The sequence below is a fragment of the Motacilla alba genome, chromosome 12 (assembly GCF_015832195.1).
Source record: "Motacilla alba alba isolate MOTALB_02 chromosome 12, Motacilla_alba_V1.0_pri, whole genome shotgun sequence".
NCBI lineage: Eukaryota > Metazoa > Chordata > Aves > Passeriformes > Motacillidae > Motacilla > Motacilla alba.
The window spans coordinates 18,326,693-18,470,519 of NC_052027.1; the positions used below are offsets into that span (position 1 = coordinate 18,326,693).

The 143,827-nt window shown below is 45.0% G+C and overlaps 1 protein-coding gene across 2 annotated transcripts; it reads left to right on the plus strand.

Moving 5' to 3' along the window:
* The first annotated feature begins 54,267 nt into the window (after window positions 1–54,267).
* SLC6A1 (solute carrier family 6 member 1) lies at window positions 54,268–115,161 on the plus strand. Of its 2 annotated transcripts, none has more exons than XM_038148875.1 (15): window positions 54,268–54,451; window positions 94,655–95,059; window positions 96,360–96,491; window positions 97,849–97,949; window positions 99,344–99,453; window positions 99,566–99,698; window positions 100,963–101,097; window positions 101,215–101,318; window positions 101,656–101,780; window positions 103,766–103,878; window positions 106,231–106,362; window positions 107,379–107,481; window positions 108,758–108,858; window positions 110,269–110,436; window positions 112,750–115,161. In XM_038148875.1, exons 2-15 carry the CDS (start codon window positions 94,825–94,827, stop codon window positions 112,852–112,854), a joined length of 1,797 nt encoding a protein of 598 aa, XP_038004803.1. In that variant the 5' UTR covers window positions 54,268–54,451; window positions 94,655–94,824; the 3' UTR covers window positions 112,855–115,161. The 2 variants fall into 2 exon arrangements, with proteins under 2 accessions (XP_038004803.1, XP_038004804.1); XM_038148876.1 differs by lacking the exon at window positions 54,268–54,451 and adding an exon at window positions 71,161–71,563.
* Window positions 115,162–143,827: the final 28,666 nt, after the last annotated feature.

A 143,827-nucleotide genomic window follows, 5' to 3' on the forward strand; every position in this document is an offset into this window, starting at 1 on the left:
ACAACGTAACTAAAGTTAAATTTTGTCATTATTATCTGTGAATATTTGTGGTTAATTATCTGTGTGGTGTTGGTGAAGGGAGATCCAGAATTGCCCACTGAATCCCACATTAATGGATTTACAACGAGATGGGGGTACAGCCATCATACCTTAGATTTTAAGTTTTTCTTTTCTGTTTTGGTGTGCAGCTTTAGCTTTATATGAAGTGTTACTGGGATCTTCTCACAGGGTGGTGAAGACAAAACAATCCTATTCCAGCTGGACACTCGAGGACAGTCCCCTCAAGCTTCAGGCCCAAAGCACAAACAACGTGAGAAGACGAGGGCAGGCAAGAAAGAAAGGAGGATGAAACTTCATAATTTGAAGCTATTAATTGGACAGTTAACTCCTACATGCAAATGGAATAAAACTTATAAAAATGTGAGCTCTCATGACACAGCCCTCTTTTGCTTCCACCTCGGAGCCATCCAGGTACTGCCAGGCCTTTGAAGGCTCTCCAATAAATATCCAGTTTCTTCCTCCTAACTCCATCTAGGCTCTGCTCCAGCTCCTGCAGCAGCAGCCAGCTTGTTCAACAGGGAATTGAGTCTGTGCTCGTGGGGTGCAGGAGCTGCCCAGAGCAGGAGGGAGCGGGGGACTGAAAGGAAAAGAGCTCTTGATTTCGGGAGTAACCCAGTTCTCTGGAAAGGGTTCTGTGTGATTTTCCCAAAACCACAATGAGACATCACTTGAAGCTCTCTGAGAGCCCTTGGGTGGAACCAGCATGTTTTTCATATTCTGCACTTTGTTGTGTTTCTCCTCCTAAAAATGAATAAATGAATTGACACCAATTCCTTTGGCTCATGGCTGCCAATAAAGAGTTTTGGCTGGGCTAATTATTTCTACATTGCCACCAGCTCTGGTACATGTGTGAAAACCAAGGCTGTGCTTTTCAAGGGGAAGCTGGCACAACTTTTCTGCAGGTAAATTTTCTCTTAAACAGAAAGATGGACCCTGGGCTTTCCAGAGCCATGCTCAGACCCAGCTCTACCTATTTTACATTCCTTTGCATGTCATTTTGGAAGAGAATTTGGATTTTTGTTGCTAATTACCATGACTCTGAGCAGGGAATCCTGATTTTGAGAGGCTTTGAAAGGCTGTGGTGGTTCAGCTGCTCTGGGGTGGTCCCTGGAGTTTTCCTGCTGCTGCTGTATCCTATCACTATCATATTTTCTGAAAAATCCCTTCACCAGGAATTCTTCTCCTGGGAAGCTGAGAAGCCTCAGAGAAAAATGAAGACAATAATGATCTGATTGGCTTCTCCTGTGCTTTACTCATGTGGGATGTGTTTGGAGATTGTTTATCCAACAGGTGATTGTTTCATTGGTTTCATGTGAATTGTTTTTACTTAATGACCAATCAGGCTCAAGCTGTGTCGGGGCTCTGAAAAGAGTCACGAGTTTTCATTATTATCTTTTAGCCTTCTGTCTGCATCCTTTCTCTATTCTTTAGTATAGTTTAGTATAGCATTCTTTACTATAATACAGTATCATAAAATAATAAATTCGCCTTCTGAGAACATGGAGTCAGATCCATCATTTCCTTCCTGCCACAGGGGACCCCAGAAAATACCACAGTGTCTCTTACCCTTCCAGGACTTTCTGCTCTGGAATTTCAGTTTGGGCTGCACCAAAAGGGGGGCTCCTTTTGCTTTGATCATTTTGTGGAGTTTGTGCAGCTTCCACCCCTCCTTTTCAGGAGAACTCAGCAAAATCCTCCCTCCATTCTTCTTGTTCATGCTCTGCCTCATTAATGAAACCTTTTCCCAGGCCATTCTCTCGTGGTGCTTGGATCACCCTGAAGAGCTGCACCCAAAGGAATTGCCAGGACACTTGGATTTGTATCTAATAATGGAATTAAAACCTTTCTGTTGTGCCAGCCCGCAGGTCTCGAATTTTCAGTTTTATTAGAAGAGCTAAACTCCATGTCTGAGGTTTTGTTTCTCCTCAGATTACTGCCCAGCAGGACTGTAAATGAAATGAAACTCTCTATTGGAATTTTTCTGTAAAATGTCTCAATTTCACATCCTAAAAATAACCCTAAGAAATGACTAAGCTATCATCTTTGGCCACCTTTCTGGACTATTTCCTATTGCTTTGGATTTCAGGAAGTAAAAGGTTTTTCTAGACATTACCCAGCTGCTACTTGCAGTTTTTAAAGGTTTTAAAGTGAAAAAATGCATCTTTCCTGTGCTGCCTCTGCCCTCCCTTGAGCATGTATATATCCAAAAAACGGACACTGTAATGGCAATCTCCTAAAAATAAAAATAAAGTCGCAAGAGTTTGGGACTTTTTTTCCCAGATTTAACTTCCAAAGTTATTTCAGCAATAATTTAATTTTTTTTTGTTCTTTTTTTTTATTACCTAAATTGATCTGAACCAAAATTCATTCTTCTTCAACGAACAGCAATATGGTTTGAAAGAAAACCCAAACCCTCTGAGCTCTCACTTCCTCACCAATATTTCCATAATCTTTACGTAGTTTCATTTGTACAGGAATTGTGTGTGAGAAATAATTGCTGAGGCACTGCAATGAGGTGTTCTATGTAAATGTAAAACACTGCTCGATCATATATTGTGTTGTAAATATCATTTTTTTTCATCTTAGTGCACTGTCTGAGGCAGGGACCACAGAAAAGCTTCTCTTGGAGTGTTTGATTCAAGTCTGTGCCTTTTGTGGAGATATTTTTTGGTTGAGGTGCATGATTTGGGTTGCCAGTGTTCATTCTTGGAATTCCCTTCCAGTTTACTGGGAAATGTGATACCAAAATGTCCTGGATAGGTTTTGGATGGCACAAATCTCTGCAGGGCTCTGTTTATGGCACAACACCACGTCCAACGCTATCTGCCATGCCTGCCCTGGTGGAAATCCCAGATATTCCCCCAAAGTGAATGGAAAAAGTATCAGGAGAGATCAGAGTCCTGCGCAGGGGAACCATTTCAACGAGATGATTTTAGAAAGGAAAAACCAGACAAAACTTGGAAGTGTGGTCCTGAGAAAAGCAATGAGAAGTCCTTCAGGGGTGCATTTGAGCCCGGAAATTCCCTGTGGTTCATTCTGTGGTTTTCAGGGCAGCCAGGACAAGGGGTGAGAGACGCAGAAATCTTGACTCCTTGTTTCAGAAGGCTGGTTTATTATATTATGATATCTGTTATATTAAAAAAAAACCACACTAAAACTATACTAAAAAAGTAGAGAGAAAGATGCATTAAAAAACAAGATATGGATATAAAAGAATAAATAACAAAGGCTTGTGACTCCCAGACAGTCTGACCCAGCTGCTTCCTTGATTGGTTATTAAGTAGAAACATCCAACATCGACCAATCAAGGATGCACCTGTGACATTCCACACCAGCAAACAGTAATTTATTTACATTTGTTCCTGAAGCCTTCTTAGCTTCTCAGGAGAAGAAAACCCTAACAAAAGGATTTTCATAAAAATGTCGTGGTGACATCATTCCAGCAGCATTCCTTTTTGCTGCCCACACTCCCGTGACCATATTCTTAGATCCCTTGACCATAAATCTGGGATGGCTCTAAGTGAGCTGGTGAGAGGTGAAGCCCCCCTGGAATTTGTTTCTGAGATGTGCTTTCTCTTTGTGACTGGGCCAAAAAAAAAGAAGGAATTGTGTCATTGCTGAGCATCTTGGCCACTTCAAACCCTCAAGAGCCCTTCTGAGCTTGGTGTCTGGCTCTGCAAAGAGCAGGCTTGGTTTTCTCCTGCCAAAAAACAGGTTTGGCCAGAGTTCTGCCTGGTGAGAGGCTGCTGCAGATAAGGGAGCAGAACCTCCTGGGCTGAGTGGCTCTGAAATAAATGAGGGGCAGCACAAAGGAGCCTTCTCTTGGCTGGCTCTGGTCATTTTTTTCTCCCCCTGAACATATTCCTGTGCTGCTCCGCTCAAGGGAAGGGTTTGCCCTTGGGTGGAACCAGGATGTTTTTCATGTCCTGCACTTTGCTGTGTGTCTCCTCCTAAAAATAAATAAATGAATCAACACTTATTCCTTTGGCTCATGGCTGCCAATAGATAGTTTTGGCTGGGCTAATTATTTCTACATTGCCACCAGCTCTGAAGGCTGACTTCTCTTATACTTCAGCAGGAACTTCCACAAATGAGGATTGCTTGGTCTTTCTAGAGGATGGAAGAGACTTAATATTCACATAAGCTAATTCATATTTTAAACAGGTATCTCCATGGCTTTCCAAAGTTTTTATGGCCCCAGACAAAAAAGTAATTTTAAAATGCTCTTCACTCCCAAATGATGTCGAGGTGAAATGCATGTTTCCTGTCAGAGCAGTATTTACAGGTTCAAAAGCAGGATGCAGGACAACTTGAAGAAATCAACAGAAAGTGTACTGAAGGAAAAGGAAATTCAGATTCACCTGCAATGTAATGTGTTTGATTCAATTCTGTGCCTTGAGGAGATTTTTTTTGGTTGAGGTGCATGATTTGGGTTGCCAGTGTTCATTCTTGGAATTCCCTTCCAGTTTACTGGGAAATGTGATACCAAAATGTCCTGGATAGGTTTTGGACGGCACAAATCTCTGCAGGGCTCTGTTTATTGCTGAGGTTTTATTACAGCCTTAAGCTTTTATCTGTGGAAGCTTTCTGGTCACCTGGGCTCAGAGCAATGTATATTTTCCCAATTAGATTTAAATGAATGCAATCATTCACTTAGCTGTGAAAAACTTCCAGCTTTATTTTGCTTTTTAAGGTTTTTGTGTCATTTTTTACCGGCCGAGAATGAAAATATTTGCCTGTGCACTAATTTTCAATATCCTCTTTGTGCTGAGATTTTGAAGCAGATAAAAAAAGAGAAGAAATGTCACAGGATATGTCCCAGAGCGAATGAGCTGCATAATGAGATGTGACACTGCTGAAGGAGCCCATGGTGTTTGAGGGAAGTGTTGAGGTGTAGTATTCACATTCTCTGAAAAAAATCCCTTTGTTCAGGATTTTTCTCCTGGGAAGCTGAGAAACCTCAGAGAAAAGGAAAACAATTCTTATTTCATTTGCTTTTCTTCTGTTTTGCTCATGTGGAATGTGTTTGGAGATTGTTTACCCACAGCTGATTGTTGCATTGGACTCTGCTGTGAGTTGTTTTCACTCTTTGGCCAGTCAGGGCCAAGCTGTGTCAGACTCTGGACAGAGTCACGAGTTTTCATTATTATCTTTTTAGCATTCTGTAAGTTTCCTGTCTGTGTTATTTAGTATAATACAATATAGTATTCCTTAATATAATATAGTAATATAAAATAATAAATTAGCCTTCTGATAAGATGGAGTCAGAGTCATCATTCCTGCCTTCGTTGGGACATTCCCAGCAAATACTACATTGAGGCAGGCTGAGGTCAGGAAGGAAATATGTCCTGAATTTCCAGATTTCACCTCAGACACCTTGCTGGGTGTTACACACCCACCTGGCTGGGTTTGAGGCATTGCACAAGAAATCACCTGAGTGGGGGAGGATTCATGTGACATTCACATTCTCTGAACATGATTCCTTTGCCCAGGGTTTTCTCCTGGGAAGCTGAAAGGCAGTGAGAGGCCTCAAGAGAAAAGGAAAACAGTTCTTATCTCATTTGCTTCTCCTGTGCTGTGCTCATGTGCAATGTGTTTGGAGATTGTTTACCCACAGGTGATTGTTTCATTGGACTCTGCTGTGAGTTGTTTTCACTCTTTGGCCAATCAGGGCCAAGCTGTGTCGGGACTCTGGTAAGAGTCACGAGTTTTCATTATTATTTTCTTAGCCTTCTGTAAGTATCCTTTCTGTATTCTTTAGTTAGTATAGTATTCTTTAATATAATATAGTATCCTAAGGTAATAAATTATCCTTCCGATAAGATGGAGTCAGATGCCTCATTCCTCTCTCCCCTTCGTCAGGGCATCTTGCGTTTACAACAGATTCATTCCCTCTCAAATTCCCCCAGGCATGAGAACAAGACCTCAGCCAGCAGAGGCACGGGAAGGTGCCAGGAACTTCTGCACATTTTACATTTAACGCCCTCCTTATCCCTATTTAACACTCCCTTCATCCAGTGTCCCACTGATTTCACTGGCACACCTGGACATTCAGAGTCACTCCCCCTGCGCAGTTTCATGTTCTGCTTGCACTGAGTTATTTGGTTATTTTGGATTAATTCTCCCTTGCTGTAAATCCCAGCTCCACCTGTTTGCTGCTCCATTTCTCCCTAAAATATCAGTGGTGGGGCTCTTGACTTTCAGAGAAGGGAACCAACACTATTCCCTCTGTGTCTTCTAACTGGTTAATTCCAAGTTTTTACAAGGTAACTTGACACAACAGACACCAAAAGCCACTTGTGATTTTATTGGTTTTTATTTTTTATTGTTAGAGTTGGGATTAAATATGTGAGATGGTATTTTTTGTTTGGTTTTAGATGTTTATTAGCTTTTATTTCTATTATAGTTTCACAAATTGTGAGTTTTATAGTATTTTAACAAACTAAGAATGGAGTAGCATTTTTTTCTCTATGAGGTTTTTTAAGGATAATGTTTTTAATTAAGAAATTATACTTAAATTATTTTTATTTTGAAATTAATAGCTAATTACTTGTGGTTTGTAATGTGGACTTCTTTAATTATACATTATTACTTAAACTTGCGAAGAAGAAGGTATAGAAGAAGGATTAGTTTCTGTTTTAAATTTTTATTTTGTTTTATATGTATTGTTACATTTTAAAACCTTAAACTCTAAGTTTTTTATGGTGTGATATTACATATTTTTATTTAAATGATACACTTATAATTTTAATTTTATTATTTAATTTTGGAAGGGTTTTTTTAGGTTAAATGTAGTGGGTTTTTTGGGGGGGTCACTGCTTGTTAGCACAGAAAGTCTCCAATTTTCAGTTACCAGGGCTCTAACATGTGATGAGTCCAAACAAACAGGTGAGAGAGAAACATCAGTCTGTGCTCACACAGCACCAGGGAAACGATCCTTCCTTCCCTTGACCTGAAATTCCAGCTGCCAATACCAAAATTAAAGAATCAAATATCCCTACAAAAGGCTTTTGCTATAATTCCCAGGGGTTTAAATGGATGTGCTCAGAGGTTTAAGTGAGGTGTTGAATTCCTGATTTCTCTTTGCCAAACACGGAGGTGGAAATTAATGAGGAGGGAAATGATGCATCAGCCTTTGCCAGCAGCAGCCACTCGGGTCTCAGGTTGCCTTTGGAGATGCTGTGATCTGGTTTTGATTGGTGTTTTTTGTGACTTGTTTGTGATTTGTGGGTGAGCCTGGTGTGATTGATGCCATTTGGTTTTTGCCTTTTTTCACTTTTATTCCCTGTATTCCCTATGCTGTATTCTTCACACATATATTTCTAGCTCTGTAGCCTATTGTATTAGCAGCCAATTTTCCCAGTAATTTCCCATGGCCTTCCCCTCAGCTAAAAACCCCCAAATTCCAGAACTCCAAGCCCCAAGAAATTCAAAGCCCCTATACCATGTTGAGAACCAAGGCCAAAAACAACTCTTCAAAATACATTTCCATAAACAAAGTACAGTTAATACCAAGAAGAAAAGCTCCAGATAAGTTTCTTAACTGGGGAGAAACTAAATCCCCACTTGTCCTCCTAAGTGATTCTTTTTATCAATTGTGCCAATTTCCTAAAACCTATAAAAATGTCCTCATCCCTGTGGGGATGGGCTTTCGTGGACATCTTTCCATGCCTGCCCCTGAAGGCTTTCAGATAAAGATCCACTCTTAAATTACCTCTTTACCAAAATTATCTTGAGTTTCCTTTCCAGGCTGGGGAAAAGGCACCATAATGACCCAGGAGCAGCTGAACTCACCTGCTGCAGCTGAGGGCCTTTGGCAGGCACTGGGACAAGGTCAGATCCAGGATAAAGTGACACAGCCTTCAGAGACAGCTACAGAAAATGCCAGGAAATAGAAACCCAGCTCATTTAACCTCCAGTTTTCTGCAGAAAATGCCAACAAATAGAAACCCAAGTCATTTAGCACCCAATTCTCTGCAGAAAATGCTAGGAAATAGAAATCCAGTTCATTTAACCCCCAAATTTCTGCAGAAAATACCAACAAATAGAAACTCAAGTAATTTAACCCCAAATTTTCTGCAGAAAATGCCAACAAATAGAAACCCAAGCCATCTAGCACCCAATTCTCTGCAGAAAATGCCAGGAAATAGAAACCCCCCAAGTCATTTAGCCCCCAAATTTCGGCAGAAAATGCCAACAAATAGAAACCCAGGTCATTTAGCACATTTAGTCTGCAGCTCTACAAAACCTCCCCGAGAGAACAAGATGTTTCCTGGTGGTGGTTGAGGAGTTTTTTAATTTCACAATAGCCACAGATAAGGAAAATCAACTTGTTCCTTGTGCCTGTTCTTTTCTTTGAGATCCACAGAAAGCCTCAGCCTTCTGTGGACACTCATTTGGGGTAAAAGATCCTATTTAAAGCCATATAATCTGATTTAAATAGGTATCTTATGTGTGTTCTTCTCTGCAGAGCAGGTATTTCACTGCTTATTTCCTGTCAGTCTTTCCAACCAGGTCTGCATCTCTCGTGGTCCTGTAGTGGCTGCCAAGATGAAATGAAGAGAATTAGGGAATTATAGAGCTGGCAGTAGATTGAGAGAAGGATATAAATGTCTTTGAGCACAGAAATAATCCACCAAGCTAAGACCAAGTTAAGAATCTGGCTCAGAGTTCAATAAGGCTTGACCAGGAAAATGTCATTTTTGATACTTTCAAAGTGATTTTGTGGATGTGAAACCTGGAAAATGCCTTCTTGTGGGAGTGTATTGGACAATAAAGTGGATACAAGGGAGAGAAGCTGAACTCGAGGGAGATTCGGTTACTAAATGTGATTTTGGTCCATTAATTTCTGGAAAATAATTTTAAATGAATGCAATTCCTTTTTCCTCCTTTTCTGAAGCTGTTTTTCCTGGCACTCAGGCTGTGATCCAGGGGATAACCACTGACCACTCCATGTGCACAGCCCTTTGTCCTGGGAGGATTCACCCACTCAGCTTCAGGGGAAAAAATCCATTTTCCTCACTATTTCTAAACTAATCAGACCAAACTGAGACCACCAGTCTGGACAGGTTGCCCCCTTACCTGGTGGTTTGGGGTTTTTTTTGTTATTTCTTTTCTTTTTTTTTCTTTTTTTTTTTTTTCTTTTTTTTCCCCTTCTTCTTCTTCTGGCTGTAGCAGCATCATTAAATCTGCTCCTTGCCTTGATCTTGATTTTTCCCCCAAATATTTGCCCTTGACCCTGATCATGCCAAGCTATGGATATTCTATTTTAACTGTGAATTGAAACATTACAAACCCACTAAATTCATAGTTCTGCCTTTAACAGGAAAAGCATTAAATTAAATTGTGCTCACACTTGATGGAGTTTAAATTTAATTTTTTTTAAGTCTATCAGTGTTCCTCAGACAAGCCAAGTGTCACATTGAGGCACCAGTTGCATATTTATGAAATGATTTGTATTCAGAGGCATTGTCTGATGTTTTCTGGACAGTTTTCCACACTAATAAGTGTTTAACTCAATAGAATACACAGCTAACCTGAGAAACCAAAGCCTGCCATAATTTTTTTGCAAAATACTTCTTGTAGGTCCAAAATAAATAAATAAAGAGGGCTGAGTGATTGCATTTCTTTGTTTTATTGAACGTGCTGCTTGCACAGCACTGAAATACAGTCTTTACAAGAAAATAATTAGGGCTGTCCTGATTCCTCAGAGGCACATTTATTTCTTTCTGCTCCTTGCCTGTAGATCAAAGAGATATTGGACAGTTATTTTCAAGTAATAGCAGGGTTCAGTTCTAAGTTTGATTTATGCCAGCGTTTCTCATGCATTGAAAATGCACACTTGGTGCTCCTCGGGCTAAATTAAATCTTGATTTTCAATTTATATATTTGTCAATCAATAAATATGTTTGATGGGAGCAGATAGACTCCCTCTCCCTTTTCTGTAGTAAATAGACTTTCCATCATTTTTGGGTGTTAAATACAGAGAGCTCAGCAGGCAGTGAGGTCTTTGCTCTCTACGTGGAATTTTAAGGAATTAAGGGATGCTACTAGAACCCACCAGATGCAGTCTGTGTTCCATGCTTACAATCCCTGGGGGATTTTCTGGGAATCTGATGGAGGCAGAGCTGCCAGAGTGGACTGGAGGAACTTTGCTCCTATTCATTTCCCACTGTGGTGTCTCAGTCAAACCCTCAATCTGAACCCTAAAAATCAAAGTTCACCCATGTCTGAAGAGTGTCCAGCCTTCCTCTGAGCCTGCCAGATCTACAACCAGTAGAAAAAAGTGTTTTATAGAGGCTTCTTAAGCATTTCTAGCTATAAATCTAGGCAGGAATGTGGGCACATGCATGCATATCTTGTGTGAGGATGACAGCAAGCCCAGGAATGACCTCCTGAGCAAAGCCTACCCCTGGAGTAAATGGCTCTGCAGGTCTAGAGTTGATCTTGGTGAAGCCCAGAGGAGCACAATTAGTTAAAAGCCTATTTTAAGTCCTGAGGACTTGTTGCTGCAGGAACCTGCTCCTGTTTTTCTTTCAGCAGTGCTCCCACACTGACCATGGGCAGCTTCGAGCCCTGTGTGCAGTAAAATCCACCCAGCCAAGAGTGAGTCCAGTGCTGGACAGCAATTCCCTCCTTTGGACTGCAGGGGAAGAACTCTGTAAAATTATTTACAACTGCAGCTAAAAAGCAGGGCTAAATGTGACCTCTGCAATTGCATGGTGTCTATTTTCTAAAAAACTCTTCAATTAACTCGGGGCAAACACAGAGCAAAATCAGGACTTGTTTTTGCACCAGTTCTCTCTTGAATGGCTCTTCATCCTCAGCTTTGGGCACAACATCACCACAGACCCAAAACTGCAAGGTAATGCATGATTTTCCTTATTGTTAACTGATTTGAGGGTTGCAATTATAATTCCACAAATAATAGGTCAGAATTACATCAATTTTCCCTTAAAAACAGAGGGGGAGAGGGGTAGAAAGGTGAAGCATTCCCTATGGAAGATCAGGAAAATATCTTAGGAAGGTTCAGGAGGAGTGCCCCAATGCTCGGTTCATTTCACCCGACGGAAGTTTCAGTGAATCCACTTCAAAGAAAACAAAAACACCAACAAAACCAAAGCATTTAAAACAGAAAAACCTCTAGATTCTCTGTGGCCTGCCTAAAGGCATCCCCACTCTGCATTCCTGTGGCAGAGTGCACAGCTGCATGGCTGCATCCTCTGGCACGAGCTCTGCTCTCATGTGGCATCAGGGAAGTTTTCTGCTTGGCTCTACCTTGGCACGACGTTTGAAGAGCCACTTTGGAAGAAGAACGAACATTTTCCAGGCCTGAAGCTGAGCAGCAGCTCGTTCCCACTCTGACGGGTGGACAGAGCTGTTTTCTGTGTCATGGAGCAGCTCCTGCTGCTCGGTGCTGATTAATTCCTACCACGGCTCATGGTGAAACCTAAAATTACAGGAAAGCTAAAACAGCCCTGTTGTTCTCCACAGAGGCACTTCCTGTAGTTCCCAAAGCCCTTCTTACAGGGAATTGTTTTGTTTAAGGAGTTACCTCCCTCTGGAGGGTTCTTAGAGCAGTGATCAGTAAAATATGTTCACCTTGAATAGCCAGGATGGCTTCAGAGGCTTTTGATGGTGCTGGGCAACTGCCACAAGGCTGGGAAGTGCCAAATGGGACAAAAAATGGGGTGAGAACTCACAATTCATAACTCTCCAGCAGCATTTGTGCTGTGGGAAGCTGAGCAGGCTGGGCAGCACTCCTTATGGATCCACAGATGGGCCGTGAGAATTCACAGAATTCCGAGAATTCACAGAATTTCATCCAAAGTTTGATCAGTGTGGGTTCAGAAAACCTTCAAGGTTTCAAGGTACCTAAAATCAAAGTACCTAAAATCTGTACAGTTTGGCACATCTGGCTGAAATTCCTGTAGGGCTGGAGGGATCTTTGGGGTGACACCTGAGGACATTTGGGGTGCGCAGTGCTGTGTGTCTGCGTCTGGCTCTGACCCAGGCTGCTGCTCACAAAGGGGCTCTTGATAAATTCCAGAGGTCAGACACAGCCCTGTGCAGATGTTGCCAAGCCCACACATCTTTTGCACGTATACACAGCATTAAACTCAGCTTCCTGCAGCAGCAAGGATCCCATTTGCAATTTGAGTGGTTCTGCATGGAAATGAGCTACCTGCTTTGCACGCTGCACTCCCGGGCCTGTTTTTTCCTGCTGATTCACAGAAAGTAGAGCCCTCCTTTCCGAAGCAGGTTAGTGTTAGAGGAGGGAAATGCCAAAAGTAAAACCTCTGGAAAGCCTTTCCTTGGAGGCCTTCCAAGGCCCAGCAGCTGCAGAGGGGATGAGCTCAGCGCGGTGTCGTTGCCCTTCCACCCAGCTTTATTCTGGCTTTGTTTCCTCTCGCATCCATTTGGCCTTGCTGAGGCTCCAGCTGTGTGTGCCCCGTGTGGACACCACCCCACAGGCGTTTTCCCTGGAGCGTGGAGGGGACCCAGCCCCAGGAAAGGTGTCCCCTGCGTGCCCTGGCTCCCCGTGGTGGCCCCTGTCCCCAGAGGGAGGTCACTGAGCTTTGCTCTGCAGTCAAGCGCTGCCATGCCCGTGTCACTGCAGCCAGGGGACAGCTCTGCCCGGGCGCGGTGGCCCGTGGGGACAGCAAGGCAGGGGCTCTGCCTGCTGGGGTGGGAGTGTGAGAAATGATCCTCACTGCCAAAAATGTAAATGGTTTAATAAAACCTTATCAAAAACACAACAGAAGACTGAATAGAGAAAATGTCACAGCACCCAGAGCAGAGGATTTTTCCCAGCATGAGCTCACCCGCACAATGGAGGTTTCACCTGTCAGGAAAATGAACCCACAATCACCAGAGGTTTCTGTCCAAAAGGGAGACAGAGGAATCCTTCTACTCCATTCAGATAAAGGGAGAGGCCATGGGGCATTCCCCTGGGGTCTCTCCCATTTTTGGAGGGCACAGCCTCCTTTTTATCCCAATTTCCCAGCCACATTTCCCTTCTCTCTTTCCCCATTGGCTGAGGTACTTGAGAGGCACAGACTTCCCAAATCACCCGATACCAGAGATTTCCCTCCAGTGTAAAACCCTCCCTTTAAATTGTTAATTCTTATGGAATTTAGGGGTTTTCCCCATTGTTCCTTTCATCTTTCAATATCCAATTTCATTTATTAGCAAACATACAGTTTATTTGTGAAGACAAATCTCTTTTTCCAGACATCAATCAGTGGAATCCTTCCCATTGCTTCTTTTATCTCTCAGTGCTGGTTTTACCTACCAGCAGCCCCACAGCTGGTTTGGAAAGACGATCCCTCACTCCTGTATCACCTTTTAACCCTTTAGCCCCTCCCTAAGTTCTGTCCATTGATGCCTCCTTCCCTGCCCAGGGATGGAGATCACTGCCTTAAATCTTGATTTGAGGTCAGCTGTTGCCACAGTGACAAGTGGACCCTCTTAAATATCCCAAGCCCAGGCCACCCCATAATAACAATGCAAGTGGGGTAAAACACAATTATAAATCTATAAAACTTCTCTTAACATATATACAGGATATTTGCCTTTTAATAGTGAGAGTCACCCGTGGCATCACTCATCTGTCACAGGAGGGAGGCACTGGTGGCACTGGTGGCACTGCAGGCAGAGGGCCCAAGGGACAGAAGTCCCTTGTCACTTGTGCCATGTGACAAAAGGCGATGCCATCACCTCCCAGCAGAGCTCAGAGCAGTTCCCTTCTCCTCACAAGTCCTGCCTCATTTTCCATCCTGGGTTTCTACCTCCACATCCATTCCTTTCTTACTATTCCATGGTTCTTGCAGAGCTCTGATATTTCATGGAATAATAGGGCAGATTTAGAGCAGATATTAGGGAGAAATACTTTACATGGGGGTGGGCAGGCCCTGGCACAGGGTGCCCAGAGCAGCTGTGGCTGCCCCTGGATCCCTGGCAGTGCCCAAGGCCAGGCTGGACAGGGCTTGGAGCAGCCTGGGACAGTGGAAGGTGTCCCTGGGTGGAACTGGATGGGTTTTCAGGTCCCTTTCAACCCAAGCCGTTCTATAATTTTATTTATAATCTCCCTTAAATTTAAGCTTTAAAAAGCTGCAGGGAGTTGTTGTGGTTTTGGGCTGGTTTTGGGCTGGGAAGGTCACTTAAGTAATGAACAGCTCTCTACCTCTGAAAAGGGAACGAGAGCAGAGCCTGCCCAGGTTGTTTTGAGCACTTCAAGTCTTTGAGAATATCAGTGCTGCACAGTCAGACTGAAGCAGATAAAGGAGCAGCAGTCCCAGGGTGACATCAGGCCCCAGATGTGAGGAGCAACTTATCCCCATCACCAAAGTCCCCCACAAGAGGTCTAAGGGATAAAACTTTCCCCTGCTTTTTGCACCCCGAGTGTTCCTCATGTCAGCTCTGTGGGGACTGCCAAGGTGACAGTGCCCGTGGACTTACCCAATTTTCTCCTGGGCTGATGGAACTTGTGCAGTTTGATGTCCAAGCAGTGCAGCAGTTGTAAGAACTGAGCTTGTCAGTCAAGTCCTTTAGTTTTTTCCAGTTTTTAAACTCTCTGACTCTCAAATGCTGTGCTTTTCAGTTCTTTCCACATTTAATGGAGTGCTAGCTGCTTTAAAAAGCAGTGGGATATTCTGGTATATTCTGCTGCCCCACTCTGTGTTTCAGAGCCACACTTGCACTTTGTTCACGCCATCCTTTGTGCCTGTGAAACCCTGGCAGTGCAGAGCAGAGAGCAGCACTCCATTCTTCCCAGGCAGCCTGGATCAGAAAATATGGTTATTTAATGATGCTGTCATCACTGAGCAAAAATTTTTACTCCAACTTTTGCTGCAGCTCAGAGCACTCCACGTTTTCACAGCTCTTTTGTGAGTGAGCTGCTCAGCTCAGCCCCCGCTGCGCTGACACTGGAACTCACCCACTGCTCATTAACATCTCATTAATCTGCACCCCAACAACGGCTCTCTCCTCACTGCTGGAGGACAAACCTCTGGAAAGGACTCAGGTTTGCACAGCTCCACTTGGGCAGTCCTCCTAGGTAGGGACAGTCAGAACACATCAGGGCATCCCAGCCCAGCACAAAACCAGGCAGGGACAATTCAGGGGTGGTCAGAGACTCACTCGGGGCCTGACATTAATAATTATTGGGGGGAAAAAGCCACTTTTAGGTTTCTAAAGGCATCTTACTACATCTAAATGAATGCCTTTCCTTCCATGTTTCTACTTCTCCTGTCTTTGCTTTGATCTAGGAGATGTTTGCTGGATTTCCTCTCAATGCCCTGGTGTTTCAGCCTATTAACCAAGAGTTTGCCCTGGCATTTCCAACTGCTCCCATCCTTCCAGGACTGTCCAGGGCAAAGTGTCCCTCCAGAAGCAGAGCAGGACCAGTCTGTGGCAAAGCAAAAGCCACCAGAGCCCTGTGGGGACAAAGGATCTCTGCAGCCCTGCCCTGCTGGGGACAGACAGGACAGAAAACCTCCTGAGTGGCTGATGCCAACCAGATATTCTGGTTTGGAGGACATGGGTGGTGTGATGGCCTCACCATGGGATCCTCAGAACAGGGAATTCATCTCCACCCATGAAGATGTGGGTAGAAATCCACTCCCAGGAAGCATTTCCTTTGCTAACTCCACTGCTTCCACTGGGACAGTGAGCAGGATTTGCATTCCAAGCTCTCTCCTCTGCTCCTGAGCTGTTCTGGCTCTGCTTCCAGCTCTCCTCGTCTTGCATTTGTCATGTTTGAGCTTTCCTAATTCTTCCCTGTGCTGTTGAGGCTCTCCCATCTGCATGGGAACGGAGATGCCTCAGGGACCACAGGGACAGGAAACCCTCAACAAAGCCAAGTGCTACTGAGGAGGCAATTTCCTTGCCATGGGGCAGGAAGGAGAAGTTGCCTTTCCTCTCTTAAATCACCACAAGCAAACATGATCAGGCCCCCAAATAAATAAACAAACAAATTGACCCTGCTTTGCTCAGGGTGTGTGGAATTACTGTGATACAGCACCTCCAAAAGACACATTTGCTGCCTTGCCCGGTAGGTCTATATTTGTTTTCTCCTTCAACTCGACATTTTCTACCACTCATTCGGTCTCTGTCACTTGCTCCTTCCCCTCAGTCTCTTCAAACTGCTGGAAGGACCAGAGAAGGAAAAAAGCTACCATAAATGGAATTTATCAATCCATGCCACACAATTTTCAAGTACCTCAACTTGACTCTTGCAGCAGCAATGGTTTATAATTATGGGGTTATTTCAGCCAGACATTTTAGTGTTCATTAAGCTCTGCCATCTCTTACAGCCCTCAGAGGAGGTTGCTCACCAGGTGTTCCATGGGAGGGAGGCTGGAGCTGTGGGGAGGGAAGCCAAGCTGAACATTTGAGATGATAATGCCTATGTCTTGGGGCTCAATATTTGGAATTCAGTATCTTGGATTGCTTTCCAGAGCATGAAGTGGATTGAGGAGAAAAGCCGTGCCTTTCCCACCTCCCTGTCCCAAAACAGAATTGGGAAAAGACAAAAAGAAAAATATGAAGCTAAATCAGATACCATACTTGTGCCTTATTACCTTGTTGTTTGCATTTGTAGTATTAAAGAACACAAACATCAGGGCAAAATGCAGTGAGAAGCAAAGGCACAGGACACTGACTTAAAAACCCACCTCAGCACCAGAGAGCAGAGGAATATTTCCCCACCACTTCACTTTGACTTGATTTGACAACCTCATTTCATCCTAATGTCACAGGAAATCACGGTCTCATTTTCCCGTGGCACAGTGTTGGAGGCAAAGAGCCCTGTGTGTGTTCTGCATGTTCAGCTTCAGAACAGAGCAGAGTTAACATTTCCAGGGGCTGCCTGCAGCACCAAAGCTGCCTGTTAAGTCCCCTCCCAATTAAAACAAAAATGGAGAGGTTTTACTATTCCTGTGTTCTCTTGCCTTTTCACTTGGCTGAGCATTACTGGATGCTGTCTCTCTGTCAGTCACATCTCATCTTATCCCTTTGCCTCCAGCCCTTTCAGTCTGGAATTGATTTTCTCACCCCTCTAAGCAGAAACTGTGAGATCTGAGCATTTCTCAGAGCTTTGTGCAGTGGTGGCAGTGGGCTGCATCCCCCATGCAGCTGCTGGATGTCTTTATTCCCCTCTGGAAGGCAGAGGAACTCGCAGACACTCAGGAATTGTAGCGGATGCTAGGGATTTTGCATTCTCAAATCCATTTTTGATGCTTCTGGCAAGTGTTTTGCATGAATGTCTATGGATAAATCCATGTAAATGTGGGCAGGCCTGTGTTCATCTGCATGTATAGATGCACATGTTTTCTGACTGGAAAATTTATCTGCCTGATAAATAAATTTGTCTCTCAGCCATGGGAGAAAAAAATATTAAAAGCTCTCGATGTTTTAAACAAAACTCACCAAAACTACATTCCAGTCATATTCTGTCAGTTTATTTTCTAAATAACTGAAATAGGCCCTGATTTAATGTGTGATGGGACTGGAATGACTGATTTCTTCACCAGCCTTGGTGTCAGTGGCTCCAAGGCCCTGCACTGCAGCTGTGTCTGCTCAGGTGAATGGTGCCTGAGATATTGGGATGCTCCACATCCACCTGGAGACCATTCCCTTCCCCAGGACAGCCAGGGGGGAAGGATTGTTGTGGTTTCCTTTGAGAGAGAAGGTGTGGCATTTTGAGTGCTTTGGCTAATTAATCCAAAATCCTGCTCTTTATAGCTCTGTATTTCCATGGGTTTGTTCAGCATCTCAATTTGCTCCTAAAGCCTGTGTGAGGGAGATGAGATGTTAATTCTGCTTTCCCTCCCTTCACTGTGCAAAGTTCACATTAACCTGGGTGGGATTTCTGGGCTCTGCCACACCCAACACTTTTGCAGCATTTGATTTCTCTGAACAAACAAATATTTGAAGTATTTGAGCATTTGAATTGTTTGCTTCCACTGGGGGGAAAAAAAAAAGTTAGATTGGAAAAAAAACCCAAATGGAGATAATAAAAGAGATGGAGGAGAAAATAAAGGAAAAGAGCCACCTGGAAGAGTCCTGTACCAATTTTGAAACAGCTTACAGAGGCTTATAGAGCAATTCCCAACGTTTTCTCTAAAGAGAGCTGGTTCAGTGAGCAGATTTGTTTTGTGGTGTTTGATGAGCTGGTGTGGATCAGAATCCCCATACTCCAACCTCTGGCTGGGCTGCAGTTTGAAGCCCCAGTGGCTCCCCATGCCCAGAGCCCTGCAGAGCCTCTCCTGGGCGCCAGCAGCCTCCAAAGCAAACGAGGAGCTGTAAGGAACGGTGATTAATTCATCAAGCCAACAAAGCAGAAAGCTGGATCTCCCTGAATGGCTCATTAACCAGCAGCATATTAAGCTGCTAGCACTAGTTAAAGTCACATCTAATGGGGACTGGCACTGGCTGGCACATTCACCCCGTGCTCACTCCCTGCGCTCGTGCCCCAGCAGCTGAGCCCGGAGAGGCCCCTCAGGAAGGTGGAGGAGCCCAAGCTCCTTCATCTCTGCAAAGTGGTCATGCCTTGGAGGGGCCCCCGGAGCAGAGGGCAGGCAAGGTTCAGAGAATAAAGCGGGGATTTCTGAAAGCCTTCAGCAGGCCCAGCTCGGGCAGCCACGGCCTCCAGAGGCTGCTCCCAAGGCGGGCGATGGGCACGAGTTCCTCACACAATTATCAGTTTGGGCATTCCCATAGCAGGGGTTGATGCTCCAATTCCAGCTGCAGGTCATGCAGCCATTCACCCCCTGTTTGCTCCCCCAGTCACTTTTGGTTGTACTTTTTGGGGCCTGAAGCAAAGTAAAGGTGTCCTTGAGTTCCAGGCCCAGAGAGGAATTGTTGTGCGGCATTCACATTCTCTGGAAAATCCCTTCACCCAGGATTTTTCTCCTGGGAAGCTGAGAAGCCTCAGAGAAAAAGAAAACAATAATTATCTGATTTGCTTCTCCTGTGCTGTGCTCATGTGGAATGTGTTTGGAGATTGTTTCCCCACAGGTGATTATTCCATTGGGTTCTGCTGTGAGTTGTTTTCACTCTTTGGCCAATCAGGGCCAAGCTGTGTCAGACTCTGGACAGAGTCACGAGTTTTCATTATTATCTTTTAGCATTCTGTAAGTTTCCTTTCTGTATTCTTTAGTTAGTATAGTTTAGTATTCTTTAATATAATATAGTATCATAAAATACTAAATTAGCCTTCTGATAAGATGGAGTCAGATCCATCATTCCTCCCTGCCACAGGGGAGCCTGCAAATACAATATTATTGTGTCTGAATAAAACCTGAAGACAGTAACTAATACTCTGTATGGAGTATTAAAGCTATGCACTAATGTAGCACAAGAATTGAAAAACATAACATCAAAAATCCTAAGGCACCAGTGGAACCATCAGATGAGCTGGGGAGGGTGGAAATGGAAATCACAAATGGAATCACAAAGGAAACCCCAGAGATCAACCCCCCATGCCAAGCAGGCACATCCCAGCCCTGGCTGTGTCTAACTCAGGGCTGGAATCAGAAACCTGTGAGACACTTGGGGCATCCCTGTGGCCAGAGCAGCAGGCAGAGCTGCTCAGCTGCACTGCCCAGTGATTACTGCACTGCTCTCCATGTCTGTGCTGGCAGATCCTAGGGTTGCTCAGGGCCCTGCTGCAATTATTTCTTTACCAATCCCCTTGGCAGCTGAGCTGAAACAAGAGTTGACAAGTGGGAGATACTTTGGGTGCGTAATTGAACTGAAATGCAGTTGAAAATAAATTCTCCCAGAACGCCCCTTGGAGCAGCTTCTCAAGGTGTTTTGGGGGCTGTTTCTGCACAGGCCTGCCTCTTTGGGACAATGGATTGTCTGTGCTTATGTTTGGAATCCTGGACCTTTGTCTTCTGGGCCTTTGGATGAATATTGTTTCTGTCTCACGAGGGAAGTGTGAACACATTCTTTTTGCCTTTTTCTACTTCTCTTCCTCATTTTTATTTTCTTTTTGAATTTTATGGGGGAAACCCAATTATAAACCCAATTCCTTTCTTCAGCTGTACTGGTTCAGTGTGTACAGAACGAGGTGCAGGAGTCCCACCAGTGCTAACAGAAAATTCACACATTAAAGTCCTTCCTTTCCCACTGATCTGCAATTTGTGCTGTTCCTTCGGTTCCTCTTTAGGTTCCTTTTGCTGTTCTTTTGGTTCCTCCTGCCCATAACATCTTTGCTGTGCTGTTTAGCATTCCAAACCCCAGCTACCTGAAGCTGAGCAGTGTACTTGCCACAGTTAATTCAAATTTACAGCTACACATGCTCGCAGTTAGCTGAACTGCAGGCAGAATTCTGCTTTTTTTTTTTTTTTTGACATATTACGCTGCTTACATTAGCAAAATCCCTGCTGTCACAGCACCACTCATTTTTTCTAATACTGATTATTGCCCCCCTTTTTCATCTCCTGCTCTCTGTGATGGTCTTGCCCATCAGCAGAGTGCATTTAAATGGGGAGGATATGGGGTTTTTTCACATTTTCAGCTAGAATAAACACAAACACTGAGGTTTTTAGCTGGCTGGGAAAGGTTGGGGTTAGTTCAGTGCCGTGTCCTGGTTATCAGGGCTGTGCTCACTGCCTTTCCCTGGTGACTGGTGAGCACCAACCTACTTGGGAGCAGCATTTCCCTAAATCCACCCCTGTTTCTCTAATGAAATCTCCCTGTTTCTCTAATTTAGCAGTGTTGGAAGTGGCTGGAAGCTGCTCCTCTCTCACTGACCCAGCACGTGCTGCCTCACACAGCCTGGGTGGGTTTCCTCTCTCCCAGCAATTTCCACCGGGCATTCCCAGGAATGTCATCCTTCAGATAAACCTGTGGGGGTTCTCAATGCTTTTTAACTAGAATTCTGTGGCCTTGGAGCAAGAGGAGATGCAGGTTGAACCCCAAAGATGTGAGGGAAAGGAATTGCAGGTTCCCCCTGGTTAATAATGGCTGCTGAAAGATGAATTTCCCCCTGTCAGTCATCAAAATGCACTGAGTGAGACTCAAAGGCAAAAGGGATAAACAAAACCAACATCTGGATCTAATTGCTGCGTGAAAGCAAGAAGAGTTAAAAACCCAAGCTGCACAGGAACATCAATCCTGCTGCTTGTCTGTCCTTGTTTGCCCTGCTCACAGGCACTGGGGGATGGATGCTGCCTGTCTCCAGTGAATGCAAAATGCAAAATTCGGTCCCCCTGGGCTCCTGTGAGCCGTGGGGGGACTCCTGCAGCCCCCATGGATCAGCAAGGGGGGTTTGGAGGCGTTTTTGGCAGCTTGTGCTCCCTCCAGCAGTGCTTTGTTCTCTGCCCCCTCCAGGTGCACCTCTGGAAAAGGAAAGTGAGGAATTTACAGGGATTGGTTTTCCCCTCTCACTCCCCATCTGTTGTCTTTCTTTCAGTCCAGAGGAAAGTGCAAGACACTGCTCTGCATCCCACAGCTCCCAGATCCCAGATGTATTCCCTGGGGAATCCAATTTTCCAATAAAATTCAACCAGCACACCCCGAGGGCTCCACGGGACCCCCCCGGGCCAGAAATGGGATAAATGGGATGGAATAAAAGCTGCAAATCACCTGTACCCTGTGGAAAGATGTGTTCAGGTCTGAGGAGAAGGGGGAGTGATCACTGTGCAAGGATTTGGGAAGGAAATGTCATCAAGCCACATTCACAGGCAAAATACAACAAAAAAAAAGAGAGAGAAAAGACTACTGAGCACTGCTGATGGCAGATGCTGGTTGAGCAGGATGCAAATTGCAATCAACCCCTTACAAAAATAACTGGAACAGACTTTGTCTTCTATTTGGAGAATTATCTTTTTGCATTTGCTGCCATCTTTTCTTTTCTCTCTTCTTTTTATTTTTTTTTCCTCCTTGCTAGGAGATTGTTTTCCCAAATTTCTTTTCTTTTCAGGACGATCCACGCTTTCACAGGTCAATTAATAGACAAATGTAGGCAAAAGTGCAAGTGTGGTGATTTCTCCACTCTTTATATTCACTGCAGAGTGAAAAAGAACCAAACCCCTTTCCTTTCAGCACCTGACTTGACACAACAAATGGATTTAGAAGCTCTGAACAAGAATAACCAAATCCCCAAGAGGTGGATATGGAAAGTGTAATGCTTCCAACAGATAGGCAGAATTTCAACCTAAGGTCTCATTAATTTAAAAGGAAAAAAAAAAAGGAATTCTTGACTTTAAATGCTTAAAACTTGTATTTTTATGCACAGAAATGTCTGTAGTTTGCAGACTTGCTAAATGCATCTTGTTTCTTTCTCCCAAAGTATGAATTCAGAGGATGAGCAGGCCTGTCAGACTCCTGATTTTAACTCCTGAGCTATTGGCAGGCAAGACTTCTCAGTCTAGAGTTGCTTGTAAATTTGGCATCAAACTGGGCAAAGTAGATTATTTTTTCTTCCAGGGGCCAGAGGAACTGAATTCTGACAATGTCATAAAATTTCATTTGGACTTTTTTTCTTTTCAAAATGTTTCTGTTAGAAGCTTTAGCTGGGTTTGTAAAGGGTGCTCAAAAAACCCCCAAAACCACCCCCAAAAAATGACCTGCCCAGAACTAAAAAAAACCCAGTTTGACCTAATCCAGACTTTGCTGAGCAGGGCAGGTAAGAAATCAGAAATTCCTTGCAGACTCTGTGAGCAGACAGGACCTCCTCACATTCACAATGCTTCATGCTGCACCTTTATAGAACACCTTTTTGGGAGACTCTAAATTTCAGTAAAAAACTGAAATATTGGTGATGTCAATGGATGGCAACCAATAGCAAAGGATGCTGAGTGAAAGCAACTGTCTAAAGAGGAGGGCAGAGCAAAAGGAAACTGAAAATCAAATTTGCTCCCCAGCTCCTGTCACACTGAGGCTTCCTGCCAGCCCCTGAACTCTCCATAAGAAACCTGGGAATGTACAAAAAATGTACATTTTTGGGGTCTTATTTCTCCGTTCCCTCTTTAATTACCTTGCTTAGATGGTGGTGGTTTCTCACTGAGTTTTTTATATTTATCCACGTTAAAAGCACAGATTGCACTCCCTTTAAATAGGAACCACGTGCCACAAAACTTCTTGGGCTTTCTAGGAAAACTTCCTCCAACTTCTAAATTAGCATAAAAATTGACTTTAAAAATGTAAGAGTTTTGTATTTGTCCCTAGTGGAATGTGCAGTTTGCCTGGGACTTGACAGTGGGTTGTGGATGCAGGAGGAATGTCGGGCTGAACCCCCTGACATTTGATATTTATACAAATAAATCCCTGCTCCTGGTGCCTCCTGCAGCATCCCAGGCTCCCACCACATCTGACGGGGCATGCAGGGATCACCCTCACGTCTGTGCAGCCATGGCAGGAGAAAATCCAAGTGCCTGGGCTGGCAGTTTGTGCCAAGTGGAAAGAGGGGGAGAAAATCCCAAGATTAAACCCTGCAAACTTCATTTATGTGAGTAATTCTAACTGGTCCAGAGCCTCATTTCATGCCTTGCTGCCTTAATCACAAAATGAGTCTTTCTCTGGGCAACAGAGCAGCTCCAGAGAGAGAATTTAACCGTAAATCCAGTCTCACAGAGATCCTGAGAGCCCCCCAAGGCAGGGGGCTGCAGCATCCCTTTCCTCTGCAGCCATTTTGGGACCATCCTTGGTGCTCACTCTTCCAGCAGGGAATGTTTCTCTCCTGGCCCTTGGTTTTGCTGTGCTTGTGCACAGTTTGTTTCCAAATGGAGCTCACAACGTGGAATTAAAACCCAGTGTGTTCAGAATGTAGGGCAGAATGGTAATTTAAAGGCGAGAAAAGGTCTGGAAAGCCTGTAAGGGAATATCAGAGAGGAGAAGTGGTTTCCATGACAACAAATCCACCAAAAATCTTTGCATTCATATTGATTCTAGTGATGGATGAGTCAATTTGGGGGCAGGGAAGGGGAGGGGAGGGGAGGGGGGAAAAAAAAAAAAGAGAAAATTATTTAACCCTGATGAAGAATGCAAAATAAATGATAGAAGTTTTTCTTCCTGAAGTCCTTAAACCAGACTACAGCTAGATGAGCGTGAATGCAAAGCCTGGCTTATTTCCCTGCAGTCTGGCCCACTTTGGAGGGGGTTTTGTTAATTGTGCCCCCCAGCTGTGCTGGAAAGAGGAGAGGGTTGCACAGAATGAATGAAATTCTCAGGGATTTTTCCCCTCTGGGGTGGCAGAGCCCAGCCCACAGAGGAGGGAGCAGGCAGGGATGGGCTGGAGCGGCCCCAGGACACCTCTGTGCCCTGCTCGGCTGCTCCCAGAAGATTTTCCCCTTCCCCCTGTGCCTGGTTTGCTCAGCTGATGCCAGGCAGTGTGTGCCACACTCCCTGCACCCAGTCAGCGTCTGTGTGTCTGTCCTGCCCCCTGGGCAGCCCCACACCCCAGCTGCTCTGGAGCTTTGTCCCCCATGAGTCCTGATGTCGTTCCAAATGAGCCCCTTGGAGATTTTTGCATTTTGCTGCTTTTGAAAGCCTTGTCTTTTATAAAGTGTGCTGCTGCAAGGCTCAGCTGTGTCTGTGAGGAGAATGAAACAAAAGCAAGGGGATCAACAGGGTTCAGCCTTTCAGAGAGGAACTTACCCAGGGAAAGTGTCTGGTGCTGGGTGACCTCCCATGGATGCCACATGCACTTAGCCAGCCCCTGCTCCTCGCAGTGCCTGACACACTGACTCTCACTAACAACATCCAAACCCACCCTGGTTATGATAATTCACTCCCCAACGTGTCACGTTCTGCCCATGCCTCAAACTCCTTTGGAGAAATGGCTGGGTTATCTGTGAAATGTAAAATTTAAAAAAATTAACAATTTAAAATTTAAAATAACATTTAAAAAACATTATTTTATTTTAGTTGTATTAATTTTTATTTTATTTTTAAATTTAATGTTTTAATGTAATGTTTAAATGTTATCTTTTAAATGCAGCTGGACTGAACCTTCCTGCAGTCAGGGGAGCTTCCAGGCAAAGTCTGGCTTATCCTTGCCACGCCACGCAGGAAAGGCGGGAAGGGCTTCATTCTGCTGGAGCTGGAAGCAAAAGCAGAAAATTAAATAGTGCTGCCATTGCTCCAGGAGCCAGCAGGATTCCACTGCAGATCATGCAGCAGCTCATTTTTGGGGTCTCTGGCATCTCCCAGAGCAGAAATCAGCCCAGGTCTGATCTGACCCTGCTCTCCAAGAACAGGCTTTGCCATAGAGGCCTGGAGGATCTGCTGAGCCATTTGCCCGGTCAGTTCATAACCTCCTTGTCTCGAGGTTTTGACTTTCCAGGGTGAATTCATTTTTGTTCTTAAACAAATAATGAGCTGAGATGCTGATACGGCTGATTTTAAAATTATTGCTTTTACATGCTGGGGAAAAAAAAATAAGAGGGCATGGAAGATCTTTAATGTGGCATTTGTGGGGTTTTTTTAACATAACAGAATATTCTGAGTTGGAAGGTCCAGCTCTCAAGTGACTGGTCCACACCAGGATCAAATCCTCAGGCTGGATTAGTCCTGGCTGGTGTCTGATGAAAACCTGTGGGATGTTGTTAACAGGCAGCTCTTTGAGTCCTTACACTCCTACCCTCACCGTGGAAGGTCTGCTCGTGTTTTGTGTCTGGCTCTCACCATTTGCACACCTGTGACTTGAAGGTGTGGCTGAAAAATGGAGCTCATTTGCCCACCAGGACACTCATGCATTAACACAGACAGCAAGTGGGACAATGGTGAAAAACATGACTTGGCATCCACACAAGGATAAGTCCTAGACCAAGACCTGGAAAACCTTGGAAAAAAGCCAAAAGAGAAGGATGGCACAGCAATAAAATCCCAGTGGGTGGGGAGGTCAGCTGGGGCAGCAAAAAGGCTGCCCAGAATGCAAGCAAGGGGCAACCAAGGAAAACACCAGCAAGCAGATTGAAAAGCTTTCAAAAATAATAGCTTTGGGCCACAGTCCTTACTTAGACTTACAAAGACCTAGACTTAGACAGCTTCATAAAGAGGATTCGTGCTTTCCTCTCTGTGCCTGGCTGGGCACCTCCTGCCCCTGGGCAGCAGCACCCTGATAATTTTTACCTCAGTGCCAAACCTGTCCTGCTCCTTTGTGCCCCACCCCAGTGCTGGCACAGCTTTTAGGGCCAGGAAAAGCCCTGTGGGTGGAAACATCCCCTGGCTGTGGAAGGGTTAACTCTGCTCCTTCATTTCCATATTTTGGGGGTCACACTGGCTGGCAGGCTCTGCACTTCCACAGCAAAGGAAGCTGCCAAGCTACAAAGGGATGAACATCAAATCTCTGATCTTCAATTCACAAAAGATTTATTCCTGTGGTGGGATGAATTTGTGATTTCAATGAAAATGTGCTTTTTTAACTTTTAGATCCTTCTGAGACCCGCTGGAAGGCCTGAACATGGTGCTGTGTCAGAGCTGGCATTGCCTCTGCTCCTCACAGCACAGCAACAGGGACCATTATTCACATGTAAGGGTAGAATACATTTCAAGAGGCTGTTTGGAAGGTTCTCCCAAATCTTTGAGGCACAGAAAAAGAAATTAACTCACTAAAAGAGTTTCACACCATGTTCTGTGATGGTAATGGAAAAGAAACTAAGGATATGGATGAGGGAGCTGAGCACCCCAGTGATCACTGTCAGTGGCCTGTTTTCACCATTTAGTTCATTTTTTGGAGGAAAATCTTGCCCTGTGAACAGGGAGAGAGAGCTGAACACCCCAGTGATCACTGAGTGTCAGTGGCCTGTTTTCACCATTTAGTTCATTTTTTGGAGGAAAATCTTCCCCTGTGAACAGGGAGAGAGAGCTGGGCTGGCAAAGCAGGTCCTAGGGGCCAGAGAAGAATTCAAGCCCTGGACACCCAGTGTGTAAATAAATTTGTGAATAATTTCTTTTACTGTTCCCACACAGAGAGCCACGTTCACCTTTAAGCAACAATTCCTCAGAGAGTTTCTGATTAAAGGCAGCACAGAGCTCCTCAAGCTCCTCAAGTTCTAACTTGACACAGTTTCCTTGAAATCACTGAATTTAACCAGGTCTAAACCACAGCGGTTAGCAGTGCTTTGATGTTCACAAATGATGCTCTCGGAATGGATATAAAAATCCCAGCCAGCCCTCAGGGGAGCAAACAAGGGCTCTGAAAGCTCAGGAAGGAGTTATCCCGTGCTGCAGTGCTTCAGTCAGTGTGGAACTGGTTCTGAGCCTGCCCTCAGAGGAGCTCCAGGGAAAAATGGCAGGTTTGTCCAAAAGAGAATTGTTCAGCAGGTTGTTTTCCAGCCAGCTGACTGCAGAAAGTGATCCCTGTTCGTGGTGTATTCTGTTTATTTATTCATCTTCAAATGAAGCGCGGGAGGGCTAAAGATAGGCAATGTGGGAAAGATTTGGCCCTGGGGAATTCTGTCCTCACTAGGACAATACAGCTGTGTCCCTCAGCAGGGCTGTGTGGGAAAGGGGAGGTAAAACAAGACAAAAATATAAACAGGATAATTTTAGACAGCCTTAAGCTGGTGCAAACCAGCCAGCAGAAGCAGGAGGAGCTGATGCTCTTCGCCAGTCCTGGAATTAATTAGAGATGAGTGTAAATTGTCTCTTTTTAGGGACAATCCCAAAGCTCCCAGAGGTGTGTCCTCACCTTTCCTTGCCGACTCACTCCAGGGAAAGCAATGCCATAGGTAACTGCAGCAGGAACACCAAGCAGAGCCTGGAAGACACAAAACCTTTCATGAAAACATGTCAAATACCTAAATAAGGGTGCACTTGTGCCAAAAGCCTGCTTAAAGAGCACAGTTGTTATATTAATAGATACAATTCTGACTGGCCATGTGATACTTAGGTAAAATTTTAGACATTAAATTACTAAACTCCATTTCAAAAGCTATAAGAATTAACCTGGAAGAACTTCGTGTGTTTATAATTTAATGTTGACACAAAGTTCCTAACAGATCTATCTGAGGGAATTATTGAGTAATTTTTACCGTTCTGCACAAAATATGACAATATAAAAAGCAACCAACATCTCCCACAGTAAATCCCAAATATAAACACAATGCCAAGCCCAACCTAATTAAAGCAAATCAGGTATTAAATCACTTTTTTTCCAAGCTAAGTGCCAGTGGATTTGGGAGTTTTGCTAGTGGGTAATGCTAAATGGATTTTAGTCTGCTGGGCTTATTTTTGGTAATTTCAGTGCAGCAACATGTGGCTGAGTCCTGCCACACTTTGCACATAGAGTGCTGGGAGTTTTTCCTAAACAGTCAGTTCTGAAGCCAGCAGAAATCTTAGGGAATGCCACCACTGTTGTGAAAAAACAGGAGGAAGAAGCCTGAGCATACAGCATTACCAAAAAGGAATGTGCTGCATGGAATAAATACCATTTTTTGGTATATTAAATAGAGTTTTAAAGTGGGAAGTCTATGGAAACAAAGCCCTGAATATTGGTAGTGGTAATGAGAGGTTGTCAGAGGACAGCATTTTGAAAAAATGTGTCTAGAAATACTTGGCATTTCCTGTAAAAAGTGTGTGTGTCTGTGTGTGGGGTTTTTTTGTTTTGTTTTTTTTTTTTGACACATTACGACTGGCACATTTCAGAACCCCTCAGCTGGTGATGTGTGACCATCCATGATTTCCAGGAGGCACTTTGGAGCAAAAGTGCAAGGCCAATCAAGATGATGATTGGATTAGCAAAGAAGATAAAGGGTTTGTGAGAAATCTAATCAGGATTTAATTATTTTAACTATTAACAATTTATTAATTTTATATTATGTGTATTAATTTTATTAATTTTATATTAACTATAACTATTAACTATTTTAACTATTTTAACTATTTTAACTATTTAGCAATTTTCCTCCTAAATTCCTTACAGTGAAGAGAACAGCAAATCATGGCATCCCAGGGAGCACCAAAATCCAAATGTGGATAATGGATTTGTGAGAAATCTAACCATGATTTAAATTATTTTAATGTGCACCTAAATTCCTTTCAGTGAAGGGGACAGCAAATCATGGAATCCCAGGGAATGCTGAAATCTGGATGTGGATAATGGATTTGTGATAAAATTAAGCAGGATTCAAACATAAAAATTTAATGTGCTCCTAAATTCCTTACAGTGAAAAGAACAGCAAATTATGGAATCTCAGGGAGCACCGAAATCTGAATGTGGATTTGTGAGAACTCTAACCAGGATTTAAACTATTTTACTGTGCTCCTAAATTCCTTTTGGTGAAGGGAACAGAAAATCATGGCATCCCAGGGAGCACCAAAATTTGAACGTGGATAATGGATTTGTGAGAAATCTAACCAAGGTTTAAATTATTTTAATGTGCATCTAAATTCCTTACAGTGAAGGGAACAGCAAATCATGGAATCTCAGGGAGCACCAAAATCCAAATGTGGAGAATGGATTTGTGAGAAACCTAACCAGGATTTAAATTATTATACTGTACTCCTAAATTCTTTATGGTGAAGGAAACAGCAGATCAGGGAATCCCAGGGACCATGTGGATAATGGATTTGTGAGAAATCTAACCAGGATTTAAATTATTTATCTAACCAGGATTAAAATTATTTTAATGTGCTCCTAAATTCCTTTCAGTGAAGGGAACAGCAAATCATGGAATCCCAGGGAATGCTGAAATCTGGATGTGGATTTGTGAGAAATCCAATCAGGATTTAAATAATTTATCTAACCAGGATGTAAATTACTTTAATGTGCACCTAAATTCTTTATGGCAAAGGAAACATCAAATCACAGAATCCCAGGGAGCCCCAAAATCCAAACATGGCAACAGAACCAGGGCTGCTTTTAGGAAAAGTGCTGTTTTCCAGCTTTCTGCAATAAAGAATATATACAATAAGAAGAAGAATAAATAAAAATGACAATGTGCCCAAGCCCCAGGCCGTGAGCCCTCTGGGGAAGGGGGCTGTAATTGGTGCCTTCTGTGCCCCCCAAGCTGAGCAGCTCAAGGGTCCCAAAGTGACACCACGGACCTGGGGACACAAATCCACGGCCAGGCCCCGGCAGAGCGTTTGACTGGAAAGGCATTCCAGATGGGAATTTAAATGCTACATTTCCTCTCGTGTTGTGGAGCAGGTTACTTCATCCCTCATTTGTTTGCCATCTGTCATTACTTCAGGAAAAATGCGTGTGTAACTCGTCACCCCACAAAGCCAGACAAGATTCCACCTCCAGTCACTAGGAGATGCAATTTCAGAATAATTACGAATTATAATGGCGCAATTAGGGGAAAATTTGGGGCTTGCAGTTCTAGTTTCATTAGTAAAATCAGGAATAACACTCCAGCCCTGATGGGTTTTTTATTTGGATTTTTCTGTTTCTGCACACACAACTGAGTGGGTACATCTGTGATAGGAGCAGCTCATAACTAACAGGCACAGAAATGGACTGAGACTATAAAATATCCCTCAGTTGGCAAAAAGTGTTCTCAACTGCATTTGGGGCTTAATTCCCCACAATTTGGGAGTGAAATTCTGTAGGTAAACCCCTAGCATATGGGGATAAAGGAGCTCTTTATCTGCCAAAGAATAATGGGCTGCTCTTTGCTCACCTGAATTTCACTGAGAAGGGAAAATACGGTGACTTTTCTGATGGGAAAAAGAATGGCAAAAGCCCAAAACCCAATAGAAAAGAAATGCAATGAACCATAATGTAATTCCTGGGTTTAGCTAGTCCTCTGCCAACAAAAATGAAACACAGAAAAGCTCAGAAGTTATTACCTATTTTTAAAATTTAGTTAAATTACATAAACATTTTTTCAATCTCCTTGGTTTTTTATGGAATAGCCATAGAGAGTCTAGTGTGCCAGACACTGAGGCCAGAACATCTTTTCACATCTTTCATTCCACCAATCAAATGTGGGAATGCTGCTGCACTGAATTATGCTCTGGTCAGAAAATTCTGTTAAATTTATAGGACCAGAGGGACTGTGATGACAATCTCCTGGGGACTTTTATATTTCATTGAGTTGATTCTCACTGGGTTTAAAAAAAGAAAATTCTCAGCTAGTCTGTGGAATATTGAAGTCACCAGGTAACCCCTGTGCTGCCTGGCACACAGGAAAGTGTTTTGGGTTTTTTTTAACCACTCCAGTGGGCTCAAAGAGGGAAAATCTGAGAGCTAGCAGGAGTAATATTTGATAGCAGTTCCTGAGCTGGCACTGCTGAGGCACCACAAGAAATCCTGGGGTCATTTTGGGGCCCCTCAGGACTTGAAGGACCTGGAGGGGGTCCAGGGCAGGGAGCAGAGCCGGGAATGGGCTGCAGCACCAGGAGGGGCTGAGGGAGCTGGGAAGGGGCTCAGGCTGGAGAAAAGGAGGCTCAGGGGGGACCTTGTGGCTCTGCACAGCTCCTGACAGGAGGAGACAGCCGGGGGGGTTGAGCTCTGCTCCAGGGAACAGGGCATGGAATAAGAAAATAAAGCCTCAAGTGGCCCCAGGAGAGACTTAAATTGGATATTTGGAAAAATTTCTTCTCTGAAAAGGTTGTCATGCACTGGCAGAGGCTGCCCAGGGCGGTCTTTGAGTCACCATCCCTGGAGGGGTTTGAGAGATGTGCAGATGTGGCACTTGGGGACAGGGGTTGGTGGACTCGGCAGAGCTGGGTTAATATTTGGACACGAGGATCTTAAAGAGTCTTTTCCACCCTAAATGATTCTGTGGTTCTAATTGGGAGAGCACAGTGCAAGTGACAAAACAGAATTCAGGACTATTCACAAAATGCAGCTGTAGGGGGAGAAAAAAGAAAAAGGAGAAAAAGAAAGAAGCAGTGAGATTTCATCAGCTGCACTTGTGGGGGATCATTTATTTACAGTGGTTTATGTTTTGGAGGGCTCTGAAGCTTCAGTGCTCCTGGCTGGCTGCAAGGGCTGTGTGCTCAGAGCTCATTTTCTCTTTGCTCCTGTCTGCCCTGCCTTGCTCTGTCTGCCTCTGGGGCAATTCCTCTGAGTTTCTGCCCCGAATGAGGGGGGGTAATTTGTTTATGTAATTTAACTAAATTTTAAAAATAGGTAATAACTTCTGAGGTTTTCTGTGTTTCATTTTGGTTGGTAGAGGACTAGCTAAACCCAGGAATTACATTATGGTTCATTGCATTTCTTTTCTATTGGGTTTTGGGCTTTTGCCATTCTTTTTCCCATCAGAAAAGTCACCGTATTTTCCCTCCTGGGTTGGAAAGCCCATGTGGATTCCCCAGTCCCACAAGCAGCTCCTGCTGCTCACACTAGGGGCAGCCAGGTGAGGGGGTTATCGCTAAAATCTGATTTTATGCTCTCTGCAATAGATGGACACCCCTCTGTGCCAGTGCCAAGGCAACAGAAACTTGGTGCTTCCAGAGGGATTGATGGGCAAGAGTTCAGTCCCAATTCTTTGTCTGCCCCACACCATCTCAGCAGGGACACAGCATAACCCCACAAAACAAAATTTCACATCTTCTCACTCGACAAAACTGCTTTGCTCTCAGTTTAAAGATGTCACAAGGAATAATTAAGCTTAGATTTGCTGGAGAACTCCTGTAAGGAAATGCTAATTCTGCCATTCCTGTCAAACCAGAACTCTAATGTCACCTGATGTCCTTGGGAAATGAGAAATTGATTTAAGGATCAAAATGTGGGCCCCCACAGGGGTGTAGACTTTGCCATGTCTCCTTCACTCCTCAGTTCCTCAATCTGGGCAGTGCAGGGTGACAAAATTTATCTGGATCAAGCTTAAGGAATGGGATACAGCCAATCCAAAGGAGGCAAAATAGAAATCCCTTCCTTGAGGCTTTCTGCCCAGCCACATAGATTACAGTAATTTCCAAATTAAGTTCTTCAATAGACAGAAAAAAGCTGGTAACAGTCACTCCATCCTGCAAATGGCAGGATACAGGAGAGGAGCAGAGAACCAGGTGGAACATGAAGTGTCTGTGGTTTTCTGGGTCTCAGCCCCTGACTGCTCAGAGGGATGCAGAGCCAGGGTGTTGTGTTATTGTGCAAATAAAAAGGCAAAGAGGGGGGTCTGGCTCGTAATGGAAACTGTGCTCAGGGGCCAGGCACTGCTGGGACTCCAGATGTCAGGAGTTCGCTCAGCATACCACAAACCAACATGAAACGTGAAAAATGCAGCTGGAACAAAAGGTTAGGCTGCCTCTCTCCATGCTTCAGCTCCGAGGATGGGAAGAACAACAAAGTCCCCTGGCAGCTGGAGCTGCTCAGAGCTTGCTCTCCCCACGGCCAGGCCCTTGGCTCACTACACAAGCAGCACCCTGCCAGGAAGCAAATAGGGTTTTTCCCATCCCAGCAGTGCACAAACAGCCCCCTGCCATGGTAAAAGCATCCTCTGATTTCCCTGCAGCCTGCTCTGTTCCCAGCCCAGCACCCCTGTGTCCCAACCCCAGGAGGAGAGCTGAGGGAAGCATTGCTGAGCTCAACAAACAGCCCTGAGAGCTCTGCTTTTCTTAAACCTGCTCCAATTTTCCTCCAGCTTCGTGCTCTCCACCCAAGGGTCAGACTGGCTTTTATGGACAATGTTACTGATGGCTCCAAAGGTGACCAAAGGTGACACCTGTTAGAGAAAACCTTGGGAGAAAAGAGCCTGAGAGGCCTCACCTCGAGTGCTGTGTCCAGCCTGGCCCCTCAGTTTGGGAAGGACCTTGAGACCCTCGAGCAAGTCCAGAGGAGGCAACGAGGCTGGAGAGGGGCTGGGAACACAAACCCTCTGAGGAACGGCTGAGGGAGCTGGGGGTGCTCAGCCTGGAGAAAAAGAGACTCAGGGGTGAGCTTATCACTCTGCAGCTCCTGGAAGGTGCCTGTGCTCAGCTGGGCTGGGCTCTGTCTCCAGGCAGCACTGACAGAACCAGAGCACACAGCCTCGAGCTGCACCAAGGGAAATACAGGTTGGATAGCAGGAAAAAGTTTTTCACAGAAAGAGTGATAAAGTTCTGGAATGGCTGCCCGGGGAGGTGCTGGAGTCACCATCCCTGGGTGTGTTAACTCTGGATGTGGCACTGGGTGCCAGGGTGTAGTTGAGGTGCTGGGGCTGGGTTGGACTTGATTATCTTGAAGGTCTCTTCCAACCCAATGATTCTGTGATTCTGTGAATTTTGTGTCCACTTTTCCTCCATCTTCATGTTCTCCACCCAAGGGCCAGGCTGGCTCTGTATGGACAATGTCATGGATGAGTTCTTCTGACCAAAATTGGTACCTGGTAGAGAAAACCTTGGGAAAAAACAGCCTGCAGGACCTGAGGTGGACACTTTGCTGTCCTGGTGCTCACCTGGAGCTGCTCTGACCCTCCTGGATCATCCCTTCCAGGAGAATGAGGCTTATCCCATCTCCCTGCTGTTGGACTCAGCTCTTCTCACAAAGACTGCTCCCTAAAGCCTGGCTCATCAGTGTGGACCTAATTATCGGTAAAGATGAAGGAAAGACAATATTAGGGATTGTCCCACTGAGAAATCAGGTACTGAGGTGAAAAGAGCAGGACTTGGAGTCTCTGCTCTGAAGGACAGTGAGATTTCAACATTTCAGCTCTGCTTCTAAATGGAACAAAACCTTCCCATTTTAAAACCCTGTCCTGAATCTGGATCTTTAAAAACCTCTTCTAATTCCAACAAAGAAATAATTAAAATTCAAAAGAGCACACTGAAAACTGGGAAATAAAAAAATCTAAGCAGGTAAGGAAGGAGGAAATGGCAATAATTTTTATTGTACCAGCTGTTATTACTGGTAAACACCAGGCTTTGGGGCATGCAGCTCCTGCTTCAGGCCTGAAACAGAAACAGTCTTTGACTCCTTTCCAGAGGCATCATCTGGCCTAATAGAAGATATTAGGTCTCCCAGCATGCCTTACCTTATTCATGTGGTTAGGCTTCTTCTGCTACAATAAATAATAAGAATAGGATATTTCTGTAAGAAAATGACACTTCAACAGTGTTAGAACCCCTTTCATCTAAACATCACTCAAGAAAAGATACCTGGTTTTGTCAAACTCTCTTTTTCAGCAGGCACTGACTTTCATATTCTGAATAATAATTCAATTTTGGAGAAATTATCAGTGTTTCAAAATAATACATAAGCATTGTCAAAACCCAGTGATAACAACTTTTATTTGGCAGCAACCAAAGCTGGTTGGAAGAGGGTCAGAAAGAAGAAAAAAGACAGGTCCAGCAGAGGCATCACATAAAGCCTAAGGTCCTGTAACAGGCAGGGCTGAGAAAAATGGTGTTAGAAGAGTCAACTGGCAATTTTTGCATCTCCAGCTGAATTTGGAGTCCCATATCTTTGAGCACAATCCAGTCACCAGCTGTGATCAGAGAATGCTCAGAGAATTTGTGACTGAACATTAAAAAAAAACCCCAAACATAGGGCACTTCCCAGTTTCTGTTGGGTTGCTCTCCATACTTTAAAAGATCTATGTTTATTTTTCCTGGATTTCCTGGGATCCCAGCCAGGGCAGGGATCTCTGGTCTAGCTGCTCTTCCTGATCCTTTTTTATGCTCCATCTCAGACATCAAAGCCTTGCACACTCTTCCCACCAGAGATCCAGGCAAGCATCCTGTTAAATTTTAGCACTGCCTAGACCCAAATTCCAAAAAGTCTTCAGGGACAAAATCAGCTCTCCTTCTGTTGCCTCCTCCTGCTCATCCCATACAGCATCAAATAATTTTAATATTACCCTCAGGTAGGCAGCAAGTTATTCATTATCTGTGACAGTCTAAGGAAATTGAAGATTATTGGGTTTATTCATTTAAAATATGAGTGTAGACTTTGCTGAAGAGCCATAGGACAATACTGACAACAAGAGGAAACCTTTGGAAAAGGAAGTGGGTCTGGAGAGAGTTGTTGGCTTTGGGAAAGCATTTCCATTCTACTACTAACAGCAGAGTTTTCTCTCATGTGAAGGAGGGCAGAAAATGGAAAGCACGTCCATGTTCCAAGGCATTTCAGAGTAAAATTGTATTTTCTGTGTTTTCTGTGGTTCCCCTGGCTGCAGTGCTGGGATGGAGGGATGGGGGAAGGACAGGCAGGGGACACGAGGAGGGGGTGTCCCCTCTGTGTCACGGAGCTCGCCTGGGCATGGATGAGGAACCACCAAGCGTCAGGACTGAGCTCGGCAGGACAGGTAACATTCAGGGGGGTTTGCTCCAGGCCATCTTCCCAGGGAAGCTCTACAGGAGCAGCTTCACCCTAAACCCTGATCCTTGAGGGGGATTTCAGCCCAGTGTGTCTTGGAGGGACACACAGCAGGGCAGAACAACCCAGGAGGTTCCCGAATCACTGATGGGAACTCCCTTTGATGCCTTTTCAGGGCTTACCTAAAACCAGAGGCCAGACAGAATTAAGGCAATAAAAGCAGCTCTATTTCTTGAAGGGCCTGCAGCAACATTTAGGGCAGACAAATCCCCCAGGGCCTACACCCAAAATGGGCCATGGGTCATGGGTTTTTGTACTTTTATAAGTTTGGTCCATTTGCATTTTGGGGGTTCATCTTCCAATTCCAGCTGCAGGTGATGAAGTCATTTACCCCAAGGTTGCTCCCCCAAGTCCCTTTTGTTTCCATCTCTGGGCCTGAGGCAGTGAGGTGTCCTTGACTGCCAGGCCTGGAGAGGAATTGTTGTGTCTGCCCAAAATGGGAAAGCTGCAGCTGACACTGGGTGTGGGGTTTGGAGTTCTGCACTAAAGAACTGCAGGAGTACAAAGAGATGGAAAATACAAAAGCTAAAATCTGCTTTTCCAGAGGAGGAGAGGGGCTGGGCTGGACCTTGCTCACCAATGGGGAAAGTGCAGCTCAAGGGCAGCCCTGTCCAGCATGCAAAGGGAATCCCAAAAACAACATTAAAAGTACTTTAAAACACTTTTCCTTTCCTCTCTCAGTGAACATCCCTCACCCTATGTCTGACACACTGAGCAACCCCACCTGCTTTTCTTTGCAGAGTTCAGTGGTTTATCTCCCAGATTTGTTCCTGATTGTTTCAGTTGCCAGTGAGTTTGGAGATGGCTTTGCCACTAAAATTGCCTCGGTGGCTTTGTAGCAGCTGTCTGTTCAGTGGTACCATGGGATTCCTGTTTAATGTTTAACCATAGGGTTCCTAATAGGATTTCTAATATCTCATTACTCAGGGCTTAGAACTGCATTTCCAGCCCCAGTAATGTAAAGACAAGCAATCCTCTTATCCCAAAGCTTATACTACAGGCCTCCAGACTGCACCTATTTCCTCAGGAACAACAGGAAGAGAAACTATTCACTCAAATTTTCTTTCTTTTTAATATCAGGACCAATGAGGATGAACATTCAGTTGGAGCAGGCGACTTGTTCTGTGTTATCCCACCTGCAGCTGTTCATTCTGAATCTCACAAGTCTCAAATAGATTCATTCATTCTTAGAACCCTCAGTGCCTGTCAGGAGCCTCAACACCTTTCTGCATGTACAGAACTCACATTCTGATCCCTTGAGACTGGAGAGAAACAAATCATTTAACAAAATCATTTAACAAAATCATTTAACAAAATCATTAGCTCCAAAATAGCTTAGGGAAAGTGTCCTTTTGAAAGGAAATATCCCCAAGCTGCCTTGCTTGAAGTAAAGCCCAAATATTCCCCTTTTACAAAGGGATCCAGCCCACATTTTCGAGGGGCAGTCTACCAGTTAGATTAAAAATGGTAGTTTGCAATTAATTTGAAATGACAGACCATTAAATGCTTGATTGCGCACTCGAAGAGAAGGATGAAGCGCTGCTAACTTTCTTATCTGTGAGATCTAGTGAAAAGCTTTCAAGACACAAAGCTACGTAATCTGCTTTAAATAATTCCATTAATTTGAATAGCAGATGCCTATCTAGCCTTTAAAGATAGCTCTGAAAAATTCCAATTTTGATTCCAGCATTTCGAATTTGTTGCAGTGGAAAATGATTTCACATTTCTCCCCAAACCTTAACCAGGGTGTCTTCACCAGTTCTGCAAGAAGCCAGCATTAAAAATTACATTTCTTGAGCCTCTTTTTTGCTATCTTATTTCACTGCTCTGCGTTTTCCCAGGATATGCTGATTGGGGAATGAACAAGAAACATCACTCCCAAAACTCAGAACAATCAGAACATCATCCTCCAGAAAATCCGAGTGCTCCCCTGCTCCTGGGCACTTCTCCTGAGCTCCAGGAATGCTGTCAGGGTGCCAGGGCAGCTTCCAGAGCATCTGTGCAGATGTGAGGCACGATGCACCATGAGCACCACGTGGCCATTTGTTCTGGTTTGAAAGCAAAACCAGTGAAAGACTCCAATTCAGAAATACAGTTTATTAGGAAAAGGGAAACGAAAACCAAAATACATGCAATAATACAAAAGAAAAACCACTGACAGAGTCAGAATACAACCTGACACCCTGTTGGTCAGGGTGTTGGTAGCAGTCCAGTTGGATTGGTGGCTGCAGTCCTGCTGGAGTGGCAGATGTGGTTCTGTTGGAGCAGGGATCCTGTAGAAAGGGTGTAGTCTTCCTCTGAAGATCCAGCAGCAAAGACAGCCGTTCCTCCGGAACTGGAGTCCAGCGGAAAGACTGCCTGTCCTGTCCCAAATCCCAGATTATATCCAGGTGGGGATGCTTAGCTCCTCCCCCTGGGTGGAACATCTCACAATGGGCTGATATCATTCTGTGAGTCATGTGGTGGGTCCATCAAACAGAAATGGCTCCTGGAGGGAGTTATCTCTGAGTCATGCAGAATGGCATTGATGGGCCCATTACCAGGAGGTAAGGAAGAAACAATGCCCCTCCTGTTTCAGCAGCTCTTGAGGATGAGAACAGAATATATCTAATTATTGCAACCTAGGACACCTTTCCATCATCAGAACATCTCCATTGGAAAGCTGATGATTGCTGCTGTCTCCAGGGCCTGGCAGGACTCCAGAATTGCTCTTTATTGTTAAGTCTTGTGATTCTGCTTCTCCTTGTCCACATGGATTTTCTTACTACAGTGATGCTGAATTTAAATATTCCTGTGGTTTTGCTCACAGCCCTCAGATTAGCATTTCTTGGGGGTTTTTTTCCTTGTACTGTTCTTGCAGTCTGCTCTTCCATCCATTTACTCCACATAAAACGTCCCTTACCTTATTTATATCATGCCTCCAAGTGCTGAGACATCTGGAGAGGAATTCACAAACTCCCGACATCCAGTAAAAAAACAAAAACAAAAAAAAACCCTCTCAACCTTGACAATATTTTTTTTTTAAACTACCACGTTCTCACATTTGTTTTTCCATCACTCATGCACATGTGAGTGCATTTTTGTGTGCAGCTGCTGAGGTCACCAAAGGGGAAACTGAAATATTTTTAACAGCTGAATATCTCCTGTTCCAAATTCCTCGACTAAAGGAAACCAGCCCATAGGATGGCAAAAGGGGGGAAGCAGAGCACCAGCATTGCACGTGACACTGGTTTAGTGGTGTGGTTTCTTAGCACACTCAGAGCTCTTGGATGGACCCAACCTCAGGACAATTTTCCTTAAGGGAAGAGCATTCAGCAGCTTTTGCTGCTAAGGCTGGGTTATTTCTTTGATCAAATTAAAGTTTCACTAATGAAACTTGGAGTTTCATTTTAATCTGGGACGAGCCCAGGATACTTCCTACAAAATAATTATGGATGGAAATACATTTTAAAAGTGCTTTGATTTTTGCTGTCCTGGGTCCTGTTGGACACTGGGAGTAGTGTAGCACACAAGAACAGTCTAAACCACAAGCAGGAATATTGTATTTGCAGGGTGTCCTGGTGAAGGAAGGAACGATGAATCTGACTTAATGTTTTTAGAAGGTTAATTTATTATGCTATTACATGATATGATATGATACTAAAGAATACAGAAAAAATATTTATACAATGCTAAAAAGTTAATAAGGAAAACTCATTACTTTCCTTTAAGTTTCGACACAGCTTGGCATTGATTGGCTAATGAGTGAAAACAACTTACACTAGAAATTAATGAAACAATCACCTGTTGGTAAACAATTTTTAATCACATTCTACATGAGCAAAACGGAGGAGAAGTAAATGAGATAATATTTGTGGGTTTTTTTTTCTTTGAGCCTTCTCAGCTTCCCAGGAGAAAATCCTGGGCGAAGGGATTTTTCAGAGAATGTGAATGCCAGACAGGATTGTTGACTGGCTACCAAGGACTGCTGGTATTTGCCAAGGTTTCAGGGGCAGCTGCACCTCTCTCCTTCCTCAGATTCACCTCCAGAGCTCACAGTTAATGATCTAAAACCCACGTGGAATCATGAGCTCCTCACTGGCACCACTCACAAATAACATGATGATTTGCTGCTACTTCTTGTTTAAGAAGCTGCCACCACCTCTGTCCTGGCTGAGATTTTCCACAGAAGATGCTGGCAGGTAGGGAAGTGCTTCCTTCTCCACAAACCCTGGGTGTTCTCCTCATGACACCATGGTAGGGCCAAGCCCAGGAGGAAAACTGAGGCAGCTGCTGGTTGCCTTTGCTAAAAGCAGCAGACTCAGCCCAGGACTGGGAATTTGGTCTCTGAACTTTCCCAGCAGAGCTCCAGGGCAGTGGCACTGCAGCCACTCACACTTGGAGTGACATTCCCTGGCTGATGCTGCCACCTCTGAGAACAGAGGATACTGAAGTGAGCTGGGACAAATCCTTGTCCAGAGCAGCACTGCCCCAGAATCCTCCTGATCCTGATTCCCACAAAAAGCAGGCTCCCAGTTAGCCTCAGAAAAAGGGGAAGCTGGGTAATTGATTTCATTTTAGGGGAGGGTGAATAATATTTATTGTGTTCTGGGATGAGCTTTCTGGACAGCTGGAGTTAGACATCATCCATCACACACTGAAGAGCATTTTTAGGAGGTGGGAATCAAGTGCTGCAGACATTAACCAAGAGGAGCAGGTGCTTGACAACATTTAACCTCCTCAGAAAGCTCATGCATTTGCCAGCCCATTTTTTATGGCTGCTGATGGCAGAGACAAGCAGGAGAATGGAGGAAAGTCAGCAGAGAATTACAATATCATCAAAAGAAGGTTTGAAAGGAGCCAAAATCATTCTGAGCTCCAAACATCACCGGACAGCAGGAGCTATAGTTGATATATATTATATAAATATAATTTGTGTTGACTTTGAATCTTTTTTATGGAGCAAGAAGGCATTTGCAGAAACAGCTGTGCTGCCTCCATTCCCTTCCCTCATCCTCCCAAGGAAATCATAAATCTTTTGAAGTTACAGCTTTGGGTTTCCAAGACTTTTGTGTGTTCCTGCCCACTGGTAAGGGTACGAATAATTACAGTGTAAGATAGACCATGTTTATCTCTCTGAGGGATAGGATCAATCCCAAACTCTTTGACTTTCAAACCCAGAACCACATTGTTCATTTTTATCTCAGTTATCAGTCTTCAAACAAACCAGTCTCATGAGGATTTAATGCTAGCTCATAAAAAGTTGAAAACAGTTTGGAATCTCAAACATATTTTTGTGTTCGAGTTCTATGTCCTTTTTCTTTACATGAATAGCTAATTAATGTTATCAGCTTTGGTTTTTTCAACTTCTCTTACCTACAGGACTTTTATTTTAAATGTTCTTATCAGAGCAAGGCAGAAATTATCTTTACACTGGCAATCTCTGTAGTGTGGTGAAAACATTTCTGTTTTCCTGCTAAAAACAAATTTTAATAAGGTGTGCTCTGATTTCCTCAAATAATTCCTCACAACCACTTTGCATCTGAACTTTTGGGAGGTCCTTATTCAAAAAGACATAAAACAAAGACTGCAGGCCATTTTGGCTCTTTCTAAAATGACATGGGATCCCTTTTCAAAAGAACTTGGTAATTCTGGGTGCTCAGTTTGAGAGACTGTCCAGATTTCCAGATTGCTGCTCAGCACTTCCCAGAAAGAAATCCTTGTCCCATTTATTGAGGACAGGCACCTGAAATCACAAATTTCAGCAATCTTGGCCATCACTAATAAATTCAGTTTGCATTACAGCTACTGCTCCACAGAGGCTTCTCTGATAAGGATTGGAATAGATGCCCATTAGGGATTGAAACTGGTTTAGAGAATGGAGTAAAGAAAGAGTTTTAAAGGGGAGCTCCATCGAGTGTGATTTCAGCAAGTGGAGAAGCTGTTGAGTAAATGGAGCATCCCCAGTGTGTCCCATGCCATGGAATTGCCAGGAGTTGGAGAAATCAGCTGCCAGGGCATTCCCTGGATTGCCTGGGACCAGCCAGAGGGGCAGTGCATGGCTGAGACTTCTGGAAACTGCCTGGAATTTCCACCCCCACGGCTTTGAAATCCCTGCTGTGTAACCCAAACCATCCACACCATCCATGCTGGATCCCCACAGGGCCAGGAACAACCTGCAGGGTGCAGTCATGAATTTTTAGGGTTGTAGGAACATGGTTTGGTGATTTTTAAAATTGTCAATAACAGCAGAGGAGAGGTCACAGCTGTGAGCAGGGGCTGCTGTGTGTGAAGGGAGAAAGATGAAACAGGCCTGGGAAGAGCTGGCTGCTTTTATGGTGTTTGTGGTGAAATGCATGACATTTTTTCATGGCTTCCCTGGTCTTTAAGACATTTTTCCCCCCACACACTCAGCTGCTGGGATATCCCCAACAAATCTGTATTTTAAGTGTTTGCACTCCAACCCTGGCTGTGGTGGGTTGTGGGAATAGGAAAAACAGAAACTTCCACATTCACTGAAGGGGTTGATCTGCAGCCTTGGAAGGAGCCTGGATTGATGTAAAAATACAATACACAGAGATTAAGCAGAAAAATCATGAACTTATGGTTCTGTAGTTGTAAGAATGTGCCTGAAGTAAGTGAGAAGCTGCACTGATAAGATGCTGAAGGGTTTGTAGGGTAGGGGTGGGCTTGTATGGAGTGAGCTGAGAGCTCAGAAGTTATCACAGAAGCGTTTGTGTGCAAGTGAGACAGAAGCCATTGGACAAAAGGATCTGCAGTGCAGCAGAAGTGAGTAAAGGTGATGGCTTAGAAAAGCAAAATAAACCCTGTGGCAGCTGTCCTTTGGGTTAGAAAGTTCTGTATTGCCTTCTAAAAAAGAGCTTGTGGCTGCTCTTGAGCTGTGGCCGAATGCTTGCTCCTCTAGAATCTCACAGCCCCTGAGACTGATGTTTGTGTGAGCTACAAATCGCTCCGAGCTTGAAAACAGTCCCACCCTTCATTACCAGCAGCAACAACGATAGTGGGTGAGGCTAAGGGAGTTGTTGGGAGTTGTTGTATATTGTATTTTTACATCAATCCAAGCTTCTTCCAAGGCTGCAGATCAAACCCTTCAGTGTCTGTGGAAGTTTCCGTTTTTCCGATTCTCACAACCCACCACAGCCAGAGTTGGAAAATGCAGATTTGATGGGGATATCCCAGCAGCTGTGTGTGTGGGGAAAGAAATGTCTTAAAGACCAGGGAAGCCATGAAAAAATGCCATGCATTTCACCACAAACACCATAAAAGCAGCCAGCTCTTCCCAGGCCTGTTTCATCTTTCTCCCTTCACACACAGCAGCCCCTGCTCACAGCTGTGACCCCTCCTCTGCTGTTATTGACAACTTTAAGGTCATTTAAAAATCACGAAACCATGTTCCTACAACCCTAAAAATTCATGACTGCACCCTGCAGGTTGTTCCTGGCCCTGTGGGGATCCAGCATGGACAACAAAGGGCAGAGAGAATACTCAAAAACTTATGGGTGAGTCTGGAAGTGTTTGAAGACTGTTTAACCAGGTTTCCAGGGTTTACAACCTTTAGCAGGGCTTCCACCTTGTTGTGCACAGCCAGTTTGTGGCTGTCACGTTGTTCATGCTCCATGAAGTCTGCACAGGCACAGACACAAACATTTCTGTCTGCACATTCCAGTCAGGAGTGCTGCTGCCCTGGAACATCTCCTGGTGTCACTTTGGGACAATTCCTCACACATCTGTGCCACACTTGCTCCTTGTACACCTCTATCTTCCCCTGTTAGGATGGGGCAGTGATGAGATGGTGCTGGGGAATAGAAATTTCCTTTTCCAAACTGCTGCTGCTGCTTTTCCATCACTGCCATGGAGCTGGAGTGTGTGGAGAGCAGGAAATTACAGGGTAAGGATTAGAGAGACTTTTAAAAATTGATTTTTTTTTGCCATCCATAGAAAAGCAGTGCTGGCTGTCAGTGTGCTTTTAACATTAACTCCTGCTGGGATATGTATTCCTGAGTGTGTGCACATGTGGTGTTTGTTTGAGGGTTTCCCAACACATGAAATTATTTTTAATAACTTCTTACAGACAGAAAAATATGTGACACTGTGCTAATGGGACCATACAATCACTGTCATCAGTAGAACACAACTCAACAGAGAAATACAAAATACTTGTTAATTCTCCCAGTGAAAATCAATTCTCTTGTAGCTGCTTAATTGCTTTTCCCCTCTCTGTCCTATTCTTCCAGCTAAAATTGATTTTAGAACTGCTTTTTCAAGGGGGCTCCCCTTTATCAAACACCCACGGCCAGTAGAAAAGAGCTCATTAGAATGGTCATAAAATGTCTACAGATATCCCATTCTGGGGGTTAGAGTTAGGTCCCAAAATAAATTGAAACTGCAAACCCATTGAGGAGGACTTCAATGTCTTTGCAAGGATACAGCCTGGAAGACTTCAGAGGAGGACAAAAAACACTGCCACATTTTTGCAAAACGAGAGCGTCTCACCCTCTCCCCAGGAAATTAATCAGAGTGCAATCAAAATATATTTCCAGCTGCTGGAGTTCACTTCCTCCCTTGTCGATGTTGCTCACATAAACCTCAAACTCAAAGTCGTGTTGGCTGAGCAGCCACTCTCAGAAGCTGCATGAAGTGGCAGTGCCTGCTTTTATCCCTGCTTTGTGTGCTCCTGCTTGCTGGGACTGCCTCACACAGAAATCACACGTGTGGGAGGGGAAAAACACAGCACACATCCCCCTTGTAGCTGATATTTACTCCAAATCAAGCAGCAACTTCCTGAGTGTCAGTGGGAAGGATGCCTTAGCATTTTAGCTTGTATATATTTAATTTATTTGTACTCCTGCAGTTCTTTAGTGCAGAACTCCAAACCCCACACCCAGTGTCAGCTGCAGCTTTCCCATTTTGGGCAGACACAGCAATTCCTCTCCAGGCCTGGCAGTCAAGGACACCTCACTGCCTCAGGCCCAGAGATGGAAACAAAAGGGACTTGGGGGAGCAACCTTGGGGTCAATGACTTCATCACCTGCAGCTGGAATTGGAAGATGAACCCCCAAAATGCAAATGGACCAAACTTATAAAAGTACAAAAACCCATGACCCGTGGCCCATTTTGGGTGTAGCCCCTGGGGGGCTTTGTCTGCCCTAAATGTCCCTGCAGGCCCTTCAAGAAATAGAACTGCTTTTTATTGCCTTAATTCTGGCTGGCCTCTGGTTTCAGTTAGCCTGGACAAGGCATCGGGATCCACAGAGTCCTCAGCTGGAATTGTGGCTTTGCTGTGGCATTCCCACCCTGCAGACTGGGACCAGGGCAGCCAAGTGAGGAAAAGGTTGAGATGAAGTTGGTCCAGAGGTGAACAGCAGCTGAGTGCCCAGAAAAGCAGGGCAAGGAGTTCATCCCCTGTGTATCCCAGGTGTTTGGCCATGCCCAGGAAAGCCCAACTCCATCTTACACAATTTTACTGGTAGGAGACATCCCACAGCTCTGAACATTTCCCACTCCATCTCCTCCTTTCCTCCGGCTTTTATTGCTGAGCGTGGTACCCTAGGCCATGGGACATCCCCCTGGATAACTGGGATCAGCTGTCCTGGCTCTGCACCCTCCCAGTTTCTCCTGCACCCCCAGTTTCCTTCCTGCTGGGCTCAGAAGCAGAGCAGGCCTTGCTGTGCAAACACAGAAGTGCTGCTCACCGGGGATTTCAACATCTCTACGTCATCAAAATTTGGCCACAAGTCCCGAAATGAGCCTCACAACAGGAACTGTGGAGAAAATTACCTCTGTGGAGAAAATCCCCTCTGGGTCAGCCCACAGCAGGACATGGGGGGCAATCACAGCTGCAGGAAGACCTGGAGCAGGCAGAATGGGGTGGAATGAGGCCAGGCCATCGGGGCTTAATGCTCTTCCTCTCGAGAAAGGAAGAACAAAAACCACCTTTACCACAGCACCAGGATCTGTTTGGCTTTCTCTGAAGCACAGCCCCTCCCAGGGCACTGCTGCCAGCATTTTAGTAGCCACAGGCTCCCAGGGAACTGGTCCCCGTTGCTTTCTGGTGTTTATTGCCTTGGGGAAAAGCCAAATCAATTCAGACACAAAGCCCACGGCACCGAGGGGATTTTAAAGGACTTGCTGCCAAACTTTAGAGCACAGCCCCAGTGGAACAGGGGGCTGCTGGCAATCCAGGGCCTGCAGGTGACTTTAAAAGTGGTTTGCACATCCTGCTGGAGGAAAAACCGCACTAGAGAAGGAGTAATAAAAAGAAACATTAAAATATTTGAAATATTGCACTACTGAGCTAGAACTAATGAATCTCCCTGACTATCCTGAGCAGACATTGCAAACACAGCCCTGAGTGCAGCCACAGTGCCAGCAGAAAACACAAAATGCTGGCAGCTCCTAAAATGGCAATAAGTCTATTAAATGGCTCGGCATACAAAATCATTGTCAATATTTTAATATTTGTATTTTCAAGCTGACATTAAGGCTGACACATGGGTGAGGGTATCCAATTACCAGAAGATGATGGCAGAACTTCCACTGGGGAAGGGTTTGTCCTGGTAATTCCAACATAAAGCCTGAATTAAATCTCTGATGGTTTTTAATCTCTTTCCAAACAGATATGCTGGTGGTTTGGTTGATAACTGAGGGTATTTTTAGCACTTTTAGCATTCCTCTGAGTGTCTAGCATTGCTTTGAGTGTTACTCAGTTCTGCACATCAACAAGATCACACAGCACAGCTCATGTGGGTTGTGGGGAAAAAGAGATTGGCAGGGATTTGAGGACTCCCTTTTCCGAGGGCTGTTAAAGATTTGTTATGTGAGTGATAACTTTAAGTTGGGAACTCATTAGGAGATAAGGGGGGATGACATTACCTCAATTCTTTGTAGAGAAGGATCCAAGTTGTGTTTGGCTGAATAACACAGACCTCACTGAGAGGCCATTTATTGTCCTGGCTTCAGTTTTCTGGCACTTTCCAGAGATCTCCTCTGACTTGGTGGCAGAAATGTTCCTTCTCATTTCTCTTATTGACACAGCTCCCCCAAACAGTGCCACAGGCCCTTAGATTTAACCCCTAGAAATCCCCTTGTCTCAGAAAATCAGTCCCTATGCTCAGCTACGTACTTGGAGATACTGCTTTTCTTTCAGCAAACTTGTTTGAAATAGAAACTCTTACACTTAAAGTTTATAATCCTTTGCATCACCTGCTTTACTGTATCTTAAAAAAAACCCCAAAATGCATTGATGCTTTGAGAGAAGAACTCAATTAATTTCTTTTTTTTTTTTTTTTTTTTTTTTTTTTTTTTTTTTTTTTTTTTTTTTGGTGTGGTGATATCCAACCCCTTGAGGTGTGAAATCTGGGGGCAGATTTGTCAGTCATGCATTGAACAAACACCACCTTCATCTCCAAGGTGCACCACAAACTTGGATCTAGAGAAGAGTTACAGGAGTGAGGGGAGCTTTGCTTTCAAGCTCCTTGACAGAGGGAATAAAATGTTGCTTCTTGCATCCTTAAACCTGTTCAAGAGCAGGTGGAGGGTGGATCTGGTGCTGCTGCAGTCATCCTTCCAGGGTTTTAATCTTTTATTTCCCTTCTGGATGAGAAAGAAAGGAAAACTCGTTCCCGCCAGGAAAACAAACTGCATTCATACAAAGAAATAATATTTATATTTATATTTATATTTATATTTATATTTATATTTATATTTATATTTATATTTATATTTATATTTATATTTATTTAGTTTTAGTTTCAGTTTTAGTTTTAGTTTTAGTTTTAGTTTTAGTTATAGTTATAGTTATATACAAAGTTTAAGTTTCTCCTCAGCAAATCACACTGCCTGAACACAGCTTGCTATCAGTTGCACAACCAGGAGGAAATGCTGATGAGATTCAATTAAGTGGTACAAAAGAGCTCTCTCAATTGACTCGGTGCATTCCTGAGCCCATTTCCCAGGGATGAGATCCAATAAACCCTCCGAGGGCAATAATCAATGAATTGAGTACAAAGCCCTTTGGGTTCCTCCAGTTCTCAGGGTCTGAAACAGTTGTTTTGGAAAGATTTTGGGGAAAATAATAAAGAAGGGTCTGCACGAGCCCAAATCCTGGCACAAGCACCCTGCAATCAGGAAATTGTACATTTCAAATGATGTGTTTTGTCTCTGAGGTCCCACTAGTCCCTTTGTGCTGTTCACTGATAACCTAAGAAGGAATTTAACGGTAAAAAAAAAAAAATCAACCCTATGTGGAACTGTCCTCTTTTCCCATGATTTTGAGGAGAGAGTTCTCCCTGTGCTGTGTCCATGAAGATTTTCTATTTTCCTGCTATGAACAAATTTTATCGATTTTTTAAAGATTTTCTGCCCAGAATTCGTGTGGCACTGGGGCCATGGGACGTGTGGCTGTGGCCACCTCTGTGTGACATCTTCCTAGACAGCAAGGTCCCCTGCTTCCAAAAAGTGCCCAACACACTGTTCTAGCAGGAGGGAAAAAAAAACCAAACAAACAAACACAGCTTGTCCCAAATTAATCTGACATGGTTTGCAGGATGAAAATAATGTTGACTGCATTTGGAAAATAATCTCCTCACTACATCAATAAACTGCAGAACCAGCCGGAATGCAAGGGGCTGCTTTGAAGCAGAGTGTGTTGGAGGAGGAAATTTTGAAAACTTTTTTGGCCAACAGGAAAGGCTGGCCCTGGCAGCAGCTTTCCCAGCCATTGTCCCTGCTGGAGCTGGCTTTTGCCACTTCCTCAGCCACACAAGGCCTCTTTAGTCCCTTTTCTCCCTTGGCTCAATGCTGTGATGAGAGGTTCAAGTCTTTTGTCCCTGCTATACTTAGTCCCTCTCCTTGTGTGCAAGTTTTATATCCCTTCCAGATGTTGTCAAAGTCCAATAACTGCTCTGTGCAGCCAAGACAGATGTAAGTTATTTTTTAAAACACAATCCAAGCCAACTTTCTTTCTTTGGGATGTAAAAATACAACAAAGCCTTATGAATGCATTTTAATGCTTTAGAAATGCAGCAATAAGTGCTGTAATAACCATTAGATTATTTCTCATCATCTGTCAAGGCCAAATCACAGCTCTAACAGAGTCACCGTGGCTGGGCTCCAGCGCAGTCATCACCAGGGACCTGCTCCAAAAACCATTGTCAAAGTCAACAAGAAACTTTCTCCCACTGAGTTTGGGGTGATTTGGATCGGGCTTCAAACTGCCCAAGCTTGTAGAGGCTGCCTTTGGTCCTCCCAAAGCCAAAATAAACACAGAGGGTGCTGCTGGTGGAGATGTTAACTGCAGAGATCTCCCCAACACTGCCTGGGGGAGTTCGGGCAACCAGTTCTAGAAACAGCTCAGTTCTTTCCTGAACCTTTCAGCTCTTTCTTTCTTTTCCTTCAGTTATCTCCTGTGGCTGTGTCCCTTTCTGCATCCCCACCTCAACAGCTCCAGTTCTTGCTGCATCCCAGCCCTAACAGGTCAGGTGATGGCAAAAACCTTCACACGAGGGATGAGGAGCACCAATTCAAGTGGAACAGCTGAAATACTGAAATAATACTGAAATAATACTGAAATACTGAAATACTGAAATACTGAAATACTTCCACATCAGAGCCAACTGCCCCAAAGCAGCAGAAAGATTTCATTGCTGCCTGACCCTGTGAGCAGGGAGCTGTGGATAGTGACACACATTCCTGCTGGCTTTAATCAACAGATAATTATGAGCAAATTACAATCATAATAGCATATTTCATCCCAAAGGCTCTTGATAAGAAGTTGGCCAAATGCTGTGCTTAATTATAAGTTCAAATAGGGTTGGGTGTTCTTCAACCTCTGCAATGCAGCCCCTTCCATGAGAGAACTCTGCACCTGAAGGAAGATTGGAACTGAAGGAAGGTTGGGAAAATTGGCCCTGTTCTCCTGACCACATCTCTCTGTGCATGGAGAAGGGCATGGGATGAAGACTCTCTGGAAAACTCAGTGGGAATATTTGGCAATCATTTCTCAGCTGGAAACAGCGTGAGTGGAATGCTGTACAGACATTGTGCAGGGCCTTGCCTGAAAATGCTGACCAGGGCTTTGGGACTCACTGGATCCCCTTCCAACCTTCCCTGCAAGCAGCTCTCTGCTCAGCCCCAGGATCACACCTGCAGGGTGATGTCCCTACCCAAGTCCTGGCTGGCCATGACCCCAGTGAACCCAAACCTGAGGACTTGCAACCCACATTGACCACCAGCCTTGACAAGTTAGCAAATTATCAACAATAAAGGCTAATTGTTACTGCTTAAATCTTATGTCCCGTATTCAGGGCATGATCTTTATCTGCTCTGAGTAAATTCCTGTTTGATCTCCAGACATCAAAAGCAGCAAAAAGCAAAACCAAGAAACAACTCACACTGACCACAAGGCTGTGTTTTCATTTTGGCAGAAAAAGCAGCTACCTTTTGGGATGAAAGATGACTCTCTGGAATTGTTTAAGCAGTTGACAAATGGAATGATCAAAGCACCAGTCTGTTTATGTGTCACCTAGAACAGCATCACAAGCACAGCACTGGAGCTGGGGAGTTCAGCAGCATGAAAACTGCTGCAAACACAGAAAACAAGAGTCCTCACACCTGCCAGAACCAGGGCTGAGGTGCTTTGTGCTTGTCAGTGCCACTGCTTCAGGTCTTCCTTCAGGCCTGCAGGGAGCAGCTTCCAGTTTACACTTACTTTTCAACTAAAATATGTGTGAGGTTTCAGCCCTCAAACCCTCAAATCTCCCTTAGATTGCTAAAACAGTGTCTGGGTAACTTTTCCTGCCAAGATTCTCCAGGTGACTCTGAATTCCTGCTCCTGTGAGCAGCCCTGTCCCACACGGGATCTGAGGGATTTTCACTGAGCTGACAGCAGGATGCTCCAGACTTCTCCCTCTCTCATTAGCACCTGCGGCCAGGTCCAGGCCACCCCAAAATGTCCCTGAGGGGAGCCAGCACCCAGGCACACCCCGCAGAGCCTGGCCTGCCTCCATCCAACAGATTCCCTGAGATTTGTGCTTCTGAGTCACCAGCTTGCCCACACAGCAGGAGAAGCCTGGCACATTTATAAATAATCTGGGGGAAACTCGAGGGAAACCAGAGCTTTCCTCCCTCACAGGAGCCGCTTGCAACAGGAGCTCCTTTTAGATATCTTTAAGGAACTCTGCAGCACACGAAGGAATTCAAGTCTGGATGTTCAGGGGACAGACAGGGTTCCACCTGTAGATACCAAGACCAGCACCAGCCTGTGCTGAAATCCATGCCTTGATCTTGTGGCTGTTTGTTTAAAGGGATCTTGGACACTTTTCTGGGCCGTCGAAGCCCCCCAAATCTCTGAGTGAGGATGGAAGAGCTGCAGATCATTCTCAGGTCAATGAACTGCAGAGTCACATCCAACTTCAAACAGATCTTTCCACTGGACCATGTCACAGCTCTCCTCACAGGTAAGGCTTAGAGAGAGATTATGGCACTGCCTCCAAAGCACAGCACAGACTTCTCCTTTCCACATTCCCCCTGGCACAACTTGGGGCTGTCTCCTCTTGTCCTGTCCCTTGTTACTTGGCATAAAAGACTGACTTCCATCTCCCTATATTCAGGAAGTTGTAGAGGGAGGTAAGATCTCCCCTGGCCCTCTTTTTCTCCAGGCTAAACACCCCAGCTCCTTCTCCTGAGACTTGTTCTCTAATAACAGAATGACAGGATTATTTTATATTTTCAAATGTCTCATGGGTCAGACCAAACTGAATTCAGGTGGGCTTGAAATCTACTGAAATGCAGGCTGAAATGCAGGTCACACCACTGGCCAGGACAATTTGGTACCCACTGCATTAGGGTTTTGGGGGTTTTGGTCTGCACCTTGGTGGCTGTTAGTGTCATTTATTCCCTCAATTCCCTCACAGAATTGATTCTTTTCATGTCAATTTATTCTGCCAAACTGGAGCTCTCCAGTATAAATACATCTAGGCTCAAGCTTCAAAAACGTGAGAAGTGGTCCCACCCACGGCTGCCAGTGCCAGGTACTGTAGTCTTGACTTCTTCCAGTGGTTCCGACCTTTTCCAGTAGTTTTGACCTCTCCACAGCAAACAGTCCCAGAGGCAGAAGACAGCCAGCCCCACTGCAGTGCCACCAGAGCTGATGGCATGTCCAAGCCCAAAGGCATCTCTCCTGTTCCACATCCAGCCTCCAGGGAAAAGGAGGAGCCAAATTGTGCCGTGCTGCTCTGAGAGCAGCTCTGAACAACCGAATATATCCTGGGTTTTGAAAGAGCTGAGTCAATCAGCACCCATGCTTAACCAAAATGCAAGGACAATGGCACCATGATGAAGACAAGGACTAATCAAGTGCTAATCAGTAGCAAAATCTATAACCCTGAAGTAATGATAGGAGTTGCTCATTGCTACTGTAAAAATCAGCCCAAATATCATTAGCTATTACCTTTCCAAGCCACACGGGCAAAGAAAATTCCTGATTATTATGGTGGATTACAGGGCAATCCAATTATTATTCTCCGCATAAATACTCTTTGTAATTAATGGGCAACAGAGTTAAACTCTGCTGACATGTTTTTTCCATTAAAACTTGCGAGCAGGTCATTGAAGATTTTGAGTAATCTGGCAACCTCTGCACAATTAGCTGGGTTTGGAAATGCTAATTAGCCCATTTCATGGGATGCAGCCTCCTGATCTTTATGTCCTAATAAGCATCAGTGTTTATGTTCCTTCTGCTGTGTGATTATCACGTGTTAAACGTTGGTTCACATGTCATCCTTAAGTTCACACTGAGCAATATGGACATTGAGAAAATAAGTATCTGGGATGGGTTCATGATCCATTGGTGGGGAAAATAAAAGTAAAAAACCCCTTCAGGCCTGTTTGGGATGGAAAGGAGGAGGCCAGACCCTCTTGACTCACCACGTGTTCGACAGTGCAGATCATGTGGCTGGTTTTGCTACCAATTTGGTGCATTTTAACACAAAAATTGTGTTACCTGACTTTCCAAGCTGTGTTCTCATGCAGTGAGGCCCAGGACAAGACAAGATTGATTCTAGGCTGCTTGAATCCTGCTGCAATAGAAACCATCATGGGACACTCTCCTGCAGGTGTTCCCTGGGGTCTGTCCCCTGGGCTGCTGTCCCTGCCTGTGACATTCCTGCTCAGTTCCATGTTTCCTCTCCCTGCTCTTCACCTTCCCTGGGTGCCTGGGCTGGGGCTGTCCTTGGGGTGGCTCAGGTGACCCCACCTGCCCCTGTCTGATCTTACTGAGGGGGCATCAAACTGAGCAGGACCCCAGAAACGAGACCATTCTGGCCACATTTTTGAGGAGGCTCGTGAACACATCTGTGTCTCCACATGTTCAAAACACAGTTCTAGGCATTCCTGTTTGAAATAAATTCCACACTGGTGACCCAGACCCAGTCAGAGAGCTCTCAGCCTCCAGCAGCTCCCCAGACTGGCCACACTCAACTTCTCTGGTCAACTTTGGTTCACCGGGGCCGGGGGGGACCAGCTGAGGGCACCAGATCTCTGCATTGGGTCTGCCCGGCACCATCCTCGACCCGGCCCGGAGGAGGATGGGGGGAACGGGGTGAGCTGGTCACAGGTGTCACCGGCTCTGCGACACAGTGGCCCAGCCTGCCACCAGCCCCGAGGGGACCCGCCGGCCCCGAAAGCATCCATCAGCCCTGAGGGGCATCTGCTGGCCCCAAGGGCATCCATCAGCCCCAAGGAGCATTTGCCACTCCCGAGGGGACCCGTCGGTCCCGGGGGGGTCTGTCACTCCCGAGGGGACCCGCCGGTGCCGAGGGGGGTCTGTCACTCCCGAGGGGACCCGCCGGTGCCGAGGGGGCTCTGCCAGCCCCGAGGGGACCCGCCGGTGCCGAGGGGGGTCTGCCAGCCCCGAGGGGACCCGCCGGTGCCGAGGGGGGTCTGCCAGCCCCGAGGGGACCCGCCGGTGCCGAGGGGCGGTCCGGGGGCGGGCGGAGGCGGTGCGGGCCCGGCCCCCAGCCCGCTCGGGCGCTGCCGTGCGGGGAGGGCGCGGCGGAGCGGCGGGCGCCGAGCTTTAAATGAACATTAATATCGCTCGGGGAGGGCAGCGCCGGTGGCTCGGGACGGGCGGCGGCGGCGGCAGCGGCACCTCCAGCTCCTCTTCCTCCTCCTCGTCGTCGGCCGCGGCGGCAGGTAGGCTGAGCGCTGTGACCGCGGGGTCCAGCCCGACCCCGAGCCGCGCGGGGGAAACGCGCGGTGCCCGCACCCCGCGCACTCGGGATGCTGCAGGACGCAGGGACGCCGAAGAATACGGGGATGCCGAGGGATACGGGGATGCCGAGGGATGCAGGGATGCTGCGGGATGCTGCCGGGGCGCAGAGGGGGGACGCGGCAGCCCCCGGGGGATGGAGGCTGAGCCGGCGTCCCCTCGAAGGGCGGCGGAGCCCCGCGGGGAGCGGAGCGGCGGCGGCGATGGCCGGGAGCGGCCGCCTGTTGCCGGCTGTCGGAGCTCGGGGAGGCGCCGAGCCGGCGCTCGGGGGCTCGGGCAGCCGTGCCGGGCTCTGCGGAGCCTCCGCCGGTCCCTGCGCGCTCCGTGCGGGCGGCAGAGCCGGCGGTGCGGGCTCGGGGCTCCGCGGGCGCTCCCGGCAGCGCCGGGCTCTCGGCGCCGCGGAAAGCTGGACCGGCCCTGCCCCGATAATAAAAGTTCTTTGCAGAAGGCGGAGTGGTTTATTTTCTTTCGTTTGCTCCTCAAACGCGTCCCGATGCTCCGCTCGCCCGTGGCGGAGCGCGGCTGCGGAAACACGAAGTGTCAGCCCAGCGCTCCGTTTCTGGCTTGTTGGTAATGGATTTAAAGGTTTCGTTAGAATTTCAGTGCATCTGAGAGCTTCGCTCGGTTGCTTTAGAACTCGTTTAAAACTGTATTTTCAACGGAGACGAGTGAACTTTAAAGAAAATCAGGTCAGCCATAGATTCCGGGCATCAAACCCTTTCAGGTCCCAGAAATAGCCACAGAAGTAGCGTGACCAATTCTTTTTTCATGCACAAAGCTTTTTCCTTTTTATTTTGGTTGGAATTTCTGACGGATACCGGAGCTCATCAACTGGATCTTTTCAGCTTACTTTAATGAAATAAGCATGCCTTCTAAGCTTGCATTTTGATGCAATTATATTAGGCTCCCTTGACTATACGAGGTTTGAGTTTCTGATAGAGCTTGTAGTTCTCAAAATAATAAAGTCTGTTTAGCAGAAGGTTTTTCTTTGTGCATTTTTAGGGTTTAGATTTATGGGAAGGTGAGGAAGAAGACGACTAAGACGGAACGTGGGTACGAGCTGTTGTAGGGTAAAGAATACGCTTGGATATAAATGGAAAAGGTTCAGAGGGGATGCTTTATTTGAAAAATTCTGCACTTGAAACAAGGCTGCTCGTAAGTTTTTGCATCTCTTATAAAGTCTCGAAACCAGGATTGACAAATATTTATCTTGCAGTAAGTGGGTCAGATGATAACATCTTCCACTGGATCTCTGACTTCTGCATTGGACAGCTTTGGTTGCTAAGTAGCTCTGAATTGCTAATCCCAAAGTCAATGATGTCATAATGACATCATCACATCCTTTCACCTGATTGATTCTCAGAAGAGAACAGTAATGAGATTTGATATACATGTCCCATCTCTTTAATATTCTTCCTCTGCTTCAGGGGATTTCCTGACCTGCCTGGCAAATTCCAATGAATCACGCTGAGCTCTAGTAAAAAGACGTTTCTTTTGGAGACGAGGTGGAACATTAAAGGGACAGTGGCTGCTCCTGGTCCTTTCAAAAGCTGAGGAACTTGGCAGCTTGCGTTTCAAATGTGGAGTTCTGGATATGGAGGGCAGTGATTTTAAACTCGGACTTATTAAATTCGTGCGCAGGTGTGAAAGTGGCTCGGGTTTCAAAGAGGATCGAGTCACTTTATGTGTGTGAGTCGGAGCGCTGGAGGTGCTGCAGGGGGCACAGAGAAAGCAGGAGCTGTTTCAGCTGCCAAAATAAATTGCAAATCTAATGGTAAATGCATGAAATCTGTCAGGAATTGCCATGTAAAGAATGGTATTGAACGGTTCTGAAGACAGCTCAGACTTTATTTCTCTTTCTAATTAGGCAGCATAATTGGTAAGTTTGAAGGATTTTAACAGCAACACTGCCATCGCAGGGAACTCCTTGTAAGAGAGTTTTAAATCTTTAGAGTGTATGGAATGTGTACAGAGTTGACGGGTTTGGTTTCTTCCGAGGTTAAAGGCACAAATGGTGTCATTTGCTGATGATCAGCAGGGACTGCTGGTTGTTACAGTTGGTTTTCATTGTGTGTGTCCAGATGAGCATGGTCTGCCTGAATTTTAGGCATTTTCCTCCTCGATAGCTTTGTGATCATGAATTTCTCCACAGACAGCGGGTTTGAAAGATTCCAGACAGCGCAGTGTACATTTCAGGTGTGCAAACCTTCCTGCTTCACATGTGGGAAAGGGAGAAAGGAAGCAATTTCCATTTGTTTTGTGGAACGTGTGGTTCTGTTTGGTAAAGTGACAAGCTGAGCCCGTCTCAGAACACCCGGAGGCTGCACAGCCCAGTCTCACTTGATTGATGAATTCCGTGGGCTGCTAAAACATATTTCAGAAGTAAACAATGATTTGTTGGCGTGGATGAGTTGGTGTTAATGTATTTACTGAAGGCACTGGTTGCTGATTTTATTCCTGCTCCAGAACTGCAGTGTTGATGGCACTGCTAAGTCTAACAGAGTAGTAATTGAACATGAGGAGTGGGAACGAGTGGGAAGGCGGTGGGGGAAGATGTTTTTGGCTGTGTTTGAATTTATTCACCCTGTAAGTGCAATCCAAGCTCCAGATGCAAAAGGGAAATTTCTAAATAATCTGCAAGAGTTCTGCACTCCTCATACGACACGCAGTGACAAATTTCCACAAGCTTTAGATTCTTTCTGGGATGACTCAACTACGAACAAGTGATTTGGAAAAAAAATATTATCTCTGAAGAGAATCCTTGGTGACAATTTCTTTTCAAGTTATCATAGGATTTTGTACTTACCATGATCTCTTCTAACTCATGCCTGCCTTGAACGTTGGAGACGAGAAATGAGTTTGGACTTGGGGATAAATCTGTGCCTTCCAAGTGCACGTTAGAGGGTCAGCTGTGACATTTGCATGGTTGTGCTTTGGATGTGGTGCCACATTTGGTTACATAAAGCAGAGCACCTCAGAGCCTCCCCCGAGCTGGCAGGGCAGGGGTGATGCTGCAGCATCCCTGAGCTCTCTGAGCAGGTGACAGAGGGGGACAGGGCCGTGCTCACAGCAGGACAGAGCTCACACACATGGGCTCAGCTCGTGCACAGCCCCAGCAAAGCTCAGACCAGGCAGCTGAGTCTCTGCTTGTGCCAATAGCAATGAGAAATTCAACCTTTATGTTTTTAAACCACAATCAATCTGCCTCAGAACCCAACTGAGACATTTTGTCCCCCTGGTTCCAGCCCTGTGACTGTCAGGGTGAGGAGAGACAGCGTTTCAGCCCCAACTTCTGCTCCCATCCTCAGCTCTGTGTGAGGATAGAACCAGGCACCAACTGGATTATTGGATTTACTTTTCTGCTTTTCAAATGTAGGTATTTAATATCTGTGACAGCTTCGCAGACCACCAGTGTGAGCCTTTTATAAGGGCAAGAGTACTTGAAATGTGTAGTGTGATAAGTGACTTCATCTATGGCTGGATCTTCTTTATTGATGGAGAAAAGCGACAGAATGTGGACAGGTTTTGTCCCTTATAAACTAGGAAGTAAAATAATTAATAATCCCAGGGATCTGCAGCAATCCCAATAATCTGCAGCAATCCCAGTGATCTGCAGCAATCCCAGTGATCTGCAGCAATCCCATCCCAGTGATCTGCAGCAATCCCATCCCAATGATCTGCAGCAATCCCATCCCAATGATCTACACCAATCCAAATAATCTGCAGTAAACCCAATGATCTGCAGCAATCCCATCCCAGTGATCTGCAGCAATCCCATCCCAAAGATCTGCAGCAATCCCTGGGATCTGCAGCAATCCCAATGAAATAAAACACCCCCTGAAATGAATAACATCACCCCAGATATTGTAGCTAACATTATCCAGTAGCTATGAAAATTCTATTTAGGACTTAAATTAAGCAAACTGAGGGATCAATTTTTCCAAAATTTCTTTTCCACTCAAAGACGGTTCTGAAGGGACCTTTTGTTGTTCAAAAATAGAAGGTATTTGAAAATGATTCCTACAGTGAATTGTTAAGATGGAAATTTTTTTCCCCCAGTTTTGATCTTTATTGATAAGTTATATTTCAGAAGAAAGTGCTGCTGAGAGCAAACTCAGTGCTGATTTTAGTCTGAAGTGCTTAGAGTAACCTTTGTGTAAATGGAATCTTTTCTGTGCAAAATAACAATTATTTGAATGTTTCACTAGAACGATGTTGCAATGAAAAACGTACAGTGAGAAATCAGTACTTTTTATACCAGTGGTATTCAGGACTCTATCAAGTGATGCCTACACAGCTGAGGTTCATTCTGTAGCGTTACAAAATTGTGGAACAAAACTAAAATCCAGGATGGAAGAAAAATCCATGTTAGTGGTGCATAAATACATCACAAAATTTTCTTTTGGAAAATAGATGCTTTCGTTTACCAATCAATGTATTCCTTTTAATACAAACTACAAATTCCTAAGGAAATTATCCCTGTCTGAGCCTGGACTCTGCTAGTGCAAGGAATTATGATTCCTTTCCCCTGTCTTTCTGAAGTAAAGCAGACAAAACTCAAACTGCAAACTCTTTTCCTAGAGAGGTTTGCTCATCACTCCTCAGCAGTGGGTGTAAAAGTTTATGGAAACACTTCTCCTCTGAAATGTGATTTCTATGATGCTCTGGAAGGCAAAGGGTACCACCAATAATCCAATTAGTTACTCTGAGTTCTGTGATAAAGCCCAGGGAATTGCTTTGCTGTTGGTTGCTTTGCTCTGGGATTTTTTTCCTGGCTGGAAAGCAGTGGAGACTCATCTGGAGACTCATTTTTTTCCTGTGTGAGTGGAGACTCACTTAACAACTGCCACGGTGCCCAGAGAGAAAATCCTCTCTTCTGCCAAGGTGATATTCTGTGTAACACCTCCCTTAACTCCAGCCCCTCTGCCTCCCCCAGGCCAGTTTGCCCAGAGGAGCTGGGATGAAAGGGGCAGCTGGTTAAAAACAAGGATCCAGGAATTAAACACAGCCTCCAGTGGTGGCCACAACAAGGGGGGCACTGTTTGGTGCTCTTCTCCTGCTCGGTTGTTTTGAAAGGCCAAGGAAAGCCTAAGGAGACGCTCAGGCAGTCACAGCAGCACAAATCCCCGTTATTGCACTGCTGCTGCCCAGCCTTGGTGCTGGAAATTTTGCATTCTGCATCTTTGTTGCCTTCTGTAAATGTTACAAATAGCAGGAAGGGATGGATAAAACGACACAGATGCTTTAATTATGATTTGATTACAGAGCAACCAGAGGAGTCTATTCTGAGGAATATGCAATTAGAGAAAATTCTGAGGACTATCTAACCTTCCGAAATTAAAATTAACTGGGATTATTTGAACGGGGTTTGAACATCTCTGAAAAAAGAGATCATTCTTCAAGGATCCTGCTGCTCTTGTCTGCTGGATCCTCTCTGGGTTAGCAGATGGGCTTCAGGGTAACACAATGTCATCTTCCTCAGCTGCATGTGCTGCTTCCTTCACCTCTCAATCCCATTTTATTCCCATTTTAGCATCCCTTTCTAATCACCTACAGGAAGGTGACACAGAGCCTGGAAGGAAACAGCCACCCCTGGGTTGGAGCACACAAAAAGGGAGAGCAGTTTAAGCATTCCTGGGTCATCAACAGAGTTTCTCCATCCCACGAGCAGGAAAAATGGAGCCGTGCAGGCTTGTGATGCACGTTCCACAGGGAAAGTGTGGATGGAAAATTCCATGCCTTTTCCTCTGGCAAGTTATTTAATGGAAGGAAGCTATATGATTAAATATGTTAAGCTTCTCTGTGGGCTTAAATGGTACAAATGGGCTGAATTTAATTCCATTGATTTCGCCGGTTGTCGAACATGAGCAGAATTCCAAATCTGTCCCAGGGCTGAGGAGCAGCCTGCCTCCACTCCAGTGTGAAACCCCTGCAATCTCATGGAAGCTCCATCCTGGATGGGGACCATGGCTTGCTCTGCTGTCCTGAGCTGGGCTCAGGCAGCTGCACAGGGCTGGGGGGGACACTGGGTCAGCCTGGCTGCAGGGGCTGGGCTGGGGGCACCAGCAGGACACGAGGCTCTGGGGTTGAACCCTGCACCCAGACACAACCCCTGGCAGCAGCTGCAGACCTCTCATGTTGCTCTTGCTTCCCCTCAGTCTTGACACGTTCACGAGCCAGTGGTAAAAGGGCTTTTTTTGGGTCTTCTTTTCTGTAGAATTTTTCAGTGTTCATCGCTTCTGCTTGAGAATCGTGTGCAGAGCGTGATGTCAGCTCTCCAGCCTGGGAGAGCAGGGCCTGCCTGGACCCCTCCTGGACTCTGCTTGGGCTGGAATGTTTGTTCTGGGGCTGGGGAGGAAAGGAGAGTGGCTCCCACCTCAGCCAGCCCTGTTCCTGCACTGTTTGAACCCATGAGACACCAGGAAATGGGGCTTTGGTGCTGCCTGGGTGCTCTGGGGAGGGATGGGGTGCTGAGATGGGCATAGCTGCTTCCCTCCATCCCCAGTGGGGATGGCTGACCTTGGATTTGACCTTGCTCACCTCCTGAAGACCCCAGAGCTGCCCTGACAGGGAATGTGGCTGTCAGAGACGCTGCTCAGGACACTCAGAGAATCCCTGCTCTTCCCAGCAGGTGCTGAGCACATTTAAGCTCAGCTTAATTCAGCAGCCTGTCAGTCTCCTTTGTCACTTGTAAGGACATTTTCTGGCATAGTGCCTTATTTATTTATTTCAACATCTCTTTTTAGGAGCCTTCAAATCCTCCAACTTCAAAGCATTTGTGTGTGCTCCTACTGACCCATGTGTATTTCCCAGGGATAAACCCCAGGCTGGCAACTTAGGGATGATTTTTCAAGGGTCTCTTTAATAAATGAGGTTATTTATTTTCTGCCTGAAATTCCCTGGTTGGTGACTAAGAGAAACTTTGTATTAAGCTGTGCAGAGCATAATGAGGTTGCTGTAATGCTTTGATGTGGAAATGCTTAAATGCCCCCCCAAAATAAATAAATAAATGGTGTTATTGATAGAGCTTGCTTAAGGTATCTAGGGACAGTTTATATCAAGCAAATATAGATTATACTATAAAGATTATAGATTTTGATAATAGCCCTTTAAAACTTTAATAGCAGACATCATAAAAAGGTCAAAATCAAATTATTTTCCATGCTGCTGGTGCTTACAAGCTGAGCCCTTTTTCAAAATAAAGACCTGTGTGATATCAATTATAGAGGCACTAATGTTACAATAGATGTGCAGAGAGATTTGATTTCCTAACACCTATTACAAAGCTGTTCCTGTTGAACAACCTGCCTGGGCAGGCTGTTCCATGCGTGGAAATAAAAGGCTGGAGTGGATTTGCAGCACGTTAGTCTCGCCTAATGAAGGAGGTTACATAAGAGTCCCTTCCCCTCAGCTGCTGGAACTCTATTTCCCATGCCACTTCTTGCTTTCCATGCTGCTGATAGATTAGAAAAACCAGACTTTGCTGCATTTTCTTCTTTTCTTCTCGTGTCTGTTCTTGAGGCTGATTAGCACAAAGTAGCTCTGAGCCATGGCTTGGGCACCAGAGATTCTGAGAGCCTCAAACCGCCCAAATAATGGAGCAGGATGAAGGATGCTGGTTGCCATGGGAACGGTGCATGTGCCACACAAGATAATGGAGCTGCTGTGGTGCAGGGATCTGTGCTGAATATTGATTCGAGCTCTCCTGCCTTCCTTGGAAGCGCTGGGTGTTCCACCTGGCAAGGCAGAGCAGCTCATCAGCTGGGCTGGGGCCAGGGAGAATTTCCTCCTCTGAGCAGAGCTGGCTTTTCCATGGCAGAAGAAAGAGCAGGAATTCCTGGGGAGAATTATCAGGGTCACAGCCTTTCCTTGTGGAGCTCAGAGAGCCCTGGGTGTTGAGCTGGAGTTAATGAAGAGTTGGAACTGAGATGCTCCAGGGGAGTGCCCTGACTTAAAGTGACAATAAAACACCTCAGGAAGCTGAACTTTCACCTGTGTAATGTTTGTTGTGGTGGCTGTCACCTAGACACCTGCACAGTGTCACAGTTCCCCTCTGTATCCCTTCATGGTAGCACTGAAAAGTTCATTTTTGTCCCAGCTTGTCAAGGATGAGTCTAATTAGTGGCAGAGCTGTGCAAAATTGTGGGGATTAGAAACATCAAATCATTGGCAGCCAAACATTATTATTATTATGGCAGTATTGACCATTTCCCCAGGCTGGGGCTCAAGGTAAAAAATGAAGGGTTTAACTTGGGGGAAGGTAAAACACGGACGTTTTAATTTGGGTGAAAGTAAAACACAAAATTTTTCATTTGGGGGAAGGTAAAACATGAAGGTTTTAACTCGGAGGAATTCTCTGTGAGCAGGATCACACTTGGTCCTATTTTTTAAGTGAGGTTTGGATTCTTGCATAAAGATGAACAAAGCAGGACTGGTTCTGCTCTAATTTTGCAGCCTGAAGTTCTGGCTCCTGGAACGACAAAGAAACTCTAATTATTGCTCCTCTAGCCCAGATCCTCAGTAACAAAAACCAGCAAGACTTCCTCAGTGCTTTCTCTGCTTGGCCAGAGGCAGCTGGGGCCACTGTTGCTCGGGAGGATTGTGCAGATGAGGTAATGCAAATTAAATTCCTGTCCTTCTCGTGTCTCCCCCCTCCGGGAAGGGTGATGCCACAAACTCTTGCTTACCTTCAGCAGGATTGCTGGCACTTGACCACCTGTTAGAGAAAATGTTGTGTAATTACGGACCTTAGCAGGTTTTGGGAAATGATCTGAATTCTTTCACACCTACCTTGTGCTCTTTGGACCCCCTGGTGTTGTCTGGATCAGCCTTAAAAGTAGTGGACCTTTAGGAAATGTGAATTTTTGTGGCAGCTCTAATAAGATACTTATCTTGAGGCAGAGATGGTGAACTTTAAAAATATCTGAGGTGTTGTTTGTCAGAAATGTGTCTGGGAGGACAGATTTAGAAATTCTAGGCTGTTGTGCCCTCTGGGCACGATTTGCAGGTTTGTGTGACTTTGCTCTTCAGCACAGGTCGTGTCCAATGCGGTGCTCAGAGAGCCGTTCAGTTTATTCTCTCCTGCTGGTTTTGGGTTTAAATCCTGCCACCACATCCCAGCAGAGCTCCCAGTTTTATTGCCAATTCCAAAACCTGACTGTACAGGATCAGCTCCTCTGGATTTCTGGGGTTTTTGTACAGCCAGGACAAACTGAGGTATCAACATCTCTCGATAACCAGGACACCTGCTCTGTAATGTACAGAAGGTTATATATTAGAGCACCTAAACACACTAGTGCACTTTGGTATGCTTAATTAAAGCCATTAGGGGCTTTTTTGGTTGGTTGGGATTTTTGTTTGGGTTTTTTGGTTGGTTTTTGGTTTTTTTTTTTTGGTAATGCTTTAATGTTTTTTGAGTTTATGTAATGATTTTGCAGGTGAAAATCTTAGTCTTTTTTAGAAACAAAATCTATTTTGGATTTAGGGGGTGAACTAATTAATGAACTTGGACATTAGGCATGGCTTTAGATGCCAGTAAGATCTCTGCCCGAGTGAAACCTGACTGGTGGTGGAGCGGTGCCTCCCGTGCCCTGTGATCCATCCCGCCAGTGCAGCTGCTGTGCACAGCAGGATTGGGGTTTCTGCCAGCTGCCAGGGATCAGCTGGCCAGCTTTGCCTGTAAATGTACAAATCCACATCCCAGCACCATTTGTGTGCGTGTGAAAATGTGTGTACTCCCCTCCTCTCCTGTGTCAGGGACGCTCCTGCCCTCCCCTGGCAGTGGTTAAGATGATTTCTGGGGTTATGAATTTCTTCAGCTCGGGTCCAAGTGAACAGACTGAATGTCAGCTGGAGCTTTTGCTCTGGCCTGTGCTGTGCACCCAGCTGGGAGCGGTTTGTCACCGTAACGAGGTGACAATGTCATTCTGAGCCAACCTGCAGCAGTGGCACAGCCATTGACTGTCACTCCTTTGTTCTTGGGCTGTCTGGGCTAGTCCTGGGCAAGCAGCATCTTAAAGAAAGCTCGGCTTTAAGTATGGGGGCAAGCAGAAATGTCTGCCACCACACACGGCAGCCTGGCTGTGTGCCTGCGGGGTTTTGTGGGGTTTTATGGGGTTTTATGGGGTTTTATGGGGGTGATGTCTGTCAGCCTACTGCTCTGCACCCAGGAATTTCCCGTACCAAAACGGTGCTAAATTTCATAAAACCAGGGGCTGTGTTTAATCTATGATATCTTCTCAACTGCCATTTTTCTGAAAAAGTAGACTTTGAGGGGATAAATCCCAAAGCCATGTGAAAGACAGGGATATTCTGGTGCTGCTGTTCCATGGAAAACCATCCAAATTCTCACCTGACCCCGCCTGACCCCTCAGGTGACCTCTCTTGGCTGAACTCCACTGACCCGAGAGCCACAGCTGATTGCTGGGGTGTGCTGCACAGCATTCTGTAATCCCCCCCTGTTCACGGCACTAAAACTGGGATTATAAAGTAAATTACCTCCCTGTGGCTGGACAAGTTTTAGGAGAGCAGGTGTGAGAAAGAATGTGGCTGCTGCCCCCTCCCCAAACCCACAAAAACTCTGCTTGCTGGCTCGAGCAAATTGTCCCAATGATCAGCCTGTGGTGTTGAGAGGGGAATAAGAAGGAATATTTCTGGAGAAAACAGCAGGGAAGGGAGCCAAGTGTATACCTTGGAAAGGGCTTGAAAAAACCAGCAGGAGTTTGAGGAGTTTGCCCTGGTTGTGAATCTGGCCCTGGCATCCTGGTCCCTCCCCTGAGGAGCACAGGGAGGGTTTTGTTGGATCCCAAACACCACCAAAGGGGGCTGGCTGTGGTTTATCAGTCAGAATTCCCTTCTGAAGTGCTCACAGCAGCCTGCCAAAGGAGGAAGCTTTGCATGGAGACGTGGTGGGATTCCATCTTCATGGCTGGCTGGAAGAAGGCATGGATGGCTGTGCTTCCCAAACAAGGCAGGGCTGTGGGGAAGATTGATCTCCCACATTTGCATTCAGCCACTCCGAGGATATCAATATCTCCTGAGCATGAGGATGATTCTGCTTTTACACAACAAGAGTTTCCAAGGAGGCACTGGAGTGACAAAAGCTGTTGCCAGGGGTCTCCAAGGCACTTGACAGGTTTATAGAGTGATGATAAACTGCTGGGGTAGTCCCTGTGGAAATTGGGTTTGATGGAAATAATAAAGAAGTGGAGGTGCTCAAGGACATCGTTGGAAAGCAATTTGGAGAGGCTGTGGAACATTTGGATTTGCCTCAGTGTGATTCCTCCCACAGAAGGGAGCTGAGCTGTGACTGGTGGGATTTATTACAGCTTTATACCTTTTCATGTTGAAAATTGAGCTTCAGCACGAGAGCCTGCTCCTGTCTTTATGCAGATTACATAAAAATAAATGGCCAGCTGGTGGAGGTAATATCTTGGGGATGGGGAAGGTTCAAATGAAAATTCTCCAAGAATTCTTTTATTTTACAGGAGCCTGGATATCTTAGCCAAAGCAGTTTAGTAATGGACAAATATGCACCTGGAAAATGCTTAGATGGGCCTTTAAATATGTCCCAAAATTTCCTGGATAATTTTTTTAGGTCTATTAAAAAAAAGAAAAACACGCACACTATTATGTTGAGCTCACATCTGTGCCAGCACTGACAGTGGTAAAAAGGCAACCCCATTTAGTTTCTTTTGTTCTTTATATAAGAACTTGCTGCCTTGTCTTCTGAGCAACACAAAAGCTGTTTTATTTCAAGGAACACACACTTGCTGAGCAAACCCCTCAAGAGATTGTTTTGCCTGTCATGACACCACTACATTTTCATTTGGCCACTATTTTTGAAGTTATAGAAAGCCTCAACAGAATTGCATTGCAAGGACAGAGCTGCTTGTGTTGGGATATGCTTCAAGAGCTTAAAAAAGGATTACTGAGAGGTGTCTGAGGCGTGGCAGGTAAATATGTGAGTACCTGGTGGTTAAAATCCAGGTGTGTTGTGGCCACGGGTGAATTATTTTCATTTACAGATGTGCTGATGTTAGAGGTGAGATGGAGGGGCAGGGCAATAATCTGTCTTTTTACAGATGTTGTATGAAATTCTTTGTATTCTGACTCCCTCCAAAGCTTGTGTAGCTTTATTTTGGCCACAGCCTATTGTGAGGATTAACTGAGTTCATGTCAAAATTAGCTGCTTCTTCCATCCATGCAAACAATCTGAAAACCACACTGGTGAGGATAAACACATAGTAAAGCAAGCAGAATAGAAGTGGGCAGGTTTCTGGGCAGGTTTCTCCCTGGGGGTGACCATGTGTGCAGGCTGAGGGAAGATTGCTGTAAGTACCCAGAGATGTGTCCGTGGCACTTCCCTTGGGGACAGGAGCACACAGAAATAATTAACTCTGCAAAGGAATGGCCACAGTGAGGGAGCTCAGAATTATCCTCCGTGGGAAGCAGATGGGAACCATCAGGGCCACCCTCCTTGCCTGCCTTGGCTGCTCACAGGAGGCTCTTGGCAGCAGCAGTGCAGAAATATTTGCTGCTTGCTCCTCAAGGAGCAGTTGCTCTTGCGTCCTTTGATTTGAAAGAATGACCAAGGAGCCAAAGCCTGGGTATTTTTTTGCCCTCATGCACCATTTTATTCCACCTGGTCTGCTAATTTTTGGGAACAGGAAGTTCTGCTGCACTTAATTCAGCTCTTCTCAGCAGGTGCAGGGTTTTGGAGCTGGGTCCAAGAGAAGAGTTTGCAGCTGAAGAGTTTGCACAGCAGCAGAGAACAACCTCAGCTTGCAACACCTCAGTCTTCTCAATGCTTGCTTCTGGATTAGGAGCATAAACAGGCAAAAAAAAATTCTGCAGAATGCTTTAACCATCTGAAAAACCCCAAACAAACCAGGCAAAGAGCAAAACCCCTAAGAGTTGTGGTTTAAGAAGCAGCTCTGGGACACGAGAGATGACTCTGCTCAGCATCTGGCCCGTGTGGCAGCCTGCCTCGTGTGTGAAAGCAAAAGAAATGTCTGTCTGCAGCTCCTTCTGTTATCAGGACTGGATTCCTGCACTCCTGCAGGGAAGGGCTGCTGGAAGGAGATTTCCATGGGTGCCATCCATTCTGCTGCGCTTGTGTTACCCTTGATTTTCTGGGATGGTTTCTATGGGAAGCCAGTCGTGGATCTGCCACATCCCCTTGTCTTTTCTGCTGGCTTGGGCTGATTAAGATCACACTGCTTTGTCTGTTTGTTATTTTGTAAAGGCATTTGCTGTGTTTGTGTATGAATTGATGGCAGGGGGTTGTTCTAAGCTCTATCCTGAGCTGGGATGTTTGTTGCACAGCAGTTTTTTCTCCGTGGTACTCCTGCCTTCTAGAGGGAGGCTTTGCACACAGCTGCTGGAAATGAGAGGAAGCTCTTGGAGTGGAATTTGGGCAGCTGGAAGAGAGAGAAATGGGGTCTTTGCAGAAAGCCATAGCTCCACTAGCCTGGATTCTCTTCCAGCAGTGGACAATGCAGTTCTGTGCTTTTAGATGGTGATGGGGAGCATGAAATGTGGACTGGGTGGCAGCTGGGCTGCTGGGACTTTTTGTGTGGGAGGGTCCTTATTTTCCCCAGGAAGGCTGAATTGGTCATTGTTCTCTCTGGAGGATGGGAATCACAAAAGAATGCTGCTTCCATTTATTCTCCTTACAGTTTTAATTCAGTTCAAGCTACTTAATGTCATCACTGCTTCCACAAAATGTTTCCAGTTCTGGAACAGCAAATTAAAATAACCTCCATCCAATTTAAACCAAGGCTCTGTATTTTGTTTGTGTAATGGTGGCATCTTCCTTCAAAGCAGAGTGAAATTCCATCACTGGAATCACTCTGAAATACACAGAATGAATTGTGTGTGAGGGTGTCTGAAGTGCCTTGCAGATAAATGTCTCCAGCAGCAGCAGGGTTTGTTTGTAGGAGCTGTGCTTAGCAGGAGCAGGAGTTCTCTGTGCCATGTAGCAGTCAGGATTCACAGCTTTCCTGCGAGATCTAATACTCCAGCAATAAAGAGTTCCTTTGTTTACAGGAGAGGAGGGGGGGAAGGCACCCTCCAGGCTGTTGTTTCTAGCTCCTGACATGTGATAGAACACGAGCGTGCCTTGCTTGTGGGATCTCAGATTGGCACCTTCCCAGGGAGGGGGGATCTTCGAGGGGAGCTGGGAGCTGACACTTTGTCATCTCGCCGTGATGAGCCCTACAAAGAGCTGCTGAAAGCACTGGAGGATGTGGTGCATAACAAAAATGGAATGCTGGGAGAGTCAGACACAGGGGTTTGTGTTCAGGAGCTGAGTTACACAAGGTGCAGCGCTGTCTCATGGGGAGCACTCGCAGGTAATGGGAATTTCTTGGCTAATGAAAGGCTTCAGGCTCTGGTCCCATGGGTCTTCAAAATGGTGTTGCCATTTGTGGATGTGTTTGGCAGCTGTAACCCCTCTCCTGCCCCCATCCACATCTTTCCCTCCCTAGTCTGAGCCGACCATTAGACCAAAACGTAATTAAACCTGGTTTTTCCAACCCAAACTAGGCATTAATCAGTCAGCATAGGGTTTTTAATTTTTCTGAGGAGTCTAAGGCAGACAGACACCTCAATCCCACTGAAATGCACGTGTGTACTTTTGAAACATTCAGCCACACTCTTTAATATAATCCAATGGTGATCTTTGATCAACACATTCTGAATTGCATATAAATATTTGCTGTGTGATATTCCCATTGCCCATGTAATGTTTTAAAACAAGAATGGTCCCACAGTTGGTTTTTTTCTCTATTTAATTTTACCACTTGGTACCCACAAGTGCTTCCACAGCTCAAGAGAACCCAACTTTCCTCAGCTTCCTCCTTGTCTCTCATTGGGGTAGGCAGTGAATTTTGCATGAGTTCTCTTATCCTGAACAAACCTGAGGAAAGAGAACACTACAAAAATGTGCAAATAGCATTGGCCCTGCTGAAGGGTGACAAGGTTTTGCCTTCTTAAGCTTTGCCCTGAGTGTCATTATCCCTTCAGGATTATTGGGAGAGTTTGATGCTTGTGTTGGTAACCAAACATAAAGGCCCCGTGGTTTGAAGATGGGAATGATGGGAGTGCAAAACTGGGGGTATCTGAATGCAGCCTCTGCTGGTGGGAGGCACTTCAGCCAATGCTTACACCAGGAAGAAACAGTATTTGGAGCCTATTTGCTCTATTAATAAATGAATAAACCAATAAGTGAAGTCAGGAGGATTTATTCTGCCTTCCCTGATGAAAAGCTTCAACCACAGCAGCTGCCTCCATGGGCCTGGCTTCCCCCAGGATCTCTGGGCCACCTTTAGAGGTGATGGACATCTCCAAAACTCATGGTGCACCTCACAGTAAATTTGGGAAGGGCCTCTGGAGGTCATCAGGCTCATACAGGAGCGCTGTGGGTTTGGCCGTTTGGCTGCATTTGACTGGCTTATAGACAAATGGCAATAAATCAATAAATTATGCTCGTCCCTCACTTTTTCTGCTTCCCCCAGGCACACAAATGTTTGTAGCTACAGGGCAAGGAAGATTTCTCTCCTTACTGTAATAACTTTATACCGTGGTGTGCTGTTTGTTTGTTTAGGTTAAAATCCGCTCCCTTTAGTGAAATTCCATTTTCCTTCAAAGGAACACGGGCTCCCAGTGGAGGCTGAGGATCTTCACAGCTTTCCAGAGCCAAGGCCCCCGTGTGCACAATCCCTGCAGTCTGGCAGGAGATTTGGAGCAGCTCCATTGCTGCTTTAGACTGGCTTAGAGCTCAACCACAGGGGAGAACTCTTCACACAATCTGTGCTGGGCAGATAAGAACTGAGATTTTTCTGTGGAGAAATCGGACTTGTTTTGTTATTTTATTGCACTCAGAGGGTACGGCATTAACTATAATGTGCATTATTTTTGAGGAGTTCCATTTGCCTGGTTAATACCTGGAAGATGAAGCTCCAGAGGAGCTGGGATGTGTTGTTCCAACTCAATATTGTGCAATACAGAAAGATTTCTGTTCTTCTGGAGAGCCAAGGAATTGCTTATTGTCTAATAGGCAGAAACAGATTTTTATTTTGATTTCTTTGGGGAAAATGCATTTTGGAAAGGAGGTGATTAGTAAAGAATAAAGAAGCATGGATTAATAGAAAAGATAGTGTTATTATTTCAATCCAGGTTTTGCAGCGTTGGGCTCTGGTAAAAAAAATAAAAGAACTTTGTGCCTTGGTATGAACAGGTGCAGCAATTGCTTTTGAAATGAGTCCAAGCAAGTAACATTAAGTCCTCATTTTACACCTCAGTGAGTGCTGTGCAAAGAGCAGAACTTCCCAGCAGCAGAAGCAGATATAATTCCATTGATAGCTTTGGCGCCGGGCCTGCTCACTTAAAGCAGCGGAGTAGTATCTGCTCACGCCTCAGCAAACAAAGCCCATTCTATTATATAGGTCAGGACTTGTTTTGGGACAGTCCTCAGCCTTTTGAACGCTCCCCTTCCCAAGGTTAATGCTGCATTCCCAAAAAGAGCTCCTGTTGCCCCAGCGCCCGCTCCGGGGCTGCAGGAGCCGCGGGGCCTCCCCTCGCAGACCTTGGGGACCTCGCCTCCCCTTGGGACCTCTGAGGGCCCCAACAACGGCAGCAGGATTTGGCTTCCAGTCCTTCAGAACTTCCCTCCCGAGGCGAGAGGGAAGGGCTCCCAGCACGGAGGGGTGAATGCACTCCTGGGACCTCAGCCTGAGGAACACTTTCAGCTCCTTTAGAAAGGCGGCAGCTCTGTGAGACCACAGTGTTCCCAGCTTGAAATCCTGGGACAAAAGGGGCAGGGAACCTTCCAGAGCCCAGTGCTGCTGTGGGGAAACAGCTCTGCCTCTGCTTGGGAGCTGGACGAGCCCCTGGGGAATTGTCTTTAATTGGTGAATAGAAAAATAATTTGGAAAAGGAGTCAGTGCAGGGTTCTGGGAACTCGATGTTGATGGGGCAGAGAGGTGGTTTGGTCTCTTGTGAATGAGGAGCTGCCTTGGGATTCTCTGTGGCAGGTAAGGAATATATATAATATATCTGATATAGCTAATATTCTGCCTGCTCCCTGCTTCTCTCCTTCCTTCTCTTCCCAACCAAGAGCCAGGGATAGTGGAGGGAGTGGAAGGGAATTTTCTTCTCTGCTCCCTGTCCCTGTAGTTCTCCTCCAGGAGCTCTGCATGAGCAGGGCAGTGCTCCTCAGTGGTCTTGCATTAGGCTCACCATTTTCCTCAGAAATGTTGTGCTGAATATGATCTTTTCAGTTTTATTTTAAAAATTCATTGAAGTAAGATCGTATTTTGAGTATTTCTCTCAATGTTCCCAGTCACTGGACCCAGAGAAGTTCAGTTCTCCCAGCTCCTGTGAAACCTTGAACCAGTTGGGAACATCTTCACTTTTTTTATGTCTTGTTTTTTTTTAATGGAAGCATTTTAGTGAGGCAAATAAAAAGACATTTCCAACAGTGGAACCATCTCCTCCCTGGCAGGTTTCTCATGGAAGCGTGGCTCAAAGTTTTCCTCCCGCTATTCAGCTGCGTTAAACTTCTGGGGGTGCTACCTCAACTTCAAGCATCAATCTCACCAGTTTAAAGCAAAACTTATCCGTTTCAGTATAAAGAAAGAAAAAAGGCACAGAGCTATTTAAAGAGGCAAAGCACATAATTCTCATCAAATGTTGATTAAAGTCTTGAATAAAATACATTTTTCCTGTGCCATCAGTGCTGTAGACTGTTAATAAAAAGTAAAGCGCAGCTGTGTTCTCCAGGAGCTCGAGGAGGCAGCAGTTATTTGCTTCCCATTAGGAAGGTGACATTCCCAGATAGATGGCCTAGAAAATTGTTTCCAGAGAGTGAGAAAAATTAGTTCAGGAGGGGTACTGAGCATCCAGCTCTCTGCTTTGCAACCAATTGCTGGGTACCTGGCAGCACATGGCACTGTGACAAGTGTGCAGCCTGGGGGGTGGTGACAGAAGAGGAGATGCTCCAAACACCTCTACTCTTTCACATTCTGGCTGAGCTTGCAGAGCTGGGCTACAAAATTCCCAGTGTTTTGGGGCTTTTTGATAAGCTGAGCAAGGATATTCCGTTGGTGCACAATAAATATGGTGCCTCATAATAATGCTGGGCTTGGGCTTCTGCATTTTTTAAGTGATAGCATGTTGTGCTCATTTTCAAATTGTATGAATTAAATGAACCCTAAGACATTGGATAGAAAGACATTTGGCATTTGTGGGGATTTCTGTAGCAGTTTTCGTGTGTGGAGGGATTTTTTTCTTACCTAGAAAAAGCTGTTTTGCAAATCATCTTTTTGCAAATCAAAATTTTTTTTTGGTATGCATTTGCTCCTAAACAAAACCAGTGCAAGGGGAAATAAACCTGAATTCATTACTCCAAAACACATTTTGCTCCCCTTCAGATCTGTTTGTCAGTATTTGGCACTGTCACCCATGTGGCTGTGGGACTCTCCCTTCAGCCAAGGCTTGGAAAGTTTTAAATGGGAAGTAACAGAACACTCCTGAGCTGCTGCTGTAGGGAGTGAGGGAAATGAGGTTCCGTGTGCCATTTGTATTCCCCCGGGTTTCTGACCAGCATTTCAAACACAAAGTGAGGAAGAGATTTCCTCCTGTGATTCCTATTGAGCCCAGCTATTGTGAAGGGATTGTGGGAGCTGAAAAAGAGCATAAAAAAATACCTGTAAGGACAGATCCATGAGAAAAATAAGGCTTATAATTATGGTGCTCGTTATGAAGTTTATTCTTTGATTTATCGGCTTCCTGGAACCTGGGGCTGACTCCCAGTTCATTCTAGGGAGGAATTCATCAGCTATTTGTTAGGAAAGAGCTACCACAGGTCCACAGAATGCAATTACAAAGCTGACACTGTGCCAGGACTGTGAATTTACTTTTCAGAAAGTGCCAAGGCATCTTTCACAGTCACAGATCATGACTCCCACCTTTTGGATGGGACACGAGGCTGGTTTTATTGGGAAAATATGGCTGCAGAAATAATTTGCCCGGTGTATAAATAGCATCTGCATGTGGTTGTGTTCCTCAGGAGAAGAAGGGGAGCCAGCTGAGCTGCCAAGCAGCACAGATAAATTGTATCTGGAAAAGAGAAGTATTGGTTGCAGGAGGACAGAGGTAATTGGGACCATATGTTGTTCCAAGCTTTTCCTCAACTGAGCAGTCATGTATTACAGTGCAAACAGCTGAAACTGCTCCACACTCATCTCTGAGTTGTTTTGTATGTTCAGTGATGGCCTTGAGTTCTTTGGGGCTGTGCAAATCCAAAAATCCTGGCTGCTCCCTCAGCAGGAGCCAGTGGCTAAGCTGCAGAAACGAGAGCCAGAGGTGAACTGGGCCGTGGAGCAGCAGGGGGCAAACAGTGCCTTGAGTACTGGCATCAGATAGCCGGGTGAGATTTGGGAGTGATGGAAAAAGGAGTTTCCATCACTTCTATGGGAAAGAACACTGTTCCAAGATCTCTGGAAAGGGAATAGGATGGGATGGGACTAGAGGCAGAAATGAGGAATGCCAGAGGAGGCACGGGAGTGTGGGGTGCATGTGAGGGACTGCTGAGCTCTGTGAGAACACATTTGTTCCAGAAAGTTACTGGAGAATGTTTTCAGCAGGAAGCAGGGAATGTTCAAATATGAGCAAGTATTCAGATTATTCTATGTAAATTTGACCTCTGGCTTTCTGAAGGCCAATGGAGCAGGACTTTGCAAGGCCCAGGAGGCACATTAGCAGTGAGCAGAATCCAAATGACATTTCAGACACTAAATACAGCAACTCCCTCTCCTCCTGTATCCCATCTGTCTTTGTTCTGTCTGTCTGGCTAATTTATTGGAGTCTTGTCTTGTGACAGTTTATTTATCCTCATCACAGACTTCTTTCATGTAGCCAAGATTTCCAGTTTGGCTGAGGGAAGGAATATTGCAGCAGTGCAATTCTCCATTTGTCTGAGAGATAAGCTACCAAAATCTCAATGTGCTCCCCTGGAGCAGTGTGGTGGGACCCCAGATCAGTTCTTGACCCTGTGCTTTGTCAAGCCTCATTAAAAGCCACAAATCATCTGTCTTCCTGATGTGAAAACTGAGAGTCTGCTGTAGCAGAGGAGCAGGGCTGTTAATCCTGCACCTGTCCTGATAAAACGTTGTTCTATGATGGTACTTGCACATGTGCTGCAAATTTACTTTTGCTCCCTTTCCTTACTTCTTTGTCGCTGCTGTCCCATCACTGCTTCTTGAACATTTTTCCTGCTTGGCTTCACAAAATGAGATTCTTAAGGGGCTGGAATGATCCTTCCAGCCTGGAGAGCACAGCCAGGGTGTGAGCTGGCTGGGGAGAAGGAGTTGTTGGTGCTGCATGATCCACTTGGTAAAAACTGCAACAGATGCTGCTCCTCTTTGTCTGGAGATCTTCCCAAATCCAGCAAGAAACAAGGGCAAGGCAGCACCTCTTGGGGAGAACTAAGTGGTGAATAATTATATTCAGGCCTGGAAATTCATAATACAAGGGATTTCCTCCACCTCAAAACATGAGCTCTTAGTTCAGCCTAAAGTCACCCCTGGCTGTGGTATCCTGGCACAGAGAGGGTGTCCCTGGATGTGCCTCTGCCTCCCAGTATTGCTCCTGCTCCCCTTTTGCCATCACTTCTCTTCCCAACAGCAAGGGGGGTGAAGAATTGCCATCCCAGCTGTCCCAGGAAGGAGCTGAGCCTCTCCTCCCGTGCTGTGTGTGAAATGGTGACGTGGAAGAGGGGCAGAAGAGGAGCAGTACAGTGAATACTTTTGCCCAACATCCGGGAGGAATGATGAGGAGGACTCCATCTTATCAGAAGGCTAATTAATTACTTTATTATACTCTGTTATTCTGTGCCATATTACACTATATTACATCTAAACTGAATCTGCCAAGCACTCCCCTGCACTCCCCTGCCCAGAATCTGGTGACAGACAGCTGACAGTCCCAACACACACCTGGATCAATTGCTCAGTGAATCAAAACACTCACACCAGAATCCAGTTACCAATTCCCCTCAGGTAAACAATCCTCCACGATGCATTCCACTTGTGAACAACACAGGGGCAGTAAATGAGATAAGAAGTGTTTTTCCTTTCTCTAAGGTTCAGAGAATGCGAATCCCAGAAATATTCTTGGGAAGTTGTGCCTTGCTCTTCTCTGTGCAGAGAAATGTGGTGACAGAGCAGAGTTTGAGCAAAGCCTGCTCTGAAGACTTCCATCAGCACCGTGGGGTTTTCTGTGCTGAGAGCCCCCTTTCCCCCCCCCAGGCTGCAGGAACCTGAGCTGCTCTTTGTCCCTGCCTTTTCCAGGCTGGCAGAGGGGCTCTCTGGTCTCACACAGGTCGAGTTTGCTGATGGAAACTCTGCCTGGGAGCGTTCAAAGTGTGCCTGGCAATGCCCTTTGCATGGTAAATAATGAACATTTCCCAGGATGAAGTTTGGAGAAAGTGGGTGGAGGTGAATTTTTTCATTGAGATGAGGAGTGTGTGTGTGGTTTTTTTTTTCTTTCCGTCTCTGCTTTTCCAGAGCACTGTGCTGCCTAACTGGAAGATATAATGGCTGTATGAATTGCTATTTAATCAGGGATGCTAATTAAGTCTTAGCTCTTTAATGCTTTCATGGGAGAGCTGTATATGATTTGCAGTGGCTGGAATTGCAGTTGCAGGCAATTAAGCTCCTCTTGGCTTTGTAGAACCTGAAAGTGCAATTTTCTGAGGAAAATGCAGGGCTCAGAGAGAACCTGTCACCTTTAACATTTCCCTTGGACTGAGGGTAGGAGATGTTTGGAAAAGGAAATATTCTAAAGCAGCGAGGCAATGAAACAGTGCAATCATTTCAGATTTTAAGCAGCCTTTTTTGAGTGTATAATTACAGTAGTACATCCACTTTTATGGCACAGTTAATATAATTGAAGGTTAAATATAAAGCCCATTTGGAAAAAGAAATTTCGCTTGTTTTTTTCACTTGTTTAGTTTCATACTGAAATCAAAAAAGGTTTTGAGCCAGGGCTGTCTGCTGCTTTATCAGATGGCAGCAAAAAATTCCCACTTCTGGGTCTGAGCAATCCTTTCCAAACAAGCTGGTCCCACCAGCAAGTGGATGGAGACATTTAAGAAGTGGGACAAAATGTGTGGAACACTTGTCAGGCTTGTGAAGCACAGTCAAAACCAACCCAGGAGCTAAATTTTCAATAGAGAGCAAGCAGGTCTGTTTGTGAGTAAGAACTGGCTGGGATTTTTGGGGTTTGAAGGGCTTCAGTTCCCTAAACATTGTATTTTGGTAGCTGACAACAGTGATACAGTGTGGTGGTCACCTTAGAGTTTTATCCTCTGGGAGCTGCTTTTCAGTAAGCATGTCAGATCCTGGCATCCAAAAAGATGCCATTTATGTATGGCAAAAGGGCCAGAAGGGAGAAGAAAAATATTAATATCTCTCTTTCTTGATCGGAATGCTTCTTGGAAAAGCATCTGCCCTTAGGAGAAGGGTAATTCAGAGACATTTCAGATACTTGAGGCCTGAGAAAGAGAGCACAAGATGGACTTTTTAGATTCAAGTGTGGTCCATAATCACACTCCTGAGATTAGAGGGATGTTTGTTTTGTCTTTGGCAGAGTCCCCTTCTCCTTCCCCCTTTCTGCCGTGGCAGCCACGTCTCAGCAGGGCAGCTGGAAATGGAAAGGTGAGGAAGGGAGCAGTGATGTCCTCAGCAGCATCTCCCTGAGCAAAGCTTGGTCTGTGTGTGCTCCTGGCAGGTTGGGCAGGTTCCCTTCCCTTGGCTCAGCATGTCCCTGCGCTGCTCTGGCATTTTCCAGCTGGGTGCCCCATCCCAGCACTGAATTATTTCACACCACGGCCCTGTGATGATGAACTGGCAAAGATCCATGGAGGCAACAGATCCCACGGGCTGTGGCCACACAAATGGGGCTGAAATCCCCTGTGCAAGCATAGCCAAGCAAATCCCCCAGCTCAGCAAGTCAGCTGGGCCACTGGAAATGCTCCAGTGGGAAATTTGATGAGCTTGTTCAACAGGGCTGTGTGTGGCAGCTGAGCTGGCGTTTTCTGAGCCTTTTTAACTGCCTGGCTGCTGGAATGCTCTGCTTGGTGCTGATTCTGTGGGACCTGGGATCTTCCCACCAGCACTCTGGGGCTTCTTTGTGAAGAATTTGAAGTGGTACCATCCTGCCTTCAGTCTGCCCTGAAGTATTTTCAATCAAATATGTAAAATAAAATGTAGAAAAACAGAAATGGTGGTTGGTAATAAATGGGGGCTCATTTTGCTTTGCATTTGACACCTGTATTGGAAATGTAGAAAAGCAGAAATGATGGCTGGTAATTAATGGCGGCTCTTTTTGCTTTGCATTTGAAACCTGTATTGGAGCTGGGATTAGCAAGGTCCTTCCAGGTTTATTCTCTGCAAAGCTTTTCCATGCACTGCTTTGATTTTTAGCTTATTTCCAGCCTGCCCCTCTTTTGATCAACCCCACAGGTGAAGAGGGAAGTTGTTTATGGCACAGACAGTCAGACTTCAGGTGCTAAAATCTCCCCAGGGATCTGGATACCCAGTTGCTGCTGAGATGCTCATTCCGAAACATGGGGACTGGTGAGATGAATCCTTGGATACTGCAAATTGCACTCTGATTTTGAGAGGGGAGGAGGACAGGCACTGTGTCAGCTACTCTTTTGAAGTTCATGGTGACCTTTGGAAACTTGGATGTTCCCCTCCCCAGGAGCTCTGGGTGGGAAGAGGCTGCCCTTGGAGGTGATTGCAGCCACCTGATCCTCCAGAGCCTCAGGGTGGGGTAAAATTTGTGGAAAAGTGGAAAACTTTGTGCTTTAGAGTCAGAGACTGAATTCCTGAAGCAGAAATATGCTCAGGCTGTAAATGCTTCAGTTGCAAGGTGGTTTTGTTTACTCTGAGAATGTGTTCCCCACCACGGCTGCTCTTTCAGATATTTGAATGTTGGACCAGGTTCCCGTCCCAGCTTAATCAGCTCCTGTTAGATGCTTGTGGCCATGTCACCTTTCTTTTTTTCTGCCTTTGCTGTAAAACAGACAAGTGTTCCTCTATTGATTTTTGCCCTCTGAAAGCTGCTCTGTGTAACATCCTGGCAGGAAGGAATTGCTGCTGCTGAGAGAACTGTTAGGCATCATGCAAGATCAATGCCTCCCTAATTTGTTCCAGAGTGAAATACATGTTTTTCTAAGATCTGCTCCATGGATTTACCTGGAAATCCATTCCTGCTTGGGAAGGTTGTCTGGGCAGTCCTGAGGTGCTGATGGAAGTGGAATGCATCAATCCCAAGGAGCCCCTGGGGTGGGATAAAGTGAAATCCATGAAGGGAAAAGCACGGAGTAGAACATGTACTACGGTGTGGCAGCAAAGGAATAGCTGCTAAGCCATCCTAAATATCACTGGATGCCTGCTGATAAATAACAAGCCTCATCTATTATCCAAAAGCAGCTGAGAAGACACATTTTCCTGACTGTCAAAAAAAATCCCTGTTTTCAGGCTGTTTTCTCAAATAAATTAATTTATTATTGCATCTGTGATGGCCTGAGGGCTCTCTTCTCCACTGGAGAAACTCTGGCACAATAATCTAATTTGGACTCACTGAGATTAGGGGTCATTTGCAACACCTGAATGGCAGGAGTGTGGGGTATTTGTACATTCCTTTTTCCCCGTGAGGATCCTCTCTGCCAGCTCAGGGTCTCAGGCAGATTTTACAGGGGAGTAAAGGCAGGATTTCCAGGTGTGCTTCAGGAAACTGCATTTTTGCTGATTATCGACTACAGATCTGGCCCAAAGCAATGTCAATAGAGAGAACTGAATGTTGCTGTTAGCTCACATTGGGTTTTTTGTTTATTTTCATACATATGTCCTTTACTCTGAGCTGGGATTTAGAGAGCTTGAGGAATTTTAAAGACAAGCACTGAGAAATGTCATGTCTTGGGTGCATCTGAAGCACTGTTTGAGAAGTAGGGGGCTTATTACTCCTCCTGTTGTGCTGCCTTAACCCAAAAGTCAGTCCAGCTGGAGTTCTTGGAGAAGCCCAGCTGTGGAGAAGGCTTGATTTCTGGTTTTATTGCTGCTAATTTCATTAATAATGGAGCTGCTGTCCAGGAAGAGACTGAATTCCTGAAGCAGAAATATGCTCAAGCTGTAAATGCTCCGGTTGCAAGGTGGTTTTGTTTACTCTGAGAATGTATTCCCCACCACGGCTGCTCTTTCAGATATTTTAATGTTGGTTTTTCACATGCTCACAGTCATTAGTTTGCAAATGATGATTGAATTAGCAAATTAGATTCCTTCACCCTTGGCAAGTGCCACAAACCTTGCAATTGGAAGGCTGTGAAAGTCTGAGGGGGAGAAAAAGCAGCTCCAAAAAAAGGGAGGGGGAAAACCACCAACCCAAATTATTTGCTGCAGCAAATAAGGTTTTATCTGATGTAACTAAATGCATACACGAGTGGGCTTTTTTTTTTCCCCTATAGAGTCAAATGAGATTAAAGTGGTATCAGGATGGATGTTCAAATCCTCAAGTGTGGATCTGGAAAAATGTTTCCTGATATGCTCTATCAGGGCAGGCAGATGAAAATAAAGCTGTCAGTCCTGCAGCTTGCTGCAGACTCATCCATTTTGAGAGCAAGGCAAGCACTGTGTGCACTCTTACCTGATATGAAAACGCATTTTTCCTCCTTGAACTTCTTGCTGATGAACTGTGTACCTTTGGAAAAAAGGCAAGCTTAACCTAAGCTCCTCCAGGGGAAAAAAAAATCATAACTCCCATGTGTCATATTTTTGCTCAAGTGGTTTATTATTCAAACAAATGGTGTGGGGGGAAGGTGTTTGCCCCCTAAGGCTTCATAGTGAAAAACATGCCCTAGAGATCAAGGAAAATGTGTTTTGTAGTGGCTGGGGGTAAATAATTCAATTTCTGCCTTTGAATGAGCAGCTGTCCCCTTAGAACAGAGATGATCAGTGGGCTCAAGTGAGGATTTAACACTTTGGACAAGACCTGCCATGTCACCAGCCAGGCTCCCCAGGAACCTCTGCTCTCCTCAGAACATTTGCCTGGCCCTGCTCAGGAGCTCACCTGGCCCTGAACTTACCCAAGTGCTCTGTTCTATGTGGGACCTGCTTTTCTCCTCCTGCTTGCTGCTCTGGGCTCCTGATCAATTATCCCAGGGGATTCATTCTGTTCTAGTGTGGCCTCAGCACCCCTGGCAGAGCAGTTCCAGAGCTCCAAGCCCTTCTTCTGGGGCACAGACCAAGGGGAAATTATCCCAGATGCTGACAGTGGCTCTCAGGTTGCAGAACTAACCTTTGCTGCCCGATTGTCTGGAGTTCTCCTCCAAGCCTTGATGGTGCCTTATCTCTGTGTGTGATAAGAGCAGCAGATTTGAGCCGTGGCAGAAGCCAGCCTTTGGTGCTGTGTGGCTCCTGACCCTTTCGGCTGGTTGGCAGCCCTGAGCCATGTCACTGCTGGTGCATGGGTGTCTGCTGGTAAGTTTGCTGAAAATAAAAAATAAAAATAAAAATCTCACAAATCAGTTCCTGCATGAGGCAGGAAATCGTTACTCTGTGTTCACACTGCAGCCAGCAAAGTGGATATTTTGTCTTATGTTTGAAATGCCTGACTTGCTGTGAGAGGCAGGTATCTGTGATGGTCCCAAGCAAGGGGAGTTGATGGTGGATACTCAAGGCATGCCTGAGGAGATTGCTCAATAGATTTGTTTTGACCAAAGCAGCAAAACTTCGAAGCTTCTTTTGCAGCTATAAAGCTGCAGACAGGTAAAACCAAAATTCTGCTGATGGTTTCCAGTGCATGTCCTCCACACTGGAAATCTTTGTATGATACTTCAATATATTCAAAATAAACCTATTTAAACCATCAGTGCAGTCAGATAAAAACCACCCAGGTGCACTTTTAACCTTGTAACTAAAATGCCACAGCACAGAAATGACTGCTCTGGAGCCAAGGACCCCCCCAGGAAGGGATCCCAAATCCCCTCACCCAGGGCATGACATTGCAGAGAGCTGCAGGGAAATGAGAGCAGGGGCTGCAGCCAGGCCTCAGTGTCACCTGACAAACCCAAAGTGGAGCCCCAAAGCCCAGCAGAGCCTTCCTGCCATGGGAGAATTCGGGAGCAGGTTTGCATCTCCTAAAAGCCAATTCGTTCCAGGAAGTTGACCTGAGGCGCTGCTGAGTTGTTGTTCCGGGAATTAGGGCTGGGATTCAGGGCCCCAAAATCCCCCCAAATGCATTTGTGTTCTGTTCAGAGCCGTGCCAAGGTTTTAGAACAGACCCTGACCCCAGTGCTTGTCTTGAGGGAGGCTGGAAATCCTCCTGGACAGGCGTGAAGCCTTGCCCTGCTGGCATTGTCATGCAATTGAGCCATCAGTCCAAACCAGCTTTTCATGCACTGACCCCTTGCAAAGTGCTTGAATTTCTATTCAGCTTTTTACTTTTATTGCTTTTATATTTCCTTTTTTTGTCATCTGAAAAAAACCAAATTATTCTATTTATTTCCTACCTTCAGAGTGAGTGCCCTGATTGTTTGTCCTTATCACTGCAAGGCAGAAAGTTTTATAGATTTGCAAAGCACCTCAATATTGCAGCTTCAAATTCCTGATTTGACAGGAGGGGTGAGGGGGAAAAAGAATTTCTTGTTTCCATTTAAACTGCTTTTAGTTCAGACTGAAATCCCATTTAAACCTGAAGGTTTGGATTGAAGTTTGAGGATCAAAGAAAACAGAACAGATAGAAAATGTGGCTTTAGCTTGGAGCTATATCTGAAAAGGGTAACCTCAGATTCGGGGCTTTTCTTCTCTCTACTGCACCCCCTCCAAAATGGTCTGATTTTTCCAATTTCTCCTGCCAAGAGTCTTAACTGCATTAACATGTGCGTGTGCCTGCAGCCTTTTTTTGTTTGCTTTGCTCTGTATGATAACTGCATGTAAGAATCACAAACGTAAAGTCTTTTCTTATTCAGAAAACAGGGCTGTTTCAAAGGAGCCACGAGCTAAAAGGCAGAGGAAGCCCCAGAATTAGAATCCTTTGGATGAGCAGTGTTGGCAGCTGCTGTTGCCAGTCGAGAGGCTTTGTAAACCAGGAAACAGCATCTGCCAGAGCTGCCTCCTCTCCACCAGGCTTGGGGAAGCGCAGGCCTTCAGCTGGGCTAAATCCGGAGAAGGAGTTTTGTGGGAGTTGGGAGGGGGGAAATAAATTCCAACAAAATGATAGAAACTGAAAGAAGTTTGACTTGCACGAAGGTGGCACAGCCAGCCTCTCAAAAAGAGGAATAATTTAGCTCTGTTTGTCAAAATGTGTTTCTAGCCCTGGCTCTGATGTTGGAGCTCCGTGGATCCTGCCTGGTGGGTGGGTCTGGGAGCTGCAGACAGCTTCCCCCTCTGGATGTCACCCAAAGTGACTTGCCCAGTCACACAGACAAAATCTGATCTCAGATGTGCCAAGATGTCATCCCCTGAACAATAACTCGGCCCTGGCACTTTCAGGCAGTATTTTTGGGGTTTAAGAGAAACTCAAATATCCCCAAAATCTGAAGCACTCACTGGAGGTGGCAGGAGAAGCACATGGGAGACATCCAGAACAAAAATTTCATATTTTTGTGGCCCAAATTCTATTGGTTTTATCGATGATTTTGAAGCTCTACTTGAGTTTGAAGTGATCTTCAAAGCTCTAATTTTTCTTCAGCATTGCTCTACAGAAATTCTTTTTCTTCTCCTTGTGGCTTCATTCTCGAGCATGAAATTGAAATGGAAACCTGGGTAATATTTTTAAATCTAATGAAGAGAATTGTAAACACTGTTAATACTTTATTTCTCTCTCTCCACTTCACCCCCACAATGGTGAAAATGCCCCTTTTCAAGCATCAAGAGCCAACAGCTTTTCAGATTAGAGATCCATTTCAAGACAGTGTCTGGTCTAAATTTGGCCTGATTGGGCACTGGGAACTATGTGAGAAATCAGAGGCTGAGGAGCACCAAACATTTGGAGAAAATCTGGATGTTTGGGTCAGATTCTGTGGATTTTGGCCTTGGAATCTTGGTGAAAGAATTCAGTGTTGCCTTGGCTGCTGCTCCCCATCAACATTGGGCTCTCGTGTGTGACGTGGGGGCTGACACAAAGCAGGAGCCGTTCACAGGCTGCTGATCAATAGTCAGTGTTTCCTTTAAATATGAGAAATGCAGGCTGGAATGATGTTCCCTCTGCTGCATTCTGACATGTGGTTCCACCTACTCTCACCCGAAACAATAACACTAAAAAAACGGCACAGTAACAGATGGGAGCTGCCTCCAGCCCTCAAACAACCCAAAACCCCGGGGGCCTGAGCAGCACCTACAGAAGGCAGGCAGAGTGTTGGATATCGTGTTTTCACATCATGTTTTCACCAAAGGAAACGTTTTACTTCGGGGATGTGGCACCTCCAAATAATTTGGGCAGTGTGTTGGTTCTCACAGGCTTCCAAAGCCACTGCTGAGCCCTGGTGCAGAGTGCCCAGCGCTGGCTCTGGCAGGTTTGGGCACTGGCAGAGCAGATGCGGGGCAGCAGCACCACCTTCTCCATCTCTTCTCCCTCATGGAACACTGCCTGCCAGCAAATTTGGCCCTGGCACGCCAGGGCATTCTCTTCTTTGGGAGGAGAAATGGCACAGAGCTTAGAGATTGGTAAAAATGAAATAACAAACACCACCCCCAATTACTTACACTGAGATTTATTTATTTTTTTTCCCCAGAGACCGTGATCCTTGCTGGAGCTTTTGTGTGCTTTTATTTGCCTTTATTTGCTTCCACCAGGCAAAAAGTCTTTCATACTTAGTCATTTGTACACGCTGGAGATGAAAAGAGGCCGTTAGGAGAGTGTAGCAGCGTTATTATTGAAGGTTAAGGGATTGCACTGGCACGCAAAGAAACTCTGCTCTAAATTCTGCTCCAGCCTCCTGCTTGGGCAAATTACTTTGCCTTTCTGAGCACTTGCTGCTCCCTTTTTCTGGGCTGGCTTCCTGCATTGGTGTGTCTCCAAGGACGGGCTTTGTGCAGCTCCCTGCGCCCCAGGAGCTCAATGCCCCCAAGGCAGGAAGTCAGAACTGCCCAACTCCTGCCCACAGCAGCTCCCCTGGGCACAAACTCCAAAAAGGCCAAAAAAAAAGGTGCAGAACAGGAGGAAAAATGGGTGGGTGGGCTCCTCAGCACACTCATCTCCTCCCAGGCAAGGGGGTGGGAGAAGGGAAGAAAATTTTGTGATCGGTGGTACCTGTGGGTGAGAATCTTTAATTTCTGCAGTTCAGCACAGGGCAGTAAATCCATTTTTCCACTAAATTTGGCTTTGTTTCTGTGGCCGGGGTGGACCTGCAATGTTGGGTCATTTCCTGGGTGTCAGCAGAGAGGTAATGGAACCTGTTGGAGGATCAACCCCAATGCTGACTGTCACCAGTTGTGTCCTTTTTGAGCCTCTCCCTGATCCCCAGATGTTTCATTTTCTAGGCCCCAGTTGTGTCCTTTTTTGAGCCTCTCTGTGCTGCATTTTCTACCTGCAAAGCAGTGTGGGCTATCAGGGAAGGCCTTGGGGTCTGCACAACAACAATTAACACCAACTAGGGCTAAAGAATGACACCCAATCTACGTAAAGAACAATGAGCAAACCCCTTTTATGCAGCAGTAACCTGTATTATCACCCTGCTCCATTAAGCTTCAGATGGATGGGAGTACAACCAGGAGTCTAAATAAATGTGGGAATGCTGTCCTTGCTTTTCTAAAGCACATCCTATTTACTGTGTGGGAGCTAGAAGTGAATGTGGGGTTGCTATAGATGGTGATTGTTAGATTTTATTATACTTACTAACTTTCATTACATTTATTTCGTTTTATTTATTATTTATCACATTTAATCAGTCTAGAAGCTAAAAATAGAAATTGTGACAAAGACAACAGTGCAAACAGCAAAGGAAACACCATTCCAGAAGGTGGGAATCACCAAAGCAAGCAGGTACCCCAGAGCCATTTGGTTCTGTTGTAAATTGCTGGAAATGTATCTGAAGTTGGGCCCAAAATGTTGTGGTGTGTAAATATGAAGTAGTAGGAGCAGATGGTGCAAGTGTGGGCTGAGGAGAAATACACTCAAAATAGTTTATGACCACCCCCAGCCTCGTTAGAGCTACTGGGATGGATTAGGAACTGGTGCTGATCGCTGTAAAATCTTTGTGAGGGACTGGTTATCAGTTAGCTTTGATTTAATTCCATGATGAGTGGGAAAACCTCCTTCCAGCATCTATCACCTATTTTAAACAAAAAACTTACAACAAATCCTACATATCACTCCATGCTTGCAAGAAAATATTGTAGAATTTGCCATGGGCCTCATGCAGACTCCCAGGTTTGTCAGGATAATTTTGCACTTGTGGTTTAAGTGGCTGTATCCTGACCCTGATGTTAACAAAAAGAACAAAATCCATTGTCTTTCAGAAATAACCTTGCTATGGGCCATGTGGCCAGCACTTTCCATGATTTTGCATCTTGCATTTCTATTTTGTTTCTCTTATCTTTAATTTTAAGGTGTTTTTTCCCTTTAATTTTACTGTGTTTTTTTTCCAGCCTGATCACAGAATCCCTTATAATTGCACAACTACACATTTGCTGGTAAATTCTTTAGAAATAAGAAACTCTGTGTTTTTTTGAAGATTAAGTGATTAATATTTATTTAAGGATCTAACCAGGATATGTCCTTGATAGCAACACTGTGTAAGAAACAAGCTCTCTCTGCAGGTCAGACCTTTGTATCTTCACATTAAGAGGGAATTTCGTACCAGGAGATCTACAGAAAATTATAAATCTCAACACTGAACTGGACTTGGGGAGTAAATACCTGTTCTTTGGGCTCTTGATTGCACAGATGCCTCCTCAGGAATCTCTGCATGCCACAGACATTTGGACAGCTCTGGTGATGTTTTGTGGCCTTGGGATTTCATCTTTATTTTATCCTTGCACGTGAAGATTGGAAAACAAAGCTTTTCCTTCCTGGGGGTGGTGGGCCTGTTTCCAAGCCACAGTTAAATATGACATCCTTGTGATTTCTTTGGATTCCTGTGGCAATTTGTGCATCCCAGGAGAGACAGACAAGTGCTATAGGAAGGCTGGTACCTTTTGAGGAGAGGCAAGAGAGGCTATTTTTAGGAAACTATTTTCTTTCTTTCCCTCACATGCAGGCTGTGCAGTGTGGCTAGAGAGGAAATTTGTTTCCTTAGGGGTGGCTGGAACTGGGAGCAAGCAGAGGAGCTTTCATGGACTGTCTTAGAGCCTGAAGGGAAATTGTCTGGCAGGGAGGGACCTGGGGGTGCTGGGGACAGTGGCTGGACACGAGCCCAGGGGTGCTCAGGGGTGCCCAGGGGTGCCCAGGTGGCAAGAGGCCAGTGCTGGGCTGTGCCAGCCCCGGGGTGGCAGCAGGACCAGGGCAGGGATTGTCCCCTGAGCTGGCCCTGCTGAGGCACCACCCCAAACCCTGGGGCAGTGCTGGGCCCCTCACAAGAGGGACCTGGAGGGGGTCCAGGGGGTCCAGGGCAGGGAACGGAGCTGGGAAGGGGCTGCAGCACCAGGAGAGGCTGAGGGAGCTGGGAAGGGGCTCAGGCTGGAGAAAGGGAGGCTCAGGGGGGACCTTGTGGCTCTGCACAGCTCCTGACAGGAGGGGACAGCCGGGGGGTCGGGCTGTGCTCCCAGGAACAGGGATAGGAGGAGGGAAAATGGCCTCAAGTTGCTCCAGGGCAGATTTAGATTGGAGATTTGGGAAAATTTCATAGCCAAAAAGGTTGTCATGCACTGGCAGAGGCTGCCCAGGAAAGTGGCTGAGTCACATCCCTGCAGGGATCTAACAGATGTGTAGATGTGTCCCTTGGGGACAGAGGTGTACGGGGGGCTTGGCAGTGCTGGGCTGGTCAGGGGTGGATGTGAGGATCTCACAGGGCTTTTCCAACCTCAACTATTCCATGACAGTTCTGACACCTCCCAACAGGTTCCTGTCTTTTCCCCACACTGTGCCAAGCACCGTGTGGGGAAAGGAGGGACAGAGGGAAATCCATTGGCCCCTTCTGCTGCTCCTTTCCTGGCTTTATCTCACCCACTGTGAGACCCAGCTCTGGCTCCCCGCTCCAGTGGCTCCTTCCTTGGAAAAGCTGGTGCTCAAAGTCTCAACTTCCCTCCTGCCTGGCTCCTCTGGCCTGAGGCTGCCCACAGCAGGAATTGCCTCAGGAATTGTCCCCTCACTGCTGGCTCTGACAGCCCCACAGCTGGATCAGCTCCACAGCTGGATCAGCCCCACAGCTGGCTCTGGCACACACAGCTGGATCAGTCCCACAGCTGGCTCTGGCACACACAGCTGGATCAGCCCCACAGCTGGATCAGCCCCACAGCTGTGGCAGAGGGAGCCTCCAGCTGCTGCCAAGGGCCCCTGCATTGGCTCCACCTCCCCTTCCACCCTGACCTCCAAACTGGCCCCTTCCTCCCGGGCTGGGGCTCACTCTGGCTGCTCTGGCTGCTGCTGAAGGTGCTCTTTGGAGGATTTAGGGCCAGGCTGTGCAGGAAGCACAGCCCATCGGCCTGGGAAGGATGGGATCTGATTGAGCACCTCCTCGGTGGGAGCTCAGCTACAAAGATCAGAGAAGGTGGCAATGTCTGAAACCTGAACGTGGGCTCCCCTCTGCCAGGCTTTCCCTGAGCCACATCCTCCCCTTTTCCCCTCTTGTGCTGTTCTTTGGAGCATCAGATTGCACCAAGGAGCTGGACTCAGATGGGAGTGGATTCTCCACATCCATGCAAATTTTGTTTTAAATAAAGATATTTGCTGGATAGAGCTTGGTGCTGCCATCCTGCTTGGACTAGGTGTAGACTTGCATGATCACATAAAATAAATGAAACAGTGAATTAATCTGGAACCCTGCAGAAGCAGCAGGCAGTAGAAAAAGAAGCAGGCAATATAATTGATACTGGAATGGCAAAACTTGTCCAAGTTGTTCCAATACCTCATTTCTGGCCTGTGGCATCTGCCTCAGATTGGAGCCTTTCCTGCTTTTAGTGTGTCCTGGGTGGAGAAGGGCACAGATGCCTTGGAACTGTTGGGGTTTTGATCAGTAGAGAATTAATTGAGAAGAGCTTTCTCTGCTGCTCAAACCATGGTAGTGCCTTCTCCTGATGAATATTTGGCCACCAATCAGCAGCATTTTTGCCTGTGGCACTGAGCCCTCCCTCGAGCCTGGCCTGACCTGCCCTGCTAGGCTCCTTTCTGCAGGGCTTGGGGCCCAGATGTGCACAGGGATCTGATTTTGAGGTTCTGATTCCTTTCCTGTCAGCACAGCTGGATTAAAAAGCTGTGCCAGAAGAGAGGTTTTCCCAGGTTTAACTCTGCAGTTCTGGTTATTTCACAAATTTGTACTCTTTGAGGGCTGGTGAGGTGATGTTTTACTGGTGACTTTGAAACCTGTAAAAGTGAGCTGGGATTTCCAGAAGTGGGCTCTGGATCCCTGCTCTTCAGAAGTTTCAGGCATCCAAAGTGGACAATTCTGCTTTTCTCAACGCTAACATTCATATAGACATGTCAAAAATCAGTTTTCACGTCCTACTTTAGGCACCACAGTCTGGAGAGTGCATCTGATGCCTTTCCTTCTACTGCTCCGCTTCCTGGCCCCATCCTGAGCAGAAAGTTTGCACAGCTGGTTGTGCACAAATAGAGATTTCCCTGCCTTTTGCTGCCACAAGCAAGAAAACCTGTGAAAGATGACAGCAATCTTGCTGTTCACTTTCATGAGCTCAACTCCTCCAAGCCACTTTTGTGCGGTCCAGGAGAGAGAAAAATGCTTTTGTGCAGTGGCCCTGCCTTTGTCGCAGTTTCCCTGGCAGTGCCCATGCCCTTGGCTGCTATGTGAGCTTGGCTCTCCCAGGCCATTCTTCCCCAGCTGGGATCCAGCCCCTGGTGCAGAGGGCTCGCAGCCCTTGGCTCAGCAGCCCTAGTAACTGAAGTCAAGGAAGCTCTTTTGTGCCCTGAGGAATGTGGTGGGAAGCTGCTGTGCCCTTCCTAGCACACTCAGGGTTGGCCTGAAGGGATGGGGCAGCAAAGACAGAGTTGTTTAATGGATTTCTCCATCTCCTCCCCACAAAGGCAGCGAGTGCTGTACCTGCTCTGCTGCCTGACAGCTGCAAATTTGTATTTCCTCCTGCCCAGGCCGGCCCATGGAGCTTACATAAGTGTCTTTCTGTCCCATTCCATGTCAGAGCAATTTGAAATTTAAATCCCAGTGCTGTGGGATAGTGCCTAATCTGATTAGAGAGCGTATACCCGGGGTCTTTGCTGCTGCACTGCCAGTTCTTCCAGGTTTTTGTAAGTTATAAAGCACTGCAGTGTATGGAGAGCATGGATTGGAGGTTAGACTCCACTTCTGCTGTTGTAATTTATTATCATTATTTCTTAGGCTTCGGAAAAGCTACTTTTCACAGTTTGGAAAAACCCCTACTTTCCAAACTGTGGAATTGAAGTATTTGTTCATTGTCTGAAGCTGATGTGCTGTGTGACCATAAAGGCACAAATGTCCATGCACGATGCCAATGCCAGTAACAGCTGGAAGGATGGCACCAGCGGTGGTAGGGCAGCACAGAAGCAAACTGCTCAATCCCCACCTGCATCCTCTCAAAAGGAGCCTCTGCTGAGGCTCTGGGTTTGCTGCTGCCAAGGTTTGGGATACCTGCGGTGTGTGCAATGGTTGTGTTGTGGCATAAAGCGCAGCACATCCCCAGGTGATTGTTTGAACCACTGTTTTCAAGATCTTTTAGCAGAAAAAGCCCCAGGCCGCCTGCCAGCCACCCCTCACCCTTGACACAAATGTGCTGGGCTGTCTTGGGAAGTGCTGAAACAGGTCTGGGGCCTTCCTCCAGGAGGTTCCTGCTTTATTCCTAAGATTTCCTAACTAACCCTCTGGCTTGACTTTGTCATGGAGTCTTGCACTGGCCTGAGTTTCTCTGTGCACTCAGGAGAGGCTTTAAAGCCCTGCAGAGCTCTGCAGAGCCTGGGAGGGCTGGAGCAGCAGGATAGGCTCCATGCCCAGCACTCACCTGCAGGACCTGTTTGGAGATCTCAGGGGCTGAATCCCTGCTCCTCTCACCCTGTCCCTCTCAATCCCTATTCCTTGCAATCCCTGTCCTCTCAATCCCTGCTCCTTTCACCCTGTTCTTCTCAATGCCTGTTCCTCTCAATCCCTGCTCCTGTAATCCTTGTCCCTCTCAATCCTTGTCCTTCTCAATCCCTGTCCTCTCAATCCCTGCCCTCTCAATCCCTGTCCCTGCAATCCCTGTTCCTGCAATCCCTGTCCCTGCAATCCCTGTCCCTCTCAATCCCTGTTCCTCCAATCCCTGTCCCTCTCAATCCCTGTCCCTCTCAATCCCTGTCCCTGCAATCCCTGTCCCTGCAATCCCTGTCCTCTCAATCCCTGTCCCTGCAATCCCTGTCTCTCCAATCCCTGTCCCTCCTGGCTTGGTTGCTCCGTTCTGACTCAGGCCAGATCCCTGGGAGCAGGAATTTCTCCCTCATGATGAACCAAACAATAGACGTGCATGTAGATCTCTCCATCAGTGTTGAGTTATTGGAGGGGGATTTTATGTTGGTTTGGTTTTTTTCCCACTCATTCTCAACACATTCAGCCTCTTCCAATACTTGGAAACTCTGCTGATGACAAAGCCCAACCCAAACACAAATTGCAGCAACAACAACAACAAATCTAATCTAGTGCAGGACTGTTTGTGAAGTCCCAGGACACCCTGGTGGGTTTTTTTCATCCAGGCCGTGTTGGCCGAGAAGAGCCACGTTCAGTTCAGGCTGTTGAGCAGCAGATGGAGCTGCCCAACTGCACATCTGGGCTGCGCCCTGCAGCTGCCTGCAGCCACCCACACATGGCCCTGCAGCTGGCCAGGGGGTGCTCTCCCAGGAGTCCCCTTTTGCCACCACCATGATCCCAATTTCCTCCTGCATGAGGGAATGCCTTTCCTGGAATGCTGAGCACTGCTGGGAGTGCTGGGGCTGGGTACAGGACACTGGTCAGGCGTGGGATGTGGAAAACTGGGTTTGAAAAGGAGATGGCTGCGGACTTGACCTGCGGACAAGTCCACACAGGACTTGTGAGGACGCAGGCAGAGATGGATTTTCCCTCTCTGAGTCCCACCCTGAAGTGGAGCAGACAGGAAGGAAAGGTGACAAGCACCATCCTTGTTCTCTCCTCACCCCAACCACACCTACAGCTGATTTTCTACAGCTTCCAACCGAAAACTTCCTTTCAACAGTTGCACGTGGCTTCATAGTCATGCAGTGATCAGAAATGACAATTCAAAGAAAAACACAGCCTTTACATTTTTTAATGTTTCTTTTACCGTAACTTTCAGTTAGAACCTCAATCCTCCCTTCCGAAAATCTGTAAATAAAATTATTGTTGATCTTTGCCTGACCTCGTGCCCCGTGTTGCCAACACAAGGCACAGCTTCTTCACCCTGGCCAGTGTTTCATGTGCTGCAGCCTCTGGTTTGAGCACTGAGCTGGCAAAAAGGAGTTATCAAGAGAAAACAGACAATAAATTGGTTGTGGATGGGTCACAGAAGACAGGAAAAGCATTATTTCTGTGTGTTTTTTCCAGCTGAAGTAGAGCTCTGGAAGTTTGCAGGAGCCACAAGCACTTCAGAGTTGATTAAAGTACCCCAGGTCGTTTTTCATAATCCATATTTGCTTCCTTGATTATTGTTTTATTTAGATTTTGAGAGTGTACCTAGCAACAGCAATGGTGTTTTTAAAGGTCCACAAATGGCTGGAAACAGAAATGAGGAGTGACCATTGCAGGCTCTCATCTCACTGTGCTGTTAATTTCAGCTTTGTCAAACATTTGTCTTACATTAACAGCTAATTATAACCACATGTAAAACCTGACATCATTACCCAGGATTAAGTCCCATTGCTTGATCTGGTTTATTGTTTCATTCCTTTGGGAGCATATCAGAAAAAGGTGTTTTAGATAAGAGAGCTTTCTAAATTCACTACAAATTCACTGTTAATGGTGGCAACTGCTATTTCTTGATTTACTTTTTTTTTAATTCTTTCTGTAGATTCTTAAGAGATCTATAGGGACAAAATATAATCAGGGTGATTGTTTTGGTTAATAGCCAACATTCTAAATTTAGCATTAATTCACTATTAAACATGGCAACTTCTATCACTTGGTGGTATTTCTTGAATTCTTTTTTTGTGTAGACTCATAAGACATCTGTAGGAAAAAGCATAATAAGTGTTCCTGGAGATAGTTCAGTATTAATCCAAAACATTCTAAATTCACTAGTAACCCATTATTAAAGATGGCAACTGCTATTATTTGAAATTGTTTTTAAATTCTTTCTGCAGACTCGTGAGAGATCTATAGGAAAAATTTTAAAAAGTGGGTGTTGGAGATTGTTTTGGTTAATAGTGAGCATTCTAAATTCAGTATTAATCCACTATTAAAGATGGCAACTGCTATTAGTTGAAATTGTTATTACATTCTTTCTGTAAGTGATCTATAGGGACAAAATGTAATCAGTGCACCCTGGAGATTATTTTGGATTAATAGTGATCTTTTAAATTTTACTGTTTAATTTACCATTAAAGGTGGCAAGTGATACTTGTTTTGTTTTTGTTTTTTTTTTAATTCCTTCTGTAGACCCATAAGAAATTCATAGGGACAAATATAAGAAGTGGGTCTTGGAGATTGTTTTGGATTAATAGTAAATGTTCTACATTCAGTATTAATCCTCTATAAAAGGTGGCAACTGCCATTTCTTGATTTTTTTAAAAATTCCTTTCTCTGTAGACTCATAGAAGATCTATAGAAAAAATATAATAAATGGGTCTTGGGGATTGTTTTGGTTAATAGTGAACACTCTGGATCCACTATTAATGGTGGCAACTGCTATTCCTTGATTACTTTTTTTAATTCTTTCTGTAGACTCATGGGAGATCTATTGGAAAAATTATAATCAGTAGGTCTTGGAGACTTTTGGATTAATATTGAATGTCCTAAACACGTTATTAATCCACTATTAAGGGTGGCAACTGCTGTTTCTTGATTTATTTTTTTTTTAATTCTTTCTGTAAACTCATAAGAGATTTATAGGGACAAAGTATAATAAGTGGATCTTGGAGATTGTTTCATATTAATATTGAGCTCTCTAAATCCACTATTTATGGTGGCAACTGTTATCCTTGATTTTTTTTTTTAATTCTTTCTGTAGACTTGTAAGAGATCTATAGGGATGCAATATAGTCAGTGGGTCTCAGTGATTGTTTTGGATTAGTTGTGAACGTTCTAAATTCAGAATTAATCTGCTATTAATGGTGGAAAATGCTAATTTTTGTTGGGTTTTTTTTAAATTCTTTTTTTCTATAGACTTGTGAGTACTCTACAGGGACAAAATATAATAAATGGGTCTCAGAGATCATTTTGGATTAATTGTGAATGTTCTAAAATCACTATTAATCCACTATTAAAGGTGGCAACTGCTATTCCTTGGGGTTTGGTTTTTTTGAAATTCTTTTTTCTGTATACCCATAGAAGATCTATAGGGACAAAATGCAATCCATGGATCTTGGAGATTGTTTTGGATTAACAGTGAACTTTTAAAATTTACTGTTAACCTACTATTAAAGGTGGCAACTGCTATTTCCTGATTTTTGTTTTTTAATTCTTTTCTCTGTAGACTCATAGGAGATCTATAGCAAAAAATACAATAAATGGGTCTTGGAGATTGTTTTGGATTAGCCGTGAAGGTCCTAAATTGAGTATTAGTTTGCTATTAAATATGGCAACTGCTATTCCTTGGTTTGTTGTTTTTAAAAATTCTTTTCTCTGTAGACTCATAGACGATCCATGGGGAAAAGTGACAATCAGTGGATCTTAAGGGCATGCTCTGTAGGGATTGTCCCCTGCTCCCCGCCGAGCGCAGACCCATCCCCTAGTGCGGAGCCCAGCCCCCCCACGAGGCCGTGGCTGTGTGTCTGAGTGTGCCCGTGTCGCGCAGGTGGCTCCGGAGCGCGTTGAGGCTCCGCGTGGCGGCTCCGCGGGCCGGCCCTGCGCACGCCCTCGCTCCCGGGTGGATCGCCACGAGCCGCAAAGCTGCTGTCCACGTGGACTGGTGCTGAAATCTCCCGCCCGGCCGCCGCCAGAGCCTCGCCAGCCAAGCCCAGAGACATGGCCACCAACGGCACCAAAGTGGCGGACGGACAGATCTCCACCGAGGTCGACGCCTCCATCACCAACGACAAGCCCAAAACCTTGGTAGTAAAAGTGCAGAAGAAGAAGACGGACCTTCCAGACCGAGACACTTGGAAAGGGAAATTTGACTTTCTTATGTCCTGTGTAGGTTATGCCATTGGCTTAGGGAATGTGTGGAGATTTCCGTACCTGTGTGGCAAGAACGGTGGAGGTACGTTGGCCGTGTTTGTGGGTTAGGAGACACCAGCAAATTACCAGCAAATCAAAACCTGGCTTGGATAGATTTTTGTATATATAGTTGGTTTTGGTAGGGGATTTTTTTTTGTTGCTTTTTGGGGGGATTGCAGGAATTTTTTTGAGTATTTTTTGGGTTGTTTTTTTGTTGTTGTTGTTGGCTGGTTGGGTTATTTTGGTTTATTCAGTGGGGTTGGGGTTGGTTTTTTTGGCTTCTTGTTTGTTTGTTTGTTTGTTGTGGTGTTTTTGGTGGATTTTTTTGAGGTTTTTGTTTTGGGTCTTTTGGGTTTTGTTGTTTTGGTTTGGGGTTTTGGTTTTTGTTTGATTGCTTGCTGTGGGGTCTTTTGGGGTTTTTGGGGGTTTTTTTTTTTATTTTTTTGGTTTTGTTGTTTTGGTTTGGTTTTTTGTTTGTTTGCTGTGGGGGTTTTTTAGGGGATTTTGTTGTTTGGGGTTTTGGAGGTTTTGTTGTTGCTTTGGTTTAGTTTTTTGGCTTTTTTTTGTTTGGGATTTTTTTTGTTGTTTTGGTTTCGATTTTGGTTTTTTTGTTGTTTGGTTTTTGGTTTTGTTTTGTTTTGTTTTGTCGTTGTTTGCTGTGGTGTTTTGGGGCTGGGGCTTTTTGTTGTTGTTTTTGTCATTATTGGTTTTCTGTTTTGGGTGTGGGGGGTTTTGTTGTCGTTGTTTTGGCTTGGGGTTTTTTGGGGGGTTTTTGGGTTTCCTTGCTTTCCACTTTTCCAGGAGATTCAGAGCCATTTTGGAGTGTGGAGCTCTGCTTTGAGCTCTGCCCTGAAGTTTATTTTAACTCCTAGCTGCCAGTGGCACTTAAAAGACCATAAAGTATCAGAGCAGAACTAAAGCACGTTGGCCTCCACTCAACCCCGCAGATCCCTCTCTTTTGGGCTGAGTTTTGAGAGGATTTCATGGGGTTTGTAGCTGACTCTGAGCTCTCCATAAAAGGCTGGAAAGCAGCCAGGGCTGGTTAAAGCCTTTGTGCTCTCCATGAGAGGTGAAGGCAGCAAAGCCCACAGGCTTCTGGATTTTGGCTTTTTACTTCAACAGAAAATATTTAAACGATGGGGAGTTCTGGTTTTCCCTTTATTTTCACCTCTGGAGGTGCTGGTTCAGAAGCGAACGTGTGATTTCCACTAATATTTTTGAAAAGTTACATCTGAGAGGAAAAAAACCCTGTGGGTTTCTTTTCATACGTAGCAGGGATGGAAGCTGGAAATTCACTTCTGTTTCTCCCCAATTTAACAGGATTTTTAAAAAATTCTTTTTAGGTGCATTCCTGATTCCCTATTTCCTTACTTTAATTTTTGCTGGAGTGCCACTGTTCCTTTTGGAGTGTTCCCTTGGTCAGTATACATCTATAGGAGGCCTTGGAGTGTGGAAGCTTGCTCCGATGTTCAAAGGTACAGTATGGATTCCAATTCTTTCTCATTTGTTTCCAAATTGCAGAAGTTTCCCAAAGTGCCAGGGCAAGGATGTTTCTCAGTGCCTTTCATTTCTATTTAAACCATGATTTTTCTAGAGAAGACACTGATTTTCTGAGGTGTAACTGATGATTTTGAAACGTGCTGGGCTATGTTTTTTAATCTCCATTAAAAATAGCAAGATTTAGGCATTAGAATTGCAACCAACTTATTTTTGAACTTCAGAAACTCTTGGGGTTTTCTGTAGAAATGCATAACGACTATTAAAAATAGCATATCCAGCAGTAGTTGTCTGAGCAGGTTTGGATGTGTTCACAGCAATTTGGTAAACTTTGGTAATTTTTTCTGAGTTCACAGAGATTGGCATCACCTGTTTTTTAAACTGAAATTCAAAAGCCAGACACTTTTGGCAATTTCATGCTGAATTCCTTAAGAAAAACTCACTCCATGCCTTGACTTTGAGGTTTGATTGCCAGAACCCCAGGGTTCTAATCTTAATTCTGCACAGACCCACAAACCTCTCAAATGATGATTTTCACCCTTCTAATCCCAAATCCTTTGACACTTCCGAGCTCCTGAGCTGAGTTCTGGCCCGGCAGTGCTGCACGTGGTGTTATAAATTACCTCACACAGTAGGACTGACAATTAGCACAGAGTGAGCTGCAAGTTTGTTGAGATTGGATTTTGCTCTGGGAGATTTAGCACTGGGAAAACGCAGGGAGATGAAATTGTCTCTCACAGAGAAGTGTTTTTGCTCGAGTTGCTGCTGTTGGTAGGGGTTGGTACAGCCTTGCTTTGCTATATCCTGATTATTGTGAGCACTGCCTCCTGCTCAGGGTCAGGGAACAGCTGTCCTGAATAGTTCAGAACACCCCTGGAGTGTCCATGTGGAGCAGAAGACACCCTCATGGTGGAGCCCTGCCATGTCTTTAGTCTGACGTGCCAACAGCCTGCACTGAGCACCAGGCACTCTGATCCATGTCCTGAGTGCCTTGGAACACAATCTCACCGTGTGTGCATCTGCCACGAGCTCCTGTGGGGCTGCTGTTCCAGAGAATGAGCTGATTTAGCTCCTTTTCCTGGGAATAAAGCATGCCAGGGAACTCTCAGCAGCAGCAGCAGGTGGGACTGCACCACAGAGAGAGCTGAAGGCTGGCAGTGAGTCCATGGATGGCTGAGCCATCAGCCAAATAATGACCTCTGTGTAATGGCACTTCTGGAATTCTCATTCCTACATTTCCACAATGGTGCCTGCCCCATGTGATGTGTTTGCCCTGAACTGCAGCCCTTCAATTGGAAGTTCCCTTGGTTTTATTTCTCTTTGTTTTCCTTACAGGTGTGGGACTGGCTGCTGCAGTCCTGTCCTTTTGGCTAAATATTTACTACATTGTGATTATTTCGTGGGCCATATACTACCTATATAATTCCTTTACAACTGTAAGTGTGTGTCAGAGGGGATGGGGAATTGTTTCTTGGATGTAAAGCCAAGTGAAATATGGATACTCCACTAATCTGCCTCAGTGTAGATGTGTGAGGTTAACACAGCATTCACAGAAATCTGTAGGATAATCCATTCTTAATGAAAAAAAAAATAAATTTTGTAAAAATCCCTTTTATTTTTTTTTTCTCCACAAGAAATTTAGAGCAGAAAACTGAGCTTACAGGTCAGTCACTCCCCCAAGAAAAATTCTAGTGTACAACTAATTATTTTGTTTCTTCAGTAGCAGCCACACAAACATGAGTTCTTTGGGAAATAGTATCATTGCAATGTGGCTTAATGATGGAGGTTTATTAAAGAAACCCCCATGGAATGGAAGGTCTCTGATTTGATTAGCTCTGAACTTCCATTCATTGTTGTTATTTTTGCTTTGTTTTCTTTCCTGTTTACTTTATTTTTAGCTGCCTTTTTTTTTCCCCTCAAGGGTGATTCATCAGCTGAGTAAGTCCTGTCTGATTTGTGGGGTTTGGCCATCTGAGGAAGCATTCTTACATAAGTTGTATATAATTAATGCGTCATTGTTCAATTGTCTCTTCTATAAATTTTGCTCATGCTTGCTTGTTCTTGGCTTTAAAGAATTTTGCCTTGACCAAGTTTGCATTAATTACTGTCTGGGAGTGACATGACCGTTTCTGTTTTGTTGTCCTCAGAATTGTTATTGATGTGAAAGGTCAGGCAGAGTCTGGAAGTGTTTCTTGTGGCCCATGTTAAATGAATATTGACTTCTAATTCCCTTGGAGCATCTTCTCCTTGTGTATGAAGCACACAGTGCCCTGATACAGCAGTTTTGTGAGAGGATTCCCCAACAATTGCCATCAAAAAAATCTATAAATTGTATGTAAATGAGGCTCATTCTAATGGATACCATAAGAAACAGGTTCTGCTCCTCAGAACTTCTGAAAGATGGGATGGACACATGCAGAACGTGCACATAAGACAGAAATTTCACCTTTCTCCAATTATCCCCTGACCTGAAGGGAAAATGAAACTCTCTGATCAATAATCGTCTCAATTTTATTATCTCTTTTCAACAAGAGGCACCAGGACCTCCAGGAGGTCCTTTCTGCTGTTTCAATATACCTTCATGGTGAGTGGATTGAATCCAGAGCGTTTGGGCTGCTGTGTTAAGGAAAAGAGGGAATATTTCCACACCTGCCTCCCACAACTAATAGGAACTGAAATAACTTTCACCCCGGGGAGATCAATGTCTGCAGAGCTCCAGGTGCTTTAGTTCTGCACTCAGCAGTCAGTTCTAGCAAAGAAAGAGATACTTGAGGTAATTGTTGCTTAAGAAGTGTTTGACTTCAGGTTTTTGGTTCTCTCCCTTCTCCAGACCCTTCCTTGGAAACACTGTGAGAACCCCTGGAACACCGACCGCTGCTTCTCCAACTACACCTTAGCAAACACCACCAACATGACAAGTGCCGTGGTGGAGTTCTGGGAGTAAGCTCAGCATTTTCCTCTCTCCTTCCCATGCATGTCCAAGGATCACCTTGTTACCCTTCCTGTTTCGCCTTCTGAATTCTTTGCCAAATGTTGTGTTGGCTCGTTGCAGACGCAACATGCACCAAATGACCGACGGCTTGGAAAAGCCCGGGCAAATCCGATGGCCACTGGCAATCACCCTGGCAATTGCCTGGATTCTGGTGTATTTTTGTATCTGGAAGGGGGTAGGCTGGACTGGAAAGGTAAGATTAAAAAGTACTGTAAATATCTTTCAATTAAAAATGCCCATTTTGCTCAAATATTCTGAAAGTTCTTGAGGTAAGAGGCACCGGGGGCAGTTTGGCTGTCAGAGCTCTGTGAAGGATTTAATTTGTGTTTTCTGGGATTGATACAGCCCCATGTTTTAGGAAGAGCTGGCTCCTCTCTAGCTAGGTCAGACCACAGCCTTAGATGCTTCACTTACAGGCCTCTTGGCTTGTCCAGGCATAATATCACCTAAAAATATCCTTGCTTCTTCCTGGGATGAATATTCCAGCTGGTTTGGATAGCAACAGAGTGAGGATGAAGTGGTTTGGTTCCAGCAAGAATTGTGCATTTATTGCACAGCTCTTGCTGGACCTGGATATGTAAGGAAGTGTTAAGAAGAGCTGCTCCCACCTTCCCTCATGTGAGTGAGAAACATTTGAGGTCCTTTCACCGGATTTCACCCTGTGCTTCTCGGGGTCTGCCTGGCTGTGAGTGGCAATTAGGATTTAATAATCAATTAAAGGAAATTCTATTCTTGAGAGACCTTTCTGAATGAAAGGGCAGCAACATCTGACGTTGGCTCATGCCTTTCCCTGCCAGAAGAAATCCCAGGGAAATGAAAAGCCACAACAATGGGGCTTGGTGCTGGGTTAGAAGACCTCAAGTCTGGTGCAGAGGACTGGGATTTCTTCACACTGAGGGAAAAGATTGTTGGCTTTTGACAAGAGGTTATAACTGCGACCCACCTCGAGCTGTGTGTTGGACAGGGCTGAGCTGAGTTCAAAACAAACTGTTTTCTTTCTCCTGTCTCCAAAGCACAAAGAGGGCAAAAAGAGGGCTGAGTCTGAGTTCAGAAAGGGTTTCCTATAGGACTTCTGAAAAGGCAAGAAAGTAGGAGCCTGTAATATAGAGGAGGAGAAAGTGGGGAAAATGAACTGCCAGATGTTTTATGAGCAGGATCCTGGTGCCATGATCCTTGTGCTTTTGGGACTTCCTTGTGTTAAATACAAAAAAAAAAAAAAAAACCCTGTGAAAATATCCTAGTCCACAATGTTCTTTTTTCAGAAAAATAGGCAGCAGTCACCTGCCTTTAGAGCTGGAGTTTAGGGAATTTTGCTGTAGGCACTTCCCAAGCCTTTTCATTGAAAAGTGCCTCAATTTGGAGAGCCATCCTCAGTTGCTGCTAGAGTATTTTCAGGGAGCAAATACTTTTGATCATTCTTCCTTGCACACTTACACTGTCTTGTTTCTTCACATCAGGTGGTATATTTCTCTGCTACTTATCCCTATGTTATGCTGCTTATCTTGTTCTTCCGTGGTGTAACACTGCCTGGAGCAAAGGAAGGCATTTTATTCTATATAACTCCCAACTTCAGTAAGCTTTCAGACTCTGAGGTAAATATTGCGTGCTGGTAAACCAAAGTTTCACTCCTCACTGTTCCCCTTTCAGACATATGACCTGCTCCTCAAGTGCAGAAACAGATATTTTAAAAAATTGTTTCCTGCAATCAGGTTTGGCTGGATGCTGCCACACAGATTTTCTTCTCCTACGGGTTGGGTCTTGGTTCACTGATTGCCCTTGGAAGTTACAACCCTTTCCACAATAATGTTTACAGGTAAGCAGATGACTGCACATATTGCAGTGGCACTTGCCTGTCTCAGCTGGAGCTGGGTTCTGTCTCTGCGTACAGATAATTGAAATAAAGTCTAGTGTTGAATAATAACTGTTCTATCTGGCTGGGGGTGAGATGTGTAACTGCCTTTACACCAATGGGAGAGACTTCCCCAGCAGGAAATGGAACCCAAACTGGGAAATCCTAAACTGGGAAATCCTAAATCATTGAGATCTTTCCACAGGACAAAAATAAATAAATAAATAAATAAATAGATAAAACCCAAAAAGGATGAACATTTGCTTTCCCTGCTGCTTAAAGCCCCTTCCCTTTGTTTCAGGGACTCCATCATAGTGTGCTGCATAAACTCATGCACGAGCATGTTTGCTGGCTTTGTCATCTTCTCCATTGTGGGATTCATGGCCAATGTCACAAAGAGGCCAATTGCAGATGTTGCAGCATCAGGTACCCGAAATCTTTTCCTCTAAGCTTTGCATCAGGGTTTTGGTTTTTTTTTTTTGCTTGTAGGTTATTCCTGCAACTGCTCAAAATCCCTCCTCACAGCTCCTCAGCTCCCTGTCCCCTCAGTCTCCCAGAAGGAAAGGGAGGAAAGGAGGAAAGGTGTTGTCCCAACCCACTCCAGGTAGAGCAGGAGGAATTCTGGTCATTATGGGGTGGTTTTTAAGCTAATATTTCCCAATTCAATTGGGTTTTTTATTCCTTTTCCCATTTCTTGAGGTTAAGCCTTTGGAGGCAGATCCATTTCTCCCCTGTTCACACCTGCATCTGTTTCATGTGACTCTGTATCATGAAAGACATTTTATTTAGGGCAGGGAGCTGTGGAGCTGTCCATGGGAGGATTCTGTTCTTCCTTGCAGTTTCTTGTGTGTCTTCCAGCTGAAAAAGCTTAAAGCAGCAGAGCAGATGGCTGCCCTGACCCAGCTGGTGCACCAGATACTCACTTAGCAGTTCTGGCCACAGGGAGGGATCTCATAACTCAAAGCTTGGCTGGAACTCACTGGTGGACAAAATCTGGATGACTGTATTAGCAAACACAACCCACTGAAATATCTCCTTGGCTAGAAAAGGAGAGAGAGAATTTAAGCCCTGAAAATAATCTTCAATAAATTACACATACAAAGAGATTAGGTGCAAAATGATGATGGCAGGCACTGTTATTAAAAGCTGCTCTGGAAAAGCAGTGGTGTGTGAAATAAGCTTTTTGGATTTATGGCTTTGATACAGAGGGAGTTATATAAAGGCTACACCTGCAAACACCACAATATTTTTACATCATATTAAGTACATTTGATAAGAGATCTCTGAAAGATCCCCGTGACCACTAATTGCAAAGGATATTTGAAAATTTGACCCTTTAATTAAGGCTTCTATTTCTCCTAGCAAGCTTGGAGGCTGGTGCCAGATTTTACCACCATGAGAGGTTGTTTTGCCATCTTTTACACACCCTTATAAAACAAATGATATTATTGAAAGGCATAGCTGCATTTCTGTGGAATGCAAATCAGAGTAAAATTAACATATTTATCTGAAGTTTATTTTGCTTTCAGCACTGCTATTTGGAATGCTTTCTGAACTGCTTTCCAGTCAAATCTGCTCTTGTTAGCAATTAATTGCTTCAATATCCTCATTAGACTTTGGCAATCCAGGTGTTGATGCCACCCTTGCTCCACTGGTTTGGGGGCTGGGACCAAGCACTTGTCACTGACAGATTTTAATGGAAACTGAAAATCCAGAGGCACTCCTTAGGTCAAGCACATGAGCTTTATTTCTGTGTTTATTAAACTTGCTGGTTTTCCCTCTGACCCTGACATCCAGCTATGTCATGAGAACAAAAAAACTCCTTTTAAATAGGAATTTATATTCCCCTTCCAACACTCTGCCCCCCCTCTGCAGTTAGCAAAAAGAAAAATTAAAAAGTTTGGTTGTCCACAACAACAGAGTTTATTAGAATGTGTATTTAGAGGGAGTGGAATGGAACAGCAAATGGGAATACTGGAAACGCTGGAAAGTGTCTTCTCCATTGCTGAGCTGTCTCTGTTTCTCTTCTGCACGGTGCGAAGCAGGAGAGTGCCGCTGTCAAAAACTGTTTGAGAGGAGAGAGAGCTGAGCAGTGCCTGAAGATGTAACCCCAGCCAGGGACAGCACTCCTGCCTTGGCTGTGCCAGGGGTCTCTCAGGAGCAGCTGCTGAACTCATCCAGTATTCTGGTTGGTTGGCTTTGGGCGCCTTTGGGGTGTATTTTTTTATTTTTGTTTGGTGGTTCATTTTTAAAACCAGGTGCTTGCAGTGCCCAGGAGGTCAGGGAGCACTGAACAGCTGAAATCCCTGCTCAGGTGCTGCATCCTGAGCCAGCCAAAGAGAGCCCAGCAGGAGCAGAGGATCCCAGCCCCAGCCGTGCCACTGATGTTCTGTCTCCTGTTCCTCCCCCAGGCCCTGGACTGGCATTTCTGGCTTACCCAGAGGCAGTGACACAGCTGCCCATCTCCCCTTTGTGGGCAATACTCTTCTTCTCCATGCTGCTCATGCTTGGCATTGACAGTCAGGTAAAACTGGGGTGGAAACAAATAAAAATACAGATTTTCCTGCCACTGGGTGGAACCTGGTTTGATATTTTTATTTGTATTTTATTTATTTCTATTAGGATTATTTATTGTATAATTTAAGATTATTTATTTAACAATTTAGGATTATTTATTTTATATTGGGATTATTTATTTTATATCAGGATTTTTTTGCTCTTATATATTTAGATTTTGTATTTTTCATATATTTGTAATCCTGCATTTCTTCAGCGTATAACTAAACTCCATACAGAGTGTCAGCTGCTGCTTTCCCATTTTGGTCAGACCCAACAACACAACAGGGCTCCCCCTGTCCTCTCCACTGCCAGCTGGAAGTGGGGCAGGATGGTCCCGGAATAATCAAATAAGGAATAGGAGGCACTCAGGAAAGACTGAGTAAAAGCACTGATGCTTGAACACTTTTGCTCTTTCATGAACTGTTGGAAGCACATGAAAAGTGGGCAGAAAATTTATTCTGCAGGCAAAAGGGAGCTTACCTTTGAAACATCTCCTGTTAAATCACAATGTTAAAAATACCTGTGCAATGTTCAGCTGTGTGGGAGACACTGGGATATGTTTTACAAGATTTGGACGCCACAGGCACTTCCGAAGGGTGGCTCCAGAACTCACCACATTGAGGGAAAAAACACAGCACACATTTCATTTTAAGATCTGGTTAAGTTAATTCAGAGGGCAATGGGATGCTTACTGAGGGTATTCTGGGTTTTGATGTGTTCTGAAATCACTTCCCAATGGAAAGGATCACCAATTTATTGGTTCAAGCCATAGCTAAGCTCTGGGTGGGATCTGACAACTGGAAATGAAGGAGGAGGCTCAGCCCTGGGGTTTGCAAATCCAAGATATTCTCTGTTTAGATTAAACTATTAAATAATTCAGACATGGAATCATTAGAAATGTTGATTGTGACACAAAAAAAAAAAGCTCACTTCATGAGAAAAAACTCTTTTTTAAAAACTCTTTTTTAAACTCTTTTAGAAATAACTATGTCCAACAAAACCTTTTGTTAATCGGTGCTAATTTTAATACAGAGAACAACCCCACTGGCAGCACTCAGGAGAGCACCCTGCCTTATTCTGCAAGGAATACTTGGAAGATTTGGTCAGGGAAGTCCCCCTTAGCTGCTGAACTCTTGGATCATTTTTAGGAGCCCAGTCCTAGGCAGATGTGTTCATTTACTTGCAATCAGCTGCAGTTGGCAAACCAGCACCTCCCAGTCCCCAGCACGTAAAGGAATATGGGATTTACTGCCTTAGGACTGGAACAGTCTTTCAGGAGAGAAAATCCATCATTTTCTATAAATCCAAGCTGACTTCAGCCTGTGAACACAAAAAGACCAAGAGGGTATTTTATCCTAGGAGATGAAAGAAAGTTGAACATTTACACTTTTTATTTCTTTGTTTTTCAGTGAGCTTCAGGCTTGACATTAAAACCCACTGCTCAATCTGGGGGGAAACTGCTGTGAAAAATTGGGTCAAAAATATTCTTGAAAGCATTTGTCTCTAGGCAACTAACAGCTGAGGAAGGTGGTCTAATATTATTAAAAGGAATATGCATCTACGGGCTGTCATGCTCTCTGCATTTTCTGTCTGTCACTGAAACATTTCATCCACTCTAATTTACAGGAGCTGTAACCATTGGTTGAATTCTACTTGCTCTGCTGAAAATTAATAAAGCTTTACTTGCCTTCTGGTTTTCCTATTTCAGCCACCATAATGATAACATTTATCTGAATACATACACACAGAAGGATTCTGGAGTGTGGTCATTTGGAGGACACAACCTCAACAAAAATGTTTTCTGGGGATACAGAGAACATTTGATTTATTACATATGAGAATCATATGAGAATCTTTAACCTTTTGCGTGAAGCACAAATCTGGTTAGACTGGTTAGACTCTGTGTGTTGGCTTTCTGGCATGTGAGTAAATCACATAAAAAAGAAGTTTATTTTGTAGGATTGAGGGACCAAAGCCCTCAATCCTACAAAATAAACTGTAGGTTTATCATCTTTATTACAAAAAAAGAGCAGTTCCTGTTCACAGAGCGAAAGCAACAGTTCATAGCTTAGAATTTTGAGTGTTCTTTGAGCTGGAAATCTTTTTGCACAGATCTCTTTAGACAGAAACAAGGATATTCAGGAGCAGAGCTTCCGCTGCAGTCAAGCGAATTTTCACTTCTCGCTGGACGGCTGCAGCCTTAGGCCAGCGAAGGGTCCAATCACAAACTGCTCCCCAAAACTCCCTGCTGGGCTCTGGACTGTGTTTTGTGTCCAGCTGGGCTCTGGACTGTGTTTTGTGTCCCCTTTCCCTGCAGTTCTGCACCGTGGAAGGGTTCATCACTGCCCTGGTGGACGAGTTCCCCAAGCTGCTGCGCAACCGCCGCGAGCTCTTCATCGCCGTGGTGTGCATCGTGTCCTACGTGATAGGGCTGTCCAACATCACTCAGGTACTGCTGCCCTGGGTCTGGCTCTGCCCAGCACCAGCATTCTCCCTTCCCCAGTCCAGCCAGGAATCTCTGCCAGCCACTGGATTGTCAGGGATTGGCGCTCGCCAGGGTTTTGGTGGTTTAAGCGTAGAACGCCCTGTGTTGCCTTAGGATTTTAGCTTGGATATTTTTATTTGTATTTTATTCATTTATATTGGGATTATTTATTTAGTATTAGGAATTTTTTTCTTTATATATTTAGCTTGTCTATTTTCCATCTCTTTGTACTTCTGCAGTTCTTTAGTGCAGAACTCCAAACCCCACACCCAGTGTCAGCTGCAGCTTTCCCATTTTGGGCAGACACAACAATTCCTCTCCAGGCCTGGCAGTCAAGGACACCTCACTGCCTCAGGCCCAGAGATGGAAACAAAAGGGACTTGGGGGAGCAACCTTGGGGTCAATGACTTCATCACCTGCAGCTGGAATTGGAAGATGAACCCCCAAAATGCAAATGGACCAAACTTATAAAAGTACAAAAAACCGTGACCTGTCATCCATTTTGTGTGTAACCCCTGGGGGCTTCATCTGCCCAAAATGTACCTGAAGGCCCTTCAATAAATAGAGCTGCTTTTTATTCTGTCTGGCCTCTGTTTTCAGGTAGTCCCTAAAAGGCTGGGTGTCCCCACAAACCCTGGCTGTCCCCTGCAGGGCTCAGGGGACAGCAAAATGCACCTCCCCACATTCCTAGAGTCCAAAAAGTGGCAGCTGGAAATGTTGACTTTGCAAACTGTTTGAGGGAAATTATTAATGAATAAATTATGATTAAATTATCACATAAAGAACAAAAAGCAAAATTAAACTTTTCAGTTTAAACAGCAGCAATCTTAATTTTGTCAGGATGGACCTCAAGCCTCTAAAAAAATTTAACCTGTTTAATTTACACTAATAGGCCCCAACCTACCCACCACTTAGTTTGTAAGTTACATTTTAAAGCTGTAGGCCTTGCTCTATTTTTCATGCTTTCTTTTCTGTTTCAGGGTGGAATCTATGTGTTTAAGCTTTTTGACTACTACTCTGCCAGTGGAATGAGTCTCTTGTTCCTTGTATTCTTTGAGTGCATCTCGATATCCTGGTGCTATGGTAAACAACCTGTTTGATGTTTTCCCTAAGCTTTACACAGCCTGAGGATAATTCATCCTCTGATCCGTGGTTGATGTGCACATGCTGGGGGTGGAACTGAAAGTGGCCTTGGTTTCTGTGGATATAATTCAAAGTTGGCCTGTGGAAGGGGCTGCTGCCTTTTAAACACCCTGTCTAGAGGCCTGGGGGCCATGAAGAGTTTCAGGAATATTAAAAGGGTGATATTCCATCTCTTTTCCTGTCTTACTCCCTTGGGAAGCCTGGATCTTCAGAGGCATTGGGTACATATTGCCTCAGGGCTCTTGGGATTTGCAATATTTTGTTTTTCCAGAAATTCTCTCACTCCAGGGTCCTGCAGTGAGCCAGGCTCCTTGGTCAGTTAGGGAATAATGACCTTGAAATATCCAGAAGCCTGGACTGGCAGTCCCTGGCTCTAAGGATTAATGGATCTGTGGGATATTGTCACAGAGCATTTTTGACCTCAGAGCTGTGTCAGCTCCTCTGAGGAGCTGCTCCCATCATCACTGAGGCATTCCAGCTGCTCCAGGAGCCTTCCTGCTGGATTTTAGTGGGCCTGTGAGGACGGAACAGCATTTGACAGGGGAGAGGCACTGCTGGAGAAACCAGCAAATGGAAAAATACACCAAAATTCTCCCAAAATCACAGAATATTCTGAGCTGGAAGGGACCCCACAAGGAGCTTAGGTGAATGGCCACACAGGGCTTGAACCACACCTTGGAATTATCAGCTCCAGGCTCTGACCATGAAGAAATCCAAGGCATGCATTGGTGACAGACACAGCTTTGGGAAGCTGGTGGAGAGCAGCAGGAGCAGAAGGGCCCCTCTGATTTCAGCTCCACTTCTGCCCATGCATGGTGGGCTCTGCAGCAAAGCTGGTTAATGCTGGGATGGGTTTGAGAGGGTTTATAATTGTAAATACACCCTAAATTTCTCATCCTAATATAACCTAGAGCTGAAATCAATCAAGGGTGTTCCTTGCATCTGACCTTCCCATATACAACTTCTCATTTGGCATGGAAGTAAATTTGCTGGCCTCTATTTAATTAATTATGATGTGGAAGAGTGAGAACAGGTGATTTTTGGTGCTTTTGAGTTTGCACACTTTTTTTGCCATCCAGACAGAGGAAAAGTTATCTTGAGATCTTTATAGAGCTTCCAAATATAATCTTAATTTATGGCAATGTCTCTCAGATGAGCTTCCCATCACCTTCACTACCTGACACGTTTCTGTGCTGTTTCTTATTTCTACATCCAGGTGTTAATAGATTTTATGACAACATCCAAGAGATGGTGGGATACAGACCCTGCATCTGGTGGAAACTCTGCTGGTCCTTTTTCACTCCTATCATTGTGGCAGTAAGGAACAAACTTTTATTCTCTGGTTGAAAGGATGTAAATGAGTGGCCTGGGTGCTGCAGCTTTGTCGTTTCCAGCCCCACAGGTTCATATTAGTCCTGCCCTCGCTCCTTTTTTAAGGATTTGAGCAATCCCATTGAAGGCAATAAGCAAAAAGCAGTGTCATTCCAGGAAGACTGTGCCCCAAAAGAGAAGGCAAGATTTTTGTTAGACCTCTGGAAATGCTCAAGAGGTTGATTGGCAGAGTTAGAAAACTGTAAGGAACAAATTTTGTCTTTTTTTTTTTTTTGTGCTCTGAAATAGAAATTAGCAATCTAAAATCTAAATTTTCCACATACACAAAAATGCCAACATTCTGTAAACTGAATTCCTCCACAAGCACTTTTGGTGACAGAGCAGGGTTCTAAACTCGTGTTCTTCCCTCATGGCTTTCTGTGGCATATATTAATCATTTCATACTACATTGCTGTGGGTTTTCTGGAAAACTCTGCAAAGAATCTGTACTGGGAACCACAGGACTGCCTTTTCCTGATTCTAAACGTTACCCAGTTAATCCCATTCAGTACCTTGTGAAGTAGTGAGCAAAGAAATGTAAATGTACTGCACATACATTGAACCCAGATGCAATGTAACAAACTCATCAGGCAGCCACTATTACACATGAGCCAGCGTTTAACCAGAGAAAGCAAATGAGGATCACTAAAAAGACACAGAAATGTGTTCATGTTGAGGGTTCCTCAAGTCATCCCTTCCCAGATCAAGGCAGATTTCATTTTTATAAAAAGCCAGCATTCAGGAAGGCATAAGAGATACATTTTATTTTAGTGGCACAGGAGGAAGATGCCCAACATTGTCCGACTGGCCAGATTTGTCAAGTCCTCAGCAGAACGTGCTGCCCAGCCCAGCTCAGAGCAGGGATAAAAATCTGCCTCTGCATCCTCCTCTGGGAATCTGCCCTGCACGAGGCCTCAGCCTGGGATCAGAGCGAGCCTCCCTCTCTCCTGATTCACTTTAGCAGGTGTTCCTGGCTGGTTTAGACATTTGAGACAGGCCAGGACAGGAGATTTTCCTGGGAACAGCCCATGGAATTCCATGTCTGCAGGGCATCATTGGAGAACATGCCAAAAGCATGGGCTATGCTCAATGGCAGCATGTACATGTCCACAGGTATTCCCAGGATCTCTATTTTCCCCAGCACCCCCCTTCCCTCTGGCTCTGTGCAGCTTATCCAAGGAATTTACTGCTACCAGCAGACACCTGGATTGTCTGAGGTGCAGGTTTATATGTGAAAATACAGCATTAAGGTGAAACATTCATTTTGGTAAGAGGCCTCTTGGGAAGCTCCAGAAAAACTCTTGAAGCCAGAACACTCTGGGATTCTCACCCAAACCCCTCCCTTTGCTTTTGCAGGGAGTGTTCATCTTCAGTGCTGTGCAGATGACCCCGCTGACCATGGGGAGCTACGTGTTCCCAAAATGGGGCCAGGGGGTGGGCTGGTTCATGGCCCTGTCCTCTATGGTGCTGATACCCGGCTACATGGCATACATGTTCCTAACCCTGAAAGGCTCCCTAAAACAGGTAAGTGTGCCTGTCCCGACCCCCTTGGTATTGTATTTGCAGGGTGCCCAGATGAAGGAAGGAATGATGGATCTGACTCCATGTTCTTACAAGGCTAATTTGTTATTTTAACATCCTACATTATATTAAAGAATGCTATACTAAACTATACTAAAGAATACAGAAAGGAAACTTACAGAAGGCTAAAAAGATAATAATGAAACTCGTGACTCCTTCCAGAGCCTCGACACAGCTTGGCCCTGATTGGCCATTAAGTCAAAACAATTCACATGAAACCAATGAAACAATCACCTGTGGGTAAACAATCTCCAAACACATTCCAAAGCAGCAAAACACAGGAGAAGCAAATGAGATAATTATCGTTTTCCTTTTCTCTGAGGCTTCTCAGCTTCCCAGGAGAAAATCCTGGGCCAAGGGATTTTTCAGAAAATATCACTGCCACACCTTGGCACCTGTGCAATCAAAGATTGCTGGGCACTTCTTTCCTGTCATCTATTTCCCTCTCAGGTATTTTGCTTTGAGCCAAAAAAACCCCATAAAAGTGTCAACCAAAAGACAGGAGAATGTCTGAGCCATCTGTTGCTGAACACAATTCCCCACGTTCCACGGGGTCCTTATCTCTGCTCTGGCAGCTGCAGGCACTTGGCATTCCAGCTCCTCACACCTAGAAAACAGAGGAGAGGTTTGCAAATTATGGAAATTTGTCCTGATTAATGCGAGACACGCGGCCGTGGATCACGGCAGGGTATGCTCTGGGGAGCTGGAATCAAAATCAGGGACTGAGCTACAGAACACTGGGATTGCATGAGCCTGCTCAGCGACCCTGCTCTGCAGCTCCCTGATGGCCCCCAAGGCTTCAGCTCCTGCACTTCACCTGCTCTGAGGCACACCTGCCCTGCTCTGCTGCAGCTGGGAGGGAGCACACGGAATACCTTGGGAGCACTTCCCTCGAGCCTTTCTTTAAGGGATTTCTGTGAGCAGTCACTTTGTGAAGAATATTAGGGGCTTTTTTTCTCATTGCTCTCAGCCTCTCCCTGACTGCTTGTCCTGTTTTTTAAAGGAGGTAACACTTCTCATGGAGGAGAGTCGGGGTTTTTTTTTCAGTCAGTCTTTATTTCAGTCAGTTTTTATTTCAGTCAGTTTTTATTTCAGTTGGTTCTGAGGTCTTCAGAGATGTGCTGCTAAAGGGGTGGGAAATATTGACCACATTATTGCCCCACCTACAGTCACCACACCTCACTTTTTCAATCTGGGCGGATCCTCAGTTTCCCCTCTCCAGCTCCTCCTGTACATCACAGCCAGTTCTCCAGCCCAAGTACTGAAACACTGTGATTGTGGGAACCAAAGACTGTCAAAAGGAATTTGTCAGAACTTCTGGAATATTCTAAAATCAGCTGACAGAGCCATCTTTGTAAAGGGCTGGATGATCTTAAGCAGAATTGACGAGTGGTGCCTCATGAAATGCTCAGATCTTGATCCAAATATTTGTCTTCAGCAAATTTTGAAGGACTCAGTGAAGCTTCAAAGAAGTCTGCAGAAAAAAATCTGGGTTTTGATTTTTTTTTGTTCCCCCCCCCCGCCTGTTCTTAGCTCCTACATTTTGAATAGATTTCCCTTGGTCTTATGGAAATTTTAGGTGCAAAAGGAGAACTGTTGCCCTAAAATACAGCTGCTCTTTGGGCAGGGTTGTGTGAGACCATGGTAAAAGTTCCTCATCTCAGCCTTGTTGTGGATTGAGGTCGTATTTTCGAAAGCATTGACAAATGATTATGAAGTGATGGGGGAGCCTGCACCAGTGTGAGAGGCTCTGAGGAGCTAAACTGGGATTTCTTCTGAGATATGAATGTGAGCTGGGCAGAGAAGCTGAAGGAACAGAGAGGACAAAAGTACAAGGAAAGACAGAATAGGAATAAAACACTAAAACACAAGCGTGTTTCACCTGGTTTATCCCTAGAGGCACTCTCAGTTGTCCTTGGGACATGCCCATCACTCTGGTGCCCAGCACTGCTGCCCGCTGCCTGCTGCAGCCCCTGTGCTGGACCCTGGGCTCACAGCAGAGCCTCTCCTCATTGCTTTTACCCAGGAAAGCTCCTTGTTGGCACCCAGCATTTGGCACAGGGTTTTTCAGCTCCTCCTGTCACGTTCAGGACAGAGCTGGAATTCTATTTAGTGGAAGTGGCTTGCTGCTGGTCTCTGGCAAGATAGGTAGTTGTAAAGAATTGTCTTTAACTATTTAGGAAAAAAAAAAAAAAGAAGATTAAGGTTAGAAAGAGTTTTTTGGCTGCCTCACATTTACTGTTGTCCTTTGAACAGCGCATCCAAGTGATGATTCAGCCAAGTGAAGACATCACCCACCCTGAGAATGGGCCAGACCAGGCCCAACAGAGCAACTCTGCCAACAAAGAAGCCTACATCTAAACTCCTCTCTCGTCCAAGTACCGCTCCTCCTCCAGAAAAACAAAAAATATGGTTGAATATGACCACAAATTCACATCTGAGAATATAATTACCTACCTCTAGTGGCAAAAAAAAAAAAAATACATATTAAAAAAAAAAGAGGAAAAAAAAAAAAAGCAACAAGGTCATCTCCACTCCGAGGGAATCGCCATGGGTTCGATCCAGCTGTCGCGAGCTCAGATGTTTGACAGTGTTTTTGTGTTCTCCAGCAATCCACAGACTGTTAATGTTTTTATCCTTTCACAATGATAGTTGCATACCTTGGAATTTGTAAATTGATGTGCCAAGACCTTTTTAATCTACCTTTTAGCACGACTATTTGAAGTTTTGTGCTGCTGATTTTTAGTAGTTGATCACTATTTCTTACCGCTGAATCCCAAGACTGTTATTTCTGACTTTGCAGGAGTAAAATTTAGTTTGGAGTTGTTTTGTACAAAGAGAACGGAGTATTTTGTAAACAAGTAATTTCCAGTGCAAAAGTCTGCCCTTAAAATTTGTTCCAGCTGAGGCCATTTGAGGGGGGAAGAGACTCTTCCTTCAATTAACAGCAAGCACAGCCTTTATAAACACTCCCAGTGCAAAAATTGAGTTGTTTGTGGCAGAGCAGCCCAGGCCAACAACAAAGGCTGGCTGTGCTCAGCCTTTCAGGGTGACTTTCAAACAAGGTCATAAATTTCTTTAAAATTACATATCTTGCTTCTTATAAAAAGAAGATATCTTTGTGAATCAATGTTAGAGGCATAAATACGACTTTTAACTTTTTTAGCAAAGTAATAGCCAAGAGCTCTTACAGATTCCCAGGAGTAAAATACAAAGTATTTGCCATTCAAGCTCAGACTCCCTGAGCTTTTATCATGCTGTTATCACTCTACTATTACTGCATTGCCACCAAAATAGAAACCAAAACAACGGCTTAAAGATCGAAGTGAGTTCCAATGTAGGGCTCGACTGAACCTGCTAGAGAACTTCCCCGGTTCCCAACCCCAAACTCCGCGTGGTCGGCACTTTGAGAGCAGTGGGATTTCCATTTCCAGGGGCCGGGTGGTGCTGAGGGCACGAGGGAGAGCTCTTTGATCCCGATGCAATCCCGCTCTGGGCTCCGTCCTGCGTTTGCCACGCGGCCAGAGAGCCCGGCCAGCCCCTGGAAGTTTTCCCTGTGTGGGGAATGCAGCGGGAGCCCCGCTTGGCATTTCTCGTTTGGCAGCTATAAGACAGGCACGGAGGCTTTTTTTTTTTTTTTTTTTGGGAGGGTGATGTTTGATTGTAAATGACTGTGACAGAACTGTGCAATGAAAACATGCTTTTCAGCAAACTTTTTTGTGCACCGTACAATGTTAGATAGCACAATTTATGTAGAACTACTACGTGGAAAAAAAAAAACATGTTACCTGTGAATGTTGGGTTTTTCGTTGTTCTCGTCTGAAGGTGACAAACATGTTCTTGCAATAAGGTATTATTCTCAGAATGTCAAGCACATTATGTAGAAATAATATATATATATAATACACATGTATTTCAAACTACATCCTAAACTCTCAGAGTACGTTGGGTAGGTTTTAAACTGTTTCATACCTAGGTCAAATGTAAAATACTACAAGATCTAAGCTCCATCCTAAACGGCCATAGCTGAGATGCAAACGTCCTGTAAGTCTTTGGGATTTAGAGGAACCCCTACATCCTACACAGACATCACACGTGATACATCATACTTGTGAATTTCATTAGACTAAGGATAAAAACTCCGACTTTCTCTTTATTGTTTAATGTAACCGAGTCCCATGTTGTTCTAAGAAAAATGCAGTATTTAATGTTTGATTGTAAACAATTATGACAGATGTTTGACAGACCTGCTCTTTAGCAAAAAGCTGTACAAACGTTATCACATAGCACAAACTAGTGTTGTAGAACTACTGTGTGTAAACTGTGAATAGCTGTATCTTTTTTGTAGTACTTGCCCTGAAAAAGAAAGATTATTGTATGATCATATATGCTTTTTGCAATAAGGAAATATCCAACACCAAGCAAATCTATCTCTATATAAAAATATATATGTAATATATACATATTCAAAAATATATACAGAGCCTGTTTAAAAGAGTACAGTATTATTTAGTAAATTGCAACCTGTTCTATGGACCAAATGTAAAATATTTATAAATTAAGATGCATTTTAAATGTCTATAAACGGTGTCATAATTAAAGCACGATTGTTATGTAAGTTTCCAAGAGTTTAGAGGAAAAAGAATAAAGGTTATATTATACATTAAATTCAGAATTTTCCAGTCTTTCATTGGACAAACCCAATCTGTGCTATTTTCAAGTTCCAAATGTGTCATTTATATAAAAATATCCTTTAAATACCAAAACGCTGTATCCTACTTGTGATGTGTATAATTAATCCATGCTATTCCTACGATGTAATTAGTATGTGCATACATTATACAGGGAGCTTAAGAGGTGACAGTTAATAGCCCTTCCTGGCATCCTGCTGCTTTAATTCTCCTGCGGGAAGATGGCAGAGCGAGCTCTGGGAGAAGGAAAAAAACGGATTTTGGAATGTTTTGGACGGTTCCTTGGGTGCACTCCTGCTGCTGCTGCGAGCTGCAGCACCTCCCTGGTTTTGGAGCCATCCCAGTGCTGGATACTCCACAGGCAAATGATCCATGGCTCCCAAAGCTCTGTGCTCCTGTCTCAGCTGCCCTGGCAGGGTGGGAAGATGAGCAGAAGACGCGGAGAAGAAGTCGCGGCACAGCTGCAACGCCGCTCCTGGGCTCGGGATTTAATTATCTGCCTGCAAAACTGGAGCAGGGCTTCATGCTGGGGAAGAGCCTAAGCAATTTAGAGGACCTGATTAGAATGGAAAACGCTCTCGAGAGAGGCGTCTGGAATCACAGCCTCCAAGCGCCAAGTGCTGACCTTCGCAAGGAGCGCACGGCGAGGGCGCGGCGGGGAGGGGAGGTCCCAGATTGTTCTGGAAAAGGGGAGGCAGCAATTTTGGGAATACAGCAGGAAATTAGAGGGAAATGGGAAAGGAAGGGGCTGAGGCTGTCATTGCTGGCTGGGGGTGGTGGGAGGGCAGGGGGACAGCAAGGGCTGAGGAGCAGGAAGCTACTTGGAGGATATTGCGTTAGTGCTGTGATATTTCCATGTTCTCCTGGAGGAATTTGCTCTTGCCGTGCTGCAGAAATCCCAACAGCAATTCAACAAGAAAAATGCAAATAAGGTCACTTCTCCCCTACAGGACTGCAGGATGCCCTGGGAGAAATCCATGTCCTTGCTCGTCAGGAGTATTAGTTCAGCTACATGTGCTTTTATTCTAAAATAACACTGTGTTGCTTTTGGGCGTTTTTTGTTTGTTTTAAGCCTGATTATTTCTGTTTTGTTCTGCTCAGGCCACGATAGCATTACAATTAACTATTAGAACTGCTCACCCCCCACTTCTGGCTGGTTCGCAGGGGCTGGAACTTAAAGGCCGGGTGATCCCATGGCACAGGGCAGCAGATCCTGCTGCCAGCACCCCTCTGCAGGCAGTGCCCAGCAGGCAGCAGCAAAAAGGGGCTGCACTAAAGCATTTGGACATCCACCTCTTGATCCCTTTCCCTCCAGGATGGATTGGCTCCACTCCCAGGAAGAGGAGCCCTGGAGATGTTGCACAGCACGGACAGACACCCATGGACAGACACGGCGAGGGAGCAGCAACACCAAATCCTCACTCCCAGCACCTGAAGGGATCAGCTCAGAGCTGCAGCAGCTGCCAGCCCCTCTTTGACTCTGCCAAAGCACCACAGTTACCCACTTTCACTGCTCAGGAAGGAAGGCACCAGCCTTTGCATCCTAACGGCTCTTTCTACTCCCCCCTTGCTCTCTTTTCCCAGTTTCTTGCCCTGCTGGGGGTGTTTAAATAAACCAAATAAAAATAAGGTGGGAGGAGGGGATTTACCCATATACAATTTGTTTCCTGCAATCTAAATTATTTCCTCTCTTCCTGTGAAGTTATAAAAGTTAAAAAAAAATTTAAAAATATTAAAGCACAAATGGGGTGAAGTGAAACAAAATATTCATCCCTCCACAGAGCTTGGTATTCTTAAGCAGCTGGTCCAAGTATTGCCACTTCTCATTCCTGCCTTTACAGTTTGAGGCCAGTCAATAATTACATCGCTCCTTCCTCCTGACAGTTGTTGGAGAATGGGCAAATTTCCTCTGTTTTCACAGAAATCCCATTAACCTTTAGAGTTGTATTGTTGTGGTTTGTTCTTCCTTCTGACCACACACTACACTGGTGCTTTCATTCAGGATTTGTCATTATTTCTAAAATGTGTGAATTGGTGGGAGAGAATTTTTAGCCTATTTACAAGAGCCTGGAGTGCCAGGACACAGGGAATGGCTTCACACTGGCAGAGGGCAGGGTTAGGTGGGATTTTGGGAAGGAATTCCAGGTCTGGCACAGGGTGCCCAGAGAAACTGTGGCTGCCCCTGGATCCCTGGCAGTGCCCAAGGCCAAGTTGGGGCTTGGACAGTGGAAGGTGTCCCTGCCCATGGGATGATCTTTAAGGTCCTTTCCAACCCAAACCAATCTGTGATTCCACAATTCCATGATGTTGCAGCTTCACACCTGATCACTTTTCCCCCCAGGTTTGTGAACAGTCTCACATTCAGCTCAGTGGCAAATCCTGAGTGATTATTTTGGAATCTCAAGCAGGCTGAAGTACTCCTGTGAGTTATTTGTGAGTCATAAGTACATGCTGGTGCTAAATGTGTCCAACAGTGCCTAAGAGAAGGACAGGATGGATTAGGCATTGTCACCAGGACAAAAATTAATGTGTTTTGCCAGCAATGGTGCTTTAGTCAGGCTGCAAGAGCTGCCTGCCGTGCCTTTGGGGATCAGCAGCTGAGAGGAGGCTACAAACAAAGTATCAGAGGGTAGCAAATAGCCAAAATGTACATGTTCAATTGGAGGGAGTCTGGAGTTTCCCCTGCACTTCACCAAACTGGAAACCCACTTAGTGCTGGAAGGGGATTAAAAGGGAAGGGAACGAGTCGCTGCTTTATTCCCTTACATCGTGCACTTCCTTTCCTTATAATTATTCCAAAGCAACCTGGGAACATCTGAAAATGTTTAACATAAAAAAGAAGCCTCAGAGGCTTGTTTTAGTCTAGGAAAATGTTTTCCAGGCCCCACTGGCACTATCATTTACTGGCCACACACAGAGCTACCGTTGCATCCCAGTGCTCCCAGTGGGTGGAAAAGCACCAAAAAGGGACTACAGCTCCTGCAGGGCAGGGACCCTGGTAAAACCCTAACCAGACCCCACAGACAGCAGCTGCCCCAGCCCTGGCTGTGCCTGAGGAGCTGCTGATTCCCAAAAATCAGCCGCAGTTTCTGCTGCTGGGGCTCGACCCCTGGGCAGGTCCCACAGGGCTCCTCCAAAGCTCCACGGGCAAAAATTCTGTCCCAGCACACTGCAGTGCTGGAGCAGGAAGCCACTGAACATCACCTGGTGGAAGGAAAGCCATTTGGTCCTGCAGGAACGGCACCAGCTTCCCTGGGGTGGCTGAGGAGTGCTTTGGTGAGGAGTAAAATAATAAATCTCTCTGTGAATATAAGCCAGAGCGTCAGGTTGTGTTAGGGAATTATTTCTAGGTCATTTCAGTTCACTGCACTGCACTGCAAACTCTGCACTGAATGAATGACCAAAATAATTAATCAAAACACTGGGGAGAAACACCAACTCACACTGCAGGCAACAAACTTTGCCTAAAAGTGACGGAGCTCAGCACTTTTTAACCTGCTCTCTCCCAGCTGTCACACAGCAGCAGCACATGACCTTTCCTGCTGATTTTCCCCAGATCCAGCCTCACTCTGAGGGGCTGAGGGTGACCTTTCCCAGCCTGGTTCCTCCTGTTTTGAGCACCCTGTGTCGTGACAGAACTTGCCTGTCAGGACCTGCTTCAAATCTCCAAATTTAGACTTGGGATGCATTAAAAACCATTCTGCCTCACTCCTCCCGTGGTACTGAGGGGAAATGAGTTCCAGTCCACATCCCCCTGCAGGCACGGAGCTCCCAGCAGCTGCTCCCAGCCATCCCCCAGGTCCTCCAGCCCAGCTGGGATAAGAAAATGCAAGCTGGGAATGACCCAGAGCAGGGATATTTTTTCCTGCCCAACTCAATCATCACTGTGATAACTTTTTGGGGAGAAATTCCTCCTGATGTCCCAGCTGGCACAACCTGAGGCCATTCCTTCTCCTCCTGGAGCCCACCTGGCTGTCCCCTCCTGGCAGGAGCGGTGCAGAGCCAGAAGGTCCTTCCTGAGCCTCCTTTGCTGCAGGCTGAGCCCCTTCCCAGCTCCCTCAGCCCCTCACAGGACTTGCTCTCATTACTTGCTCTCTTTACAGACTATTTTATGGGGCTGCTGTTGGGGTTTCAAGGGGAAAAAATGAATGGATTTGAATGTTTGCATTAAATAATAAAATGCCAGCTTCTAGGCAAATGGCACAATAAAACAAGTCTGGAGAACACCAAGGAACCAATCCACTGCCTTTTGCTGGGGGAGAAGGGGAATTTTGCTCGGCTCCATCACTCAAAGACATTCAAGTGTCAGCACAGAACATTGTGAGTGTCACTTTTAAGCTTCTCACTTTCACATAAAATACGTGCAAAAATGCTCAGAGAAGTTTTTTTCTTTGTTCTTTACATGCTCTGTGTTACTTACTATTCAATATTTAATGATCTGTTGTGGGTTTGGCTCATCTTTTTCCTTTGTAAGCCACACTCCTCTCCAGGGTTTTCTGGCTTGCTTTGTACTTCCACATTCTGCTCTGATTTTTCTTTATCTCATGAACCTTGATTCTCCAAGATTATGCAACTGGGACTCGTGGATGAGGGGTTATTTTTATTTACTGCTGGCTTTTCAGGAAATGTTTCATTCCAAATTCTCCAAGACCAGTCACTGCTGTAGGAGCAGCCTCATTAGCAGCTTTGACTAGCCCAAAACTGCAAATAAGAGAACAGCACCACCACACCGCTGTCCAAGCCAGAAATCCCCATTTTTCCCAAGGAGCACTGCCTGCTCCAACCTTTTGATTGTCTCTTCTTTGAGCATTTTACCATTCCTGCAAAGGCCACTTTTCTCTCTCCACCCCTGCAGAGATTTCCCCTGGCAAAGGAGGGGGATGAGGAATATCCCGTTCCATTCCCATTCCCACTGGGTGATCCCAGCTGCCAGGATCCACGCCAGGGCACGTGTGCCAGCATCTCCTGGGGCTCGCAGTCAGCACAGGGAGGCAGGGAGCAGGCCAGAGCCCATGGTACATTAACCAAGAGAGTTTGGGAGTGTGAAACTCACTGGGCTGTCAGAACGATGTTCCCGCGGCGCTCGGCGCAGCCCAGCTTTTTGTCAGGGCAAGTAGAAATGCCACAACCGCCTAAGGCTTCAAACCAGCCAGGCACATTCTTCTAGGGACTGATGGAGGCAAGGGGAGGCAAAAGAGGAGGGAAATTCATCTCCTGAAATAGGAATCTCCTCGAGCAAGGTCTCATAAGCTCTTGGAGATCTGTTTCACACCCAGGATAGCTCAGCTACCTTAGAAGGCATAAAATCAGCAGGATGGCTTCTGTGGCAGTGTTGGAAACAAAAACGTTTAATAAAAGGCAAAATACAAAACTCTTTACAGAGAAAAACCGAGCCAGGGGCAAGAGGTCCTTGCTCCTAGTAAAACACCCCACAAAAGCCATTAGTTCCTTTGTTCTCTTCTTTTTCTAGTCAATTGCTCAGGCGGGACTTTCTGGCTCCTGTCCAATTAGCTATCCTTAAATTTGAGGTGAAGTCCTTCCAGGTCCTATGAGATGCCTTTTTTACCTAATTGAAGAGAAAAACTTCTGAGCTTATTTCCTTTTTGAGAGGACAAAGGATTGTTTTGTCACTCTGTCAACAAAAGGCACATTCCTGTAATCTCCCTTGAAATCCCTGGTGAGTCCATGTGCTGAGAGCCGGGTGGCCAGCAGCCTGTGGCTCCTCTCCTGCATCCCAGGGATGGGCAGCCTCAGCTTGGGCAGAGTGGACAACATTCCCCATTTAAACTCACCAAATTCACACCTCCTGGCCACACAGTGCCCTCACAGTGCCCTGGGAATGTCCTGATGGGTTTTAAAGGGTGGCAGATTGCAGGTTGTATGATTACATCAGCGCTCAATCAGTTGTGGTTTCACTTCACCACCACTTTGACAACTTGTCGTTGTCTTCATCAGCTCTTGGATTATTTCCTTGACTTATTTCCTTATTTCCTTATTTCCTTATTTCCGAGTGCCACTGGAGCAGCCCAGGGGTCTTGGCTAAGCCAAGCTCTTCTTCCTTCAACACTGCACAAACACAAAACCGGGAGCAGGGTTTGGCTTTCCAGGGCTTGGTTTCACCTGGGCTTTGGAGGCCTGGTTAAAGGTTCCTTCAGCAGGCTCTGAACATCTGTGAATAACAAAGCCAAGTTCTGAGTGACCACGCACTCCCATGGCAGGGGGACATCCCCGTCTGGGTGGGGACAGGCTCGAGTGACACCCCCAACAACTGCATCCTAATGGACAGGGAAACGGAAGCCTCAGCACAGAAAGGGCTCAGCATCTTTTAAAAATAAACCCCACCAGGTCCAGCTTCCAGTTCTGCTTTTCACAGGGACCTTCCCCAGAACTTTGAATCTTGCTGTCTCAGACAAGAAGTCATCTTCACACACATCCTGCCACGAAATCTTGGTAAATCCACAGGATTTATGCCACCTGGATGTGGCAAATACTCAGCATTACTGCACACCTCCCACACTCAAGGGAATGTCCTTTCCAGAGACACCACTGGTGGCTGTGATGACTCAAATAAGCTCCTTTTTCCTTCTATCACTCTGAGGACAGCATCAGGTTTTTCTGCAAAAGCAGCTATTTACCCACTGAAACTGCCAAGAGACTTTAGCAAAAAGGCCCTGATGCCTCAGCATTTTAGCTTTTATATTTTCCATCTCTTTGTACTCCTGCAGTTCTTTAGTGCAGAACTCCAAACCCCACACCCAGTGTCAGCTGCAGCTTTCCCATTTTGGGCAGACACAACAATTCCTCTCCAGGCCTGGCAGTCAAGGACACCTCACTGCCTCAGGCCCAGAGATGGAAACAAAAGGGACTTGGGGGAGCAACCTTGGGGTCAATGACTTCATCACCTGCAGCTGGGATTGGAAGATGAATCCCCAAAATGCAAATGGACCAAACTTATAAAAGAGTAAAAACCCGTGACCCATGGTCCATTTTGGGTGTAGCCCCTGGGGGCTTCATCTGCCCAAAATGTCCCTGCAGGCCCTTCAAGAAATAGAACTGCTTTTTATTGCCTTAATTGTGACTGGCCTCTGGTTTTAGGTTTCTAGATTTCTAATCAATACTGGAGGATCAAAAATTAATTTCTGTTAATTTTGCCCATGTGCTGTTGGGAAAATGCCTGAAAATTGCCTCAGAAAAGGCATCAGCCCCAACACCTGGCCCCTAAATTCAGTAATAATTGTGACTCTGCAGCCTGATTGTTTTACACACAACATGCAAAATAAAACTGCTTTAGGAACTGCTGGGCGGATTTTTAACCTGGAGGCACCTGCTGGACTTAAGGGGCTGCAACGAGCTGATTTAAGAGTAATTTCCTAATGGCACACTAATGAGACAGATCTTTATGATGCTGTTTCCTAAGGCTCTCCAGACCCACATTTGCCCCAGAAATGCAGCAATGCCAAAAGCTCAGGGAGAAGCTGGATGTGTTTATGGGATGAGGTTCTTGACACCTTTCCCACCATGGGTGGAAAAGTTTGGGTCTGGCCTTTGAGAAAAAGAACAAAGGAGTGACCTGTTTTCCTTCTCCCAGGGCTGAGCACACCCCCCAGGGCAGCTCGATGGAAATTGTAATTATTCCAGAGCTAAGAATGGCAGCGTTTATGATTAAAAATGAAAGCCAGTTTGATGCAGAAGAATGGGTATTAGATCACTTTGTACTTCTCACTAATTATTACATCATGAATGGCTGGTTTTATTTTTTAAAGGAGTCAAAACTACAAAGATTTCCTTATGCAAATATTTCCTAGCACTTTAGAAATTTAATTGGAACAAAAATATTTTGAATAAATTATTGCAGATGACATACTTTTTTAAACATTTATTCATGGCTAAAAAGAACCTTTACTTTCTTTTCCCTTGAAGAATCGCAGATAAACATGCTTTTGATACACATGTCCTCATTTCAAAGTTAAAAATTACTTCCAAAAAATCAAATTGTTCAGGTATTTATTAGGATGGGCTGCCCATCCTGGGAGGTGGTGGAATCACCATTCCTGAAAATGTAAAAGAAATAAGCATAGGTGGCACTTTGCATCATGGTGGTGTTGGTTTGAAGATACTTGGAGCTCTTTTTCAACCTTAATGATTTTCTGATTTTCCTCTCTGCTTACTAATGAGGAGAATTAGGAGACAGTTAATTAAAAAAGGGTATTTTTAATTCCAATAACTTTTTAACAGAACACCACATCCTTCTGTGATAGAAAACATCAGAGGAAAGGGGCCACAGGAAAAACACAGCTACAGAGTGCAGACAGGGAGGCGGGGCTGAATTTAGGAGCTTGTAAAAAAAACCTGGAGAATTTCACCTGTGCTAAACAGGGAGCAGGAATTCCAGTGGGAAATTCCCCCTCTGAGGGGAAGGGTGTTTGCTGTGCTAACTGCAGAGGATCTGCTGTGTGGGCAGGTGATGACAGCAAAATCCAAACACCAGCTCTTCCAAAGCCTCCTGAGAACCAGAAAATCAGGGAGGAGGAGGGAAATCTGCTCCAGGACTCCAGGATCCTCCTGGCTGGTGACAACACTGAGCAAATTCCAAGAAATATATGTACTATATAAATATACAAATATATATTTATATATACAAACTGTATATATATATATATATAATTTATATAATATATCTAGTTTCTATATATAATTTGGGTGTGTATATATATATATATATATATATATACAAATTCCTATAAATACCTAAATATATATTATATATATATTATGGGTATTATATATATATAAAAAATAACTATATATAAATAAATATATAAATATATAAATATATATATAAATATAAATAAATATATATATATATATATATATATATATATATATTCATTCCTATAAACAACCTTTTCCTTGAGACCAGGCAATGTGGTCTGAGTTTCTTTGGGCTGATTTGTGAATAATTAAAGATTGCCATGGATGCTTTCTCCATTCACCTTCCCACATGCAGATTTTTTGCAGGGTTTGCCTCTAACGATTTCAGTTTGGGCATTTTTAGGAGTTTGGAATTCCTTGTTAGAAAACCTACACTGATGGATGTTGGCCAAGTGGTAACACCCCTAAAAACATCTGTACAAATGAGGGGTGTGTGGAGGAAAAGTGTGTGTGTCCAAAAAACCCCGATTCAAGATGAAATTGGGAAAACACACTGCAAGTTTTTCTGTGTAAAGCATGCTAATCTTTACCAGCAGGAAGAGGCCTTGGGAAGTGGATTTTTTTGGCATTTTCTGTGTTAGTTACAAGCCATCAGTTTCATGCAGGGTTTGCAGAACCTCGGGGCTGCTCAGTCTGAACTTCTCCTGACCTGCCCACAGCTTTGTTTTACTTGGTTTAGCTGTGACAGCAATTTCTCTGAATGACCAGTTATCTATGGATAATCTCGTTTGGTTTTGTTATCTTGGTGTGCTACAAACATAGTTTTATAGCCACAGCAGTAATTCTGTGTGAAAGGGGTTTTTTAATGACTGCAATGCAAAGATAAAATGCAGGGAAAGACGGGCCTGGTGCAGCAGTGAGAACTGGGGCCACAGGAGCAAGAATGTGGGAGGATAAAATCTGGGGCACAAGGGACCTCCAAGGCAATAAGCAGCTCATCAATATTGAGAAATGCAGACCTAGAGAGGGACAAAACAAACAAAAAAAAAAAAAAGTTACTGAAAATATATGAAAGGTACCAGGTATAGTAAATTCAGATGAATTGTGGAGCTGCGGTTCAGGGAAGAAGGAAAATAAAAATGTAAAGGCATGTTAGCAAATATGAAAAATGACCACAAACTAATCCTAGAGTAAAATAGAAGAAATCATCACCTCCATCTAGGCTGCTGATGGCCCTTGAATGAGATCATTGGGGTTTCAATGGTACCAACAGCACACTCTGGGCTGGATATTCAAGGTATGAATCTCATTTACCCATATACAGGATTTACAGTGCAGCAGCTCCATCACTGCCCTCCCATCATTGTCCACTTGCAGACCAAGGCCAGCACTCCAGAGGTGTTCAATTCCCTCAGTGTCTGGATTTCAAAAGACAGCTGTCTGCTAAGAAAGGCAGGACCCTTCCCTGAAATGGAAAATATCAACCTCCTCCCTCCAAATTATTATAATTTTGAAATTAAGGGGCTCTCAGGCCATGATATGGGAGCAGGAATAACAGTTCTTTACTGGGAAAATTAAAATAAAATGCAGTGATACAAACCCCACTGGCAGAGTCAGAGCAGGAGCTGGCACCCTGTGGGTCAGGGTGGTGGCACAGTCCCATTCAGTGGTGGCTCAGCCCTCCTGCAGTGCCAGCTGTGGTTCTGCTGGAGCAGGGATCCTGCACAAGGCTGGAGTTCTCCTCTGGAGGTCCAGGGGTGCTGGAGATGGGCCTGGTCCTCCTCTGGGAATGCAGTGGAGAAGAAAGCTGCTCCTCTGGGAATGCAGTGGGAAAAGGCTGCCCTGGTGTCCCAGAATCTCAGATTGTATCCAGGTAGGAATGCTTGGCTCCTCCCCATGGTGGAGCTTCTCCCAGTGGGATGATGGAATTGGATCAGCCATGCAGGGACACTCACTGGCCCATGGACAGAAGGGATCTCCTGGAGGGAGGCTTGGTTTGTGGGAGAGATAAAGAAAACTGCCCCATGAACAGCAGAGAACTGCCCCACCTCTGACAGAGGGCAAACAGAATGCACACCCCCAGCACATCTGGCACTGCACCCTAAGACTCTGGAGAATTCTGTTTGAGACTCCCTCCCCAGCTCACACCAAGGCATGGTCACCCCAACACGTCACTGCCTGAAAAATCCCTTTCCTCAAAATGCAGCAAGCAAAGGACCAGAATATTCCTTCCTAATGAAGAATGAAGAATGCCTGGAACTTCTTATTTCAAAATGTATCATGGCTCTAAGCAGGATTAAAGTTCAGAATGAATCTGGGGGGTTAGAATTTAGGAAAATGTAGATTTTTTTTCACATACTCGGCAGAAGCTGAGTGAACCCATTTCCCACACAGTGCGTTCAAGTGGCCCCTGCAGCAGCACAATTGACTTCATTAGTCTGTCTCAGAGCCTTCTTGTTTTGCCTACCAATCAAGATAATCACCCTGTCATATGAGCTTTGCAGCTGGGACGAATTGGAGGTCTTGGGAAGCAGCTGGAGATGAAAACCAAACCCCACAAAAGCTTCCTTGGAGTGTGTGCCTCCATTAGTTCTGTCCTGGAGTTGAAAACAAGTCCAAAAGGTGAAGAATTTCCATTTTCTCCTGATTTCTCCTTGCTATATGCATTTGCACTCATCCCAAGCTCTTCGGGGGAGCAGAGAATTGTGCTTTGGCCATCAGACATTTTGTGGGATATTCAGACATTTTCTCTGTCAGTCCTGAATCAGCTCCCCCAGCCCTTTCTGCATTGCTGAGAGCAGGAGTTGAGGAACCTGCTGAGGTTCAGCTCCAGCAGCATCTCTGGACTTTGCAGTCTGAGATTTAAAGGCATTTCCCACAAGATTTTTGCTGCAGCTTTTCTCAGATGCACGAGATGAAAGTCACACAATCTGTGTGGAGAGCAGAGAGGGAAAACACCATTTTTTCTGTTCAACAGTATTTTTGTAGTGGCAATGGCTTCACTACCCCCCTGAAGCTGCTGAAGTGATAAATTCCATTAGTTTCCCCCTATGTGTAATAAATCTTGGCTTGAAATTCACATTCATACACAGGAAGGCACAGATGGCTTTGAAATGTTCATGAACTCTATGAAAATCTGAAGAATTTAAATTCCTAATAAAACACAAAGCAAGCAAGGGAAGTCTAAGACTCCTCTGGTTCACTCGTGCTATTCCCTGTAACTTGCAGAAATTTCCTGTGGAAAATCTCAGTTTCTGGTGACCTGATGCAAGGGCACAGAAAGGAAACCACGTGACTCTTCAGACTTTGTCAAAATTTAATTTTTTTTTAATATTTAACATTCATTTATTTCACAAATATTTCCCTATGTTTGGAAATATTTGCCCATGACAAAGTGCATTTCCATTGCAGCCAGTGAAATAAGATTCATGGGAAATAACTTCACAAAGCTTCATCTGGCACCTGTAGCTCAGGCCCCAGGGCCTGTTTGAAAGGACTCTTCCCTTTCCCCACATCAGGCAAGCTGTGCTGGTTTATCCAGGGCAGCAAAAGTGGGAAAAATAATTTATTTTCTGCTCAGGTTGCTGCTCTGCAAAGCCCCAACACCAGGATTCTGCCTCACTCTCATCTGTGGGCTTGCTCATGACGAGGCAACTCCACGGAGTTCAGCACAAATTCAAGATTCCTCATCACCAGAATTTGTCTGGATGATGAAAAGAAAATAATTTGGTTGTTTCACAGAAGTTTAGCAGAACTGAGACCATGGAGGCAGACATTGAATAGCCCAACCTTCTAAACTAAAGTGAAATTTCCTAAAATGTTCCCAGAGAGCTCCAGGAGAAGATGGATCCTGCCCATCTAACTCTGAGGGATGATAAATTCCAGGACGCTGGGATCAGGCAGCCACATGTGGAATTTATAAAACCTTCTGATCTTCAGCTTGTGCTCGTGTCTTTGATTTTAAACCAAGTTGTTCTATTTTTCCTGGCAACCCCTTTGTTTTAGGTAGAGCCTTAAATGGCAATGTGACATGTATTTAAAATAAATAAATGGCAGATTTAGTTAATCCAAGACAGGTTTATGAACGGAGCAGATCACACTTCTTAGCTCTTATTATTTGATCAGCCAACTTAATCTCAAGGAACACTTGCAGCTTCTTACTGCATCTCCTTTCATCTTTCTTTTTTAAATTATTTTTAATCACAAGCCTTTTGTGTTTTATAACCCCTTCTGCTAAGTAAATCATAAATACTTTGAAGAGTAATTTCAAATACTTCCTTACAATCGTTTCTCCCCCCTTCCCATTTTGCTGCTGATTTCCCCTTTCACATCTCAGCAAAATTCAAACCCCGCCGACAGAGATTTTTGTTGTCACGAAAGAATATTTTTCAGAAAGCCTTTCAGAGGAAAATCTAAGTGTTCTTCACCTTCCACGCCTTGTGGCATGGAGCTGACATCACACACACGAGGTTCTTCGCTCAGACGAGCCTCCAAGCAATCCAGCAAAGACTAAGGACACACCAAGGTCAAAAGAAAGGGAAAAAAAAACCCAAATAAAATAGTACCAGTGAGGCTTGCTCTGTTAAAGTATTTAACTGCAGACAAAGAATCCCAAAACCTGGAGAAAAATAAGGTATATCTGGATAGTCTTGGAATTAGGATGCCCTCTGAGAAAAAATTTTGGTGCTTAATTATTTCAACTGCAAAAGGCAGTTTAGATAAAGCAGAGTATGACATCACTCAGCTAAATCTTTTAATGATATCAGCTTACACTTTAACAACAAGTATATTTAACAGAGCACACTGGGGATTAAAGTGATTTACTGGAGTTATTTCTGAAAATACACTGGTTGAGCTTAAATCTGAATTGTTTATATGTAAATCTGGCAGAAAAAAAATCTTAACAAGCAAGGTTTGCAACATGAGACATTAATGAAATTGGATGTCAGTCCCAGGTTTGAGATGGCCCAGAGTTAATGGCTCTGTGCCCTTCTGCAGGTGCTGCTGCCTGGTTTTGTGCTGGGATTGGAACAGGAATCTCTCACATGGCAAAGGGGATCACTCAGGTAAAGCTCTCCAGGAGTGGCAGCTGGGCACAATCAGCCTTTGTTCCATTTGATGCTTTACGGTTTCAGCTTTTGTGTTGTTCCATTCCTGTGCTGCATTAGTGCATAATCTAAACTCCATCCAGAGTGCTGGCTACTGCCTTCACATTTTGGTCAGACACAGCAATTCCCCTCTGGGCCTGGAACTCAAGGACACCTCACTGCCTCAGACCCCAAAAAGTACAACCAAAAGGGACTGGGGGAGCAAACAGGGGGTGAATGGCTGCATGACCTGCAGCTGGAATTGGAGCATCAACCCCTGCTATGGGAATGCCCAAACTGATAATTGTGTGAGGAACTCGTGCCCATCGCCCGCCTTGGGAGCAGCCTCTGGAGGCCGTGGCTGCCCGAGCTGTGCCTGCTGAAGGCTTTCAGAAATCCCCGCTTTATTCTCTGAACCTTGCCTGCCCTCTGCTCCGGGGGCCCCTCCAAGGCATCATACTCTGCACACAAATCCTTGCTTCCCAAAAGTCCAACCCTGCCTGAGCCCCAAGGCAGGCAGTGAACCCAAAGTGCCAACCCAAAGTCTGGGCACTTCCTGTCCTTGTCCACCTCCCTCCCTCCCAAACATCTGTTTGGTCTCCTCCTAAATCCTTAAACTGTACCAAAATTGCAGGTAAGAACTCAACACTGTGGTCTTTGTGAGGTCTCTGGGATGAGGGAAAACATGAAGAATCTCCATGTTCTCAGAAGGCTGATATTATATTATATTATATTATATTATATTATATTATATTATATTATATTATATTATATTATATTATATTATATTATATTATATTATATTATATTATATTATATTATATTATATTATATTATTAATGCTATACTAAAACTATAATAAAGAAATAGACAAAGCATACATCAGAAGGCTTAACAAGAATGAAGAATAAAAACCCTTGGCTCCTCAGAGCCGTGACACAGCTGGACAGTGATTAGTCATTAAGTCAATGCAATTCACATGGAACCAATCAAACATGCACCTGTTGGTAAACAATGCCCAAGCCACATTCCAAAGCAGCAAACACAGGAGAAGAGAATCAGATAATTAATATTTACATTTTTCTCTGAGGCTCCTCAACTTCCCAGGAGAAGGAATCCTGGCGAAGAGATTTTTCAGAAAATATCGGGGTGACAGAACACCATTGCGTTTTCCCCTTGGCAATTCCCAAATCAAATGGTTCCCATCAGTGAGAATTCCCTGGTTCCAAAAATCAGTCTGTAGGGAAAAGCTGTGTGAGGAGAGGGGGAAATGTCTTGGCATTGGCTCCTGGTGAGGTGCTGCCCTGGTGCGCTCCCTGGAAAGGGAAGGCTTTGGAGTGGAAGGAGCTCCTCATCTCCCACCCTTCTCCTGTCCAGCACCAAAGCAGAGCTCAGGCTGCCTCAAAACAACCTAAATGTAGAGTGCAGAGGAACATCATCCTAATCCTCCTTCCCCTGCCATTACTGGACATTGTCTACAGAGCTGGAATTCCAGATCCCTCCCTCCTCCACACACAAAAAACCCAATGCAGGCAGCTCCAGCAGCTGTCTTCTCAGGATGTGGAGTTTTGTACAAAATTATATCCTTTGAAACATTTTGGTGTGGATTTTGCCCTTTTTTTGGGGTGATCCACCCAAACACAGGCACTGGCCTCTCTGTTGAGAGCTCTTCCAAGCTTCTCACAAAAGGCAGCTCAGGGCTTTCCACACGTGAGGACAAATTCCAGCCCTGGAAGAATGTGGAGCTGCTGGAGAAAGCCCAGAGGAGGCACCAGGATGAGCAGAGGATGGAGCAGCTCTGCTGGGAGGAAAGGCTGGCACAGCTGGGATTGCTCACCTGCACAGGAGAAGCTTTGGGGTGACTGAACTGTGGCCCTGCAGGGCCTGGAGGGGCTGCAGGAAACATGGAGAGAGATGATTTACAAGTGGCAGGACACAGGGAATGGATTCCCACTGCCAGAGGGCAGGGTTGGATGGGATACTGGGCAGGAATTGTTCCCTGTGAGGGTGGCAGGCCCTGGCACAGGGTGCCCAGAGCAGCTGGGGCTGCCCCTGGATCCCTGGCAGTGCCCAAGGCCAGGCTGGACAGGGCTTGGAGCAGCCTGGGACAGTGGAAGTGTCCCTGCCATGGCAGGGGTGGCACTAGGTGAACTTTGAGGTCCTTTCCAACCCAAACCATCCTGTGATTCCATGAAAATTACATGCAGCTCATCTTTGCAATTGCAGGACTATTCCAGACTCTCTGGAAAAAAGAAAATATTTATTCTGATGTTTCCTAGCAGGCAAAGAAGGAGTGGGAGAAGAAGAAGAAGTGCCACGGGCTGGGGAAGGGTTTGATCTCAGCATTAGGTCATCCTGCCTCGTGCCCAGCCAGAGCTAATTGTTAATCTGTTCAGTGCTCCCTCCCAAGCTGCCAGCACCAAGTGTCCTGCATGCAAATAAATATTCTGGGCAGCCTCCTCTCCCTCCTCCTGTTTCTGCCCCTTGCAGGAGAGCACCTGAATTTCAGCTCCTGCATTTCAAAAAAGACATGAATTTCAAACAGCTATGCTTCATGGACTCACTGCCCATAGAGCCTGCTGGTAAAAATCCATTTTATGGCTGTTTCTGCAGAGTTTTGCAGGCAAACAGTGATGTTCTGTGCAGAGGCCAACTTAAATCTACTATTTCTGCTTACACTTGTAGAATAAAAGTTGCAGTAAGGGGAAGTTTATGCTTTGAGTGTGGTTTGGAGGGTCTCAGCTGTGATTCTACAGTTGAAGTTATCTGACAATAAAGAGCCTGGAACAGATACTTTGCCTGGCTTTCCTCCTAAAATTCCTAAGGGGTGAGCCAGATTTTCTCAGTGCCCACAGAGTCTGGCAGGGTGACACACCACCCCTCTTCTTGGCACTTGACACAAACCAGAAGAGAGTGCTGAAGATAATTCCATGAAATCCAGACCCCCAGTTCTGACCCTTAAGATGGGATTGGTTAACCAGGTCCATCTCCACTAGTACCTGAGTACATCATCCCACTCCTTGGTGGGGGGATCTCCTCCCCTTGTTACCCCAATTCAGTCCAGAGCTCAGCCCAAGCAGCTTAACCCTTTCCATTCCAGCAACCAGAATTTCCTCCAGAGCATTCTCGCATTTTATTCACTCTGGGAACCCTAAATTTTTATGATTTCCAGATGCCCAACCTCCTTTATCACAACAATTCATCAGCTGGGTGCATCCTGCTTAGAGAGAGAGAAGGAGAGAGAAGTGACTTGTTTGGGGAAAGAAATGCAGAAGAAAAGAGCGTCAGCAAAAGATTTCCTGGCTCACTCCTAAAAAGAGCAACAAGGGCCACATCTATTCCCTCTCCCTTCCCTTCCCCCTGCACAGGTTGCTCCCCTCCAGTTGCCAGGCAACATTCCTGTCTCACATGCTCTGCATCCCAAAAAAAAAAAAAACAGGGAAAAAAAAAAAGATCCTGCAGGGGCAAAATTATACTGACAAGTCGGGAGCGTAAACTTTTTGCTGTGCTCCCTCTCCTCTCTCCCGTGCTCAGCGCCTTTCACAGCACATTAAATCTCATCTCTGCCCTCTCCAGAGCAGCACAGACCTCAGGAGCACACTCGGGATGGGCTCAGAAAAAGCCCCAGCCAGGAGAGAGCTCCCAAAGCACATCCCTTCCTGCTGCTGCTACAACAAACCCTGCACGTGCCACGCTAATCTAGGACAGGTTGCAGACACAGAGCTTTGTGTGTTCTGCAGCAATGGCAAATCCATTTTCTTTACTCTTCTTATTATCAAAGGCTTTAAAATTTGACCATAAAGCAGAACTCCTCCAGGCTGCAATTTATTCCTAATGCAAGGCCATAGTGCTGCCTGAACTCTCTCTCTCTCTCTCCTGTTATCCACCCACACAGACTATGAACATCTTAAACAAATAATAAAAAATACAATTCACTTAAGCTATTCAGCAAATTCAAAGTTAACCTCTTTATATGCCCCTCTATTCCTGTGTAATCCAGTTATTTGAGGGGAAGCTCACAGGACTAGACTTGGGGGAAAAAAAGAGTTTACAACTTCATATGTAGAGATATGTTTGTTCAGAAAAAGACCAACTGCACTGCTCTGCTTTCCTTTAGCAATACTGATTCCCAATTTTAAGGTCCAGATCTCTCTCCCAACCCTCAGGACTTCCTGGAAACCACCACAGTGCCAAGCTTCCTTTAAAAGAACCACAAAATGCAAAATATTTCTGTGCTTTGCTTCACACCAGTGCTGATCCCTTCAGCAGAACACTCTTCCTTTCCTGCTCTCAGACTCCAGTTTGGAAGCAAGCTGGAGCATTTGAGCCTCAGTTTACCATCAGTAAAACGCATGGAGTCCTTTGCTTCCCTCCTTTATTCAAATTATTCAGCAGAGAGATTGACTTCGGCTGCTACAACAGCTCCACTTCCATCAGATAATACATGTTTGCCATCCAAACTATCTGTAAAGCAGTCAAACTCGGTGGCAGGTTTTTGCCAAAACAAATTAAAAAAAGAGAAAAAAAGATGCAAAACAACCAAATATTTCATTTCAGAATGAAGCCAGAAGAGCCTCTTCAGAAACAAAGACCCAAAGACAAATTTATCTCATCCAAGCTGCAATTTTCTAAGGAAATGGTGAGATTTTCAAATCTTCTGGAATTTCAAGGTGAGGCAGTCATGGCTGAATGAAGTATTGTTTTTTGGCTCTGAATTTCTTCCTGGAAAAGAGCAGGAGAGGGCAGAGCAGTGGATGTGCCGCTGCCCCAGTGGTTTCAGCCCAGCTATCTGTGACACCACAAGGACCAGACAAAAGCACTGATGTGGATTCAGAACAGAACACTGCCCCACACTCTGAGTCCTTCCCTGGCATGGCCGTGGCACATTCCTACCCCCCATCACTCTTCTACAATTAGCAAATCTCTCCAATCCTAAAGTAAGAGCCTCCAAAGGTTGTGAAGGGACAGGGTGTCCCTGCAGTGGTCCTCAGTTCAAACCTTCTCCTCTGTAAATGCACCAGCCGGGACCTGGGAGCTGGTTTTGGGTTGAAGGTATCAGGGGTTCACCTCTCCCAACATCACTTTGCCTCACGGGGTCTTTTTCAGCCCAAAATCCCCCAAACCAAGCCCCAAGCCCAGGGATCTTCCCTGGATTTCCACTCCACGAGAGCGTCAGCAATCCCTGTGCTTTTCTTGGCCCATCCATCACCAAACCCTGGGTGACAGGACAGGTCCATGCCTTGTGACATGGTGGCATTGTCACATCACACCAGGGTAAATATCACCCCGTACTGAGGCACAGCACTGAAAACACAAATCCCAGCAGATGATGCTGTGCAGAGAACTCCCAGCTGTGGCTGGGACATCACTTTCTGTACAGCAAACAACAGGGGAAACAAGCAGGCAGAGAGATAGGCTGCTCTGCCCACAGCCATAAAATGAATATATTCTGCCCATATAAAATGAGTATATTCTGCCCATATAAATTGAATATATTCTGCCCATATAAAATGAATATATTCTGTTCTCAGCTGTGCCTAGTGGGCTCAGCCCAGAGAAACATTTCATTCTATAGTGGTGGTTGTTCTTCAACACAGCACTGCTGTGCCTCACCTGTGTGGGAATAAATCAGACAGGCTCCATTTTCTTCATGGTGGAAAAGCCCATTTTTTATTCACATAACTCCTTTTTATACAGTTTTACAGACCTCATGTGGGACTCCAAGTTGTGGTGATTTTACATGAGAGATATTAAGGGAAGTGATGTAAAGCCTCTAGCTACTGGAAAACTAAACATGCTTTTGTGAAAAACAGAAGATGAAAGAAACTTAAGAACTACTTTTTTCTCTTCTGATTAGTTAAGAAGTAACATGCCCCAAGAATTTATTATAATTCTTATTATTCTTCCTTTTATTTACTATTATTAAATTTTTCTTTATACCCTTTTAAAGTTTCAAGCCCACTTTGCCTTTCTCCTAATCCTATCTCACAACAAAAACTAAGTACATTAGTAATTAACCAGCACCAAACCCACCACACTCTTTAACACATTAACCAAAAAATCTCCAAATTAGTAAAATCTCAAATTAACAAACCAAAACCACTGCACAAAATTCATGTTTCCTCCTGGTTTCAAACTGAAACTGCCACAGCAGTTTTCTGCCAATTACTTTATTGGTTATTAACAAGTTGTTGTCCTGCACTGGTTGGTCACTCAAACCCTTGGTGTGCACGTGCAGGGACAGTTGTTTGTGAGAGATAGTTTTCATTTTTCTGTCTGATGGTGTAAAACCAGTTTATACAGGTGTAAGTTGTTTTTCACCCAGGAATAGATTGTTATGTTAACGAGCTGCTCACACCAGGATTGCTTTCACACGGGAACTTGCAAAATGCTGGCTTTGGCAAGGCCAGCCACTGATTCCAGGACAGCAGGCTTGATTTTGTGAAGCCTTGCTGGCTTTATGATTTTTTTTTTTAATCTTTATGATTTTTCTACCTTACTGCAACACACCTGCTCGCTCAGTGAGAGGGGAACATAAATCTCACTCAAGAAGAGGAAAGGCAGTCAGCTCTGAGAGCCTCGTGGTTAAAAGTGGTGTTTGCAGGGGGAAAGCCTGTTTTCCCAGCCACACAGGGGGGCAGTGCATTGTGCAGCCTGGACAGAATGCTCTTTAAAAGCCTCCAAAGGGTTTCCATGATGAAGAAATGAGACCTTCAGAGCTAATTTAAGGAGATTAGAGGATTAGTGGCTTTAGGTTGGGAGAACTGAGAAATTCACAAAAAGCAGATTTTGAGGGGGTGAAAGTGTTTTCTGCAAACTGCCACCCATATCAGCAGAACAAGAAATTAATATCTGCCTGAGCTGTGCTCTCAAATCAAATTTGAGACACAGGTTCCTCACACAGATCTCTCACCAGCTGTCAGAGGGACAGTGCTCTTCAGTTGTACTCAAATATTAGTTTGGTATTAATATTGGTTTTCAGTTATTAATGTAATATCAAAGAGGCCATAAAAAGGTCACATCCCATTGATGCAATTTATCTCAGGATGTGTTCAGCCATTACAAACATGGATATTCTACTATTTCCTCCAAGTTCAGCTCCATTGATGCACCCACCTGGCAGGTCTGACACCACAGGAGCTCCCAGGCACCAGGAATTAGTCCCAGAGGGCATTATTCCAGCATTTTCTTCCTTCTTTAGTGCCTTTTGCTATAAAAATTTGAAATTACAGTATATCCCCTATTCCCAGAGCATTTTCCAAGGTGAGCCCAACTGTTTTCTAGGACTGCCACTTATAAAAGTCTCTTCTTATCTCACATACTGTATGGCTCCTGGTTTTGTTTGGTATTGACCTGAAAAGCATTTAGAGAATGAATTCCCAGCCTAAATATTGTGTGTTTTAATTTACTGAGTTTTCAGCTGGTCAATTAAACCCCCTCTGTACAGGTCTGGTTCTCTTGGTGGGATGTTGCTTTCCAAACTTGATCAACTTGAAATGCTCAAAAGTGGGTGAAATCAGTAGTGTTTTAGCACTGTTCTTCATCCAAAATTCATCATCACTGATCATGAGCAGCAATTGTGCCTTAATATGCAAATCAGAGAGCTGTGGAACAGAAATCCACCCAACCCCTTTATGCACAGAAATATACATCAAGTTTTTTAATTGCTAATTATTTCATTTGTCAGTAAATACCATGAATGCCTCTTTTGACACTTTCCATGTTCCCCTGTGAGCTCCACACCAGTTTTCTCTCAGCTTATCCCTGTTCATGGATCAGCTAATCTCAGTTTCTCCCTCTGATTCTCTCAGATGAGGATTTTATGTGTATAATGGAATAAATAATAATAATAAAGCCAAGAAGTTGGGGGGGGGTTATATGTAGATAAATACATATTTAATATTTAGACAGAAACTGGAAACCAAGAATTGGCTAACACAAAATAAAGGACTCATAAAATAAATATGCCAATATGCATTAATTTTCAGCTTAATTCAAGGATTTCGGTTGTTAAATGTTGTTAAATGTGCACCACACACTGTCAGGCTCAAGCAGTTGATGCATTTAGAGTTGAAGAAGCAAATCTAAAGGCACAGTGGCACCAAGGAAGTGAGGCAGGGTGCTGAGGAGAGCCATTCTCCAGGGAGCTAAAATCCAGAGCCAGCCTTTTGTGTCCTTTTGGTGTCTAAATATGGCCTGGTTTGAACCCTTCAAGGCTGCCAGAGAAGGGCTGTGCAGTTTCACACCAGCCCAAGGAGACATGAAGGAAGTGGCATGTGCCACTTTGAGGGGACACTCTGGGACAGCAAGGGCTGGGCACTCAGCAAACAGGAGGAGCAGCCTGGCAGCTCCAGCAAAGCCAGACTTGACAAAATTCATTCCTTCTGACCTCTTTGTTCTGCCCTGCTCTGTCTTCACTGACACTTATCCAGCCACTGGAAGAGAAAAAAACAACCCAGAAGCAAACACAAACTGCCTCTGCTGCTCTGCAAAGACATTTATTGGTTGGATGGCAGCTGCACCAACAGGTGGAAATGAGATTTTGCTGCTGCAGTGAGGCTCAGGTTTAATTTGGCACAAAACCTCTTGCAAATCAAGCAAATGTGACACAGGCACGGTCCCTCATGTTTGGTTGTGTCCAGAAACTACAGCCAAAGCTCTTCTGGTGGCCACACAGGGCTCCCGTGCACCAGCAGGGAAAAATAAAACACATCCTCCACCCCTTCCTCCACATTCTCTTCCTCTTGAGCCTTATTTGAATTTTTCTTCCATCCAGGCTCAGTCTTACCTGGTAGAAGCAATAATCCTGATCAGCATCTTCACTACAAAAGCTGGGATTGCTGCATGATCCTCCAGTGCACACAAACTCTGCTTTTTCCAGTCTCACTGCTTTCGTTTCAGGCAGTGCTCATGTGCAGGCGTGTGCCATGACTGTGGGTACAGCACGTTGTGGAAGGCTGTGAAATCCCCTGCTCGGGTTTCAGGAAGGATTTTTGGGCTCACAGAGGATTCTTGCAGCCTCTCAGGCTTCAGGAGAATCTGTGGCACCTGATAGAACCTGACACTGATGTGTACACGTGGCTTTCAAACCAGCTGCTGTCCCCAAAATGACACACCAAATGCAAGCTTTAGGCAGATGATTTTGAAAGCCAGGGTAGATTTATTGCTAAGTATTGACTTTTTTTTTATGTATTTCTATTTCAAATAAATGTATTTTAAATATCAGCTCTTGTCTGGATTCCTCTGGCTTGTATGTTACCTTGTCTTTGAACTCTCTTCTGCACTGCTCTTGCTTAGCTCAGTGCTGGGAGTTGACCTTTTATTGCAATGAGAAACAAGGCCTTGGGCAAGGCAAGTACAAAATAAATGGACCAAAGTGAAATCTGATGGATTGCTTGAGTTATAACATCAAACTGCTAATGCAAACGTTGTTCCTCATAAATCACTTCACTTTCCTGAACTTCCTCTGTGTGAGAGTAGCCTTCACCTCTCCGGGCATAATATTCACTGATGATTAACACATATTAAATATAATTCCAACCTGCCCCTTTGAAGGGCTGGTTTCATTCTTCCAGAGGAGCAGGGAAAGTGTTAAGTTCTCATCTTCAAATAGATCCATGTCCTTCTTCTGTGACCCCAGCAAAGAACCTGGAGCTACATGGCACTGCTGTGTGTGCCTTGCTCCAGCTGCAGACAGCAGAGCTGCAGCAGGCTGCCAACTGGGCAGCTCCTCTAAAAGGAAAAAAAAAACCAATTAAAAATTCAAAGTGATTTTACCAGTGGATTTCTTTCTGAGGCAGTGAATAAAAGGCACCCTGGTGATAAATTTCTATTGCAGGGTTGTGCTAGATCAGATGTTTGGGCTTTATTTCATTCTTTAACTTGCTTCCCAAAGCTGGTGGGGCTGGGAAGAGAGAGGACTGTGGCAGTGCCCAAAGAGGACATCCAGCTCCTTCCTGCATTGATCCTGAAGCTGTGGGAGCAGGGGCAAGTCCTGCTGACAGATTTACACCGGCCATCTCCTCCTCCACTGCAGGGAGCCCCCAGCTGTGTGCTGAGAGAACACGGGCTGCACTAATGACGTGGAAATAATAAATTTGGCTCCATCTTTTATGTTCTTCCCAGTTTAGGGAGGACAGGATTTATGTCACTGTTTTACAGAGGGTACCAAGCAACTCCCTGCAGACAATTCAGACTTAGAGAGTTTTCATCCTCCAGGTTAGATCCTGCAAAACCATTTCAGTCATGCTGAAAAGGGAGCATCAGACTGGAATCTCCAGAAAGTTTTTTCTCCAGAGGGCTCTCTGCTCAGTTCCCTTTGCAAGGATGGATTTTGAATCTCCTCACAGGACCAGAGCAGCCAGCAGGATTTCTCAGCTGGGAAAGCTCCAGTGAAAGGATCAGCTCTGTCACACATCCAGCACTGCAGGACTGCATCTCCTTTCTCTCAGGACAGAGAGGCCTCCATAATTGTAATAACTTTAATAATTAAATCCACTCCATGTGTCTGTAGGAGTTCAGGCATCACTGCCCCTGGTTTCTCCCTGCACACACTGACCAGGGTCCTGCAGTTTTCCTCTGCTGCCACAGAGAATTGTGCTCTCAGAGCTCAGACTGTTCTGAACAGCTTTGGTTGATTCATAGCATTATATCAATAAATAAATGTTTGGGATCTGGCACAAGCAGCTTGTAGCAGGGCTTTTCCTGGCAGCAGGACTATGGGGAAACAGGCAGGGTCTTTTAGGGCCACTGGAATAGTAACAGTTTGTACCAAGGGCCAACCCCTCACCTTCCACTGCTTCTCATCCTCCTGGAGAGGTCACTCAGGCTTCCCTCAGTGACATCAATTTCTGCACTGGAGCAGCACCAGCTTTGGACCCATCCTCAGCCTTAAACACAGGGCCTCTACAGCCCCAGAGCCCTGAGAATCCTCATTTACACCACACAGCACTGGCTGAAACCGTGCAGGGAATTGAAACCGTGCAAGGGAACAGAAACTGTGCAAGGGAACTGGAACTGTGCAAGGGAACTGAAACTGTGCAAGGGAACTGGAACTGTGCAAGGGAACAGAAACCGTGCAAGGGATTCAAACTGTGCAAGGGATTGAAAACGTGCAAGGGATTGAAACTGTGCAAAGGAACTGGAACTGTGCAAGGGAACTGGAACTGTGCAAAGGAACTGAAAACGTGCAAGGGATTGAAACTGTGCAAGGGAACTGGAACTGTGCAAGGAATTGAAACTGTGCAAGGGATTGAACCTGTGCAAGGGAACTGAAACCGTGCAAGGGATTGAAACTGTGCAAGGGATTGAAACTGTGCAAGGGAACTGGAACTGTGCAAGGGATTGAAACTGTGCAAGGGAACTGAAACTGTGCAAGGGATTGAAACTGTGCAAGGGAACTGAAACTGTGCAAGGGATTGAAACTGTGCAAGGGAACTGGAACTGTGCAAAGGAACTGAAACTGTGCAAGGGATTGAAACTGTGCAAGGGAACTGGAACTGTGCAAGGGAACTGGAACTGTGCAAGGGAACTGGAACTGTGCAAGGGATTGAAAACGTGCAAAGGAACTGGAACTGTGCAAGGGAACTGGAACTGTGCAAGGGAACTGGAACTGTGCAAGGGAATTGCAGCATCAGCACTGCTCTTCCTCTAGATTTCCTCTGAATAACAAAGCCATTAATGACCTCATTAACCTAATATTTCCTCAACGCCCAGAAGAGGGTTTTGGCAGCCCATGTTTGATTCACCTGCCCAAGTGACCTCTCTTTCCAGCACACTTCTTGCTTATCATCATGTTATCACCTCGTGGTGTGAACACTGAGAAGAGAAAGTGGGAAACCAGTGTTGAACCACAGGGAAAAGAAATTCTAATGAAGTGGTTGAAAATAAAATTGGATCCATTTTGTTCTGGTCACCAGTCAAACAATTTTCCCTAATTATATTTGAATTAGTTTGTCTCTCTTTTCCTCTCCACAAACAAAGAGACACACGAATAAAACTAAAGTGCGCTCCCAGGTAGGTATATTCATTCCAAATTTTTAAGGGATTGAACTGACAAAACAAACCAGCAAAATATATTGAAAAGCTTGGAAATCAGTTTGGGGAAATCACTCAAATAACTGAATGCTTGCTTACAGGTACAAATCAATAAAGTCTAAAATAACTGATTTACAGCAGCTTTGAATTATTATCTGCTGCCAGAATTGGCAGTTTAGGTAAATTTAAAGAACTCCAAGTTGATCTCAGTCAATAAGTTTTCCTTGATGCTGGGAAACCAAAGTGCAAAGCTCACCAGTAGTTAAATAAATAACGATTGGGTTTGCTTTATACACAAAACTCCTCAAAATTGCACTGTTGATATGTGATCCCCTTCTGTATAAAGCTGACACAATAAAGTTGTTTAATCGATGTTGATTTAAGGGAAGCAAGGGTTTTAGAGAGAAGAAAACACGGTTTTGTTCAGGTTTAGCCCAAAAGTCAGGGTAAAGAAAAATGCTCATTTTGGACATGTAAAGCCTTCTTTAAGACTGGACTAAAATATGATTTTAACGTTAAGGATGAACCTCACAACAGCGAAAAAAAAAAATAACTCCTAATTGAAAAAAGAACCCTCATTTTTCTACCAAAATGCAGAAGTGGGAGTGCTTGTGGTGCAGCTACTCCGTGAGGGTTGGGGTTATTCACTGGCCTCTCTTAGGTGCCCAAACAAAAAATAAACCCCAGACGGTTCCTCAAGAACCAGCAAAGACAATTTCTCCTCTAAAAATGCTTATAAAGACTGAAAAAGATTTTTTAAATCTCCTCACTTAAGCTAGCTCCTTTGGGAATTCCTCCAGGGCTGAAGGTTCTGCTGTCCAGTCCCAGCCATGCCCTCCAAACCCAAAGGGTTTTTCTTCCATCAGTGTTATTTAATAGACAGATTCCTTCAATCAGCTCCTTAGACATGTTCTCCCAAATTCCACATCATCCCAGCCGTGTCTCAGGCTATTTCCATCTCCTTTCTGGATAGCTTTGGACTCTGTCAACTCCTGGCATATACAATACATTTATTTCCTGTAATATTGGACATTTTCCTGCAGCAATTACTTTCAAAGGCATCTCAGTGTCTGCCTCTATCTGTGGTGAATTCTGGGTTTATTAAGGTGGAAATCCACATGAGCTGCTGTCAGGGAACAGCAAAGTTCAGCCTGCCCTTACAGTGCACAATTTCAATGACCACACTCAGCTAATTCCGTGCTTTATTCCTGACTTAATTGGTCCTGATAATTGGCTGTCCTCCTGTGTTGCTTTACCTTGTAAGGTGCTGTTACAGGTGAGTCTTTGGAGCTCCGAAATGATTGTTTTCCCCCCACAAATGGTTATAATTATGATTTTTCAGCATTAAATAGTATTGCTGCTCACTGGATATTGTTTTAGCTTGTGTTAAAAATCTGCTTTCCATCAATTCCTCAGCTGAGTCATGAAAACGTGGAATTTATTTACCTCCACAGTGCCAAAGGTGAGAGAAACATCCTCCCAGACTGAAACCTGAATTACCTGGGACAGCTTCTCCCCCATCCCTGATGGAAAACAAGTTCCTTGTCAGGACCATACCCATCAGAATATCCTGGGATTTACAGCAGCGAAATTGGCAGAGCTCCTAAATGTCTGCTGAGCTCATGGCAGGGCTCCTCCTGCCATTCCTGCTTTGCCTCTGCTTCTCAAAAAGATGAAAAAGAGAAAAAAGGGGGGCAAAACGCTCCACAAACATTCTGGACTGACCCCCAAGGTGTTTGGGTCCCTCAGTTTCACCTCACTGCCCCTTTTCTTCCCAAGCAAAGCTTTCCATGTCATCTGCCACCAGCTCCCAGATTTTGCCATTTTTCATGGCATAAATTCCTGGGTTTTCACAAATTAAAATGGCAAGGGACCACAAAATATCACCTGGTCCTAATTACCTAATTAAGCAAAAAAAAAAAAACAGTCGATTTTTTATATTATATATTGTAGTAGATATTTTAGATTTCTTTCCAAAAGTATCCAAAGAATTAAATGGTACCCGATGATTTGTGAGACCAAATGAGCACCATGCAATGATTATTTTACAGCTGCCTCACTGCATTAAATTCCCCTTCCCCAATAGGGGGAATTGAACTTAATTTAATCAATTAAATTATTAATTTATCATTTATTTTTACCTGGAAATTAATCACCTTTCATTCTTACATGGATATATATTTCAGAGGAAGCCTTGCTCATAACCTGTTTTAAGTACACTGTTTTCAATTTAACACAGAATTAATTCAAGAAGACCTTTTAAGTGGCAGATAAAATGAAAACAAATAAATAGGCAAAAAAAGCTGAGTATGTAGACAAACCCTCGAGGTTCTCACACTCCAAGGGAATCTCAGGAGAGGGATTTGGCTCCTCTGCAAGGACACAAAGTCAGCTTGAGGATCAGTGCCACCAAGCCATGTCAGTGCTGACTGACAACACTGGATCTTGACATTTCTCTGTGCTCTTGCCCTGAAATCAGTGCACATATTTCAGTATTTTCATGTCTCCAGTAAGGTGATGTCCAAATGCTTTGCATGGACAAATTACCAGCACCCACAGCTTTAGGCTCCCAGGACTTTTGGGTCCCTTGAGTTTTCCTTTCCTCTGGTGCTCAGTTCCACTGAGCATTGCATGCTCAGCACTGCAGCACGAGAGGAAAATCACTTTTTTCTTCACTGTTTCACCTGTTTCTTGGAAATGGCGGAGTATACTCAAAAAAATTTAGATTTGATTTAATCTATGAAAATTGGCCTTTCCTTTTAACCCCTTTGCTGCCTTTGCTGTTGGGAAATAAATCCAGATGTATTTCAGGACAGCATTGTGAATGATTCCCAGCTACTAGCACGGGGTCAGTCTGTTCCTCCTCCA

Bases quoted from the DNA above. Each gene is read 5' to 3' on its own strand.
- SLC6A1 (XM_038148875.1), top strand. From the start codon at position 94,825: ATGGCCACCAACGGCACCAAAGTGGCGGACGGACAGATCTCCACCGAG. The intron at 101,319-101,655 runs GTAAGCAGATGA...CCTTTGTTTCAG, and splicing joins TTCCACAATAATGTTTACAG to GGACTCCATCATAGTGTGCT. The intron at 106,363-107,378 runs GTACTGCTGCCC...TTTCTGTTTCAG, and splicing joins GGCTGTCCAACATCACTCAG to GGTGGAATCTATGTGTTTAA.